This window comes from Tympanuchus pallidicinctus, unplaced genomic scaffold (assembly GCF_026119805.1).
Source record: "Tympanuchus pallidicinctus isolate F22 unplaced genomic scaffold, pur_lepc_1.0 scaffold14, whole genome shotgun sequence".
NCBI lineage: Eukaryota > Metazoa > Chordata > Aves > Galliformes > Phasianidae > Tympanuchus > Tympanuchus pallidicinctus.
In genome coordinates this window covers 12592708-12736886 of record NW_026294659.1, presented here as the reverse complement: position 1 = coordinate 12736886, position 144179 = coordinate 12592708, and the positions used below count along the sequence as shown (strand labels likewise).

Here is a 144179-nt window from a genome sequence, read left to right as displayed (position 1 = left end):
TTACATATTCCTACAGTTCTGTGCAACAGGCATTCAGAAGACATGAATTATTTATATCACTTGTCTTGTGGGGCTGGTGAGGAGGGAAGCGTGCATATCATTGTAAGAAAGGCATAAGAAAATCCAGTGCAAACCATGATCCATCAATCTTACCTGCAAAAGGCTTCTTCTGTGTAAGAACTCCCCAAATCACAATGGAAAAGCTACAAATATATACCAAAAATAGTTTTAGAAAAGCTGCAAAAAATAATTTTAAAAGCCCACTATTAAACAGAAGCATAATTTATTTTGCTAAGTTCTCTTTCCTTGGATTTCACTACTGCGTTTCCACTGAATAACACACAGAGCAAGATGCAGTCAAGAACTGAAAGTCTCATTTGTGCAGGGAGGAATCTGAGGCAGCAAACAAAGAGACTTGTTGGAGACTGTGGGTTTCTTGTTAACGTATACCAATTACTCCACAAAAAACACTAACAAGATCAGAGAGCAGCAAAGAACTACTATGGATGTCATTTAATACTAGCCTGCAACACAACTGTACAAAAATACATTTCATTTAGAACATGACATATCTTGTAATCTACAGCTATGACTTCCTCTTCCTAACAGCCTTACTGCGAAAGAAGAACCGAAGACCTAGTGATGAAATCTACTTAAGATAGCTAAGAATTGTGTCACAGACTAGAAAAGTGGGTCAGGATGTACCTTTAATGGGGGAAAATAAGGTGGGCAGAACAGCATCCATGTCAGTTGCTAATAATTGTTCCAAGTAATGTTTATTTAATTTCCACAAGACCAGGATCAGCTGCAGTTTGTTAAAAGCATTCTACCCTGTAAGGACTTTGCATAAAGCAAACCAAACGTGAGCCTTTGCAAGATGAGCCTCAAACTAGAGGTAGGGTTCTCATGCTCAGGTTTTTGGGTCATTTATTCAAGCACTTTTAGGTATTTTCACAGTTAACTGACCTGTACACATCATGCTTGGTGTCAAAACACCTGTTCTTCTCCTTGATGCGCTCTGGAGGAAGGTATGCAATTGTGCCACACAAGCCATCCATACTGAGGTCATGGGAATGTGACAAACCATTGCACTTCGCAAGTCCAAAGTCAGAAATCTGCAGAAGATGGAGGAGGAGGAGAGAGAATTGTGCATGTTACCATCAGACTTCAGAGGAGTTTACAAAACCTCTTCTGTAAAAACAGAGACGTAATGCAGTGACTCAAAGAAACACAGCGAGCTACCATTCAGAAGTGCCCAGCTAAGAAAACAATGCTGGAAGCATTACGCTGCTGTAGGCTTTTCTTTAAGGTTAAGCTGAACAAAATAAAATAAAAGCAAGCAGCTTTTTGCAAGCAGCAGCATGTTAACCCATTACATGGCAAACACAACCGTCAGACAATTTAGTGCAATTTAAAACCAGTCAAAAAGTAGCTAGTGCAAAGTACAGGTTAACACAATTACTGCTCTCACCCATCCCCTCTCCCTCTGTAACAGCATGTTGCCAGTTATATCCAAGCTTTCTGAGCAGCTGTTTTCAGACCAGGGGCCCAACAAGTGCAAGAGAATTGCTCCTCCAGATACTACAGTTGCACTGACCGCGCCAACAAGGACTGAGGCACAACAGGCCCAAAAAACACACACTAAACCCACACAGGGAATTCTTTTTGGCAATGAGCAGATACAGCAAGTTGGTGCAGTGACGCAGTGAAGGCAGCTGAAATGAACTGAACAAGTGACAGCAAGTTTAGAAAAAGGAAAACACACCTCCACTTTAATTTGAAGTGTCAAACAAATATGCATTCATTTGCTCTCAAAGGCATACCAATCATCGAGCAAACAGATAGGCAAGGAATTTTCCTTTGTCTTAATTATTTCCCACTGGTCAAAAATGTGTATTATGCTAAGTGGAAATTTCAAGACAAGTCTTTTTGGGCCGTTCCGGTTCTGTCTACGTGACAGATAAGCTTTCTCCTTCACATAACTCCCCTCCACCCCAAAATGGACTTAGACATTCTTTTTATCTCAAAAATACTCCAGTTTTCCAATGACTCACTCATCTCTTTTGATCTTCACGGCTTCTCCTTTGAGAAAGTTCTCCCTCAAAACAACAGGCATAATTTTAAAATATTTATTTATTTATTTTAAATAGGCTGCAGCTTAACACTTTCAGAAGCTTCTCTCCAAAGATACCACAGGGCCAGTTGTAACATGCACCTGATATTGGAAAGGGAGAAAACCGCAGCCTGCTCCACTCTGCTGGAGAACAGGCAGGATATACACTGCTGCTGCTCTCCATACAGTAGGAATCTCCCAACATAGGAGAAACAAACCAACCCACGTAGCTTCAGAAGGAACTTCTCCCAGGAAAAATGAACTTGGGAGAGAAGTTGTGTGGACAGCCTGTGCCCTAGCACACAGGGATATAGAATCATAGGATTGCATGAGTTGGAAACTCAAAAGGCCACCTAGTCCAATTCCCCTGCAATTAACAGGGACACCTACAGCTACATCAGGTTGCTCAGAGCCCCATCCAGCCTGACCTTGAGTGTCTCCAGGGATGGGGCATCCATCACCTCTCTGGACAACCTATTCCTACCTGTATCTTAAATCTACATGGGCATATGCGAATGACTTGAGAGAAAGAAATGTGAAGTCATCTGGAAGAGTAGTTTTCCTCCTGCCAAGTGTTGGAATATAGGAAAGCAGGGAGTAGTCAAAAACCTGTGTTTGCAAGCCAGCTACTCGCCCCATTGAGTGCTGCAGGAGTTTGGGGTGCTCAGTGCTCTGCACAGAACAAAAGCACAATGCCAACATCACACAAATCCTTGGTGTCAGGTTAGTAAACTCTCTAGCTCGCACAAGCCTGAACAGATCCGACTTGGCAGAGTCATGCTATCCTGTGATTAACATAAAGCAAGGAGCTGTGTTACACCTCAAGAAATCCATATGGCATGCAGGCATAATTAAAGTAATACATCTTCCTCTTTGTCTAAACAATACCAGGTTTCCTACTGCGTACATTAAGAAAAAAGATGAAATGCAGACAGTGCAGTGACAGTGCTGTGTTCGGAAAGAACAATAGCTACTTTGTGTGCATCTAGAGCTACAGCTAAGACGTGAGGTTTGTGCACTACGAGGTCTCACCCCAAGCCTACAAACTAAGAAACAGCTAAAATACATGGCATATAGCCCTGTGAACCTGTTCCTGCCTACTGTGAAGGATTAGGCTTCATACTAAAGTAAAGGAAATTCATCTGCTGAGCAGAGCTGCCATCCTACTGAATGTTGCAGGAAGCACTGGACATGAACATGTGTTATCTGCCAGGCTGCAACAAAAGAGCGAGATCCCACAGACAGCTTTTGTGGCTTTCATTAGTTCCTTCAGGATAACTTTTCCACACAGCACAGGGTATTTAGTCATGCAGTTTCTTTTAACATCAGTGGGAACTATGCAGTGGGTGGAAGATGCAGCCATTTAACTTATCTCTCCTGCCTTTAAGTTGCCCATCACGTGCTTCACTCACCAGGCACCTTGCTGGCAAAGTTTCCATGCCTTCCACTGAGTCCTTGCTACCCGCAGGCCCATGCCCACCCCAGCAGCTGACCCGTGCCACCACTGGGCACTCAATCCTCACTTTGGATGGATCCCATTACGCTTCAAAAGCGTACATAATAACAGCACAGTTTAGAGGAGACACGGAGGCGACAACCTGCTCCATGCAAAGCAGGTGGTGAAGAGGTAGGAAGAGAAAAGAAAGAACAGCGGCCAAACCCCACGGAGGCAGCGGGATTGTTCATGTTCAGACAGCTCACCCGCTCCCTGCCTCTCAAAGGTTGTGTGAGAAGAAACACGTGAGCAGTCACTGGGGAGGGGAGCTGCCCGTGCTTCCCTGCCTGCAGCCCAGCAACATCACCCTACTGCCAGATCCCAGATCCAAAGGGCATTTTCCACAAAACTTGTCTTTTCTGGTTTGAGAGCACTTTACAAACAGATTTTTGGCTGTTTCCGCCTTTTGCAGACATTTCATAGAATCATTGAGGTTGAAAAGACCAGTAGGATCACCCTGTCCAACCATCAGCCCATCCCCACCACGCGAGCCCACCAGCCACATCCCTCATTGCCATCTATTTCCATTCTATTTTGTGAAAAACACTCACTCTCTTGCAAGGGTTTAGATGCTTGACTTGGTCAAATTATTTTATGGAGCTTTTACAGAAACTAAAATCTCTCCTGAACTGAAGCTGCTCCTGAGCAGTGCCAGGGTTTACCTCCCAGAAATAAAATTAGTGATTGGAAACTAACTGCTCCCGATCGCCCACCCTGAAGTGTGCATGCAGTTCTGCATGTCACCTTTCTACAAATAAGACTCAAGCATCAACCAGAGCAGACTCAGGTCAGAGTTCACCCAAAGGTTTATCAAATAGGTAACATAAAGTAGTCAGATTAATTTTTAATCTCTGTTGGCATATTCAGTATTTGTCCCTGGCCAAACTCTCTGTGCACTTGGCTATTGAGAATGCCATTGCATCTGTCATAACAGTAAGTTTTAAAAGCCATCTCCTCATAAATACGCTTGGTTTTTTAGTTTGTTTGTTTGTTTGTTTTTTAAATCAGTGATGTTTACAGTTATTTTTTTCAGAAGAGTAGAAAGCATTGTGATGGATTCTAATCCATCACAAGTGTATATGACCATAGCAGCAATGGTCTTGGTACCTCCTCTGTGCCACTGCTAGGGAACTGATCAAGGTGAAAATCATCTCGCTTAGCTGGGATCAAAGAACCAGGTAACAGCCCTGCCTGGAAACCTTCATCTGGAAGGGTGGGAAACTAAGGGATCAGAAAACAACAAAGCCTTTTCTCATTTCTAATAACAGGAGAGTGCTTGCAGCTAATAAAATGGTTGTTAACTACATCAGCTAGTCTAATAAAAGAGAGAACCTCTCTTTAGCAGCCTGGCCTCCAGGTGTTACATCCACCTATGGTACATTAAGAAGCTTTATCATCAATTTTCTACCTGACTATGCTTCTTCTCAATTCAAACCCTATAAATTTTGCAGCCCTTCCCTTCAGCTGAAGGTAACTAAACACGGACAGGATGCCTGTGTGTACTGGGAGCACAGCAGCAAACTTCACACTGGCTTAAGCTGGACCAACAGTGGGTGAAAGCCACTACAGTTGAGCTTGAGCAGCACACAGCTGAGACAGCTCATCCCATTCAAGTTCTTTAAAACAAAACCTGACAGATGAAAAATAACTGGTGGAATTTGCTTGTGTATGCATCTGCACAGAGAGACTATATATATATATACATGGTGCAAATACACACAATTGCACATACATATACACACCTATATATACACAAATGCACATACATACATATATATATGAGAAGCAAAAGCCAGACTGGATAATAAAAGAAACAAGGACTTATAAATACTGTTTTTATCCGGAAGTATTAAGTTGCAGGCTGACTTCATTTTAAAAACTTGAACAAAAGTAGCTCCCTAAAAACGGTAAGAAACCTGGAAAGTAGTAACAGAATACACGCATATGGTAGCTGACAATAAGTCAGACAGAGATTCCTGCATGTGGGGGCTGTCTTCCCCTGCAGATGGCCCTGGAGAAGGATCCCATTGAAGCAGTGCTGGATACAGCATCACTTCCCCAGCTCCAGCTCCATCTGGATTGCCAGAGACCAAGGAGCTCAAAGGAGGGATTCCAAGTTTGTACAAGAGGCGGAAGGGCGGAAGAACAAGAAGATGTGGTCCAGCTAAGCAAAAACTAGGTATTAAGAAGTCCATAAGCATATGAATCTACAAAACACCAGAGAAAGGAGCAAGGCAGAACTCATTGATACAGACAGAAGCAACAGCTTGAAATTAAGGAGGAAAAAAAAATTGCGAACTGTTGGTTGCTAGCAAAGCTTGCCAGGGTATGCAGTAATCTTCCCAAGGAAATCACACTGCTCAAGGCAGCCCAGAACAACAGGACATGGAGAGGAAGGGAGCTCCTGCCTCAGACTTTTCAGGGCAGGAGGCATGCATACGTCTTACACATGAGAGCAAAGCCTTATTCCAAGTTACACATATTATATACATACATTTAGAATCAGCAAGGAATCCCCCAACGTGAGAAAACTAATAAATACACAGCTATCTATGTCTTGGCTCAGGCTAATCTCTCCTCTTAATTATCCTCCCAATAACCAAATTCAGCACACACACACTTATGTAACAGACAGGAGACAGCTTTAAGATATGGAGGCACCCACTTGATGATAAGTTCTGTGCAACACTGCTGCATTAGTCATCATCCTCTCTTGGGGTTTTTACAGTAAGTGTTGTGCTCGTAAAAGAAGAAGGGTGTGTTTCCATTGAACTAGCAATATGGCTTTTCTAATGTACTCCACTGCAAGACTGTTTCCTGGCTCAAGGGCAAACAGCTTATAAAAATTCTCCCTACCTCCAAACTCCTCTTTTGCAGTCTGCAACATCTCTTCACTCACTTTAGGATCCTATTAGGGACAGGTCACCCACTAAATTAACACTAACATTTTAAAAGTAAAAGCACTTCAATCATCACCTTCATTAGCCTTCCAGCAAGAAAATGCACATTAAATGAAGCTGCAGGGTCTGAAATTTAATTACAAGTTTCACATCATACAAAAAGAAGGTTTGGGGCCACATTTTTAAAGTGAAGGCTCCTCACAGAACATGTATGTCTCTTATTTTGCATGTAGGTTTGTATGTCTCCTTTGCTGCTTGGAGGACTTTCCAAGATGGCTACAGATCTGAAAGACTTCTGGCTGAAAAAGGCTGGGATTAGACCATTCTCTTCTGAGCTTAATGGAAAGGGTCTGAAGAATGTGCTCTGTATATGAAACATGAAGAAGCAACAGCTTAGAGAAGTCAACAATGACCTCAGCTGAAAAAAACTTTGGTGCATTTTGCACTTTGCCCCCTCGTATTACATCACCTTGAAGGTGCAGCTTATACAGCGGGCAGAATACTAGGCAGCATTTCAAGCTCCTGAAATGGTGAGAAAAATAAAGCCTTCATATCTTGGTTTGCAGATGAGTCAAGAATTAGGAATGTAAAAGTTATGCAAGCAAGCATAAACTTTAGATAAATAAATACTTAGCAAAGACTTCTGAGAATATGTGTGCGAATATACTTTGAACAGCTCAGATCCTGATGTTCTGACCATAATACCAGGGACTGCCTGCAATTGCCTTATAGCTCAGACAGAAGATCTTCCTAAGAAGTAAATCATTACACGGCCTAGAAAAAAGCTGAGAAAGCATGAGGTCTGATTCCATTAGGCTTCCTATGGCTCCAGCCCTCTCAAGACATTAGGAAAGGTGCTTTTATTTACTGAACGCTTCCTTTTTAGAGCAGTAGAGCAGGATCACAGCCATTTGCCCACTTTGAGGAGGACAGAAAAACAGGGAGAGGATGGATGATGGCACTGGAAGATCTATGACTACATGTGCTGAACTACATCAGCTAGGGTTAGAATTGGGCCACTGATTTGGAAAAAAAATTAAAATTAAAAAAAAAAAAAAAAAGATATTTCAGTTTCTCTCCTCTCCAAAAAGAAGCATCAGAAAGCAGACACAATTTCTCCAATCCAGTTGTCAAAACAAAACCTTCAACAGAGAAGGCCGATAAATTTGCCGGATTACTCTGGAAAAGGATACTGAAAAGAATTCTGTAGTGATACAGCCACAACGATTTCCCTGAGTGACCTCTTGGTAAGCATAAGCACTCATGACAGAGCTAATTTTTCATTGTAAATGCTCTGAACAAAAGAAAGGAGAAAATGAGTTGCTGCCAGGAAGGCTCTGCTTCTCTGGACTCCCACTGTAAATAAGATTTGGGTATTTAGTAGAGCATACACAGCCCAGACCTAGACAAAACAAGGTTGTCATTCTGAGATGTGGTGCAAATGTAAATGATTTAGATATTCACACCATTTTGCTGTCCCCATTTTCATCTGCCTTATGACCCTGCTGTAGGGAAATACATAACAGAATCTATTACATTTGCAAAAACAAAATTCACTACGCTAGCACTCTACTAAAATTTTAGGAGAGGTCTCACAGGTTCCCCAACTCTACCTCCATTTATTCACCAAAATGGTGCATAAATCAGTAGGCAAGTTGGGGGACTGGAACAATTAAGTATTTTTCTAACTCAAAAGGAGTGCTTCTGGGTTTCCTCCAGACCTTTGCGTTTGGCAAAAGCCATGCAAGAATATGCAAAAGTGGGTTTGGGCCTCAGAGCACCCCCTGTCCAAGGCATACCTTGACGTGGTAGTGGGCATCAAGAAGGATGTTGGCAGGCTTAAGGTCCAGGTGGAGCAGTGGAGGAGACATGCAGTGCAGGAAGTTCATGCCCACAGCTGTCTCGTGGATGATTCGGAAGCGCAACTCCCACGGCAGAGGTTCAGAAGCCAGGAGCTTTTCCAGAGATCCTGTCTCCATATATTCCATCACCAAACCAACCGGCTCCTTACAGATGCCATAAACAGGAAGGATATAGCGAAATTTTGCCATTTCCATCTTCCTAGCTTCTTCCAATAACTCCATACGCTCCCTAGGTAGGAGAGAATATAAGGTGAAAGATAGACTAGCTGCTTCATCCCTCAACACAAGCACAAAACACTTGAAAGTGAAAAACATGTTTAGTGCTCATCACCTGGCTGAATCACACCTCATGCCTCCAGCCTACATACCCCAGGAATATTTTCACATTTACTGACTTGACAGTTCACAGATGCTAAACCACATGCAAGCTTGCACACTTCAGCAGCAAAAGTCCCCCTAACACAAAGCCCACCTCACTTTTGTGATGCGTACACAACAGTTAAGAATAAGGATGATACACTTAATGCAGGATTCACCAGTGCTGTAACTCCCTAGGCTAAAGTAATTAGCCTTTTGTGAGTCATAACACTGTGATCAGAAGCGAGCATGGACAACAGCACTGCTTCAGCTGCCCTGTGCCCCAGGCTGCACGGACCCAGCACTGTCAACAAAGAGTCCCTCAGATCCAACATTTAGTGGAGAAAATTCCCTGCTGCAATCAGGTGGGGCACAGTAGAAGCCTTCTTTCCACCAAAACGTGATGTGGCACTGAGGGATAAGGGTTAGAGAGCATGGTGGTGATGTGCTGATTGTTGGACTAAATGATTTTAATGGTCTTTTTCGATCTTAATGATTCTGTGATTTTAAAATCGCTTCAGTACACTTGCCACACCACAGCTGATGCTGGCCTTCATTAGGTAACAGGGATGGCACAGGTAACAAGCACCTGTGGGTTGATTGCAGGTGGCAGCTGGCCTGACCCCACAGCATTAGTCAGGCTAAGGCACGGCATCCTGGGTCAGGACCCTTAATTGCCACGGCCTTCTGCAGAGCTGCAATGCCCCGACATTAGCTGTCTGCAGCCAAAGTCAGAACGCAAAGCACACACGAAGGGGAGCTCCATGCGACAAGTCAGTCAGAAGTTACAATGCTGGTGGCAACAGGCAGCACATAAAGCAGCTTGGGGTCACAGGTATCAGCACAGCACAGCAGCCATCCATCCACTAACAGACCAGGACATAAGGTGGTCAGAAATTTAATATTCCTGCACAGAATCTCCCACATCCTTCTGCACATCTCCTGTCCAGGACTTGGAGTACTGGGGACACTTAAGTATGGACAGGTGACTGCAGTGAGATTTGTGTGGGAATACTGCTGGCAAAAAGCTCTCAATATGTCCCCCCACAGTAACTGCAGGAGCCACCATGTGGCACCCAGCCTGTGTCCTGGGGCTCCATGTGAAGGCTTACCATGATGGCAGTCCCCAGGGCAGAGGTGAGAAGGCTCCGCTTTGCCTAGCATGGAACACCTAAGTTAGCATTAGCTCTGGCTTACAGGTAACAGCTGAGGGAACTGGGGTGTTCAGTTTAGACAAGAGGAGGCCCAGGGGAGACCTTACCACTCTCTACAACCACCTGAAAGGAGATCAAGGCAAGGTGGGGGCTGGCCTCATTGCCCAGGTAACAGCAATGGCATGAGAGGTAATGGCCTTAAGTTATATCAGGGGAGGTTCAGGTTGGATATTGGTATTGGAATAGGCTGCCCAGGGAGGTGTGGAGCCGCCATCTCTGTTGGTGTTTAAGGAAAGGGTAGAAGTGGAACTTAGAGACACTGTATAGAGGGCAACATTGGTGGTAGGTGGATGATTGGGCTAGATGAACTTAAGAGATCTCTTCCAACCTTAATGATTCTATGATCTAGTAGAAACCTTGACCAGCTACAGCACTCTGCAGTGATCAGATATGCTGAACATTTCTCCTCGGGAGTGGTTCTAACCTAGCAAGAAGCCACAGATCTATTTCAGAGGCAAGATCAAGCTGAAAAATGAGTGAAGAGGGAAGCACACAATACTGGAAGGATAAAAAGATAAGAGAAATCTTTCTTCTCTATTAACCGCGTCGACTCTTGCTGCTCCCTACAGCAGCTTTCTTGTGAAATAATTGCCTTTGTAGACAAGTACCCAGTTTGCTCTCTGGCACGCTGGAAGGGAGCGCCTCTGAATAACACAACCAACTCCTTGCCCCCAAGCCACATGCATAGCCAGCATAATTCATCAGGCTTCAGCAAGCTGAGCTGAGTGCTGGAGTCAGAAATGTAAAACACCCGTCTGAGCCCTCCAAGGCAGAGCAGGAACCCAGCCACAGCTGGAATGGAACAGGAGCCGCTGGGCCAGGGACAAGGGGGTTCCCTGGCTAAGGAAGCATTGCCAAAATCAGAGATCAGCTGCTAGAAATGGGGCATCTTCCCCAGTGGAGAGGGAGCTCTCACTTAGAACAAAACAAAAACCTCCTTTTCTGTTTCAACCAGGCTCAGTTAATTAGTTATTTACTCAACTAAAAGACAAGTGTCTTAGATGTGATTTGCTCGTTTAAATAAAAATCCCACACAATTGCCATCTTCAAGTTCTTTCCATACAAAGTCCATTTCAAAATGAAACAGATGGTGATGCAGCATAGCCATTACAGCGTAGGTAGTCTAATTTTCAAACACAGCTCCATCACCTTCAGAAAACAGGAAAGAAAAAGTGGCAGAAGAAATAAGCCAGAATACAACTTAATCATTAGTCAAGCAGGGAGTGCATTTGCATTAATCCTTTTAACACAAACATCTCTTCAGGCAGGCAAGGCCACCTCCATCAGGATGAGATGAAAGGTCTCCACTTTTGCTTCCCACTTGGTGCAAGGATCTGCTGGCACTCAGCACTCACACAATCTGCCTATCACTTCAGTACACAAGTACAAGGATGCTGCAGGTATCACTGTCGTTCAGTTTTAACAGAGCAAAGCACTGTTTTAATGCTGTCCAGTTACTCCTAGTCCCTAGAAATTACACTGCATAGCCACCAAGAAACTAACACCTCCCCCCCCCCCAGCAAAGAGGAAGGAAGGATCCTTGTGAGGCTTCTAAGTGGCACGGGACTAGCCTCTCTTACAGTTTCTTATTTCATACCTGCAAGTCTGAAGAGTCAGAATTATCTTCTCTAACCACTTTCACTCCATGCCCTTTCCCCCTCCAAATAACAATATAGCAATTAAAAAGATTTACATCTCAGCTCCCATAAATATAGGGGTATGTATGCTTTCCCACAAAAAAACATCAGGGGAGAAGGACAAGCACAGCAAGAGACCACGCTCCAGATTCAGTGGCAAGTGACACCTGTCACGGAAGACAATGACAGAACAGTCATTTTCAGAACAATCATAAATATTGGATAAATCACTCTACATGACCTCTAGCACTCCTGAAGGCAGACAGAGCTGCATGCCTTCGGTTCTCCAGAAGGGACAAGGGAATTGTTCCTGCGGCAACTCTCACCACAGAAATTATGACTGTGCCCACACTTGTATGTACCTGATCTTTACACTCTCTAAAGATAAGGCTCTGTGTGCAAAGACACAACTTGCAGCTTCCCACACTGCTCTGCAGTTGGGAACACAGATTATTCCTGCAAGCTGCTGGCAACAAACACCGGGTCCACAACAACATGACACCTCTGAATTTTTCATGCGCTCTTTCACCTGCTTCAAGGCAGACATTTAAGAGCATACTATGACCTCTGCTGTGCCATCTACTGCTTTAATGACCTTCACACTACTGATCCTCAGAGAGGAATATGAATAAGAGTAGAAAAAACATAGTATGGTTGGAGCAGAATATGCTTTGGGCCAACAGTAAGGCAGAAAATCCCTTCTTTCAGGTTAAAATGGCTCTCAGACTGTTGACAGATCTCTGCCACACAGTCTGAAGTGATAGGATTATATGCAAACCAGCACAGTTGGGCTCAACCTGCCTCTAAAAGAGAGCGAGGTGAGTATGAGGTTTGACTTACACATCCAGAGACCACCTGAATACATTCAGTCACCTCTGTCACCTGCCTAAATAGACGCAGCACCTGTTAACAGCAACACATTCCTACACCCCGCTCCATTCCCAAGTTCTACTCCATTTCCAAACCCAGGTGCACGTAAGATTTTGTGCATTTTTCCCAGGCACAAAGGCACACCTTTCCACCCCCGCATCCAGCAGGCACCCTCACGGACAAGCACGCTTAGCCAGGAGCCTGCCCTGGGAACCGTTACAATGCTCACACTCCTTACAATCCATACAGCCACATCCAGCTCTAAGAAACCCACACTGATTTCCAGGCTGCTCCCTCAGAGCTTGACACCTTTTCTCCACACCGGACCTCTGTTCTGGACAACGCAGGTATGGAAAAGATTTGGTTTTCTGCAGGCCTTGGGGACAGCCCCCTCCACTCTATTATTTAGCCTTAAGCTGATCCTACCCATCCTGAGAGCACCTGAAGCTGCATGAGAGAATTTCAGGTCAGGGGAGGGAAAGTGGGAGCAGGTAAAGCCTAATAAATGGGATTTGGCTAGACAGCTAGAGAGGGCTTGGATTTAAAAGTAAAAACATTTCTGGCTGTACACTCAGTTTTTTTCTGCTTGAGGCCAGTTCACTCTATGGTGAGATAATTGCCAGGGGAATTACTCCAAATCTCTTACTGTCTGCACAAACACTGCAGGAGACACTAAAGAGCTCTACCAACACCAAACCAGTACAAATGGTGTTTTAATGTGGTCCCAAATAAATAAAGAAAAGCCTCTGCTCAATTCAGTTAATGTTTCCAATATACTTCTGGTAGCTCCAACTCTGCCGCTTCAGACACTTCCAAGACATGATTCCTCAAATTAATCTCCTGGATTAAAGTTCAATTATACGGGCTTGTTTCAACTAGCTCCAAAACCTGCAAACTACATGAGGAGTGCTTTATTGTGTCTGTGCCCCCCTGCTATTTAAATATACAATCTGCAGAAACAGCCTATTCAAAGGCCAAAGACCCTCCTCTCCCCGCCCCCAAACTTCTGATTAATGTTCTCCTTAAGCGCCTAAAACACATTCTGCAGCAAAACAGATACACTCCTGTTTTCCCACGATTGCCAAAATGAACCATGTGCTGCAGGAGCCCCCTGCCCTCAGATGTTCCAAAAGTCTTAAACTGTTTTAGTTCACTGAACCTCAAGTTCACATTACTTCCCTCATACTTGCAGACCGTGTAACTACTGGAAGAGAGGCAGCTCTCCATTGCACCACTGAGTACTGCTAAGAGAGACATGGACCTGCTGGAGTGTGTCCAGGGGAGGACCACAGAAATGATTCCAAGGTCTGGAACTCCTCTCCTAAGAGGACAAGTTGAGAGAGCTGAGGACAGCCTGGAGAAGAGAAGGCTCCAAGGAGAGCTGAGAGCAGCCTTTCTGGGTCTACAAAGGGGATATAAAAAGAAGGGGACACACTCTTCAGCAGGATCTGTTGTGACAGGACAAGGGGAAATGGTTTCAAACTGAAAGGGCAGATTTAGACTGGGTATAAGGAAGGAGTTTTTTTTATGATAAGACGCTGGCACAGGTTGCCCAGAGAGGCAGTGGATGCCCCTTCCCCACAGACACTCAAGGTTAGGCTGGATAGGATTCTGAGCAACCTGATGTAGCTGCAGGTGTCCCTGTTCACTGCAGGGGAGTTGGACTAGATGGCCTTTAAAGGTCCCTTCCCAACGATGTTATGATTCTACCACCGAGATTTGGTGGCATCTCTCACAACTAATCGCTCACATTACAGTAGGTGGCAGCACGATTCACCTCACGCTAAAAAAAAAAGCTGAATGCACTTCTAAAACGTTCTGTAAATAAAACGCGCAAAAACCATACTAACTTATTTTTAAGGTGGTGATGGTGGCCCTGCCGTGTGAAGAGCTCCGGGGAGCGCCTATAGCCCAGTCTCCCTGTGCCTGGACACTTTGAGCTACTTCACCTGGTCTGTCCGTCAAAAACAAGCTGACACCGGCAGGGCAAACAGCAGCAGGGCAGCCCCACAGGCGTTTGAGCTGATGTTAAGCTCTATCACTTCCATTAGTACGCCCAGTGTAGGGCTAGCCAAAAAAAAAAAAAGGAAAACAAGAAGGATCCGTGCGCTCCATGCCCGGTGCAGACAGCCGTCCCGCCCCGTCCCCCAGACGCCTACCGAGGCGCTGCCGCCTCGCCCCCTCCCCAGCCGAGCCGAGTCAGTAGAGCCGAGCCGAGCCGCCTTACTTCTCGTCCACGTGCAGGCTGGGCGAGCACTTGATGGCGAGCCAGGTCTTCCAGTGGAGGTGGCGCACCTTGTACACCTGCCCGAAGCCTCCCGAGCCGATCTTCTCCCAGCTGCCGAACTCGCTCTCCTCGAAGGTCTTCAGCAGCCCCATGGCCCACGGGGAGCCGCTCTCCCGCGCCATGCCGCCCCTCGGCCGCCGCCCGGCTCAGCGCTCAGCCGCGCCGCCGCCGCCGCCTCCCGCCGGCCCAGGTGAGTCAGGTGAGCCCTGGGGGGCCGGGCCCGGCCCAGGAAGTGACGGCGTCCCGGCCCCGCCGCCATGGCGCTGGCGCAGGGCGGTGCTGTGGAGGAGTTCTCGCCGTCGGGCTGTGGGCAGCGCCATCCCTCGTCCCGTTCCTCTGGGACGAGCACGAAAACGGTGGGCGACAAGGGGACCTGCCTCAGCGGCCGGGAGCTGCCAGAGGTCATAGGATCGCAGAATACCCCCAACTGCAAGTGACCTACGGGGATCGTCGAGTCTAACTCTGGGCTCCACACGGGACCACCCAAAGTCAAACCCTGTGTTTGTGAGCAACATCCAAATGCTCCATGAACTCCGGCAGCTTGGGGCCGTGCCCGCTGCCCTGGGAAAGGAAACATCGATGACTCCGTTCTTTGCTTTTCCCGTAAACAGGGTCTATTCTGAGAGTCTCACCTGGGCTACAGCCAAAGAGAAACCCTTCATCCACACACCCTGCTTCAGGCTGGGAGACAGTCCCATCTGCTTCGTGCTGCAGAGCATGGGGTCTGTCTGGGTGTGCTTGGAAACAATTTTTTTTCGTCTCTAGGAAACTGCACTGCCAAGCATTGATGTGCCTATGGCTTTTACCTGCCTCTAGGTTGAGGGACTTTGATTAGTTCAGCTGCAGATTCCAGTGGTTGAATCCTTTTGTACATCTAACTGCAGGTAGAATCACAGATTCATGTGAGTTGAAAGAGACCCTTAAAGGCCATCTGGTCCAACTCCCCTGCAATGAACTGGGACACCTACAGCTACATCAGGTTGCTCAAAGCACCTGCAGTGTCAACTTGAGTGCCTTCAGGATCAAGGCATCCACCACCACTCTGGGCAACCTGTGCCAGTGCCTCAGCACCCTTACTGTAAAAAAATTTGTTTTTATCTCCCCTCTTTCAGTTTGAAACCATTTCCTCTTGTCCTGTTACAACAGACCGTGTTGCAGTCTGTGCTCTTCTTTCATACAGCTCCTCTTTACATACTGAAAGGCTGTTCTTGGGTCTCCCTGGAGCCTTCCCTACTCCATGGTGAACAGCCCCAGCTCTCTCAGCCTTCTCAGCCTGTCCTCATAGGGAGGTGTTTCATCCCTTGGATTATTTTTATGGCCCTCCTCTGGACACACTCCAACAGCTCCATGTCTCTCCTGTACTGAGGACTCCCCATCTGAACACAGTACTCCAGCTGAGGTCTCACCAGCGCAGAGAAGAGGGGCAGCATCACCTCCCTCACTTTCCTGGACACGCTTCCTTGGATGCAGCCCAGGTATTCCAGGACTTGGACCAAGGCATAATGACTCTTAATCTGTTGCTGAGATACTGCAGCTGTGAGGAAGGAGTCCGCAACCTTTGGTAAGCAGCATAATCGTAAAGAGGCTGTTCCTATCTGCATTGTGACCTTCATACCTATCACCCGTCTAAAAGTTAATAAAGTTTGTGATTGTTTGTTATGGTGAATATCAGACTCAAGTTTATTGTTCTAGGCAGTCAGTGTATGATCGTTTAATCTGGCAAGTTAGGCAACAGATGGAGGACAATATGTTTAAAATCTGAGATAATAGCAGTAGTCACTCTGTTGTTATTGCAAAGCTCCATTTAGAAAGAATTTGTAGAAACGTTTAATTATTTTCAAGACAAGAGACATCTAGTCTGTTCACAGGGCTTTATTCCACATGAATTACTTCCTGTTTAATTTAATCTGGATTAAACTGAACACTCGATTACTCTCAATGAGAACATCTATATATACATAAATCACAATCAAGAAATAACTGTGTGTAGAGACAAGTCCTTAGTCCCTCTGTCTGGCCATCTTCTCCTGCCTACCATCCTAACTTCCTCCTTCTTTTGATCTGGGTTCAGCTAAGCTGGATCCTTGTGGAAGGATGTTTGTGCTCTAAGGGAGCTCTACTGAAACTGAAGTGATTTGCAGAACGGGGATCTTGGACACTTCCTTCTGGGGTTGTGCGTGACTTAGTTGCGAGTGGCACACCAAATATTTCATTCCATTAACGATACATTGCAATTCAAACACCTACTTCACTGGTGAGATGGCAAAGACTGTAAAATAAAATAAACTGGACAAAACCCAACTTGCAATTAGCTTGCAGTTGACTTTAAGCAATAAATTGATTGTATGCCTTCCACCTGCACAGTGACCGCAGAACTAATTCAACACGCAGCAGCAGCAGAGGAGAGCTCTTGAGCAAACATGAAAAGAGTTCTGCTAAGAGAATTTATATTGCTCAAGTGCTTTCATAAAGGTTAGGCCTAAATAAAATCCACATGTATGTTGCCTAGAGAGTGGCGGCTCAGCCTGAAGTTTTGGTTGATGAAGTGTAGAGTGGCTGGAAAAAGGCACCAGAATGGCACTTCCTTTAAGAGGAAGAAGAAGATGGCAAGGGAATTCCAGAGCTGTTTGTTCCCCAATTAAAAAGAAACACATAAACTATGCCAGTAGATAGGCAGCATGACAAAAGAACAGTCAGTACGGGGTTTATTGAGAACAAATCATGTGACACCAGCCTAATGGATCTCTTTGTGGCAAGGTAGCCAGTCCTGTCCATGTCCTTCTCTCCTGTGCATTAGCACAGGCATCAAGAAGAAAACCCTCTTCCTACTTTGTTTCACTGCCTTGCAGTGCTATCAGAGAACAGGGCTTTAGCCTTTTCATTTTACGTGGATGTCATTCTAAAGCTTTGCTTGATATATACACAGCAAACCAAGCCAAAGCATCAATAGGTTGTGGGGCACCTTTTCCCCCATTAGAGACAAAAAGTTTTTCTCCCATTGTCTATGAAGGGATAGGAGATTTCACCTATGTAACAGCTTCAAAGCTGGTACAAAGGGACACTGATTTGTAACTTTCCAAAAGGTAAAAATAAAAAAATGTATCCTTTCACTCAGGCTGCAAACTTCTAAGCTGCGTTTTAACATTTTTTATACAGAAGTGGTGCAGTGCTGTAGTTGGCTTAAGCCAATCTGAAATGGCGTCTTGCCGAAGGAGGCTTGCTATCCTCTCTTTCATATTGGTGCTGGCATTCACGTGGTTGAAGAGTAACTGAATCAGCTCAATGATCTCACTTTTAAAAAGAAAAAAAAACGAACAACAGAAAGCCAAACCACCATTTCCTTATTAATGTGCAGACAGACTTTAAGCTGGCCTGAGTTACCACTGATGTCAACAGACAGGGGGGTAGAAAGGAAATCACCTCTGAAGAAGGTGGTGAAAAGGGCACAGTTACACATGGCAGCAGATGCAGTGAACTCAGCGTGTGGAATTCCTTGCTGATCTCATTTACAGCACAACTGCTTACTTAAAGAACAGTGACAGAGAGTAACAGAATGCATGCTGTATTTCGTGGGATCTAGTAAGAAAATAATGGTTTCAGGGCTTTAGGGAGGCTTTTGACATGTCTTACTGATTTGAAATTACATGCCAAAAATACAGATTGGGCCAAACACTCCTCTCCCAAATGAGAGAGTTTAAAGCAAGTGCAAAATAATAGAACTGACTAATGATCCAGCTTGGAGGGTTATTTGCAAGGAAAAATACGATGCTTTTCCTGACTGCTTTCTTAGGATCCACTGAACTATTTTTGTTAACGTTGTTCCTTTGTAAGGATATAATACAAAGCCCTGAATTCAAGCTGTTAAATGAGAAGGATTAAATGGCATCAGTTATATGTGTATCTCATTAGCAAGTCTGTTTATAACAGTAGAGAGCTTGAAAAGGCATCAAAACACAATAAAAATTATTAAAAATAAAGATCATATTAGTGTAAGCAATGAATAGGAGTTGTTTCTGTGGTGCTAAGAATGCCTAGTTCTACATCTTTTTTCTGCAACCCCGGAGAACAAAAAAGGTGTTCTGCATGACTTCCCCAAGCTGGATCTTGCTCTGCCTCTTGGCAGACACCATCATTTTTCAGGTACATTTTTCCCTGCTGCTAGCTGTGCTGCAGGGCACCATCTCCTAGGTCATCATCAAAGGGTTTCTTTGTCAGCCAGGCAAGCTGGCTCCTTCATCCTCTGCAGAGCCAGAGCCAGGCCGCTCCCACTGACATCCACAACGGTCCCGTGCCAGACCCGCAGCGATGCATTGCGCTGCTCTCCATATCCCAGCAGACTCATGCCAGCTCGCCTTATCTGATATTCTGGCTCCATGAGAACGAGTCCCTCATGACTCACGTCCACCTCATGCCTGATGTGCACGGGAAGGAGTTGTTTTGCAAGCCGGGTCCTACATACTCCTTGCTTCTCAGAGCTATCTAGTGGGAAGCACAGAATACATACGTGTTCAAGGCACCCTCTATGGGTTCTGCTGGAAATAGCACTCGTGTGGGTGTGAAAGTAACTTGTGAATGATGGTGGAACTAAGGCAGAACCTAAAAACTAGTTTTCCAAACCGAATAGTTTTAGATACATTCATTAGAGTAAAAATAACCAGCAAGAAAAATGCAAAAATTGGCATCAAACTCACAGGGAAAAAAAAAAAAAAAAAGCTATTTTCAACAATGTTCATTGAGATCAGTATTTTATTTTGCTTTTGATACGCAAACCTTGAGTGCTAATGTAACGCCAAAATGGTAACGTAAAATTTGAAAAAAAAAACCTCCAAAAAAATAACTTTGAAATCCATTGTCACAAACTATTGCCTAGTAAATACAATGAGTCTAACACAGCCTTTGTATCCAAACCACAGATGAATACAAACTCTAATTTCAGTGAAGGAGAAAGTTTCACTTTTTCTCTTCCTAAGGCCTTTGTGTGAGTGCTAACACTGAACAGTAATGAATCATTATAGAATCATAGAGTCATAGAACAGCCTGAGTTGAAAAGGACCTCAAAGACCATTGAGTTTCAACCCCCCTGCTATGTGCAGGGTCTCCAACCACCAGACCAGGCTGCCCAGAGCCACATCCAGCCTGGCCTTGAATGCCTCCAGGGATGGGGCATCCACAGCCTCCTTGGGCAACCTGTTCCAATGTCACCATTCTCTGTGTGAAAAACTTCTAATATCTAACCTAAACCTCCTCAATCTCAGTTTAAAACCATTCCGCCTTGTCCTATCACTATCTACCCTCGTAAACAGCCATTCCCCTTCCTGTTTATACGCTCCCTTCAAGTACTGGAAAGCCACAGTGAGGTCTCTGGAACCTTCTCTTCTCCAAGCTAAACAATCAACCTTTCTTCTTAGAGGATGTGCTCCAGCCCTCTGACCATCTTAGTGGCCCTCCTCTGGACCCACTCCAAGAGCTCCATGTTCTTTCTGCGCTGGGGGCAACAGTAGGATAAGGCTTTATAGTGTGACACTAAGCAGCATGGGAACAATTGCTTTAAGATATGATTTTCAAAATAAGCTGCCATTATTAAATGATCAACCTTCTGTGTCTGACCCCACCACTGATTTTTGTCTTCCAAAATACATTTGATGGGCTTAAATATATCTTGCCCTTTAAGTGTGATTCCATAGCTCAAAACCGTGCATGCTTAAACCTGTCATAGAAAAGCCCAGGTCCTGAATAGGCTTTGTGTAAATTAGCCCTGATACCTGCAACGCAGCAAACTCCAAATCAGGCAGGCATAGGCAACTGCCCAAAGGAGTAAATTGTTGGATAAAGGATTAGAGGCTTTTGGTAAACTATTATAAAAGATCTGCATTTTGGTTGACTAATACTTTCCATTATAAAGGATTCTTTCTTTGGGAAGCATTAACACCTCTGTTGTTTGTTGCAGGCCTTTGATATTTAGCAGGGGAAATCCCAGAGGCTATAGTGGTGCCTATTCTTTGCCCAGAGACACGTGAGTCAGTTTTGCCAGTATTGTAAAGAATTAAAAATGTTGAGTCTCTGATTCATGCATAAAGGCAGATTAAAATCAGGTTACCTCCCACATCTGTCTGGTCTGCACCCTCCGCAAAGATGGCTCAACTGCTCTTGAAACATCAGCTGAATTGCCACAAATTACAGCCAGGCATATTTAATAACACTAAAAGGCGAGCACGAAGATCTCAGCTGCTTGCAGAGCAGAAACTTTCCAGGCAGTAACAAGGCGGATGGCTGTGGGAGGAAATTTTTACTGCCACCATTTTAAATCTGCCTGTATGGGTGACAGAGATCTTACGCTGCTTTTCACTCTCTTGCCAAGATGGTCCAACATTGCAGACAGCCTGCGCTGGGTGATTAGACTGAGGCAGCAGTGAGCACTGCTCTCTGAACATGGGCACGCTGTCAGAGACATGAGTTAAGGCTCTCTCTGGCAAAATCCTCTCCCATTCATAGTGGGAATGTCACAAACGGCATAAAGCCTTCTGCTGGCTTTCGCTCCACACTCTTTGGAACAGCAAATGCAGCAGGAACTGCACCCAGCTCCCTCAGAGCGTGAGGAAGTAGGAGTAGTTCATGGGTGAGCGTAACAAGCCCTGTGCTGATGCCAACACCTCACCGCCTCCTACCAGCCGGTGTGGGAGCCTGTGCTTTTCCAGCTGTGTGGTTGAGAGGGAAGGACTCTTATCCCTTCTTCCAACCTAGCACATGGGCCTAGCCTGTCCTCACAGTCCTCACATGCAACAGCTGCAGGCAGTTAAAGGTCCGTTCAGCAGAGACAGTTTTCTACAGAAGATGCACAGTGCAAATCCTCCCAGATAAAAGTGTCCCAAAATCCCTGACTGCTTTGTAGTTACAAGGCGAGCTCACTTCAATTTTTGTTCAAACTATTTCCAGTCTGTTTGATATTCTGTTCTTGTTGGCTGGGGACTCAACAGATGCAGGTTTGTTCAGGTAAGGAAACGAGCATTCAGGAAGCCACGGTAATCACACCATCCACCGTGTTATGAAGGGCCTTGCCTTGAAAGCACCTGTTTGCAGGCAGCAGAGCAATCCATTCCCAGAGATTACGTTTGGCTCCTCAAGGGATGTTGGCTTGTAATAACTAATATACTGTCAATCAGTCTTCCAGCTGGCTTAATACTACCCCCTCATGTAGTATAGAAAGCTGTGGTATAGAAATCTCTGGTCCTACAATAATGTTTTCCCCAGTACCTTGTGACTACGGCTGAAGTTGTGTGTAAAGTGCTTCCACTGTTGAGGTGTCTTTTACAAGAGTTGTCGTCTTCCCTTCCACAACTATTTTGTCTTATTGAAAACTTATTTATTATCATCTTGTTATCAGGAGTCTGACCTGAACCTGGGATTGCATTATATATTGCTAAATTTAAACTCATGTGACCCTCACCTTCTTTGTTAAACCTAAAGGAATAGAATAGAACATACTGAAAATACAAGTTACAGACATAGTATTTATGGAAGAAAATAAGAATAACCTCTCATTAGATCGCCAAAATTGAAATTGTCAGCAATTAAAAGATGAATCAGATTGCAATTTATTATATTGTATTAAAACAAAAAATGCTCAATGTGAAGAGAACTGACTGCAGCAGGATTCCAACAAGCTCATCAAGTACACGACTGAACAGAAAATAAGAGACACCTATTTGTAATTACATCTTATTTACTGAATTTTCTTGTGCAGTTGAAGCAGTGGTAACATACCTAAAACAAGAATGACTGCTGAGTTTATGCACTTTTCAGAGGTCAATGTATAACTCCAAAAGTATTTCTGAGATGCGGCATTTAGATTTTAGAATACTCTTGGAAAGAAATGGTGTTAGAGTCATTTACTCCTTTGTTAAAAAGGGCAAAACAACACTATCTAGCTAAAAAATCTTACTGAAGTTAGCTTCCTAAAACGTTTAAAATATATGAGTTTTAGGCAAGCTTATCTGATTAAGGAACCCCAGTGAACATATAAATTTCTGCATGACCTTCAGCACTGAGGATGTATCTTCAATACCAGTGTGACAATATAGCTTCCACTGAAATATATTCAGTTTACAATACAATGATCATTATTTGGAGAGTAGAAACAGACAAAAAGTGTGCACAAACTATTACAGCTAAAGCTGTATTTTTAATGTAAAGCTGCATTTTTAATTTTAATCTGACTCACCTGTCTAAAAGTGACGTAACTTTTACATACTTGATAGTTTCTCTATTTTCAGGTTACACATTGGGTCTAAGGGTACAGCACCAACCTGAGGAGAAAGTTAATACTGTATATTAATCCAGTGCTTTGAGTTTTAGATTAAGATTGGCATGTTGTCACACACATACACACACACACACACATATATATATATAGGTAAGGATGAATCAGGTATTTGCATAAGGCTTGTAAGAGTCCTAGAAATATGTGCAAATACTTGATTTGATGGAAAAATGAAAGATTTCTCTCATTCACATGAAACTAAACACATGCAAATGTGAAGCTTTAGGATCATTTGGAGCAATATATTTTATTCTACTATTTAATATACTCACCACATGTGCTCTCTTGTAGTGCCGTCTCCAAGTTTGTAAAGTCCATGAAGTAAAACCACATCCTTCAACATCACAGCTGTAGGCATCTGAATCACTGTGCGTTTCAACACGTTTATGCAGATCACAGGCATTCTTAAAACTCAAAACAAAGTAAAACAAATAACAGATAGGATAGTACAGAGAAGTACTCTTGTGGTTAATGTTTAGGACTGGGAGGTAGTAATTTTTGGCTCTGAAAATGACAAGTGAAAGCGGAATATCTGGAAATCATTTCTCTAACTCAGTTTTTCCATCTGCAAAAAGGGGATAATACAGACATCTCTTTGATGTGCTTTCTATTTCATTTTCCATTCCTTCTTTCTTCCCACACATCCATACCTTGCCTGAATCTAGGAGATTTTTCCACAACCATGTTGCAAGGCATCGTCATCTCTTTCTGTTCACATAAAGAATATTCTTTTCCACCATTTAGCAGTCAGTTCATTACTTTGGGTCTAGAAATTCAGATTATTTCCTTGTGTTCTCCCACAATGTGAACACAAAAGTACTTAAATATTTGTTCACTTTATCCCGCTCTCAGCATACAAAGATAAGATCACTCATTTTCTCTGGCAGAAGTTATACATAAAAAGTTATACATAGGCTTACATGTGCAATCTGGTCTATCACATCACAGTGCTACATTTTTGTTTGGTTGGTTATAATTTCTCTGCTCATTGGCATCATATTATGAAAGCAGAAAAGAAGCCACCATAGAAAATAGAGCAACCAAGACTTTAAATTTTACAGTGAATGTGTGACAGAAGAATAATTCAAAAGAGAAGACTGAGCTCTCTGAACAAATGGCCAACAGTCATTTGGAATGGCAAAACCCAACATTTTCAGGCGCTACTGCTGCACATCTCGTCCTGATGAATATTTTATAGTGCACAAAGTTTTGTCAAGAAAAGTCACCTTTTATAAATCAATCCTACTTCACCATTGAACTACATTTCAACATATGAAGGCAGATGAACAGCAGATAAATCTATTAGATTTCCGAATTGAACAGCTGTCTATTTTAGCAGTTGAAAAGTTTTCTTATCTTTATGAACTCCTATGTAAGACACTGACTCAGGGTTAGCTGAGGGTATTGCTACAAGCCTTGCATTTTCTTACCTGCTGTCACAGAGGTGACTATGGAAAGGACATGTATTACAGCGTCGAAATCAGATGCGTGTTTCGGGTGAGAAGGCGTTTGTGCATACCATGTTACAAAGAGGATATGTTACAGTTAGCTACAGAGAGAAACTTTCAGTTCTGCAACACAACTCCATCAGGATACTCAGTCCATATGACAGAAATATATGTATATTAAAAGCTCATACTAAAAAGTAACATTCTGGTAATTTGGGAATCAAATGTACAGAGAAAGAAATGAGGTAAAATTGGAACGCAGATACAATAGAGAGAACAGTCGAATAGCAGTCAGTCTTATAATCTTTTACATGCATATATAATCTTATGGTGTTTGAAGTTACTTTCCAAAAAGGTAAGGGAAAGAGGCGAAGAGGATCACATTTCACTCTCCAGGCTCTAACAAAAGGATGATTATAGTCTTGCCTTTAGCACTTTGGGAGAATTCCTAAAAGGTGCATGTTGTCTGCAGGCTTTCTGACAGACAAGCACTGGCAAATCTACTTTTAATGTTTAAAGTATTACCACTCTTTTATAAGGTGGCAGAAGGAGTATGTGTCTGTCCTCCGCCTCCCCATTTCACATTCGGATATTTTTGCTTAAGGCATAATAATGGTAGGTGGTTGCTAAGCTGACAGACTTTGAACTGCCCTGGCTGAGGCGCTGGTTGGCTCTGCTGACTGTGGAACAGGGGAGAACCTCTGGCAAGTTAGCAGGCAGGACTGTAACATCTTAAGCTGAACAAGTGCTTGCTTTGCTGCAGATGAATCAGGAACTTGATGCATGTCATACGAAGAGTCTCAGTAAAGAAGTTTGGGATTCAGATAAAATCTGTTATATGTAAGACCTTGAAACATTGCCTTATTTTATAATCAGATCAGTGCTTAACAGGTGGCCAGAGAAAAACATGCAGTTGAAGTGGTCATGGAAAAAAAAAGAAGGACTTGTTCTAACTACTCTGGAATTATTCCTTGCGTAGATACTTTTCCTCATCATTTATCTTAAACTATGAGGATTTTTTTTTTCCTTTCTAAAATAAATAGCTTCTTCTGTAAAATTAGCCTGGAAAAACTTAACATTTAAAACTGAATCAGTGATGTTCAACAGTCTCTTGAAATGGCAGTATCCAACAGTTTACCTAGTTGCCTGGCATGTAAATGTTTCCACGTAGGGAGCAATTTCAGAACACCTGCAGCATTTGCGTTCGCATAACAACTTATTTCACACTTATTTCTTAGAGGTAAGCAAACACTTTTAAAGGAAATTTCAATAATTATCTATTACCAGAAAGCTATTACGAAATACTGGTGTAAGAATCTGAAAATGCCATGTTTGCACTGGCAATCTGTGCTGGCATATGTGTGCTGCCAGAATTTGTATAGAAAGCTGAATCATGAACTGAGAAAGTAACTGGCTGTAATGTCTGAAGGGATTTAGGTAGTGCTTGAACAGTTGGATCAAGAATTGCTTCACAGCTTCCTCAGCCAAGTTCACGTTGTAGCTGGTTCACAGTGGCTTACTGGGACATGACACAGCAACACCTCATCCTTCTTCCAAGGTCTAACAACCCTGTGATTTTCCCTGGCTGTACAAGCAGAACACAGTCTGAGTTACCAGGGAACGAGGTTAGCCAGGCTCCTTGTACAGTTCACAAAGGTTTAGATATAGCCAGAGGGAGCAGAAACAAACTGTTCTATTAATCACACGCTTTATTTTCTATATCAACTCTATTTTAAAATGCTATGTTTTAATTTAAAAGAAAAACCTCAGCATATTTCAACTGCTTCATTAACTAATAAAAATAATAAAAAAGCATTTCTTTCCAATTTCTAGCTAAAAGAATAAAACAGGAAACAAAGAAAAACACAAAATATAAAAATTAAGATATCTTAAATCAGATGCATGTCAAGTATAAAAGCATTTAAATGCAAATTAAATGCTTCGTCCTGGTAGCTCACAGCAAGCACCAAATTAAATGCATACTTGTTAAACATCAATGCACTGATTTGCAGACAGTGAAAAACCATGTTTTCTTTATGAATGCAGCTAGAAAGTAGAATCTACTGTGACTGAGCAAGTCTGCACAAAGCTATTTTATGTTTATACAACCTAAATAACTGGTACCCAGGTCTGTCTACATGGTTCAAGTATCCCTGTTCCCAAAGCAAAGACCCACCCACCTTTTGGCTTCTGCATTTCCTGTATGTCCAAGAGCAATATCACGTTTCCTTGTGCTTAGATGCTGTAGGATTCTTTCCCAGCAAGTCATAGCTGTTGTAGTATAACTTGTGGGAATAATTTGGGGACCTCGGGGAGACTGTGGTTAGGTCAGTGAAGGACTGTTCCATTTGAGTGAAGCTGACTATGTGATGCAAAGCGAGCAGAGTTGCAGCCCAAGCTAAGACACTGCTTTGGCTTGAACCATTCTGCCAGTTGGGAAAGCAGGTAAACAAAGATGCAAATGAAGAACAAGCATCTGCTTAGAGAACTCAGAGAACAACTGCAAAATAGAAAAGCTTGCATTGAAAAACCCCTAAGCTTCTTGAGCAGAAAGAATGGAAAAGGGAACTCCTATGCTGCAAGGGACTGGCAGTGAAATTCTTACTTTCCACTGTTTGTAACTCAGTTGCCCTAGTTCTGCCTATTAATTTTCTTACTTGATATAACAATACCTTAGTATTTGTGGTTTATCAAAAGCTCTTCTATATAAGCCAACCTTGAGAAAAAACCATGATTTATTTAAAAAAGCTCTCACTTACTGTGTCCCCTCATGTGATCACACAGCAGCCTTTCATGGGCAAAATGCTTGTGACACTTCTGGCAAACAAAAATTTTTCTGAATTTAAACCTGTAGCAATTGTTGAGTGGCAATACAAATTACTTATGAAAGATGTAATAACTAATATCCCGTGGTTGTCAATTTTGTGAGTAAACTATCACCACGTTTAGACTGTTTCAGTACTCTTTTTCATTATGAACACTTTTCAGGAGAAAACTTAGTTGAGGCTTAATGAAAAGCATTGTTTATCAGTAGCTTAATTTCATTCTCAGATAACAATCTGTTCAGAACACTAACAGCTTGAAATTTGAGTCAATTCTTCTTCAATTACCCAGAGTACTTTTGCTTTCCATCACCAAAGTACCTGCAACTTCTAAACATATTCCAACTGGTTAAAAACAGAAAAAACAGATACCTCTCCCTTTCTCTTTAGCACACAGAAAAGTATGCTGATCAGTAGACAGCTGACTGAGGTAGTGAGTGTTCTGGTGGAGAAAATATGCACTGAAAAAAGAAAAGCTAAAGAGAAAAAGATGCCATTTGATCTGAAAGTAGTTAAAAGGTCATTGGGATTACTTGCAGAGATTCTGTAATCCTGAGCCTAGCTCTAGTGGAGGTTCTCACTTCAATAATCCTCCACAGGTAGGACATACAGCAACTTCTTCTTGCATGTGGGTTCATAAGAGATCCCATAGCTTATGCTTCCTTTTAAATATTCCTAAGTAGTCTAAAGAAACAAACAAACAAACAAATATAGCTGCACGTGAGTACCATACTATTTATTACATAGAAATAACAAAAGTTATTACATGTTTATGCTTTATTGCAATATTTTTAGAAACCCAAAGTAAAACCTTTCCTGGAAAAAAAAATCAGACTGTCAGAAACACAATGTGATACTTAACCACACAAATATCTATGCCAAAGTCAGATTACTTGTCAATAATCAGAACTGAGTTCAAGATATGTTGTCTGTGTGTCCTTCTTAGGAAAATTTTAGCTTTGAATTTGCAGAGGGCAAGCTTTATACTTTTCACCCTCACCTGTCAAAGCTTTTTATTCCACCCATATGTTCATACAGTAGAAGAACAAAATTCATTACAATTTCTGTTGTTCCTCTATCAGAAAAACAAGAGAACAAGACAGGGTAGTGAATATATGTCAAATAACTGCTCACTGACCTCTTCTTTTTTTTTTTAATCTTCTTATTTTCTGTCCTTACATACACGTTTACGTAGTGGCTAGCCAAAAGCAATCAGTTATCCACCAAACAATCCTTACAGTACATAAAAAGCTACATCCTCAGATCTCTTGAATTGGGAACAGTCTAAATATAGAACAAGCCTTAAGAGCACAATCCTACAACACTGGCTACCAACATGTGATGCATAAGGGCCTAGTAGGTTAATGTGCTACTATAAATGAAGCTCGAGAAGTTCTTTCAGCAGAAAACATCAGAAGGATGTGAAGGAATACCCTACCACATCACATAAGGAGAAGCAGCCACAAGACTTTCATCTACCTAGCAAAGATAACAGCCAGGCAGAAAACCACTTTTTTAGGGAGGTGAGATAATAGCCTAGACCTAAAGTCTTGAGATAAGAGACTAAATTCAAATTCAGGAACAGGAATTAAGAAAACACAAGATATTCTTTTGTGGATGATGCACGAAAATGGTCATAAGTGAGTCAAACTCAATGATAGGCTGGATATCTTTAGGTCTCAGAAATTAAAACAAAAGTAACTTAATAGATAGGACTCACCTAGTTAATTCAACCAAGTAGATGCATTTCTGTCATTTATGGGGCTTTCCCTCCACAGATTAGTAGGGTTGAAAACAACCCAGATCCACACTAACTTCCTGGAAAAGACTTCTGAGTTTCAGATTGACATGCTGAGTAAAGGGATGGAGCACCAGACTCCACATCAAAGATAAAGGAAATCCTAAAACTTTACCTTGCCAACAATGAGGAAATAAGATCATTACCGGACATTCAAGAGCATGTTGGAATCATAACGTTCAGTGTCACAGATGTGATATTTTCTCTCCTCTAAGTACTACAGATTCTACACTGTCAGGCTATTAGAGTGAGTTCCCCTGCCAAAAAAAAGAGAAAAAAAAGGAAAAAAAAAGTTCATCTGTCATCAGTTGATCTCAGTATAGAAAGGAAACAAACTGATACTGCCTTACATCTGCTGACTGGATTTTGCTATCACGGCAGTGAATACTTAATTCAAAATGTAACTTTAACCTATAAATTAAAAAGATCTGAGGGGGATCACAAAGAGGATTCCAATCAAATCTGAACTTTATTGACACAATACAGAATGAAATCTGTTCCAGGACCAGAGTCCAACAAATTGTCTCATTATTCTTCAGCACAAAGTCTTCTTGACAGGTTCTGCCCATCCACCTTGTGAATCTGCAGCTGAATGGCACGTACATCAAATCGCAGCCCATACTTCAGCCCTTACTCAACCAATAAAGGCATCTGCTATGAAAGACTGTCAGTGGAATGCAGCTTCTACAACAGAGCCAAGGGCAGAACATCAGCTTTGAAGCCACGACAGTAATTTCAACACAAGAGGTAGCTAGCAACACAGACAACATAATAAAAATGCTCTTTCTCACCACAGAGTTGAGAAAAACTAGAATGGCAACAGGTGCTCTTCTCCTGATTTGAAGGGAAGAGATGATGGAAAGCAGTGAGTAAGCTCACCATCAAAGATTAACGTGAGGGAAATATTCATGGTCCTGACCGGTAGGATACAAATGAAAAGTCTGCTTGAATGGTACAAACCAAGACTCCCAGGATGAATTATGGAGAAACCCAGCCTTGTTCAGTGATGACCTTTCTCAGCTTCATCTAATTGGGAGCTGAGCGCATTCAGTCCTTGGGTGATGAACTTTTCTACCTAAACCACAGATCCTATGTAACAGAAGTGTTTCCACAACTATTTGAGATAGATGAAAAAATATCTGAAGATCTCACAAGTTCCTATGTAATATTTACTACGAAGTTAATAATAAATGCTGCAGAGAAAGTTTTTTCAAAATTGAGGGTTTTTTTTTAAATGAACTGCCTTTCCAGTGGCATTGAAGAGCTTTCTTCTGAACTGTAACAGTTTTTTCCTCAGTAGCATAAGCATGGTGAGCAACATGTTGACAGAATCACTCTGGAGATGTAAGCTGAAAAAAACCAACAGGAAGTATGGAGAAGGCAAGAGAGATTTGGCAGGAAATCAACAGGAGCACAGAATTAAGTGTCTTCAGAAAACAGAGACACCAGTAAATGTTGCAGTAACATTTAATTAACTTACCCCAGCCCAAAGAAAATTACATCAATTACAAAAATGTAGAATATTCTACAGTATCCCACACAAACCAGACCCTGAATTTAGACCTACCATCAAGTAGCTGAAGTCTGTCTGGACTAATTGAGGGAACGCTACCTGTTCTTTGGGGGAAACATGTTAAGACACTTCTTTTTTTGGCACATTTTCATCTTCTCCCCTTCCTTCACTTCTGCCTGCTCCTGCTCACCAGGAAGCTATGAGGGCAACAGAAAGAGGAAGGCCACACAATTATTAGACTGCGTTAGATGCTAGAGACACAGCGCTCCACCAGCCAGTTGTTACATGAAAGGGGGATTAAATCTTAAATAGCCTCTGCCTCACCCCCCAAAAATCCACAGCTGTAGTGAAAGTATGCTGGGTACTGCACCTTCTTCAGTTGCATAGGGTGTTGTTCAACTGCATACTGTCATCAGTGGCAATTTAAAGTAACTCTCTAATTTCCTAATAATGTAACCCCTTAACCTCTGCTGCACTAGCCCAAATTTTTAAAGCAACACGTTGAACTGGGACAAGGAATTGATTTGGCTTTGTTTCATCAGAATTGATCTGGCTTTAACACTGGGCAGGGGAAATGGGAAACAAATGAAACTCCCTGAACTGATACTGCCACTGCAGTAATGTATAGTTGATTCAAATCTAAACAGTTTTATCTTTTTAAGATGCCTGTATAAATTACAAAAATGGTTTATTACGCTTGTAAGCACCCTAATCTTAGAAGACTGTATTAAATTATTGAGCTTTTAAAAGCATCCTTTGTGCAGAAGAGAGCATTCACACGAGGGATCAATGCAAGCAAACTGCTGCATTTTTAATTTCTACTCCAATCTATTTCACAATAACTCCCTGGAGAAGGCAAGCTCTTATGTCCTCTGAAGGGCTTGAAACGATCTGAGAGATCCAAGGTCCTGTGTATATCAAAATGTGCAGGCATATTAAGGTGAACCAACTAAACATATGGACCTAAACAATGATGGAAAGAAAGCCTCTTCACTTGTCATGAGAGTAACCATGTGGAGATGACATCTGCCTTTACTTTTTGGCATCATCTCTTTAAATCTTTTACTCAAACTTTCTTGGGTATTTCTTTATGTATAAATAGAGGTTTGGAGGGCTGTTGCTTGGAGTGTAGCTTTGGAGAAATGAAATCTAACACAGTAGGAGGCATGAAAAGAGACAGGGAAAGGTGTATAGGAGAATTATATTCATAACTGTGGGAACATATTTGCAGGAGGGTGGGAAATGTAAGCAGGTTTCCCCTGCACTTACAGTCCTCTTTCCCAGTGTGCCCTACCCCACCTGCTGGGTCTTGTCTAGCAGGCCTACTAAGTTGAGAAACATTCTTTCAAACAATAAAATTCACAGCAAAGTTAGAACTTAAAAAATAAAACCACTGTCCAAATATTTAGCAAAATGCTGCGGACTGCCCTTTGACAGAAATGAAAAACAGAACATGAAATCAATTAATGTGAAAATTTTTCTTTTTAAAGTGTGTTTTTACAGAAGACTGTGCTTTCTGATGCAGCAAAATCAGTCTCCTGAGGGCTTTGAGGTTTTCCTTCATTTTTAAAAAATACATGGATTATTATTGCACTATGAAAATAAAGGCTGGTTGGTATTCATTAAAAAGCACTGATACTTGAAAATAATCACTGTAAGAAAAGCAATTTCTAGGAGCTATCAGATGTAACTGTAACAGCATTTTGTAGCCAAACTATGCAAACCATCCAAAAGTTACCGTAAATAATGCTTTCTGAGAATCATCTCTTTATAAACTTCACCCAAAGATTTATTTATTTTTTTTAATGTCATTCCTCATGAAAAGTAAAAATAATGAAAGACATTAAAGCCTTTTTGGGTCTAAATATACCAAACACAAAGCAAAAAGAGACAAATGATACCTCTGGACATTCTCCTCAGTAATAACGCACAGGTGAACAGACACTCGCCCTGTTTGTATGCCATGCCATAAATAATCTGCAAGCTGAAACATATAGAAGAAACTAGAAATAACTTTAGAGTTAGTAAACAGCAGATGAGCAAAATGAAGCATGGGCTATAATCACCATCAGGAAACAAGAATAATTCCACTGTGTTGTTGCAGTTTATTTGTTCTAATGTTACACGTACTTTAATCTAACAGTGTGTAAGTGAGGGATACAATATATAAAGCAGCATCAGACTGATGATCCCTTGCATGGGCATATTTTCATCCTTACTAATGTTTGTTTATAACATCAAAAAGCATAATTGATGTCATAAATTAGTTTTATCACAACTTTGATATGAAAAAAGTCACAGATAATAGAAAAACAGGATCTGAAGTTGAAGCTTCTGAATCCAACAGTGACATGGAAAGTGCTTCCCTATAATGTCGTATCACTGTGGGGCCATTTTGGATCAGGAGCGAACACCTCTAAGAAGCAGAAAGAAAATTATATAGGCAGCACAATTTATGTTAGCACTCAAATAAATAAATAATAAACAAACAAACAAACAAATAAATAAAGACAACAGCTGCTACTCATCTTGGTTCACTTCATACAAAAATAGCACAATAAGAAATGGAATGGATAATCATTTCTAATACAGGATACCAACAGGCAGCCAAAACCATTCTAGTTGGAATCAATTTGGGCCAAATTGGAACACAGGACACGCATCAACAGCTTAATACAAATGATGTCCCAGTAATAAAAAAAAACAACCAAACAAAAAAAAACCCCATTTCTAATTGACCCTAGAAACACCTGATTCTCCCACTTGAAAACAAACTCCACCAGGGTCCTTGGCAGCTGATGCCAGATCCAGCTGCTCAGCAAATGTGCTGGCAAATCACTGGCTGTGCTCGTAACTGAGAGCCTATGCATTTCAGCTTGGTGTGGTAACTGTGGAAATTGACCTATGTGATCAGCCCTCTGGGATGCTTTGCCTCAAATTCACAGTTTCTTCACCAGCACTGGTACTGTTCTAAACACAAGAAAGGAACGTGTTACAAAAAACTGCATGAAATCTGCAACACTGTGCCACAACAGTGGCAAAACCAATAGCACTTACTTTTGTAGTAGCCTCACGATCCGCAGGTTAGCGTGGCAGAGAAACTGATCAGTTCTATCTACTGATAATGAGGTAGGTAAAACTTGCAAATTTCAGTGGCAGTCAGGTTAGGCACAGTCTCAAATCATAGCAATAGCAGTGCGCTTTGTACACTGAATAACTTATTATAGAAAAGCACTTCATATATTCAACAAGAAAATTTTGTAAAAGTTAGTAGTTTTCTTAGGTATATATTAAGATACTCCTAGGATTTGGTCACACAAACGTTGTTAATGTTGGTTCAATTCTGTATTTTTCACTTTTAATTAAAACTCATCCACCTTTAATTAAAATGTCTACACCTGTAATTACACTTGATTATAGCGTTAAGAATAAAGAGCAGGATACACAAGAGCCAAAATAGTTGCATTTAAAAGCCTGGTATATTATTGCTATTACATCCACAGGGACCGGCTATAATTTTCTGCAGAATTAGATTTTTTTTGTTGTTGTTTCCCTTTTAAGTATACTTAGTACCATTTGATAGATGTAGAATACAACCCCAGTCATAAAACAGCACTTGTGTCTGCAACCAAATAAGGCAAACGCCACACAACCAATCAAGTTTCCATTTCTCTATAATGATTTGTACACACGCTACTTCCAACTTGAAATTCTTAAGCACCAGCTCAGTCACCTAAAGGGGAAGCGCTGTGCCAGTCAAAAACAAATTTCCAAAACCCATTTTAGACAATTGCATCTGCTGAGAACCTAACAATGGAAAAATCCTCAGTTCTCATGACATCACTTTTCCAGTCTCTTTCCATTTTATGAACATTTATCAAGAAAAATCTAAGGCGAGGTCTAGGATGAACAGTTTAAAACTACAAGAGAGATTTAGGTTAAATCTCAGGAGGGAATTCTTTCCCAGAGGGCGGTGAGGCGCTGGCACAGCTGCCCAGAGAAGCTGTGGTGCCCCATCCCTGGAGGCGCTCAAGGCCAGGTTGGATGGGGCCCTGGGCAGCTGAGCTGAGGGGGGCAGCCCTGCTCATGGCAGGGGTTGGGGTGGGAGGGCTGTGAGGTCCCTTCCAACCCTAACTATTCTGTGATTAAGATAATCAGATTTAAAGTAAAGAGCAAGTGGAAACCCTCATCTGAGTGCTTCATGCAGATGGGAACCAGCAAGGCTACAAAGGTCTGCAGTGAGGTTATAGATATCAGCAAGGTTTGGAAGTAATCTTCAAAACTGCAACATAATCTGTGTGACAGATGGGACACGAGTGACCTGCTGCTTCCAGGAGGGGCTACAGAGACTCTTCCAAATATTTAGTAAAGTGATCACAAAAGTTCTCTGTGCATTTTCCTACATGGGAGCATTCTTCCCATTCACGTGGCAGTATCAACTCGCAGTTCTTCAATTTGCTTCCAGGAACCCTCACCTAATATTTTTAGAAGAACTTAAATTTTAGTTGTTGTAAATTTCCCTTGTAAAAACTACAGTTAAGGTTATGGCCTCCTAAGTTATACTTTTTTTTTTTTTTTTTTTTTTAATTTTTAGTTACTGAGTACTTTAAGAACATATGGTAGCAGCTGGCAGACACTTTACCAGAAGCCACAACCTGTCCCATTTTCATTACGACCATCCAGTAACAGCCCCACAATCACCATCTCAAACAACTGCGACTGCAATTTAGTTCCCCAGCAGTGCTGCAGAACGCCTTCCCACATGGAATATGACAAAAATATTACCGCGAGTACAATTCCAGTCCCTTGAACCTGACACAAGGGCACACCTGTGGCAAGACTCACCCGACATCCCTCAGCTTCCCTCAGCCGCCCCACCCCGCCTGACCGACAGCCCCACCGCCCGGCAGCGCCACGTCGGTACGAACACGCGTGACAGCGAGTGCGCCTGCGCAGCAGCCGCCCCCATTTTGGCGGCAGGGTCGCGTCCCCTCAGAGCTGATGCGCTTCTCTGAGGGAAGGCGAAGTTAATTAAGAAGGCGATGTGTATAGCGTATAACTAGAGCAGCTATCTCTTAGCTAGAACTGCGCTCAGGGTTGACTGAATTATCCTGCAACGCCACTTTTTTTCCGAGGCTAAAGCCAGGAACGCCTCGTATCTATTTCTCTTCAACCCACTCCTTACCTGAACAACCACACAGGTATATCATGCCTGGAGGAAAACTTACTGCCTGTTGGGATTTGCATGCGTTTCATGGGAAAAGTAGTGGAAGAGGGAGGAGAGTGAATGAGAAATAGATGCGCTTGCCTCCAGGACAAAGTTTCTCATTTTTCTCTCTGATTATGCAATCTGAGCTTTTCTCTTTTCCGTCTTTATAAATGGTGCTTTGTCCACGGGTTCCACTGCTTCTTCAGCAAAAGCCTTCTGTTCGCATCAGTGAAGACTTCACAGCAATGGACGTGTTTTCATTTTCTAAGACAGCCCCCAGAGAGCCCCACCCTTTGCACATAGCTCCAACTTTACCCATATGCATTTTGAAAACATACTGAGGAATTCTGCATGGTCACCAGGACCCTTGGGTACAGATGCCATTTGTACAGCAAGCAGGCAAAAACAGTCATTCCTTGAAAGCTCGCATTCGGGTCTCAACACAGGCATGGGTATGGAAAGAAGGGAAGAAGAGCTCATACACGCTGTTACCTTATTTATTTACTTTAATCTCCCTCTACTTGGCAAGGAGCTGGGATAAGAATTTCCCCACTCTTTCCTTTAATCTGCTCATTTGATTTTGTTGTTGTTTTGTTCTTTGATTGCAAAGCAGCCCTCTTTATTCTGCTGTAATCCCCCTCGTGTCAAACTTATGTTGTAGCACATACATGACAGAGCAGGTCTTTTCTGTGCGTGAGAAAGGACATTCAGTCTTGAGAAAATTCTGCCCACAAGTGTGCTATAGCTCTTTCCAGAAGTGATGAAATGTGGACCTGCTCCATTCTCTTATCATTTGTGCATCTTGCGTTTTGGTTTCTGCATGTTCCTGTGTATAACACGCTGCGTTTTACCATTGCATTTAATTTATGGTAAACTAAGCACACATGAATGCTTTCCCCTCTACACTTGTAGGTTCTTCTAGAGAAAATCATCTGAACACAGCAATCGCTAATATTTAGTTAACAGGACTGCATCTACCAGAACTTACTATGCAGTTTTGTGCAGCACGCTAAGTCTGTGTTTTCTCTGCCTTTATCTAATTATACATCCACTGTATTTTATTGCCCCTCATGTCCCACTCTCATCTTTCTTTCCAGTGAAATTTGTGGGTACAAGGCGCAGAGATGCCCACTCCCCTTTGAGTTCAGTGGAAACTGCCAGCTATGTGGGGACAAGATACTAAAATGAGTGCAGGGCTTGAGAGGAAGGCAGGTGAACTCAGCTGGTGTCTGGCTTCATTAGCAACACCCAGCTCGTCAGACCTTATGCAGGTCGTTCTGGCAAATCAGCCACAGTATGTGCTATCTCCTTGTTTCAGTGTCACAGCAAGAACCTTAGATTCACATGGGTAGGAGAAGGATGGAAAATTTCAGAAAATTAGTACCACTGGGTCTGCCAATTTTAACCTCTCATTCTGCCAATATTACTTTTTTTAAAAAATATATGTTTATATAGCCATTTAATTTTTGCTACAATTACCGAACACCTTCAAAGCTTTCTAGAATCAAAATCTAATTGTAAACAGAAAAATAAAGGGCTCAACTGATGGCAAAAGGACATTAGAATTGAAAAACTCTGCTTTAGATGGAATAAATGCCTAAACTCAGTAATTTTAATTGCTTTTGACATCAGCTGTTCTTGGGTCACTGTAACCAGCCAGACGTTAATTGGTCAAAACAGCTCATGGATAAGACAAAGGCAACAGCATTACACTACAGTTTTGAGAAGTAAGGCTGAAGTCTCTTGGAGGAATCTCACCTTCCTACCACTCTCAAAAGATTGCCTTTCTGCCCCTTTCAGCTTGGCTTTAGGAAGGTAAATTTAGAATAGTGAGCTTGAACTCTAGGAAAGTGATCCAAAGCATCAGCCATTGTTAGGCTGTACTGCAGGATCTCTGTATGTTTATTCCAGCTGAGACTGAAGTCTGCCTTTTTTAGCTGGCAGCAGTGGAATCAGAATAGCTCTTCAGGACCTAGGAGGGAAAAGAAATCCAGAACAGCTTTCTCAGAGCATTTCAGAGCAAAAAAGGTATTTCCCAACAATGGTTACACTGCTTGATGAAGTAACTGTTGCTTACTTAACACCTTCTTGCCATTTACATTGGGGATATGATAGTAGCACTGAAGAAAATCGCTCTGAGCTGATGACAAATGCTATGGAAATGCCTTTTGTTGTTGCTGTTGCCAACTTTGGATTCGCTACGTGGCAAAACCCCTTACATGAAGACGTCTTGGCAACTGATCTCACAGGCACAAGTCACTTGGCTGTACAGTCTTTGCCCCAAACTACTTAGAGCAGATACTACTACTTAGTGCAGATCAGCAGTATCCTCCTCCAGTATGTTTTCTTCTGCCTTTGTACCATATTAGGCCAATGCACTCACAACCACCACGAACAGATATGCCAAACATACAAAAGGTTAAGGATTATCCAAGAGGCATACCTATACTGATAACACATAAAAGGCCAGGAGTAATTACGAGGAGTGACAGTATTACTTTACAACGCCAAGGAAGTATCATTCCTGAAAAAGAATTCACAAATCAATACCAATAAAGCTATTTTCCTTATCTATTTTCAGGTAATGCCTACACAGTTTTTACGTGACTATAATTTGGATGAATAGTATTTTTTCCAGTCCTAATTTTCGGGGTGGGAAATTCAGGCATCTTCTTGTGTGCAGAGCACTAGTAAATCATTCTGACAAATTGATAAGAAAATCAGTTCTAGAAATAAATTCATCCGTTTTCCAGTTCTTAATTTCAGAGGATTTCTGAAACAGTGAAAAGGTGCAGAAACTTAGCAGTCTATGCAGAAACTGACTGCTACTGTTCTGAAAAAAATATTTTTCCAGTGACACATCTCAAAACAAAAGTTTATAGGGAGTGTAATGGCACTTAATACAGTAGCTTTTCCTGACAAACTTCATCACAGAACGCTGCTGAGAAAGATGCAAATCTCCTGTTTTTTATTTAGTATAGTAAGAAACTATAGAATAAATATTTCAGGATGCTACCCCATTTCCCTGTATATTTTGGGATACTTTGGGTACAAAGTTCTATGAGGTAACTACTAATCTTACTGCTTTTGAAGCACGTCCGTGTGATTCAAGGAAAAAAGTCTGATATGTTAATTGAGGACCAGAAAAGAATAAAAACGCTAGTAGAGAAGGGTTCTGCACCTTGTTGCTCCTTTACTTCAGAGCCTGTGTGCCACAGACAGCATTCAATTAAATAATAGTCTTACCAATAAACAAAGACAGTACACAGCACTACACATCACTCCTTTGGCTCAAAATAATTCCAGTTTGGTACTGAACAGTCATTATGCAAAATCTCCAACACATGGCTGAATAAAGTAACCTTCATAACCTATAGATGAAAAGCCTAGTAACAAATTGGCAAATGAAATTTAGATTGCAAATCCCTTACGTATTTTTATTTGTTGTGCAGGTTGTAACAGCATCAGTAGAACTTTGGTATTCATTTGCAAAAGGCTTAGTTGGGAGAGCAGCTGGCACTCGCTAGTTCTCCAAGGAAGTGCCGCCTGAAAAGGAATTAACTTCCAACTTCTCCAAAAATATGCTTTCTTTTGAAACTTTTCCTATGGCAGCACACTCAAGATACAGTTTTGTTCTCATAGGGATGTTAATAATAGTAGTAATAGAGAAGTCACACTGAGAGATGGTAAGATAACACAGCAAAGGTTGCAGGGAAAGTCAAAGTTATTTCTAAAAGGAGTGTTCTGGAAGGTTCAGCTTTTTGAAAACTTTCTATTGCCTGGCCTGCTTGAGGTGAGCTTCATTTTTTTCCTCCATATTTTAGCAGAATATCATTTAAGATTTGGAGGATAGCAGAAAACTGGAGAAATTTCTTTTCCACGTGACCACCAACATGCAAGCATTTATTGTGCAATCAGATTGTTCCTTTTATAATTGGTTAATTCACTATCAGAAGTGCAACATTTTGCTTTGCCTGAGTCAAATTTTGTGGGAGAGCAGGAGGGATGACACAGTCAGTATAAGACTACAGAAAACCCGAGGATCACACATTGGGAAAAGGAGTCTTGTGAAGTCAGAGAGGCATCTGTAATGAGTGATGACCTGCACTCACCATTCATTTCAAATAGTCAGGCAATTACATGTTAAAATGGCTCAGACTGATTCAGTGCTTCCTGAATACTACTGTCAGTGCTATTCACATAGAATAGTTGTACTCACTCTGCAGCTGAGGCAAAAAAATCCCACTTAAAAGCATTATCGCCTATGGACAAAAAACCAATCTTCCAGAAACATATAGATGGAGTACTGTAACCTTCCATGTTTGTATATATATATATATATATATTTTTTTTTTAGATCATAGCCATCTTTTATTTACCACAATAACTTGATCCAGGACCTCTACATTTCTCTTTTTTTTTCATTCACCCTGCCAAATTATAATGTACTTTTCCCAATTAGGCACCAAATTCAGCAAAAGGAAGAAAGTTGAAAGTACATAAGCAACACATTTTATAAATGAAAGACAGCTTCCTCATGACCAATAGGTTTTGCGCTTGTGGAGAAGACAGCTGAGGAGGTTACCTGGCCTGAGCCAGTGGTGGAATAATCCGGATGATACAGGAGCATCGAGCTCTAGTTCTTGCGAGGCCAAAAAAAAGCCAACATGATCATTGAGTGTTGTTTGAAAAGGATCCGGGGAAGACAAATAAGGAATGGAAAATTCTTTTGTTTCTGCACTGGTAAAAGATGTTTTCTCTTTCTGATACGCATTCCTGTCCCATCAAATTTAGATCTCTCTCATAGAGACATTTATAGACTTGTTGATATTTGCAGCAAAGTAGCTCTGCTCCTCTGACACAAAATCTGTCACCAGGAACTCCTTTGTTACATCCTTTCCTAATTGCAACACATTCTATTGCAATTAGGCTTTACGCAGAGCCTCGCATAGCGTTGCCTCTAGATGTTGATATGGCACAAGGAAAGCCATGGAAGGTTAACTTTAATTTCCAGTCATTTATACTTTGGAAGGATTTGTTGCAGAGATTCTAAGGCATCATTTAGGGGTCAGGTAGTCCATGTTAATACAGACTTTCAAAGACAAACTCATTCCTATTCATATTTTTGCTAATACATACAACATTTTCATAAATATGATAGGCACAGACAGGATTTTTACAACCATCAATCTATCTTCACTGTTAAACACAGCAGATGCTTTATACCCGGCAAAAATCTTAAGGTTCTGAGGTTGGCTCAATTTGCAGCCCTGAAAGGACTTGTTCTTCGGCTGCAGCTGGTAGGACAATTTTGGCTGTCAGGATTCCAGACAGCACCTGTTTATTTTTATTTATTTTTTGTTATTCGTTTTTAGTTAAATTTCTTTTTCATAGCAGCCATTCTTATTTGTGGGAGAGATACCGTCTTTTTGACATGCAACTGTCCAGACTGCACATCAGTATGTGGAGAATGGAATCAAAGTGTTGTATCAGCATTGATGTATTTCATAGAATCACAACCACAGAATGGCTCGGGTCGGAAGGGACCTTTAAAGCCCATCCAGTTCCAACCCTCTGCTGTGGGCGGGTTTGTCGCCCACTGACTGCCCAACCCCCTAGTTTACAGCTCCAATATTCAGGCAAACCTTGCCCCTTCTACACTAGGGCATGCTGCCTCCACGTGGCCAAGCATGCTTCAGGCTTTCTTTTGTCTTGCATTTCACACAACTGTGAGTGGCTCTGAAAGTTGGAAATAGAATGGACTAGAATTCATGCATTATTTCTGTGAGACAGGGCAATACAGGGATGAAAAAATTAATGACTTATATTGATAAGTGTCCTTCACACAAATATTCACCAGAAATGCACAATAAAGTACAAAGGCATATATATATATATATGTATATATATAAAAAAGAATACTTTCTCAAATGTTTATTACACGATGAAAGAAGACTAATTGAAAAAAAATTCACATCCTGAACTTGATCAAAGAGGACCAATTACTCTTCGGATCTATTAGCTAAAAGCAAGTTTGAAAGAGCAGTTTTTTAAAATTACATAAAACTGTATCACATTCTTGTTTCAGTTCATCACTGGTTTGATTCCGACTTGACTAGAAGACCATAGACGTTGCTTTAGTATTAGACCAGCTATGTGGTTCAAGTAGCACTAACAGTGTTACGGGTACAGGGCTTTTCCCATCACTAAAATGGAAATACTTGTGAAATTGGTCTATTTTTTTCCACGCCACACTCAGCCCCACCCTCAAGTCCCAGCCTCCACCTATTATACCAATGTTGTTAGAAGGACCAAAAGGAGAAAGAAAACAATTATTGTTCCTCCCATTGCTGTGTACATTTCATTCTCTACCAGCTGACCACAAGTGTATTCCAGCTCACTGTCAATGAGGTCTTCGTATAAAGTTTACAGCCTGGAAGGAAGTGTCATGTTATGGCTAAAAGGCTTTCTGAATTTCCAGTGCCATATTATTTCCCTGCTTTGGTTAAGATGCATTATGACGCTTCCTGTCAAATCTCACTCTTACTGCCCCAAATTCACAGTGCAAAATACACAGTACAATTTAGCAGGGGTACTAAATTAGTGATGGTTTTGGTTTTGATTTTGATTTTTTTTCTTTTTAAAAACATTGCAAGATTTAGAGATGATGTGAGAACCTCACAGATTCTCACAGGTGTTGTAGGGTGCGATGCCAACTTTAGCTTACGTTTCATTGTATAAACACTTTCCCATCTCTGTTTGGTATCCAGCAAATAATCCTATCAGAAATTTTCCAAACATCCTGTGTTTTTGTCTCTACTGTCCACTTCAAATTTTCAAAGTATAAATTAGTAGCTATACATCTGTTGCTGCTGCTCTGCTTGAACCTGTTGCTGTCCTGACTGCTGCTGCGCTGGCTGTGCCGCGGGCTGCAAGACATCAGTTTGAGGCACCGACCTCCACGTCAGAGGATGCTGTTCTGTTATCTGGTTTCCTAGAGGAGCAATGGAGTTCACCAAGGTGGTTAGATTTATAAAATGGGCCACAGAATGAGGATTGGCTGCCTCTGGCTGCGGCTGGATCTGAATGTCATTCTGGCGGTTGTGCAGCATGGCAGAACCGCTGACTGTGTCAAACGTCACAGTGAGAATGGAGTTGTCCAGCTGCAACTGGCGCTCCGGAGCAGTCAGGTGGCCCACAGCCACTGGTTGGAGGTTTGTGAATTGCGTTCCAGCTGCCGTTGTAATGGGGGTAACAGTGATATTTGTCAGTCCAACAGAACTGGACGGCGCTGTGACATTTGGGTCACCAAGGGTCACCACCACCTGAGGAAAAACAGAAACCTTATATTGCACAGCTGACTGTCAAGTATCTAGCACTGAGAAAGACCAGCTGAGTGCTGATGGGCTCACATGTTGCTGCCACTAAAACTGCCACTAAAAGAACTCATACAAATAGAGGGCAAACAAAGCTGGTGCAGGGTCTGGGGCACAGGCTTAATAAGGAGCAGCTGAAGGAGCTGGGACTGTTCAGTCTGGAGAAGAGGAGGCTCAGGGGAGACCTTGCTCTCTACAGCTACCTGAAGGGAGGTTGTAGTGAGCTGGTGTTACCTCTTCTCTCGCATAACTGGTGATAGGACTAGAGGGAATGGCTTCAAGCTGCGCCAGGGGAGATTAAGGCTGGACGTTAGAAAATAATACTTCTCTGAAAGAGTGGTCAGGCACTGGAATGGGCTGCCCAGGGGGGTGGTGGAGTCACCGACCCTGGAGGTGTTCAAGGAACGTTTGGATTTTGTGTTGAGGGACACGGTTTAGTGAGAAATGTTGGTGATGGGTGGATGGTTGGACTGGGTGATCTTGTAGGTCTTTTCCAACCTTGGTGTTTCTGTGATTCTGTGAGAGGGGAGTATACAGCACTTGAACATAACTTCCAAGAAGTTATAGAAGAAAGAAGTTGTAGAAGAAAGAAGATAACGAGAGGGGAGCATATGTAACATTCAAAACCATCAGTTAAATTGACTGTCTTGACACTTGTAGTCACAGCATCAGCCAGTTATTTGGCAAACAAGGAGATGATAACATAAAAAAAACACAGAAACAGATGTGAGGAGTTGCATGGACAAACACCTTTTTTTTCCCCTATTTATTTTAATCTTACTGAAGTTTATCAAACTAGCCCTAAATATTTGATAATGTTTTTGTGTTTGCCACAAGGAAACCAGAAGTGTTATCCCCCTAGGCAGTGCCAGCTGCCCACCCTTCTACTGGAGCTTACCTGCTGAATGCTCTGTACAGCTGAATTAGTCTCATCTCCAACATTTCCTGTAAATTCAGCTTCCTTCTCTGTGTATTCACTGAAAGCAGGGTCCTCAGGAACTTGAGTTTCCTCCTCCTCACCTGACTTCTGCTTTCGTTTCTGGCCACGCTTAGGAGCTTTCATATGCTGTTTTCCTTCTGGTAATTCTCCCTGTTCCAAGGCTAATTCCGGCTGAAGCAACAAATTTCCAAATGAAACACTAAGCAAAAGGACTTGATGAAGTTCCATGTAAGACTGCTATTACCTGTAGTTGGTTTACTGTTGATTTTCAAGTAAAAAAATCAAACTTCAGCCAAAACTTGATTGCAGGGAATGAGAACTCACCCTATAATTACCTCCATTTTATAAGCACGTGTTATATAACAAAACAGACTGATCTTGAATCTGCTTGTACTGCTTAGAAGACAGCATACCACACCTTAACCTGGGACTGATTTCTAAAAAAACATATTCCTTGCCTATCAGCCCACACTTGGCTATGATACATACCAAAAAAACAACATCCCCAGTAAGTCTGAAAATCTTGTTGCCACTGGAATTTGGCAACGGTAAATGTACCTGAACAATCCCAATTGAAGAGGCATCAATGGTTGTAGTCTCTGGCAGCTGCTCTAAATCATCAATCTTCACTGAAAGAATCTGTGGACAAAGAGGCATCAGCCTGGTGAACAAACTGCAGCCAAACAATACAGTATTACCTTACCTAATCACAGAGCAAAAACGCTGCATCCAACATGTCATACAAACCATTTAATGTAATGGTTTAATTTAATATAACCACAGCTTGTTTTGTTTTAAATAGCCTTTATCTTGTGGCACAAAAATCTTTTCCTTTTCACTGAAAAGCAAAGTTTAAAGACAGCATTAGAAGAATGTGTTTTTTCTCGTATTCCAGACAGCCCACAACCTACCGAGAAGTGAAGAATTCTGTAGAAAAGAAATATAATGTTTTGTAAAATGTAATTGGCTAAAAATTACTTTATAAAACTTATTTTATTGCTATTGATAATAAACACATTAGCTGTGTCCTACTCTATTGTCCCCAGCAGAATCTCTGCAGCTCAGCTTATCAAAAGACAGGAACAAATTGCCTCTAAATTGCAGATAGCTAGCTGCATTTTTAGTCCAAAAATCAATAAACAAAAGCTTTTTGCTGGCATCTTTCCCTGTCACTGTGATGAAAAGTAGGCATAATTTAAGGCAAAGCAACACTGACGATAATTTGGTTGTAAAATAAAGGCTCAAATGGAAAGAACAAGCCTTAAACAACCTAAAGAAGAAACTGCTGAGAAAAAAAGCACGTACATTATCTATTCAGAAATCCACTAGCTCCACTAGAGTCAGACAAAACAACCCTCTAATCCAAATTCTCCACAGTTAGCATTTATCTTTATTATTTATTATTTTGTATCATCATCGGATGCTGCTGTCACCTCTATTCTTTCAGATCACTCCTGAATACAGAGAACATAGTGAAGAAAAAAAGTGAACTATGCTCACTAACAGATGAATACAAAATATGAAAAAATCATACATGTAAGCAAAGGCAAAAAAAAAAAAAAAAAAAAGATTTAAGCAATCAGAAGAAAATCATTTTTAAGGAGTGACAATCAGGTGTGTTTACTACTGAAATATAACATAAGAGCTCATTCAGTTAAGTGCAAGCTTAAGGGATAGTGCCCAAGCTAAGGTTAATTTACCCTTAACCAAAATTTGCCTCAAAAGAACAGGGATAATAAAAGAGTTGGGGTGGAACTCCTTCTATATCACCGAAGGCCATTAAGTTTCCAAAACAAAACAAAAGTCAAAATACCAAAGCACGCCATGAGCTACTTGCCAAACTAACTCACCTCTGGATGCTTACGCCTCATATGTCGACTCATGGATGCTCTGGTAGAAACCTTTGTCCCACACAGCTGACAGCTCTGGGCTTCCACCTTATCGTGAGTGAGCTGTATGTGTTTCTGGAGCATGTAATCAGTGACATACTTCTTATCACAGACTGAACACGTCCACTGTTTTCCTACTGGTGGCAGATGGAAGGAAAATCTGTTAGCAACAGCCCCGAAAGGTGAGTATCATATTGTCAGTAGCTCAAGAAGAAGAACTACAGAAAAAATTAAGCTATAGTACTTGGCTATTATTTCTTGGAGATTTTACCTGTATGAATCAACTTATGAGTTTCCATTGTATTTCTCTCACTAAAAGTCTTCCCACAGAGCTCACACATGAAATCTTTGATTCCTGCATGAAGAGTACATTTAGCATAAGCGCAGTAATAGTTTAAGGCATCTGGGATAATTTTAAATCTCGTATTACCAAAAACCCCATCACACAGCCAAACAAGTGGGGAAAGCTCAGCATCACCAGCTATTTTTTAGCTAAACCGTGCCACTCTTATCAGTCAGAAAATAACAATAAGAAATGGGAAATAAGAAACTAAAGACTAATTTAAAACAGAAGCAACACTCTGGGCCTACCCGAGACCAAACCAACCTCCATTAAAAAAGGAAAACATGAAACCAACCAACAGGTGCATCTTAGCTGCATAATACAATAGTGGTTCTGGCTGACAAGAGGTCAAAATCCCACTTTTCAAAAAGCATAATATGTGTATTTCTATTCTGACACTCTCACTCTTCTAGATACGAGTTCTCCCAAGAAGCATTTAGTTGATTTTGCACATCTTTAGAGACCTCACCCGTGTGTCTTTTGTAATGCTTCAGCATGTTGACTTTCTGTGCAAACTTTCGGTGACATTCCTTGCATTCATATTCTTTTATCCCTTTATGAAGTTTCATGTGGTGACGAAGTGCATGTTTTGTCTTCATTCCTATGAGACAAACAGACACAGCTAAAAGCGTGGTATGAAGTGGTATTTTCTCCATTTCTCCCACCTTCATAGGAGAACTCAAACTAAATTCATTGTTAGCCAATAGCAATTTATCACTACTCTTCTAGACCCAGGCAAAAGCTCTGGAAAACATCCGAAGAATCACCGAGGAAGAAGCAGAACAGCAAGGAAAACAGAAGAAAAAACATTATCAGAGATATCACATTTAATGCCTTTACTAAAATGCCAGTTCAGTAATTGCTCAGATTGTAACAAATAACTCAAAAAGTAGAAACAACTTTTGACAGTTGAGGCTCTTAGAGAAATCACTCTAAGTTTATGTCTGAAAACAACTTACAGTGAAAAAAAATACAAACAACCAAGATTTTTGTTCACTTTAGTGCTGCGAACGCAGCAGAATTCAGTCAGAGAAGCACTTCTCAATCTAACAGAACAGAGGCAAATTTTATTAACATTAGATGCATCTTACAGGTCATGGAAGCAGTTCATAAATTTAGAAGTGTTTTACATATCTGTCAAGCTCCTGATTAATAGTTTCTAACACTCGCAAGTAAAGAAATTTACATTCGGAGGACCTTGCCAATATTCTAAGAGTAGAATTTGAATTCAGATATTCATCTGCTATTCAGTACCACAGTTAATGGAAAACAAGGCTTTAGACATACCTTTGCCACATTCTGCACACAAGTATTCTCGGATATTATCATGGACCCGCATGTGTTCTTTTAACATGTCTTTCCTAGCAAATGATTTGCCACATTGCTCACAAGCATGACTTTTTACACCTTAAAAATAAATGTAAAAGACAACATAAACAAACAAAAAAAAATGTTAATGAAAAATGTGCATCCCCTCAAAACTGACTAGATTGGTGAATTAGAGGGCGACAGTCCATCTGTGTCGTCAGCCACATCTTTCATGCATACTGTAGTCCAAACTGCACTAGGAGAGTTAGAGAAAGAAAAGCTGCTTTTTTGTGTGTGTGCATGATCTGAAAAAAGACAAAGCCTGAAGTAGGGCAATACTGTATAGCATGAAATAATAATGAATTGTTAAAAATGATTTTGCAATAGCAGATTTCAGCCTGTGTAATGGTGAGAAGGCGACATGGATAAGAATTTGAGGAAGAACGGAACACAGAATTAGGTTTTTTAGCAGATGAATCCTGCATGGGATTAACTAAGGATCTTCTGCACTGTGGGCTTTGACCAAATATCTTCATTAACACTTTCTGCTTTAGAAAACTGGTCTACCTTAAAGCATAAATATATAATTTATCTTATTGTAACTTAGAATAAAAACCCAGAAGCTTTTTTCTTGGGGAAAAAAAAAAAAAAAAGGCAGGCACTGGCAACAGAAATTTTTTTGGAATATTGATAATTATAAAGAAACACAGCATTTTTACCTGTATGTATAAGCTTATGTCGTTCCAGATTCCCTATACTGTTAAAAATCCTTCCACAGATTTCACATGGATGGATGTATCTGAAACCAAAAAGACCAAAAGTGTCACACCTCCCCTGAGACAGAGATGATTTTTAGACATTTCTGTCAGTAACTTTATTTGGTAATTACTAGACAAGTTCCTTCAACTGTAAATGTAAGCTTGGAGCACTTTGGTATTGCAATGTCCTCAAATCATAATTGTGTTCTTGTTTTTTAATTCTTATTAAAAAGCGCAGATTTATACTTTACAAAGACCGAACTGGGAGGCTGTTGATTAATAACACTAAGTGAATTACTAATGTTACATATTTCATTATAGCCCAGTTCTCCTATAGCATCGGATGAGAGAGCCACCGTGACTACAGAAAGACAGCTCCTCTTAGCAGCCCAACAAGTCATCTTACTTCTGCACATTAGGATCAGGTAGGTTCTCCCGGTGAATGACCATGTGTGCATGGTAAGTGGCCTTCAAGGCAAAGCGTCGATTACAAATGCTACAGCCATAGCCTTTCTCCTTGTGCACGTCCATTATATGCTTCAAGTACTCCTTTCCTCGGCCGAAAGTTAACTGTGAAATGAACCAATAGTGAATGAAAGGGGAAGAAGTTCCTTGCAAACAGCTGTGGTTTAGTAACACATTATTGGGATCTGCAGTCAGAAGCAGCAGTCAGAAATATTCTGCTTATCACTGGATGAAATATCTTTGAAAGCTAGATTCAGGACTGAACCTGTTTGGCCATTACAAGCACTCTGCTACACGACATCAATTAACTCACTCAGAAAACCAGATCAGTATGGTATCTCTGGGTCCTTGCTGACAGAGGGCAGAAGAGCATAATGAAAACAGTTCACTTATTTTTGGACAGAGAAGTGCTTCTTGTACTACATTAGTAGAAGACCTCCAATTATTTGTGCAGCAAGGAACAGACTTAAAAAGAGCCACGTATAATCATCACTAGCTGTTTAAGCAACGATGCCACAGACAGAGATAAATGTTTTTTGAGCTCTAAGGCATAGTATTCTATTCTGCAGAGAAAGCATCAGCGCTAGCTTCAGGGAGTTTGTATTTCTTGGCATTTGTAGGGCAGAGATTCCAGCTCAGCTCTTGGAAGCACTACAGCTACAACAGACAGGAGCTCCACCAGGGCTAAGTAGCATTGCATATTCTTATATGCTCCTATGTATCAGGGCAAAGTGCCACGACAATGTGTTCATTTGCTCTGATTTTGCTCCTATTCAGGGCATGGCTGACAGCACTGTACAGCTTGGTGAAGATGTCCTTTGGGAAAAGGAAACTAAGTGAGAGACTCCCAGAATCTTGGAACACGTATTTCACTAATACTCATTTGTATGTAGTTCTCCTTTAGGAGTGCATCAGTTTTCAGCCAAAAAGAGCCTCCCTATCTCACCATAGCTTACACTCATCTTCCATCACCTTACAGTTCACAAACTTCACAAACACCTGCAGAAGCACTAAAAGAGACCAGCTTCCAGAAACACCCTTTTAGTTTGAAACAGCAACATTTCCCTCATTTAGAAGCATATATTTTATACAGTTTATGTACCCATTAAGTGCCAGACATTAAAATTAGCAAGTATATGATTAACTGGTGAGATCACATCTTATGCTTACTGATATAAGCTTAAAATCAGTTTTGCAGATAAGAACAGAAACCTGAAGTACTTATATCTCCAAGTCTTTTACATGAGAAGGTAGGCTAAATGCTTTCACTACACTGTGTGTATCTGTGATATAAATTCTGATTTCCAGAGGACAAGCCAGTGATTTAACTCCCAAGATTCTCCTGCTCCACTGCCAGTTTGGCCAGTTCTGCTGTTCCCACAGGTCATTTTTTGCAACCCTCTCACTCCTGCGCAGTGTGCTCCCCATGAATATATAGAACCCAAAGATCCCATTCTTCCTCATTACTTCTTTAGAAAATGGCAAAAGCCATGCAGTTAAAGGCTGACAGAGTCTTCCTCTGCTTGCTGACAAGTAAGCAAAGTATATTCCAGTACCATCCTGGTAGTAACACAGTAGGCCAAGAATAAGTGTTCATGTTGGACGCTAACAGGAGTGTTAATCCCCCAAAGTGGATACCCACTAGACAGCATTTGATCTTTTTGAAATGAGTCAAATTGTGAATGGTATCATTCAGAAATACCACTTGAACATAAATATTTTTTTAATTTGCACACAATTAAAACATAGTCTAAGAATTGAATGAACAGAAATTTACTGTTTCTTCCTCCAGTTTTGCTTGCTTGCTGCCTTGCATATAGGGAAACATATGCATTTATCTTTTTAAGTGTCTGGCATTCACCTTGCAGAACACCACCATGTCTTGTGGAATGACATCACTTTGTAGATTAGAGCACTGCAGAGGAGAGCAGACCTGTGAGCTGGCCTGCTCTTTCCTAATTTTCAACATTACTTAAAGTTATAAATAATTGATAGACACCTCCACTCCTTCCCTCCCATTAAATTAATTTGAAAGTATTTAAAGCTACCTGGCACCTTTTGCAGCTATACTTGTGAGGCTCAGAATCTGCACTTTCATCAGAATTGTCATCATTTTCTTCTGATGAGATTCCAATTTTACCGATGAACTCTTCCCTCTGGTGATCGTCCATTAGTGCTATATCCTGTGCAAAGTAGGAAAGAATATTATGTTTTAATAGATTAAACATCTATTTCAAAATGTAATACCTCAACAGCATTTTCTCCACACTGACTGCCTCACATTATCAGCTGCTGTAGCACTATTTATCAACATCATCTAGATTATCTTCCCATTTCATTCAATTAAGATAAAGAAATTCACTCTGTCCATGATTAAACAAGAAACAACCATTCATCTGAACAGATAATACCAGATTTTGTGTATAGAATGAATTTTAATGTAAACAGAGTCAACGGGTTCAGTATTACATCCACATAAGAGTCTTTACAAATGTCACTGAGTGATACAATTCCTTTAGATTTTGGGTTAACCAAGTGATGCCAAAATAATCAGCATCTGTTTAGACACTGCTAGTCTTTTTTTTTTTTTTTTTTTCCCCTCTTTAAATGATTTGAATCATTTTGACAAAACCAGGTAAGGAACTGAGCACGCAGCCAGTTATGCTGGTATATACAAGAGAATCACAGTCAGTGGCATGGAAAAGAGCAGGAACAGTTAATTTTGTTGTTGGTTGGTGAAGTTTTTTTCAGTGCAGAGAGGGGATGACAGTAAACCCTCATCTCAGCCAAACTACAGCTGGAAAAATACATCTGTTAGCAGCTGTCTTGTTAGGTAATTATTCTTTCTGCTTTAAACCAGTCCACCTCAATGACTCATGCAAAGTCACAAGTTTAGATGAGCATTCTGAAATAACACATGTGGAAACCCAGAGCCATAGGTACAGAACACAGTGCTTGCTAGACTGCAGCAGAAACATCACCACACAGGATACACAATCACTTGTGTTGCCATACAACACATGGCTGTAACAGTCTCTCTATATTTATCCATATGTTTGTTAATGTTTGCTAAATGACTTCTCTACCAAACAATTAACACAGTACCTTAAAATGGACATGAATGTGATCTCTCAATACATCCACTCTAAAAAATTTACGTCCACAGATTTCACAGGTGTATTTCTTGTCTCCATGTGTTAGAAGGTGTTTGTTCATATTGCTTCTACATGAAAACACCTAAAAGAAAGAAGGATGGGTTTTTGTATCACATCCAGCAGGGCTGCAGTTCTTTACAAGTTACCCAACAGATAGCTAAGAATGTACCTCCTGTCTTTTTTATTTATTCAGACCAGAAACAGACAGGAACATCTGTTATCTAGCCAGCAGATGACCTCACAAACTGGTGACAAAGCAAAACATATATGCAGCTCCAAAGAACTTAATGAAATTGCCTACTTATTAGAGGTGGGCTTACAAATAGATGCAGCAGAATTACATAGGGTAAATTTATTTAGACAGTGTCTTTTGAACCAAGAATGTTGCATCTATCTGTAAAAAGATACATGCACAAAATCTATCTTCACTGAAATTAACATACTGAAAGCATCAAAATCAAAAGCTTACCCCCCAATTTAAGTGTTGCTTGAGTACACCTTCCACCATGAATCATTAAACATTTATAAAATCACTAGTAAAATCCACAGTCTTTGCACTGGTGACAGTAGCAACTTCAGATAATGAATATTAAGCTCCAAAACACAACAATGGCACAATCACACAATGAATTCACTTGGAATTCTAACAGATTTTCAATACAGTCAATTGTAGCCATTTTCATTCTGGAAGAAAATCTTCACTCTAAATAGCGTAAGCCATGAGGATTCACTGCCAGACACAGTGACCATGTTGCACGTCCTGAAAAAACTCTAGTCTGAACTTCAGTTTTGTTCTTATTTTTGTCATAACAGCTTCCACAGTCACTGGCCGTAGTGGAACTTGGGCATACAATAGAGCTCATGCAGCTGAAAGAGGAACATCTTGGCTGGGCCTCAGGACTTGCTGCTGACATGCATCTGTGTAAGCTGCGAGGCAGTCTGATGTGGCACATAGTGCACTAAATGTCATTTACCTCAACCTTTTGGCAGACAGTGTGTCTATTTAGAGACTCAGAGCTGAGGCACTGTACCCTCAGCATATTCCTGGAGCTACAACACATAGCTTCACGGGGCACATGCTGGCAAAGCAGCCTACCTTCCCACACACAGGACATCCTGAAGGCTCCTTCTTGTAGCGAACCATGTTTTCCGTGCTGTGTTCAAAGTCTTCTCTTTTCACACGCCTCACCCCTTTACAGAACAGCCCCCATCAAAAAAACAAAACAAAAAAAATAAACCATGGCTTTCCACTCCAATCTGCATGCCCTCTCAGGTGAGTACTGTAAAGAAGAGTGAAATACTGGGAAGAGCCTCAATGCAGAATTTAATTGCTAGCAAAAGGATCATTTCTTAGTAAAAATGCCATCTTAAGAATACAGAAGAATTCTGCCAAAGGGAAGTATTGTGGCCTGTTGGACATTACTCCAACTGTAATGTGTCTGAAAACAGGAATTTATTGTCAATAACAGAAAACAGGCAGATCTAATAGGCCTTGGTATTTTGATCAGACATCCAGACTAGAAATCCCTTTGTCAGTCTCTGAGGGGAGAGAGAATAACCCAGCATCATTTCTGATGTTCAAGGACGATTACAGACCTCTTTCTTTGCTACTTTCAATGAAGAAAAGGGCTGCTGCTGTTCTGTGACAACTGAATGTGAAACTTCTTGCCATCACTACTCAAAACCTTGTCCTCTAGTTTTCAGGACACAGAGAGCTGAATCATGAAAGTCCAGTGATGGCTGGCCGTGCCCAAAGTGACAAATTACATAATTTGACTGCTTTATTATTATTTTTATATATGTATCACCTTCATTCTTATCTTCTACACCACTAGTGGTATTTTAACGTATAATTTGGTAAGCTGTCATTGTCCAAGTTTTTCCAGACCCTTTGAGGAGTATCTATAACACAGAATCATATCACAGAATGCTGTGGGTTGAAAAGGACCACAATGATCACCTAATTTCAACCCCCCTGCTATGTACAGCATTGCCAACCACCAGACCAGGCTGCCCAGAGCCACAACCAGCCTGGAACATAACATCCTTAGATGTTGGAAATTTTGAAATCTCATAATCTCATCTTCATGTACTCCCTAGATTACATCACACAGCATTCCATTTATACAATATTGGTCAGGTAGCAGCCTATAGAATAGATATATATTTATACAGCAGTCACTTTCAGTTAATTCTCTGCTCTCAAATACTCTAATTACCACATATTTAAAAGAGAAAAATCAAAGAAACTTAAAAAAAAAAAAAAAAAAAAAAAAAAAAAAAAAAGACTGATAAAATTAGGCAGTCTCAGATACTGCATGATGAGCCAAGCAGCTTTCATGTGACTGTCAGCAACACTGCATCCAATCATGTGAAGTTAAAAAAAAGGGTGCAGCTCCTAAAAAGGTTTCTCCGATCTAAATAACTCTGATCCAGGATTCATTACTGTTACTTTTCATAAACTTCACATACTGCTGAAACCTGCAACTTTACAGCAAGAAACTGACTAAAAATGACACCTACCATAATAACTAGGTTCATAGGTGGTAAGCTTACCTTCCAGGTGTCGTCTTTGATGGTCCAGCATGACATCCTTCCTGTAGAACATCTTATTGCAGATTTCACACGCAAACTTCTTATCTCCATGCTTTTTCTTGTGTTTGGAAAGATTACTGTTTGTAGAAAAGAATCTGAAACACATCTCACACTGGAATGTCTTGTCATCTGTAAGCAAGAGAAACCAGGCAGCTTTTTAAAAGGAAAGCAAGTTTTCTATGTTTGTGACATATCTTTTAGTTCTTTTGTGAAACCTGAGTTATAACATACAAGTAATCAATCATTATATATAGATTGAGGAAGGAAATGAAGTATGTATTTTTTTTTAACTCTAAAATCTGTCCTCTCATTAAAAGTATAATAAACCCCAAAAAATACACCAAGTGCATGTTTGCTATGTGAAGTTAACAATCCCTGGAGAGTATTTCTTCAAAAGCAATAACAACATATGTCAGTTCAACACTGACTCTACCATCATATTTTCCTTCCCTGGTCTATTTCTATCATGGTCTAGCATACATTAAAATAATGTTCAAAGTAGACTCAGTTACAGTTGATTCAAGTTTTCAATGATGGTAAAATAGCTGTGTATATGGCAACACATCAGAACACTGTCAGCTGTATCTAAACATCAGAATACTGCCAGCATTGGCTCCTAATGTCAGCCAGTACAGCATACTCCAGAAGAAAGTACAAAATCTCAGAAGAGGAACATTACAAGTAACAGGCCTATAGGAAATTTGTTTTATATTCCGTAGTTGAGACTTCTGTCAGAAAATGAAAGCATGGTCCTTTAGGTGGAATTTGCCAACACTACAGCAATCACAAAGATGCTAACTGCTTGATTTGTCAAATTGGAGAGCAAATACTGCTGCTCATTATGGTAGCAGTCAACTCAAAAAGAAAATAAGCCGGTCTCTTTCAATATTGAGGTCATTCAGCTTTGCTTCCCATTCTTCATAAGGCTGAGTTCTTATTCAATCTGCACCCTTTCAAAGGAAATCAGAAAATTTATTTTGAATGGTGCTTGAGGCGGCAGCTACTCAGGTGATTCTGAACAGGGAGTTATCATGTGTCTATGAAAGTAATCAGGCTGTCATTTTCTAAGCATAAGATCACTCAGAACATCTAATAGGAGTAATAACAAGGGAAGGCTGTGGAAGGAAAGGACAGGCTCTAGTGATAGCAAGAAGGAAACATACGGAGAGATTATTTTAAGTATAAAGAAAGCACGAAAAAGCAGAAGAAAACTAATCTCTGAAAATTGTAGACTATCAATAATAGCGACCTCTTTTCCAGTTCCTCTTTCTCAGAGAAATTAGTTGAAACTTAGTTTCAGGAAAGAAAGTTAAACATAGACAGTGACAGGGTATCCGTGAACATACAAGTGAAATATCAGTGACGATATTTTATGGGTGAGCAGGGAAAAGAAAAAAGGCAACACATAAGTGGATGTATTACTCTGCAGATTATGGATTCTACTTTGATTATTGCAAAAAGAAGTTTTATAAGGGAAGGAAGAAAGGAAAGTGGCAGGCTGCTTGCAATAATGAAAAAAATCCAAATGCGTACTTTCCCTTTGTAGTTAGTATGCTGAGGTGGATTTGTGGGCATACCCATAAAGATGAGAGGAAGCTGAAACATAGCCACGCTCACCTGTCCTGCAGTTATGGAATTCCAAGGCACTCTCTATTCGAAAAGCCTTTTCACATGTTGTGCACTTGTATCTGTACTCACTGTCAACCTGAGGATTACAAAGATTATTTAAGAGGGGAAAACGTTGAGTCATGATTGACAGAGAAATCTCAATTACTTTTTCTGCTTTTTATCTTGAGCAATTTTTCTGCCTTCAGCATGATGTTTAAATATACACCAGTGCAAAATTCTAACGCTATGTTATCATGCTATGTTCCTACATTTGATCTCTACTAAAAAACCAAAACAACAAAAAAACCAATAGTAGACCAATAGACCATGCACCTGTGTGCATCTAACAGTCTTCCTGATTACCCTGAGTCTGACAGAGAAATTCTGAAAAGCAAGTAACCTGACTCATCCTCTAGCTCCCAAATAGATGCCAGGAATATGAGAGCCTTGGGTCTTGATGTCAGGCAACAGAAATTTTCAATGATAAGACCCCACCACTGGGATGTTTAATACTAATATGGTGGTAGTAGAACTAAAAAGCCCTCGTCAGCAGGCACAGCACTCTGCTATAAGCTCTGTAGGTTTACACATGGGCTCACAGCGCTCATTAATGCAGCCTTTACCCAGAGTATTGATACACTATCTCTGCAACAGGCAGAGATAAATAAACGAGGACAGGCAAACAAAAGTAGAGCAATACTGTTTGGTACAATAAACTGAAGTCCAATCTCACCTCTGGGTCATGTAGGTGCAGCTAATTTCAGCTTGTCTTACTGTAAGTGATGCCTGAAAACACCCTTCTACAGGAAACTGAGACACAAAAAAGAACTTTATGGCCTTACGTAAGCCCACGCTTTCCAAACTGATGAGCTGTTCTAACAGGAGATGTTACCTCTCCTTATCAGTCTTACCTCACTTCTAAGAAATTCACAGAGATATCCGCTCAAGCATAATTGACCCAAACTCCCCAGTGAGCACCTGGAAGCTCACTGCACATTTTCACATAACCTCATTTCCACTCACTTCATTCCTGCTGTGCTTGTATGAAACATGCTGCTTTAAGCTCTCTTTACGGCTGAACAGCTTTGCGCATTCCTCACATTTAAATAGTTTGTCACCTGAGGGCATCAATCAAGATTAAAAAAAAAAGTAGTCAGAAACTGATAATAACTCTAAGACAAGACAGGGGAAATCAAAGCACAAACAAAACAAACAGGCTAATGATTAGAAGCTTTAGTAATTCAGGAGATCCAGATAGTAGATCTTAACCTTTTTCATTCTAGTGAAGTTTACCTAGTGACAATTTTGTTTGATTCCCCCCACCCTTTTCTGAAGTGCTGTTTTTTGCAAAATCTTTAGAAGCACTTTGGTGATATTTTCACAGCAGTATTGATCATGAGACTGTTCAGATGGGGGAATATATCTGTAAAGGGACTAATAGTTTTGGAAAGTCATCGCCTCCTTCCTCCTGCTTAAATATGTATCCAGATCCAAATTTTAAATAATTTCAGTTCCTATAGTCTGCATAACTTAAAAAAGAAAAAAAAAAAAAAGGAAGAGCTCTATTAAAACAATGCATACCAATATCTAAGAATAGCTTAAGATGTTTTCACTCAAAAGTGGAACCAATGAGAGAAAGAAACAATGCACAAGCAAGGCAAAAGCAAACCTACCATGAGAACGGATGTGCCTGCTGAGGTTGCTGCTGTTCTGGAAGATCTTACTGCAGATACTGCACTGATAGACTCTTTTGTGCTCCCCAAGTTGTTTTATCAGCTTCCGCCGTATACCATGTCTACTGGAGAGAATTAAACTTCTTTTGAGGGACATGCTGTTTTGGTGATGAGCAAACCTACTGGATCAGAGAAAGAAAGGCAGGGACTGAAAGGTATCCCACAGGTTGCAAGAAAGTCCCACCAGATGGCGAAAGCTAGAAGATGTTATGCTCAGCTTCTGACAGGAGAGGGAGCGCTGGAGCCTCATCATTGCCAAGACGACCTTTCAGCCACCTGCTAGAAGCAGCAGATGTTGGAAAGCAGCTTGCTTCAAATTAACTTCACCCAAGACAAAAAAGAAAGGAAGCAGGAGCCACCAACCCCACAGATTGTCTTTTCAGGCCTCTCAGAGGAGCACAAAGGATCCGTTCTGCTCCTCTGAAAAAATACCATTAGCATGCTTTCAGCTTAGAAATCTTGGCAGTTTTCATGCAAAAAGCACGTATGGTAAAAAAGGCAGCAGGGCACCAAGAAGCAACAGTGTTCTATTTCCCAGCACCACCACCAGCTGGAATGCATTTTTGATGGCTCTGTATCTGCTAAGGACTGTAGTATATAGCATTACTAGCTAATTTTGAAATATCTAACAAGCACTTTATTATGCAAAAAAAAAAAAATAAAAATCAAGAAGCCAATTTTACCAAGTCAGAAAGATGAAAAATAATTTTAAAAGTCCTTGATATTTAAAAGTCTCCCTGAGGTTCTGGTATACTTACGTTTTCACTTTCCACTGCTCTAAGTCTGAGGTGACACACTCAAATCAATATGAAGTGATTTATGAGTTAAAATACAAACCAGACTGAATAATTGTTAGCTTTCTTTTAAAGCAAAAATCTATTTGCCTGTTTTATGACCAACATTCAATAGGAGTATGTTCAATTGCACAGTATTTCATTGTGAAACTGCAAGAGACTTTGGGATCACATTGAATTAAACCTGCCACGTGACAGAAAATGAAATTATCATATGTTCCAGCCCTCTAGCACCAATATCTCATCAACCATGCATCACCCTACAGTACATGAGCCATCTTTGTGGCTCTTCTAGCAGCAGCATCACGTTTTTTACAGTAATGAAAAAGAGTACCTATGGGCCCAGTAGAAGAACTGCTGCATGCTACTTAATCTTGATTAAGCCTGAGAGGAAATTCTGCGTTCCAGAACACTTACTTTGTGACTGAACTGATGCTATTCGTGGTGCTAGGCACCTTTCCTAAAACCAATTCCATTATCCTCTCTTCTGCAGCTGATGGCAGAGACACTTCTTCTGGTGGGACTTCAGCTGCAGTGTCAGCTACACGTTCCACTGCAAACATATCATAAAAATACAGTATTAATGTGATAGCTAGAAAGAAAACCTTCATACAGGATTTTTCTTTTGTAATGATATATGTGTAACAAATAACAGATTGCTAATGAGTAAGCATGACTTGCAAGATACAAAAAGGGGCTACTAAATCGCAGGTCAAAGTGCAACGTCTTACCTTCCCACAGCCTACTAGCAAGGGGCCAGCTGACTATATGCAAGGTGAAATATTCTATGTGACCTTCCCTTAAAGAACAGCAAGGTCCTGAAAAAAGCCCCTCCCAGGAACACCACCCTATGTCAGAGAAAGGAAGGTATCTCTGCTTGAGGGAAGATGCTTCTTCTCCTGTTCCTTCCTTTGGAAAGAGTAGATAATAGCAGGACAAGGGGAAATGGTTTTAAGTTGGATGGGGCCCTGGGCAGCCCGGTCTAGTATTAAATGGGGAGGCTGGTGGCCCTGCACATGGCAGGGGGGTTGGAGATTCATGATCCTTGAGGTCCCTTCCAATCCTGGTCATTCTGTGATTCTTGCAGGAAGCTAGGCAGGTCTCTCATAATCACCATCCTGCATTTCTCTGGCCCTTTCTATTCCTAAAACTTTTGCAGGAGAATGCAGGTAATCTAACTATAGATGTTGCAACCTTTATTGCAGACCTGGATCTGACAGAAAGACACGTTTGTACTTATCTGCTTTAGAGATGGTCCTAAAAACCTCACCCTGTCTCTGTGCTACTTTGTAGGCCTTTTTGAGAAATAAAGACACATGAAGGCGGGGTATGACTTAGCATTTTCTACAGTTTTGTTTTACCTGCAGGATCTTTCTCTTCAGCAACAAGGGGTGCTTCTGTTTCTGCTTTTGTTGTTTTGATCTTCCTTCCCCGCCTGGCCTTTCTCCTTGAGTCTGTACTGGCACTGGCAGCATCACAAACCACTGGTGGATCCGCAGGGGGAGCCTCTGTTACTTTATCTGCAACAACCTCACTTTGGCTGGTTTGGGGGGCACATTTAGCTTGTTCCAGGTGACTCATCAAGTGCTCTGAACGGATGGAAATAGCAAGAGTATGAAGAGGTTGCCATGAAGTATACTAAGGGATAGATCGATCTGAAGCCTATTGAACAGGTCAACCTCATTTAACAGTGACTCACTTCAAATTATTTCAAAAGCAGTCACAATACCATCCTAACTAAAAGCAAACTGTCTGATAAACATTCACATAATTACTAACATTGACTACAGTTTTTAAGAGGTCTGTTAGATGTAACCGGAAACAGGCTGTGCCCCTGATAATTTCAACCTTAACGAGGGCAAATTTAGATTGGACATGAGGAAAAAGTCTTTTACAGTGAGGGTGGTGAGGCACTGGAACAGGTTGCCCAGAGATGTAGTTGATGTGCCATCCCTGGAGACTTTCAAGACGAGGCTGGATAAGGTCCTGAGCAACCTGATGTAGCTGTGGTGTCCCTGTTCAGCACGGGTGTGTTGGGCTACATTACATTTAAAGGTCCCTTCCAACCCTAAGGATTCTACAATTCTATGATAATGGGTACATTTTTCCAAATACCCAATTTATTTAGCAACCCGAGTGTCCTTTTCAAAAATGAGTCAAATGGTGACAGCTCTCAAATATTTTAAACGGAACAAAATAGCTGCAAATGAAATACAGAAAAAACACATTTAATTACTATTACTATATCTGCGTCACAAACACCAGACAGTATCAGTAACTGCAAGCTGGGATCACTTACTGATCTTATACACTGTTTATGCAGTTCCCTGTCCTTGATATTCCTAATATTCCTATCATTTTCTTGATAACAATTTTCTAGATTCAGTATCTCAATTCAATATCTGTTTGCCCAGAGATTGCTTGCTGCCATATTAATAACATCATTTTACCTACCCCTCATCCCTACCTTCTTTGTCAAAGGAACACAAACATAAAATCTTTATCTTACTACATCATGTGTCCATGATGTAGCTTTGCAGTCTGGAAGAATGGAACTCTCCTAACACCTCTTAGTACCATCATCAATTTTTAGCACTCCTTACCTGTCAAAAGCTGAGGCTCCTGGAAAGCAGATGAACACACTTTACATGTCCACTGGCTGGGTTCTGCTTCTGCAGCTCCACTGCCTTCTGGAGTGCTCACTAAATCACAAGAAAAAATACTCTAAAGCTTTGAATATGGGAAAGTAGTAAATCCCTGTAGTCTTATTCAGCTTACAGTGACTCCTTGTATATCACAAACGATGATTTAAGCAGTAAGAGGCTCACAGAGGCAGCTGCTTAATTTTTGACTTCCCAGCTATATTCCACCAATGTAATCAGATGCCTGTACATGTTTAATTCAAAAGGAAATGAAGTTTGATTTATTCTCTGGGGCCACTTCAGGATGTTGCAGACATGAACACCTGAAGTCAGAAAAGAATCTAAATGGTTGCAGAAAAACATTGGTGCTTTAGTAAAGTCCTAAGGTCCCTTTGGCACCTTCTGAAGAGCTGTGATGATTAAAGGCACAATAAAAAGTATTTTTTTGCACCATTAAAATTGGAGCTACCAGTGCTCTACTGGGTGAGCTGAGGACAGAAGTAAAAAAATCATCCTTGCTCTCTCTGCAGAGCATCACAGATTAAAAACATTTGGATGAACAGATGTATGGGTGAGAATAATGAAAACCTGGTTTTGACTAGTTTCGTTAATTGGATATTCTACCAGTCTACTGTATTAGGATTTTAATTAGCCTATCAGCTGGCACACAAGAAGAAATAGAGAGGAAAATGGATCTGGAATTAAAAACAAAGGAAAATGGTTACTTTGCGCACAGTCCATTGTCTTTCAGTCCTTGGATGATCTGTCTACATTTGTCACGAGTATCTCATAAATCTAGACCAGTTCACAGATTTTTTGGTACACACAGAATATTCCACAGCACACAAGAATTCCCCAGAAAAGGAGGATGACACTGTAATTAGATGAAGTGAACACCAGCACAGAAGATTCAAACTGTATGACAGTAAGCACTCAGTTAAACTCTCTCTGCCTAATCTGTACCCCATCTGTACTGGGATGATAAAGATACTTCTTCCTTCTTGTTCTTGGCTCTTAAGCCAAAATAAAAGGCTCTCTGAGGCTACTACAAGCATGTTTAATGTTCTACACTACACACATCAGATCTCATCCACACTGTAATAAATAAATAAAAATCATAAAATCATAGAATGGCCTGGGTTGAAAAGGACCACAAAGATCATCTAGCTTCAAACCCCCAGCTATGTGCAGGGTTGCCAGCCACCAGACCAGGCTGCCCAGAGCCACATCCAGCCTGGCCCTGAATGCCTCCAGGGATGGGGCATCCACAGCCTCCTTGGGCAACCTGTTCCGGTGTGTCACCACCCACTGTGTGAAAAACTTCCTCCTAATATCTAACCTAAACCTCCTCTGTCTTCGTTTAAAACCATTCCCCACTGTCCTTTCATTATCCACCTTTGTAAACAGCCATTCTCCCTTCTGTTTATATGCTCCTTTCAAATACTGGAACCACCTCCCCGGAGCCTTTTCTTCTCCAAGCTAAACAAGCCCAGTTCTCTCAACCGTTCCTCATAGGAGAGGTGCTCCAGCCCTCTGATCATCTCAGTGCCCTCCTCTGGCCCCGCTCCAAGAGCTCCATGTCCTTCCTGTACTGGGGGCCCCAGACCTGGACGCAGTGCTGCAGATGGAGCCTCACAAGAGCCAAGTAGAAGGTGACAATCACCTCCCTCTCCCTGCTGGCCACCCTTTTTTAATGCAGCCCAGAACACAGCTGACCTTCCAGGCTGTAAGCACACACTGCTGGCTCCCGTCCAGCTTCTGGTTTACAGGACCCTCAAGTCCTTCTCCACAGTTCTCTCAAAGGGTTCTTTGCCCAGTCTGTATAAAACACCTGGGATTGCCCTGGCCCAAGTGCAACACCCTGCACTTTGCTTTGTTGAACCTCATTAGGTTCTCATGTGCCCACTTCTCCAGTCTGAATGATTCCCAATAATTCAAAAACAGGAATTCCTTCTTCAGAGGCTATGAAAAAAAAAAAAAAAGTACTATCTTGAGAGATTTGTGAAGGAGACCAAAGATAGCAAGCCTGAACAGCAAAATTTTGTGTAATTAAAAAAAAAAGTCAAACTATTAAGCAATATGTAAAGTATTGGATCTATGTCATGAAGTTTCTGTGGCTAGTAAAAATGACAATTCACAATCTGCAAAACTGAAGTCCGTTTTTGAAAATTGTCCCTCATTTTGTGTCTCCCTTGCTCCTTCCCTGCCTTGAACCTAGAGACCCTGACTGTGCACTGATTACCCAGGAAGAGTCATGATCTGCTTAGCTTTCCACTTTGTCAGGCTTCCAGGGTGAAGCAAAGATCTGTCAGTTTGCAACAGCTCTGCATGACTTAAGGTCAGTATAAGATTCAAAAAAAGGCATATTTTGTTGTGGAAACATGAAAACATTACAAGCAGTGGGAATACTTCAGGGTTCCCAAAGTATAACAGCAGCATTTTGTTTCTGTTAAAGCTGGGCTTTCAGACAGTAGAGTGAAGGACGTAGAAAGCCTTGTTCAAATTTTTCGTCATTTTTTTTTCCTGGAAAAATCAGCATGCTAAACTGAAAAGCAGCTGTCTGGCCAGCTTCATATTTAGACTGTGACAGTATCCATGTAACATGAATAGACCTCTTCTGATGAAGTTCTCTGTTACACATCTGCAACCTACTGCTCTTCTCCTGACTATTTTTAATACTAGTGAGTAAAATTTAACCAACTTTTTTCAAAGAACAGACACAGAATGCTTTCTTTTGATCCTGAACTCCATATATACTATATACCCTATATATGCTATATATTGCTACATACTCTGAGTTTACTTTTAGACATGGTGACTTTTGTTAAAAGGACTCTAATTCCGCTGTTCCATTTACCAGAGATTACGTGCAGATTGCTTCATAATCAGCCTCAGGGACTGATGGTCTGTGACACCACCCGTTATGTCCTGACCTCCATATTCTTTGCCAGTAATATCCATATTGCTTATAAATTTAACTAAATTTGAGTTCATGTTCTACTCAGTGCAGTCTGAACCGTTCTAGACTTCTAGCACTATTGTAATGTGGGGAGCTCTGCCAGCAAACAGCACTGTTCTTACACTCACATGTTTTCTTCCAGATCCTGACCATTTGAACAATTGCACTTTGCAGAGAAAGTCTAAAGATTGTCTTTGCAGCTCCCCCAACCCAGCCCATATCACCTCCAAAGTCAGATGCAGTTGTTTTCATGAAAATCATCCAGTTAAAGGAATTTTTGTCCCTTTTGTCACATTTTAAGCTGCACGCGTGCAACTGTGATAAGGCCAAGAAAAATCTAGGCTTTCAAATACTTCCTAAATAAGTACTTGCTGAATATATAACTGTGGTAACTATGATGAAGTGCTATACCTAGAAGATTTTTAGATTTACACCTGCCCTCTATCTCTCTTACAACTACCATAACTTTGCATACCTGTTGGATCAGCTACTGGTATGCTGGATTTCTTCGTTTTTTTATGGGGGAAGACGACAGTCGAGGGCTTTGGAGAGACTTTGTTCCCCTCTTTATCACATTCCATCACTACCAAGCACATATCTATGGAGAGGAAAAAACAGTTCCATTTCTTTACTTTCCAAACCCTTTGATTTTCTTGCTCTTTGCTGATGGCAGCAATTATAATGAAAAAGTTTTGCCTTATAGCAGGCCTGCAGAAAACATTACCGTGCAAAATCCTAACCAGCACATTCTTGCTCTCCAATCTGACACAATGTGCCCTTCATATTATGGGGTATATAGTGAAAGTGCTGAAGAGAGAAAGCAGGACATACCTTAACCCTATTTTTAAATACCTTTTTGAACGTGAAAATACATGAATGGTTTAAACTAAAGAGGAAAAAGATGAAACTCTTCAATTAATACCACTTGGAAAAATCTTAAATTCAGAAACAAGTTTACAAGACTGATTCAGTATTCCAGACCATGCTTACTACCAAGATTAGCTGTATGTTATTAGCACTGGCCTCTCTGCAGGCCATTTGTCACCCCAAATTATACTCAGCGTGGCAATAACACCAGATGGGAGTACACCCAACTCAACAACAGAAATTGCCCTTGCAATGCTGAAGGATCAAGCTTTTTAGCTAAAGAAATGCAAATATAGGAAAAAAAAAAAACAACAGAGGGGCAGAGAGATAAAAGACCTCTGGCAATTCTAATTTGGGCTCTAGTAAATCTGCTGCCTTTTTTGCCAATGCACAGGCAATCAAGTAGAATTGAAGCTTACTTCTGAGCTTACGTCATTCCAGTGGGTTCCGTGTAAAGCTGCAGAAGGTAAAAGTTTTTCAGAATGGTACAGCAGTTTTAAGCAAAACCAAAACATTTTCACTCCAACTGAAAAAACGTGGCTTCTTTACCAAATCAACAAATACATTTAGACATACATTGACAACTGAGCCCCTTTGCTCTTGTATCCTCAAGTGATTTTGATGCAGCTAACAGTTCTTCAATTAAGAACTAATTATCCAGTCTGTTGAGCCTGAAGAGGCCGAATCATCAAGTAGGTCATCCTTCTGCTTTCAAAAGCTGAGATATATCATGGTGAAGAATCTGTGCTTTCTTCTTGTAAGGTAACCATGTACACAGGTTAGCCTGACTCCGAAGGCTAACACATTCAGGGTCAGAGCCAAACCGATAAACAGCACTAGCAACTGTAACTAGCAGCCCCTAAGAGGCTTGGGTCCTTAAGAAGGAAGAAAGGCCCCCACACATACCATTGGAAATACTAGTGACCTGCTTCAGCATTGGCTTTTCCATTTTTTTGGCGTAAAAAGCCGCATACCACACTCGCAGCTCAGTTCCTGGTGGGATGTCCCGGGAGGTGGTGAAATAAATATCATTGTCATGCTGGAAGGCAGTTAAGTTTTGATGCTCGTGTTCAGTGGCTGGTCGCACCATCATCATCCAGTTGCAATCATCTTCATTTGAGGTGTCAAAGTATAAAAAAGGCCCATCTTTCTGGAACACCTGCCAAGCAAATTATACGCGTGATAAAGCCGTAACAAAAAATGCAAAGTTAAAAAAATGTATATATATATTTTTGCCATGGTGTTCATTCAAGGTACATCAGGTTCACTGAACAAGCCTCAACGTTTGCGTCATGAATCAGTCACATCCTCAGGTGAGTAAAGTCTGAGACAGGCTACCAGGAGCAGGATGGGAACAAAGAGAACCCCCATGCCAAAAAGTCTTGGTATAGCCACTAGTTTTTCACAAAATGTGAATGACTCTATAGAGGAGAACAGATCGAAACCTTAACAGCACACTGCGAAACACCCATCAGCCCCTGCATCACATTTCTAAGTCTTTGCTTCTGAGTCATGTATTATTGAAAAGGATGAATTAAATTTTCACCATGGTATTTCTCCCACCAAAACTTGTCAAGAGAAAAATAAAGCAAATGTAAGACTTATTTTGCTTGTTCCATAAGACTAATGAACGTGCCACTGATTAAGCAAACAAGATCAAAGTGAAGCCAATGATCAAAAAACCCTGAAATGAACTGCCATGTGCCTGACACTTCCTGTATTATCACATGCGAGTGACAGACAAGCAATGGTGTGATTGGATTATATCCTAGCTCTTATCTCCCACAGAATGCTTCTGTAGATTAAACTGTTACAGTATATGCCTAAAAGATATCCCAGTAACATTCTTTGCCCATCTTTTTCCACAGTGGCAGAAAGTATAAAACCATGATGGGTAAAGCCGATTCCCTTTTATTGCTTTTCACAATGCCACATCTTACCTTTAGGGGAAAAACAGTTTCTTTTTCAAGCTTGGCAACTCTCTTGGATTCAAATGGGCCAAATTGGGTACGTTTCACTAGCTGAGTCAAAGCAAATACTCCTTCAGTCCCATCTTCCAATTGTCTTATCTCCAAATTAGAAGGGAGAGATGATCTAAGAATTGAATAAAGAATTGAGTCATATATGGGACAAAATTGCAGGGATCAAGGGAAGAAAGATGTCAGCATTCACTGCCCCACTCTCCAGTGACAGAAAACTGTCTTCTGTCAAAATACCTTTATTTCTATGAGAATTCATAAACAGAAGAGAAAAAAAGTAACAGCAGTGGAAGAGGGCCAGATCAGCAGTTACTTAAGAGCACTCCACCAGGCACTCAACAGGCTGAGTCTGTGGGTGGAAGGGGATGGTCCAGCACCATATTGAAGCTACTCTGTATCGCCTTTAAAATATCGTGGCATTAGGAAAGGTCCCTGATGATTAGAGAAAAACAAATGTTGCACTCACCTTCAGGAAAGAGTCAAAATGAACTACAGGTTGGTTAGCCCTGCTTCAGTCCTTGGCAAAACTGTGGAGCAAGACGTTCTGTGAGGTATTTATGGGCACACCAGGAACAGGGGACTGGAAACAATCACACCTGATACACTCATTGCCACAGAGGTTTGTGGATGAGGGAAGGGCAATGGATACAATTTCCCTTGACTTTAGCAAGGCTATCAACAGTCTCTCTGACCACACAGCCCTACGCACATGGGGATGCCTTTGTCAGACAAATACAACCCTGGTTTTTCAGCTCTGTGCTAATGGGTCAAAATCTAATTGGACAGGCTGACTACTCTATAAAGGCTGCCAGTGCCTCATCCACTTTCCTGTCTACGTGAAGAGAAACACAAAAAGATTACAATGTTAGTGATAAGCAAATGAATTAAAAAAAAAAGCAAAAAAAAAAAAAAGCTTTTGGTTTTAATAGAAGAATTATATAGTAGAGTTTGTGAAGTTTAGGAGATATTTCTTAACTCTTCTTTTTTTTCTAACCATATAGGAACAATTTTATCTTTTCAGCAGAACAGAGGAAAACAGCTACCATGTGGTTACACAAATAGACTGGGTTTTAAGAGACCCATAGCCAGGTTTGTGGTTAAACTTACCCTCAACCTCAGACAAATCACTCTCTCAGCTACTGTTCCCCAGATGTAAAATACATTACATCTTGTTTCAATTACAATTCTTGTTCCCATTTCTTATCCTACCTGTTTTTGGCTGTAAACTCTTCAAGAAAATATTTTTTTTCCCCCAGTAATATGGTCATTTTTAAACTCTGCTTTCAAATCCACTCTCCAGCAGCCAGCACTTCCACTAGGGAACTAGGGAACACCTATGCTAACATCTGCTAGAAGCAGCTGAAAACCAATGCCCACACCACATTCACAAATGCTCACAGCTGGAACATCTGGACGTTACTACAGTCCTCCACCATACGAACAAACAAATGTTAAATCACAAGGCAATAAAAACACACCCCACCATAAAAGGTAGAAAAGAACAGTTTAGCTTGTCATTGAATCTTTTTGGGATGGGTTGGAGACTTACTGCACTGGCCACTTTCTGTGCATTAGAAAAGCACCTCCATCACCAGCTTGTACTATTCCTAACAAGAAGCACAGAAAGATACACAAACTCCCTTCCCTTTTTGGATTTGTACTACATCTTCATCATAGCTGTCTTTTCTCCTTAGCAAAAGTCCCACATTTTACACCTTTTAATGAATTTTGCTTACAATGCCAAAAGTAAAACTAATGTGCTACTTCAGTGCTGTTTTCTTCTAAGGAGATTGAGTCTATTTGTTTCTTTTAGCAAGCACGGCCGTTTCTGTTGCGCTGTTGTACATTTCCTGACAGGAGCATTAGCCATAATCATTTGTACAGAGTCACAATAATGAGAACAACTTGCTTTGCTTCTCCATGGAGGAATTACAGAGATAAGATCACGCAGAAAGATACAACCATTCACAGCACCGGGAAATCTGCATACCCTTGTCTGAAGCCAGCATGTTACATTTGAGGAGAGGAAGGAGCTGCAGATAGGTGACCAAGGCACAAGTCATCCCCCCATCTGGAGCCATCTGACTTTTTGCCAGAAACTCGAGCAAAGAAGCCAAATCCTGATGAGCAGCGAGTTATGTTTTGGCTTTCGTTCAGAAAAGCAATTAAGTGCATGCATCAGTTTTCTATTTAATAAAGGCTGTGTCCTTTTCACAGACCAGGGCTTTGCTTCTCAGCTGTCAGCGAAACAGCGATAATACCCAATAAAGAGCAAACACGACTTAAAGAGCTAACGTGAGCATCAGTTAATCAGCACTAACACAAATGCTCCTTACCTGGCCCTGCTCAACACAAAGGAATCTTTGACTGTCACCACCGGGCCCAGCTCAGGGCACTCTGAATCATGGTACTGCCCACAGTCCTCGCACCCTGCAAGGAAGCAAACAGCAAACAGAGTTCATGGAAAACTGCTGGAGAGCAGCTGTCTTTTTCTCAAGAGTCAAATGCAAGATCTATCACAAAGTAAAATACATCTAAAGGTTTTTGGAAACAGCTTGGACAGTGTAGTCCTTTTAGAAATAAGATGTGCCTCATCCCTGGGCACAAACAGGGGATCTTGTGCAGGACACGAGGGCAGAGCAGGAGCCAAACTCTGCCTAGAGCCACAGCTGATGCAGTCCTCAGGTATGGTGTAGGCAGCAGCCAATACTGAGTTAGCAGTGCCTGGAGACAGCTTCTGGTGTCTTCCCAAACAAGTCAGCTAACCAATGCATTCAAACTACTCCTTAACTCACTTTCAACTCACTAAATTAAGTGTTAGCATAAGTGTAAATTACCAGAGCTGAAAGGCCCCTACAAAATCATTTCCAGAGTAGGATAATTTGAAACTTTCTAAAATAAACCAGCTTAGCAGGATTTCAAATGCATTCACATCGCTTGGCTGTGAAAAACAGCAGTCACACTGCCCTGCCTGGTCAGCAGCTGACACAGCATAAGAGATCATCACACACAGGTTATCCTCTCAGAGCTCCACATTCGCAAGGGCAAGTCAGTTAACCCCAGTAAGGCTGCAAAACAGAGGGTGAGCACACTTTGCTTGGAATAAGAACAAGAAATAAAGCAGTTTTGTTCAGGGTATGCACTTCTGCTAAAGATGCTCTGCGTTCTTGACTGGAAACCTCTCCCTGCAAGTTTATCTCAGTGAACTAACAATATCTGCAGGGTTCCTGCAGCTTGTGGTGTTCTTGGTGAACCAAGTCACGAAATAACCATTTTTTCCCATCAGTGCCTTTTCCAGCTGAATGAATTTCCCAGCCCAGTTTGCTGTACAGCACCAGACAGATGGATCAAAGGGAAGGACAAGTGGGGAGGTGTTACTCACACATCACCGCCAAGCCTCAAGCCTACAGCCAAGCCACCTCCCCTACGGTGCAGTTTAACATACCACCACTCCCCCACATTTGACATGGATCAAATTCAATCACTTGTACTTCGCATTGCACTTGATACAATCTGGGTTAAATATAAATTTCCAACACCAACCAGGATGGAGGAACCACAGAGGATTGTGTAAAGCAGACTGCTGAAAGGAATTAGATTATCACCCGCAAAGGTTGTCACCACCAAAGAGACCTGGAAGAAATTGCCAGAATGACAGCTTCTCAAACTGGCTTTGCTGCCAAAGGAAACAAAACACTTACTTCTCTATTCCTCTTATCTTTTGACTCCACCATCTACTAAAATAGCTGCTGTACAGGCTCAGCAAGCATCGTCCCAAACACATGTGGGAATAAACTGTATGTGGTTCTCACTGCATCGTGGATGAATAATCAAAGCAGAGGGAATATGAGACCAACACTGTGTGGCACAGCTCCCAAAATCTAAGAGATGCCTCAGAGCAGCCACCCCCAAAGCTGGTGGTACACTCTCCATGTGTGACACCTTCAAGACATTACAGCCACAGGAACAATACACAACTAACCTAAACCAAGCATTTTGCTTAAACGGCAAAATACCCTGCAGGCGTGTATGCACAGACTTTCATGAAAATATTCCAAAACTCTCCTATGTCTACGAAATAGATATTTAATGATGTTAGCCATGGGAATGCACAATGTCATTTACAACAACTCACTTTTTTGGAACTTAAGCAGTCCTCATATTCCATGGTAAAATCTTACATTGAATACAAGAAGGCTCGAGAAATTCTGTGATTGTAACTTTCACTGGAAGAGGAAAAAAGGCCGTGTGCCACCTTCCATCTGCAATTAGGGAATGACATTACATCCACATCCTTATTGGTACCCACTAGGGTGGGTTATAGGAACTCTAGTAAATCTGTGGTAGTGGGAAAATTTTCTTTCCCACACAGTTGCCATAAGGTTGACATGCAGCTGTAGGGCCATCAGGAGCAAAAGAATGTGGATGAATACTATCAAGGACATAGGCTCTGTTCTGCTCTTCCCAGATCAGATCCCCAGTATCCGAGTCCCCTCTGCTCACACAGGTAAGCGTGTTTACTTCTTTGCAAGTATGTGAAATGCTGGCTTAGCCATGGAGGCAAAAGAAAATAGCGTACAGCGTGAGCAAGACCTGCCAGGTCAGGCAGCACATCTCACAGGGGGTTTGCCCTGAAAGAACAAGTCTGCAGACTCCTCCCAGAGGTGCAGATGTTTAACTCAAGCTAGAGGTCTGAGATTCATATGGAGCAACCCCTGGCTGCTAAAGCCAGCAGTACAAGGACAGGACATAGACTAGTCCCTGGCAGGCTCCAGGCCTTCAGCCACACTTATTTCAGCCACGAAGAAGCTGTTCTGCTAAGTCACATCTACAGAGCTCTTCGCTTGTTTGTTGCCAATGAAATCAGGAATATGGGCATGCTTAAAATTAGCAACCTTCTCTCTAGTCCTCCACAAGCTGTTTCAGCTTTCTTTACATAAATACTTTTCTAAATAAAACCTGAGTTTGTTTTGGTCTTGAATTTCCAAAGTCCTGCACAGGCAAATCACATAAGAAGTAAATAATCTTCTTTTTAATACTTACAAACAAACATAGTCTCATCATTGCCATCTTCAGCCATCTTTTAAACCTGACAAAACACAAAAGGTGATGTTAGTTCTGCCTGAGTTTTACTTTCAACGTACTATTGAAACATCCCTTGATGGAGTGACGATGCTGACTGACGCAGAGCATATCCAAATATACGACTGGCCTCAGCAGGGGTACAAATGGAAAGTTAAACAAAAATCTAAGTTGCTAAAAATGCCCCAGTTACTGCTGTATTACTGCGGGTGTACAGTCAACAACAAGAATGTATAGAGAACGAGGCTGCAGAAACAGTAGGGATGTTGGTCAAGAAGAAGACAGGAGAGAGTAAGAGCTTGAACCTGTGAGAGGGTGGACAGATAAGAGGAAACAAGACCAACGACAAACCAAGGCAGCAGAGACTCACAGATGCTGTGGTGCAGCGATTCTGCTGTCAATTATCTGGGCAGCAGCCCAAGGAGGGCTCTGGACAGGGGTTTGCTGTAGGGCTGTGCTCCCCATAGAGCTTTCCCAAAGTCTACAGCAGCACAGCCCTTCCTAACAACTGCCTGCAGGTAAGTGGCTAGGACTGCTTCTCAGGCACAAGTCTACCCTGGCTCTGGCTTCTGGGCACTAAACATACCTAACAAAACATTTAAGCAGAAGCAGCAACCCAGGGAAATTCCTAAAACTTCTTTTTCTGAAAGCACTGTACACAATGAATTGGAAACCCAAAGTAAATGGGTACAAAACAGGGTGAATCACAGACCTGAAGGCAAACATGGCTTGCTTTGCTTTCTAACTTTTGCTCTGTGGACGGTCGGTGCTATTTCAAGAGGCGCACGTCCAGTTATTATTATGTAGTTTGCGCCCTGACAAGGTTCACCCTAAGCACAACTAATTCAACAAATCCTCTCTTCAGACAATGGTTTCGATACACAGGGGACAGAGTGCAGCAGATCAGCACTGCTGCTGTGCAAGCTGCTCTTCAGAGGCACTTGTCCTTTCGTCCTCCTCTCTGTCACGCTTCCCATGCAGTAGATTGACGACTTTCAGCACCACTGAGGCAGCAGGGTCGATCTCGCTCTGGTAGCCATAGACTGAGAACAGCAATAAAGGGGAGGAGGAATCTTAAGCAAATAGATACTGGTCAAGGTGAGAAACTGTCAGGGTCACTCAACTATATGTTCCTCAGCTGACTAGGCACTGTATGTCAGTTATCTGTGTTAGCTTCATTTTCATTTTTGAAGCCAGAACATGCACCTTCCACATCGCAGCATTTCAGATTCACCATCCACGGTTCCTGTGACCTGCTGGGCTTTGAAAAAAGGCAAGAAAGGAAAATGCGTATCAGACGTATCCATCCCTCATCACACGGGGCATTCAAAGCCAGGCTGGACGTGGCTCTGGGCCGCCTGATCTAGTGGTTAGAAACCCTGCACACAGCAGGGGGGTTGAAACTCGATGATCATTGCGGTCCTTTTCAAACCCAGGCCATTCTAGGATCCTGTGATTGCCTTGTGTCTCGCTCTGCGCCTCGCCACCAATTCCTGAGAGGCTGTCCGTCTCTCCTCCCTTCCTACTTCACGAAGAGCATAAGAAAGGGCAGATCAAACACCGAGGACAGACTTTGGGGCTTTTATTTTCATCTGCTGCTGTTCAGGGCCACATCTCATTATTTTTTTTCCATGTATTTGTGTCAGAAAAATACTCCACTAAGCCACTGCACACATTTTACATTCCCGTTTCGCAGCGACAATCCCAGCTCCTGGGGAAACTCCGGAATCTTTACATAAACCGACTGCGCGCCTAAGCCAACAACAGCGCGAAAACAGGATTTTCTGCCCGCACAACCCAGCGCAGCGGTGCCTGAGGGGGCCGCAGCGCGCAGGGGGGCGGCGCTGCCTGCTCCGCGCAGGCCGAAGCTCCCCGGCTTTCCCTCGCGGCGTACCGCGACCCTCGGCACACCGAAGCACCGCGTGCCCGCTCGGTGCGGGGCAGCCCTTCCGCCCCCCGCGCCGCGGGGAGGCCGTTACGGAGCGGCCGTTACGAAGCGCGCGGCGCCGCCCCTGCCGCTCGCCACCCCGCCCCGCCGAGGCCGGAGCCCGGCGGCGCAGCGAGCGCTGCCGCCGGCGGTATCGAGGGGCACCGGGGCTCCCGGAGCCTCGCGGGGCGAGGGGAGAGGCGGCCGGGCCGAGTTTAAGCGCGGCGCCGACGGCGTGGCGCGGCGAGCGGCGCGGGAAGCGACCGCCCGGAGCCCGACGGGCGGCGGGGCCCGGGATCCGGGAGCGGCTCCGCCGGGTTTTGCCTCGGACCCGCCTCGCCCCCCTCCCTACCGCCCTCCCTCCGCGCGGCGCGGCGCGGCCCTGTAACAAAGAACAGGCGGCATGGAGAAGGCGGCGGCGGAGGAGGAGGAGGCGGCGGGGCCGCCCTCCCGCACCGGGAGCCCTCGCCGCCGCCGCCCCCGGCCCGGCCCCGAGAGCCGCGGGGAGCGGAGGGACGGCGGCACAAGGGGGGACGAGGGGGGGGGGACGGGGAGCGGAGCGCCGCGGGGGGAGATCCGCGAGGACGGGGCGCGGGCGCGGGGGGAGGCGCGAGGAGCCGGCGTTACCTGCCCTGGGAATGGCCCGAGCCGGATCGGATCCGGACTCCGGGTTCCGATCCGCTCCGGAAACCACGCGCCAGCGGAAGCCGCGCCGTGCGCGGAGCGTGCCGGGAGGCGTAGTCCGCCGCCGCCGCGGGGAGCGAGGGCGGCCGTCGGTAGCGGGACGGGGCGGCGCGCGGACGCTGACCCTGACGGGAGGCCGTCGGGGCGGGAGCCGTGCCCGGCTCGGCGTGCGCGAGGCCCGCTCCTGCCGGCGGTCGCTGCCGCGCAGATCTGCGCTTCCTTAGCCCGGCCCTGCGCCCTGCCCGCCGCGCCGCCGGCGGCCCCAGGGCGGGGAACCTGGGAGGTCGAAGAGAACGGAAAGCGGGCTCCGGGGAACCCTTCTGTTTAGCAGTGAGTTAGCGAGGGGAGCCTCAGCGTGGCGAACGGGCACGGTGGGCTGGTGGCTGCGCTGGATCTTTTCCAGCCTTAACGATGGCGTGATTCTGGTCACAGCGCAGAAATTAAACCGCTCGAGATGAAAGCAGGAAATAAAATGAAGAAAGCCTAAGTAGGGGATTTCAGCAAAACAATAAACGTGAGGTAAGCACGGGGAAACAGGGCCACGTTGGTGAAGGAGAGCAGAAAGCTGCCTCGAGTGGCTGGCTGAGTATGTAGGACAGCACACAGCACGGAGACAACAGGCGTTTATTGTATGTACAGCAATAGCATTTCTTTTAAAAATCCATACACTTTTTAGTGATGTAATAAATCTGTACATCATAGGCTTTGTAACTGTACCAACTTCGTTTTTACACACGCGCAAAATAAAGCAAAAAAAAAACCACAGCAGAAGAAATGACTGTCACAGTTGTGTACCAGAAAACTGCAGTGTTACCCCATCTGGAATATCAGAGTGTACTGCATTAGTGGGAAATACAAAGCTACAGGATTGGAAACACCTCACAACCATCCTTCCCAGTTACCTCCACACCATGCCAGCACCTTGCATAGTAGCAGTTTGGATATCCTGAGTGAAATGACATTATTCACCCTCAGCTTCGAGTAATCACCCTGGTGATGGAGTTAACTTTGAGTTGTTTGTCACTGAGGCTGTGCTCAGCATGTGCTTCAGCACCTCACTAACTTCAAACACAGGAATAAATCCGCTTATGTCCTGCAGAGGTCAGAGCAGGAGGTTGGTTGTTCCCTCTCACAGCAGGAATGCCTCAGCCTGGAGCCTGCTGTGCTTCATTCTGTACCATGACAAGCAGTTAGCTCTAACTTCGGCTCTACAATTAAAATGCTGCAACAGAATAAACAGACTCCCACCTTGTATAGAGCTCTTGCACCTTGTAACACCTAGAATTACCAGAACTAAGGGAGATGTTAAAACAGGATTTTTGTTTCCCTTTACAAATTTGACAGCATTTTATGTCGTCATTGCTTTCTCCTAAGAAATTTCACATACAAACAACACCAAAGCATTACATGATGCTTTAGAAAGGAAGAAAGGAAGCTGTCACAGCATAGCTCTTATGAAATACTGCGTCTATACTGCCGTACAAAAGATCCAGAAACACAAAAGTATAAGAAAAGGGGCAAAAAGGAAGAAAGATTTCACAAATTGTTTCCAAACTGTTGTTCTGAAGTAATTCACTTGGAAGGCAGAAAACATGAAGTTTCCTATGTTACACCATGCTGAGATTTGTTCTGCTCTTCAAATGCATGGTTGGTAAAGTCGTGAAGACTGCAAAAAGTAGAGCTAAATGATTCTCTCTGGCATCCTTCACACAACTGCATGGGACATGATCAGTGCCCAGGAGTGCAAGGTGCAACACCATCAATGCCAGCTCACAGATCCTGCCCTTCCTGCATGGAACAGAAGCTCAGCTCCTTCTGGTAGTCAGCACACAACTGACACAGCCACTAAGAGGCAAAAAAAACCCACACCCACTGCTCAAATCTGATCTTAAAAGGCAAAAATCATCTAGGAAAGAAAAATAGCACTGAATTTCATGGGCCCTTATGGTTGCCACCACTGAGGAATGCAGCCGTCCCTTGGGTTTGGTAGCTCAGCTTGTTCTTACAACGCAATACAAAGTATTTGTAGGAAGAGGTGAGGAACAACCAGCCACATGTGGAGGTCACACATCAAACCAAACACTATTTATTTTCCTGAGGAATGAAGGCAATTAAAGACCAAGATTCCCTCTTAACACAAGTTGCCTTGCTTTCCTCATCTTAATGGTTAATTCTCTTAATATAGGCAAGCCCAAACCTTCACACAATTTGCAGTATGTTTTTATGTGCATATATATATTAATATTATATATATAAATTGCAGTTCCCACCATCAAGACAAGGGTTTAGGCAATAACCAAGACCTTAAGAAGGATCAGCCAAAAAAGAAACCAACCCAAAACTTCAGGGTCTATCTGTACTTCAAAAAAATAATACACAAGCAAACCCTTCTGCAGTCAGCACATTATTCAGTGTTATTTCCACCACATTCTAGAGTAAATGATAAAACTTCCGTAAGTTAAATCCCACTTCAGCAATGCAAACAGATCTGAAGTAGTGTTACGTGCTCCCTCTGCTCTCAGCATACACAGATGATGCTACCCATGGAGCTCAGTCTCTGATTTCTTGAATTTGTGGTTAGATTTTTTCCTTCAGTAAACAAAACTGACCATGTAGAACACAAGAAAGATCTTTTCTCAATCTACCCAGCCCCATCATGCAAAGATGTCCTTTGCACGGAAAAAGTACATGTTGAGGGAACAGAGATTCAGTTTGTTTTGAATGCTTCGATCACAGGTCACTGTAGTACAAATGGAGAGTTCTAATTTGTGTTAAACCAACAACAAACGCAAGTTCTCAAGCACACTCAGGCAGGACAAACCCATATTACTGCAGTGGGATTTTTAAAGCACATTACAGCTCCAGGACAGTCATTTGTAACACATTTCCAAAACATAAAGCATACAAATGCCTTCAAACGTTTTCATAATAGGCAGCATGCTAAGAGGTACAGCTGTTTGATAGGCTGGACTGCTGCACTACAGTGATTTTTTTACATACAAGTGGTATATTTCAACTGTAGACTCAGTTAAGAGATTTTGACAGTTCTTTTATTTACTAATCTGTTGGTAAAAAAAACCAACAAGCATCTAGATTTTCTTTGTAGAAGAATTTACCATGGAATCTGAAGCCCATCTGAAGTTTCAAAACATACTTCTGATCCTCAGAGACTTTCTATTTTTGAAGAGAAGTTGAAGACCAAAATATCTGCAAAAGCCTTGTATCTCTTTCCAGGGGTGAGGTGTGGGGGTGCGAATCAACACAAACCCATCATTCATTCATGTCAGTAGCTCTAATGGAATGGATGTCTTCCTTGGCTAAAGGAAACAGGCTTGGTCCTTTGTCCTCAGGAGGAATGTACAGGAAGGCAAACTTCCAGGTGGCACCTGTAAAATCCTGCCTTCTGCTCTTCTCAGCAGCTAAAACAAGAACTACGCCTTTACTTTCACCAGTTTTTCTTTCTCATTTCATGAGGAAAATAAATCAGGAAACTCAACCAACCACTCAGCACAACAACAACACTGGTGGAGCTAGAAACTGAAAGACTGAGGGAATTCCGATCATTATGTTTTAAAAAGCTCTCTTCACAACTGCATTTTCTAAGATCTCAGTACATATTTGGCAAGTAAAACAAGCTGTCTAATGAAAAGCTTATATAGGGTTAAATATGCTCTATTCGAGACTTATTGCTCCTAGCTTTGCATTTGATATGATGGCATATATATATGCTTGTCTAACAAGTACTTGGGAGAAGGAAGTAGAGCCCCTACAACAGGTTTTTGAATTAGCAGCAACAGCTTCTCACACAGGGAAGAAAAGCTACAGAGGAGAAGTTATAAATGTTTGCAAGTAGACTCAAGTAAATTCTTTAAAAAGTTCTGTTTTTTAGAGTATAACTTACGTACAGAACATTAAACAATATGCTAGTGTAAGTATTTGCATAATTTATTGATTTATGGCTAATATAAAAGGCCTCTCTCCATCTACATGGACTGAGCAGAGTTTATAGCAGGCTACAGTTATTACAGCAGGCTCTCTTAATCAGTGGTTCAGCTCTGTTTCTGAAAACTTACCCGTTTTCAAATCACAATACAAAGTGGGTCTGGGTCTGTTTTCCCTTTCAGCCTGACCAGAAACACAAGCTGAGACTTGCATTGCTGCTGCTCCATGCCTCAGCACGGAAGCACAGTGGTATCTCCTCTCCTGACAGCGGTTCAATCATAGAGCAGGTATGGTTCTTCAGTTCTCAGCTCCTCCTTCAGCCAACTAGGTGCTCACTTCTCCCCACCTGGGCCATTCCCTGCTCTCCCTCACCTTGCACAACACCACCACACAGTCCTCCAAAAGCTGTCACGATGCAAGTAGAGCTGCTTGTGTTCAGAGGAGCACCTTCACAGTAACCAGAGAGAAAGTTGTTCTGGAAAAATAAACAGCAAGTACAATCCTTCTGTTCCCTCCCGCACCACTGTATCAGCGAGCATCGCGTGATGCAAGTCATCGGCTGTATTTGCGTTCTCTGGTACTGCTCTGTAAACAACTGATGTGCAAGTATCCCATCAGAGAGCGTTCGCTCAGCCTTACGCAAAGGGTTCTGCTGAAGCACCATTCAGTTTGCTCTTGCTTTTGTTCTTGGAAAGCAACTTTCTGCTAAGAATTCGCGAAAGAGTGCCTCCCTTCTTGCGCGTTTCCTCTGACAGGGGCTGCTGCAGGTAGATGAGATCGTTGTGCGACTGACTCATTCCTGGATCCTTCTGATGGTGGCGTCGACGGAAAAAGAGCTTTGCACTCTTTCTCAAGATCCCACCTGTGAAAGCAAAGAGCAGAGGCAAAGGCGCTTTAGACAAACCAGACTGCTTTCTTCTAGCCTGCAGCTTCAGCTATGACTGCATCACTACTGAAGAAAGCCTTTGTCTCAGCATTTTGAGCTTAAGCACCACTCTCATAACAAATTAAACTACGTTAGGAAGCTAAGAGAGTGGTGAATTCAGAGCCACAGTATTGATGATCTGTAACTGAGAGGATGCAAGGGTACGAGTCCCGTGCTGGAACGAAGGGATTTCGGATACTGGCAAAGGTGAGCGGTCACTATGCTTTCACGCACTTACACACACACTACATGCTGCTGAATCCACCTTCCCCCACCACTGACCAGCTCTTTCTCAAGCAAACACCACTGAGAAATTCAGGCTTCATGAAGTTATGCATTTTTCTGCTTCTCCTCGTTCCATGCAGGTATCATGCAAACTGAATCACTTGGATTCATGACAGACGGCGGCAGTACTAGATCTATGCATATGTCCATGCTCTTACAGTCAGCAGAAGAGTTGAGAAGAGCTCACGTGTATTTTGCTAGGGGAGCACTAAAGAAGTTCTTTCCTTCTATTCTCTCTGAAATGATGCAGGTGAAAAGGAAGGAAAGCTGCTATGCAGCTATGAGGAATTAAACATTAATCCTCCAATTTCAACTTTGAATTCACACATCTTGTGGAAGTCACCTTCCTTCTACTTTGTTTCTAATGCTCCTCTGAAAGCTACAGCAGTGTTCACACGTACACATGCACAGCTCTTAGGGTGGCTTGTATGCTGGATTCCCAAATGTCAAACAGGCACATTCCATCCTTCCAGTGCAATAAAAGTACAAAGTATTTTATTAAAAGATAGAGGAAGAAACGTTACTCTGTAGTTTCAGCAATCAATGGAGCTGAAAAGATTAGCCCATTACACACAAAGTGAAGGAGGCATTTTGACATGGAGGATCCTGCTGATGCCTGAAGTCAGTAGCTGTATGTCAGCCCACATGCAGCAGGCTCAAACAGTCAGACTGCCCGTCTTCCACATGAATTCGGCAGCATAACCTAGAGCAGCAATCATTTGCTGGTTTAAAACACTGTTGGAAATAACAATTCACCTCAAGCATATTAAAAGTAGTATTATGTCTGCTTCCAATAAGCTCAGAAATTTGCCCAAATCCCTTCTGTGGCAAATTAGTCCAGATTCTTTTATATACCCTTCCTCTTGATTCCATATCTAGCTGCCATTGCCTTGGCTGCATATCTCCACACTATGGACTCATGTTGGCAACACAAGACATCAGTGGTCTTCCTTCTTTACAAGCCCTACATGGTTTTGCAGCCAGCATTCTGCCAGCTCCCACCTTCCATTTTCCCATGCGCCGTGTGCCTGAGGCACAAGGAAGGCTGCCTGCTCTTGGTACAACAGCCCAACGTCAAAATAGCAAGAGTTCAGTGCACAACTGGGCAGTGCTGCTGTCGCAGTGACACAAGCCAGTTTGAACGAAGGAGGACCCAGGCAGCAAGCCAGCAGAGGGAGCCTTCTGGCACTCAGACAGGTACATGAGGACAGTCATCTTCCTGGCTAAGCTTCCACAACTTGTTTCCACACAACCATCAGCTTTCCTTACTTTTCCTCTGTTTAACTATCAGATCCTGTCACTGCACAGTCTCAGCTCTGCTTCTCCTCCCGTTGTAAACAGATACAAAATGCAACACGCAGACCCATTCTTGCATGTGACTGTGCAACAGCAAGGATCACATCACTGTCATCTAAGGACTGGGCCCAGGCTGCGTGTCATTTTGCACAGCAACAGCTGCAGAATAGGCAGTTCACAGCAGCCTTGTTTCATGCAGCCAGAAGCTGCTCTGTTCAGACTGGAACAGTTACAGACACGTGCTCAGCATTATTACTTTTTTATTTTAAGGACTGAGCACTCAGCATCTGCAAAGACACTCCAGCGCATTTTGTCTTGCTGTGGCCAAGACATGGGCCACGATGGGATTGATGCAGGAGTCAGCTGAAAGCAACTGGAACGCACAGACCTGAATCTTGTCTGCTCTCCCATCACCCTCTGATTGATCATTTTGGCAAAGCAGCACCACTTCAAGCCGTTGTCAACAGCATAAAAGAAACAGTGTTTTGCCCCTGATACTGACAGTTGTTAATATGCAGGGGCTGGGGAGGTTGCTGAGGCACTGCTGCTGTGTGGCTTTTGTTTTAGCCCTCAGCTGCTCTGCCCAGCAGCGTTGGCAGCTGCAGCTGAAGCTGTGCCAGCAGGAGGAGCAGGACAAAGGAGCTTATCTGTAAACAGCTTTTTTGTCCTATCCATTCACTGATTTTCCATCCTAACAAACAGAACCAAACCAAGAATGCTTAGAACTTGTGCTGGTGGTCCAGGACAACTTGTTGCAGCTGAAAAAAAAAAAAAAATGCAGGCTGCACTTCCCTGAGAACAGCACAGCCTCATCAGTGGCTGCAGCCCCCAAGGTGAAAGCTCCTTGTGTTTTCAGAGGTACTGAGATTGCTAGTAGCTGGAAGTTTGTATCACCCACTGCTACCCACTGGTCTCCAGCCAGCTGGGTGTGTGCCGCCTGACAGTGGCTCCAGCACTGAGGAGGCACCCCTGTAAGAAGGCAGGCTACAGAGCAAATAAACTCAGTGATGCTTGTGCTGTTTACATGCTTACTTCTTGAGTTCAATGTGATGCATGTGCCAAACTCGGCTCCCAACACCAGGAGATAAGCAGAGAGCACCTCAAGAATGCTGTACAGACTAGCTGGTCTTCACAGGCTCCTGAGGGCCAGCTCAGGCTGTTCTAACTGGCTGGTCGGGTTGGGGTCACTCCTGAATCTCTTTTTTTTTATTGAAGGACGATTTCCTTCCACATCTACAAGGATGTGAATAGAGACTGCTTCTTTCCATTCCTTCCTGACTCCAGAACAGTTTTTAATCGAGGTGTCTGTGAAGTGCTTGTAGCTTTAGGAGTTCAGCTAGAAAGGAAATCTATATAACTGTAAGCAGCAGTTTTTAAAATAAGTATTCCGTGTATGCATATCCAGTTATGAGGTCACACATGGGTTTGCATGAGCAGATGTTCAACAGGAATGGGCATGATGGAGAGAGAGCAGGAGCACACAGCACCCCTCCAAGCCTTCCTTGAAGCCTGTTCTGCATGACCCACTTAGCCAGCACATCCACCAGTGGAATGATTTGTCTGGGCAGACAAAGCTGCTAAGGCATCTGAGCACAGGAAGGCAGTTTGCAGGAGGAAAGAAATGGATGGGGAAGAAAACAGGTGCCAAACTACATTTTGCTCTGATTTTTACAATGAGCGCATCATTGTAAAGCTACGCTTTCTTTAAAAGATAAGACAAAAGCAACTTACTGTGTAGGTAATTAATTCTGGCTGGCACAGTGGTCCTCTTAAGTTTATAAAAGGGAACGGGTAAGAAACAGGAAGTCAGAAAAGCGAAGAACAAAAGGTATTCTAGAGTAGAAATCATAGTGAAAGACAATGCTAACTTTAAGACATTCATACCATTCAGGAAGGTTTTTAAAGCAGAAAAGTGTTTGCTTTTTTTTGTTGTTGCTGTTTTTGTTGCTGTTCTTGTTTTTCAAAGGGAAAGGGAATTATTTTTGACAAAAAAAAAAAAGTCAAAGTACTCAAAGCTAACCAAGGGAAAGGAAGTAGAAAAGTTTTCTTATCTCACTCCATTGAACTCACTCAGCTGTGAGCAGAGGTTCAAAACTTCCACAGAGAGATCTGTAAGGGATTTTAGACAGTTTTAGAAAACATTTTTAAAGCTGAGACAATTTGTTCTTTCTAGCAGTCCTGCCCTACATTGCACAAAGTAAACTTTCAGAAGCCTGACCTCTCTGCAACACACTGCGCATGGAAAAGCAAAAGTAAACAGTTCACCTACAAGCTTCCACTTGCTTGATTTAGAGTAAAACATTAAAGAGTCCAGAGGTTTTCCAGAATCTCATAGAGCTCCCTAAATTTCTTCAGGCTCCAAACAAGTCAAATTACTTAGTGCTTAAGTTCACCTAAATCCATTCCAAACAGTCTAATGCCTGACCATCTTGGCCAAACTGATGGTTGCTGTGCCATCCTGAACTATCAGATGGAACAACAGACTTGTGAAAAGACCAGAAGACATCAAGGCTTGGTGAAGAGGTCTAGTGCATATGTGAGATGCATTAGAATCACAGAATCACTAAGGTTGGAAAAGACCTCTAAGATCACCTGGTCCAACCATCAGCCCACCCCCCAGCATGCCCACCAACCATGGCCCCCAGTGCCATGTTCACACGGCTCCAGGGATCACAGAACTGTAGGGGTTGGAAGGGACCTCCAGAGATCATCGAGTCCAACCCCCTGCCAAAGCAGGTTCCCTACAGCAGGTTGCACAGGTAGGCATCCAGGCAGGTCTTGAACATCTCCAGAGAAGGAGACTCCACCACCTCCCTGGGCAGCCTGTTCCAGTGCTCCGTCACCTCACTGTAAAGAAGTTCTTGTGCACATTTGTGCAGAACTTCCTATGCTGCAGTTTCCGGCCGTTTCCCCTTGTCCTGTCTCCATTCACCACTGAAAAGAGTCCATCCTCACCATTCTGCCCCCCACACCTTGGATACTTATAGACCTGGATCAGGTCCCCTCTCAGTCTTCTTTTCTCAAGGCTGAACAGACCCAGTTCACTCAGCCTTTCTTCATAGGAGAGATGCTCCAGGCCCTTCACCATCTTTGTGGCCCTCCGCTGGACTCTTTCCAAGAGATCCCTGTCTTTTTTGTACTGGGGAGCCCAGAACTGGACACAGTACTGTAGATGAGGCCTCACCAGGGCAGAATAGAGGGGGAGGATCAGCTCCCTCAACCTGCTGGCCACGCTCTTTTTAATGCACCCCAGGATGCCATTGGCCCTCTTGGCCACAAGGGCACACTGCTGGCTCATGGCACCTGTTGTCCACCAGGACACCCAGGTCCCTCTCCGCAGAGCCACCTCCCTGGGCAGCCTCACAGTAGTCTAGTCGTGTACTAAGCTTTATTGCCACTTTATACTGTCTCTGAGTAAGTACAGAAGTCTCTGGGTAAGAAATGCACAGAAAAGAATAAAATAAAAGAAGGATGGAGATGGGTGAGAAATACAACAGTTTTTCCAACTTCAACTGGTGTGTAACTGGTAACTGGTGTGCCACCTGTTCAAGGCACAGGTGGGTGACCACTGCACTGGATTCTCTTCCAGACTTCATAACAGCCACCTCACAGCCGCAAACCAGGCACAACAGCCTCAGAGGTTATTGGGTTTATAAAGGAAACACAAAGAATCCTACAGCATTTTCAAGCTGAGGCTATCAAGGTGTGTAACTACATAAAGCAAAATATCTGATCCTTCATTCGCTTTACTCTCCCAGTTATGTGTTGGGCTCAATGATCTGCCTTTTAACTTCTAAGGGTGAGTCCTTCCATTTGCTGACGGACAAGAGCGTAAGAGAGCCTGCCACATCTCTGAGAGCCAGAGAACTGGACTCTTTGGCTTTTAGCAAGACAGCTTCCACCAACACCACAATTACAAAGAGCTTAAGGAGGAAAAACAGTACCAGAGGATAAACTACTATACACTGTTGCATGACACTGCCAATGACGTGTAGACCCCAGTTATTTCCCAGAGGAGAGGTAAGGATCACGTACCTTTAGACTTTTTCACACTCCCAGTTTCTGAAACACTTAATGAACTCCCAGACATTTCTTCACAGCTCTGGTCTAAGAGTGTGTTGGAGTCCCACTGCTGGCTGCCATTCTCCAAAGCCCAAGCCTTATGGGCACTTTGCTGTGGGTCAGTATCAGGTACTGTTTCTGAAGCGTCTGATGACAGCTTTTCATCAGAAGTGACTTTTGCAGTCACTTCTTCTCCAGCAGGTGGTGGATCTGCTTCTTTGCGGGAATTGTCCATGGCTGCAGCATAGTCCATCATCAGTGCAGCTTCACTGTCCTGAGATAAAGAGGTCTGCCCAACAGGGAAAATAAACAAATAAATAAATAGAGAGACAATGCTGACACAAGCCACTCTGATAGAAAAACAAACAAACACACACCAAAAAACAGAAATAAAACCAAAACAAGCCTCCCTGCAAAAGATGTTCTTTTTTCCTCCTTACACTTTTATTTGCTCTGCTCAGAGCTATCAGAAAACCATCATGAGGCTCCTTAAGCTCTACTAAAGGAGAGGAGCATATAGCCAAGTTCTAAGAAGAACTGACCGTCACCATCTAATTGTCCTGTTAAAGCCAAGGGACTGGAAAAAAAAATACTTAAGCACTAGTATTTAATACTTAAATACTACACAGCACAGTGATGACAAGGCTCAGTGGCTCAACTTTCTCTCAGAGCTCATTAGGAAACCCATGCAGAACAGCAAGACCACAGCAAACATCCACAGAGCAGCCTGCAAGGAAAGGACTGCAGGCAGGGACCAAGAGTCAGATGGAGGCTATGGATAATGGATGCCTGGAAGAGTGCTGTATGCCAAGTGAGGAGCAGTCTTCTGTTTCCCTTACTCTAGAATGAAGCCCAGAGGGAAAGCTTTTCCACAGGGTTTTGTTTAAACAATTTTGACATGTAGAAAAAACAGTGATATTATTTGTGTGCACATTGCCTCTATCAGCAGAAACAGAGTGTATAATCAATGAATGTTAGGATGTTATAGTTATGAAATAAACAAGAGAGCTAGGCAAAGCAGATAATGATAACAAAAAGAGAATAGACAGAAAGCTTACCCCTATCCTGGGCTCACTTACAAAACTCCAGGAGAGCAGATCTCCAGAAGAGATCCTTCCCTACCGGTAGCCAGCTCTTAAATGGGTCTAGGAGAGGTGCAGCCAGGCTCCACCCCTTCCATCAAGGTGAACTGCCTTCACCTGTGCTCCCCTGGCTGACTCAGTGCTCGCCTCAGGTGATCAATCAGAGGTTCAGGCCATTCAGCAGTTCCCATACACTGAGAAGGACTAATTTTTGTCCTTACTTAGGCTAGTTTTCCCAAACGCCTAACCATCTCACTCCTGGCCAAGGTCACCATGCATTTTTAGTTAAGCTTTCAAATCTAAGTATAAAAAAACAACCCACTTCCCAGTAAGCCCACCCTGATTTGGTTCAACTTGAAATAGTTATTGAAACAGGCAGACGTAGATCCTGCAGAGACTGACAAGCAGGACTCTACAGAATGCACATTCACATCATGCTCAGTGGAGCGAAGACTTTACAGCACTAAGAAGTAAACCTGCTGTTTTCTGCTCTACCTTGGACACCCCTGATATGATAATGGTGCTTTTCTTTCTGGGAGACTTCAGCTTCTGCTTGGCAGACTCACTTAACTGTCGAATGGCTGCTTCTGCAACAGGATCACTGCCATTCAGTATCAGCAGCTCTGAAAAGAAAGCATTATTTCAGAGTGAAGAAAAACAAACCAGAACAAGCACAAAGAGGCAAAGCTTGTTCTAAATTTTAAATGTAAAGAAATTACAAGGAATTATATTAACATCATGTAAAACAAAACGTTTCACCACCAAGCTACTGTGTCTTGTCTTTCCATTCTGCTCAATCTGGTGTACATTATCCATCCTACACAGAAACGGGACGGAAGTTGCACTTACAAACCCATGACCTTCACACTCATAAGACTTTAGAAACCCAGACCACACAGCCAGTTACTTCACTTGCTACACTGTGGTAAATTGTGGCACAGCAAGTACACACTGATCAAATTCATTAAGCTTAGAAAAACAAATCTAATAAGGTTAATAAAACAAACAAAAATATTCACAGATTTAATTGTTGGAGTTGGGCTCTTCAGTAAGAGATTTAACAACAAAGGAATACAATCAGGAATAGCATGAATTAAACTAAGCAGTGTCTTTTGTTGTTGGGACATTAAGGGACTGAAAGATAAGGCCTGAATAATACTGCACCAAATACCTCAGATACTTTTGGAACTCAGCAGTACATATGCACAAGCGGTATGCACTCCCACATGCATGTGCACTTATGACAAACCCCACTTTTCCATCTTCAGAGCCACTTGAAGGCCTCCAGAAACTCCTAAGTGCCTGACACTGCATCAGAGGCACTTGCTAACTCTTATTGTTGCCATTATTTAGAACCGTGGAAAGGCCACAGGATCTTTTCTAGAGAGCCTGCAGCTAGTTTGGCATGCTGTCTGCAATAACTACCACCAATGCTTCTTTGCATTTCTTTCATTTGCCTCAAGGTTTTGTTCTAATGAGTAATTCTTCCTGCAATAGTGTATTAACATTGCACAGGAATTCCCCTGCATTCCCACAGAAGGGAAAACATTGTCCATCTCAGTGTGCTCTGAGCTTTGATCAGACAAGTTTTCCAGTAAGCGCTTTGCATTTTCAATATCAGAACCAGTTATGATGGAAAACTCAGAAGCTTAGGGCTTTCCAAATTGGCTCAGTAATATCACCCTGCTTCATGGTATCACTGGTTTACTGTTGAGGAAGAGTCAAGAGTTATTTAAAGGTATTCATGGTTATTGGTTCACACTTTTGCCCATCTTTTTGGCCAACACATCTGTCTCTCAGCAAGCTTTCTGACTGTTCCAGGAGCACTCCAGATCATCTCCAGATTGCCCCATATGCACCCAAACCAGTACGAAGTAAACAGAACTCCAGATCATGTGCTATTTGCAACTATACCACACCACATCTTCCATCATTGCTGCCTATATGTCTAAGGAACAAATGGTGAAGCCACAAGGACGGAAGAACATGCTGAAGATTCAGAGCTGTGCATCAGAAAGATAAAATGCCACAGTCAAAACCGAGTTTAATTCAGTCAAAGTGAATTTGTAATTTAAGGTGTTACTGAAGCTACGTGGGGCTCTGAAGGCTCTTCAACTGTATGGCAGGTGACTTAAGAAAGTAGATGAACAGGCTCAGCCAGATTATGTATTTGCATCAGCATAAAAACAAAACAACAGCAAAATAACAGTGGCAGGGCAAGGAAGAGAATTCAGTCTGCCTTACCTAAAGGCAGCCTCATGCCTTTTCTTCAGACAGGAGATTTCATAATGGCCTTAAGGTTAAATTTCGGAGAGTTTTCACTTTATGCAATGTAACTTGTGCCTTTACAGGGGAGGAGTTTTTCATTCAAAAGCAAGAGGAAAGCCAGTCTGTTTTCCACAGTCACCTCCCCTTTCCAAACCACAGCTCATTGTTGCTTTTTCAAAATTAGTTATTTTAATCACCAGTTAAAAACAGGCTTTTATTACAAGGCTGCTATACCCCTAACCACAGTACTTGCTAACATAAACATCTCAGTGCCTGTTGAAAGCCAGTAGCGGGTTTGCTGCTATTTTAGCAGGGTTACATTAATCCCATGTGCAGTCTAGAGAGATGTCTTCTGATTTGAAGCTTCAGAAGGTTCTATTACCTGTATCTGAAGACGATAAAGTTTTGCTGACTGGAGCACCGTGAGAATGGAGAGCTTGAACAGAAAAATCCTTTTCAATCACTTTGACTTTGACTGGAGTTTTCACAGGAGAACCTGAAAACCAAGCTACTCTGTTATTTGAACTATTTAAGACACTTACTATGAAAATAACAAGTCACATCAATTTAAAAGGCTGTTCAAATCACACATGTTTGAGAAAGTTGTTTATAGAAATTCTCAGGGCATGCTCTCTATGGCAACGTCACCCCAAAGGACCTGCGAAACACAGGAAGTCACTTTTAAACATCTCCTGTAATATTTTAGACAGTATATGCTTCAATAAAAGATCAGCAATGACAGCTTAAAAGAACACAGCTCTTTGGGAGACTGCACACAAAGAGTGAAGAGGTTTTACTCTCATACTTATCCCAAGAGGAATCAGTCTACTCCAGAAAGGTACGCTGAAAAGATTGCCACAGGATGACACTCATCCTTATCTGGGATTATAATACACACTGAGGTTAGAAGGCACAGCACAAGACTGCCATCAGCAAGCACTCGTATGTCTGATACTTCTATCGTGTGGAAAAACAACTCAAACCAAGCTGTTCTGCACTTGCACTCCACCATGAAATTTAAATATGCGTACAAAAAGAAGCATGAACCATTCCTCTTCTAGCAACAAGGTTTCACGAAAATTAAAAACCTGATTTTGAAGAATCCCAAAAACGCCGCCATCAATGCCTCAGAGAAGTCTGGATGATGCTTCTCCATCCATCCCTGCTCCTCCTTGCACCAACTTTTCTTGCCCCCCACAGACAACACTAAGAGTGAACACAGAACGAAGCGGACTTCCTCACCTGTGCTCAGTGGGGATGACCTCCCTTCTAGTCGAGGTTTGGTTTTCACAGCAGTTACAGTAGTGACCACAGTCCCACAGGGCATCACAGTTCGATCCTTTTCTACCTTAGTGCTTGGCACTGGAGAAGATGCTTGCCAAGTCTTTAACTCGCTAGGTTCGATAAACAAGAACTAGGAAGACCAAAAAGAATATTTCAAGGATGTTAATATTTCTAACTAGTGCTCCTTCAACATTTTTATTAACACACAAGGGCCAGCTAATGCTTTTGATACACATAAATACAGCACAATGTGTTACCATAAATTATGAATGTGATACAGAAACTCGGCCACACATTGCACTGTGAACTCACAGATGAGTACTCACAAGGAGGTCCAGAGATAAAGGATCTGCCATAAAAACATCCCTATGCCATACCTCTGCAGTAATGGATCCTAGCCCAGGCCTCAGCACTGGGCTACCATCACTGGCCCTGCTGTTCAGTGCAAAGCTTTGGAGGCCAGAAGGCTGCTTCCTGAACAAGTCTAGAGGTATAGTCGCCCTTGCGGATGAAGAACCTAGAAGAAACAAAAAGGCTGAGAAAACAAAAAGGAAGCAAAAGACCTATAGCAGCTAATTACAGTACCTGGTTATACACCATGGGGCAGCAAGGGCAGAAACATGGCAGTAGTCAGAGCCTTCTTTCCATTTTACAACTATTCCTCAGCCTGGCCTAAATACTGAGCAACAGAAAGAATGGAGATGAAACCTTACTTACCTGCCACTATTTCCAGCCATTTTTTTCCCCTATATATGCCAAATGCTTAGAGGAAAAGAAAACACCAAGAAATATTACGACTACATTCTTGTACTATCATCTCCTTAATTGGTTACTTTGTCTCTTCAGAGAACACTCCCTGGGTTCCTGCTAAACTGGAGCATCATTAAGAATATTCATTCTTTATTTGATCTTCAGTGCAAGCTGAGCAGTTCTCTTGTTCCTCCCATTACCTAACATCTAATGTAAGCTACGTTATACTGAAGCAAACTACTAGCAAAATTACTGCAGGATTTCAGGGATTAAATCCCAATGTTCTGCAAAATACAAAGGCAAATACAGTTCTACATTATATTCACATTACTCGGCTCTCCCATCACTAATGTGATTCTACTTTGAGTTCTTCATTTAAATTTTTGGGAGAACAGCTGGAACACTGCTGGTACTGTTTGAAAGACATGTTATGAAAGGTGACTGAGAATTGGCAGGAACAGAGTTTATGTAAGAAACAATATGCACGTGCTGACTGTACCTAGGTCTCATGTCTCTCCTCTCCTTTTTTTTTTTTTCTTATTTTTTTTGTTTTTTAATAGAAAAGCAGCATCCCTGGAGAAATTATTTTTTAGTATTTTTACATTTTACTTCCTAATCCTTCATTATAATCATCAAACTTTTGTTATCTGATTTCTTCATATCTGAAATCTGGCATAAGAAGGAAAAAGCAAATGGAAACAAGAGGTGAAATAAAGTTACCATTTCCAGTGAAAGCAAAAGTCTCTCATCAGCAAAAGGATAAGCACAGATGAGAAGTATTTCATAGAATCATAGAATATCCCAACTTGGAAGGGGCCATAAGGATCACTGAGTCCAAACCCTAGCTTAACACTGGACCACCCAAAAATCAGACCATGATTTATGAAGTAGCATCACTTCAATAAAGCCCAAGTAGTGAAGTATTTGGAGTAAGTTTACAAAGCTCATGCAAACAGCTCAAAGTGCTCCTTGGCCTCAGAGCCTGCCTGTCTGTTTTCCTCACATCAGCGAGGCAGTAATTCTCCAAATAACCAAAATGCAATAGTTAAGTGGTGGGATTTTCTTTGCCACTGAAGGCTAACTGCAACAGAATCAATTATTAAGAATATTATATTCCTCATGTTTTATATTTAATCCGATGTAACCAAAGTTAAGTGGCTTTATAGCTGGTAATTGCTAGGCAGATTATGGAGCTTGGAAAGGAAGAATTTAGGATTAAAAAACATGATTCCCCTCAAAGACAGGGAAAGCATAACTTGAAACCAACAGTACTCACATGATTTGTTAGAAGTTCAAAAGTCCAAAATAGTTTTCCACAGCTGTTGACAGCCCCCCAAAGGAAAGGATGACTTAAGGTTTCTTTGTAACCTTAACTTTGAGGAGGTCAGAGACTCTATAACAGTGTATTTCTCTTCAGTCCAGGCTTACTGGTAGAAGTAACAAAGTACATAGGCAGCGGAGGAGCCAGGCAAACTGACCACTCTCACTCCCCAACTTCACAGTTTTCTACGGATTTCAACTCCAGGAGCTAAATATGAGTCCAGACTTGAGACAGTTTTAAAACACAAACTGAGCTACTGCATTTTCCCCAAACTGCCTGTTTCATATACGCTTGGCTGGCTATTCTCAGATGATCTCCTTCTGCTGCTCTCCCTTGCAGGGCCGTTCTGAAGATGCACCCAATGGGACAACCAGGACGAAGCAGCATCAGACAGCTGAACTTCAACAGGTTTGGGAACCGAATACGATCTTATGTGGCTATACTGCGGAACTGAAAGAGAACTCATGCCAACACCAGCAATATTAGTGAGGTGATCACACCAAATATTTCAGTTTAAATACTTACTATCCAACTTTCCGTCTTCTGCTATCTGCAGTAGCAGTGTTTTTGATTTGGCACTTAGTTCACTGTCAAATAAATGAAAGTGTGTTAGGTCTCTGCATGCAGGTGGGTCTTCATTCCCATGCAGGTTTTCCCTGCCCCGCTCTGGTCCCCAGCCCCACTGCTTCCCTCATCCCACAAAGAGCACAACCCCACGTGGCTGACCTGCCAGGGTGAGCAGCTTCTTTTTGACCTGTGAGAGCAGCTAGAGGAATCTCAACCAGAAAACCATGGTTTGGCTCTCCCCCAGCTCCCATTTCGACAGCCTAAAATTTCAGAGGCTTTTCCTCTCCCCAGTAGTTTGCAAACACTGCCTTTCAGGGTGATGTTGGTCCCTAATCTTACTGCTAACAGCAGCGCTAAGAAGTCATTTCTTCCTTGGCAGGATCAACAGTCAACATTGTTGAAATTTTTAAGTTAAGATGCTGGAACAGGTCCAATCAACTGCCTATTCAGAGCTGCTCAGTGCCCTGTCCAAGCAGACGAGTGCCCTGTAAGGCAGGAGAGAAGCGAGCAAACAGTCACAGGCTCAAATCAGAAGCACGACTTTTTCAAAATAAGACCTGAGGATGCTGCAAAATAAGAACTAGTTTCTCTGTGACAAACTTATGTGCACTATTAGCAGAATTACTGGCATTTGTAGTAGTCTGTCAGATGTACCAGACAGGTACAAAGCCTTTTCTCCAATGAAGTAATCTGGTTATCTACTGAGGAATCTTCCAGTTCAACCTGTGTGTTTTTCCATGTATCCACTTCAGGATGGTGTTATTTTGGCTGCAGATGCTCCATTTCCATCATCCACGCAGATGCTCTGGGACATTCTCTCTGCAGCAAGTTTAAATCTCTGCTCCACCATTATAATTCCCCATCTTGCACCTCCAAAACTTGTGAGCATGCACCTTGAGGCTGCCAATTGCTGCTCTTCCTGTGAAGCTAAAACAAAGCCTGACGCAGTGGTCAGTACACTGTTCTTCAGAGTGGCAGACATTTTCATTTCTTTATTTTAAAGAAGGCAGGAGGGAATGGACTTGAAAGAAAGTATGCAGACAAATCCTGACAACTTACTTGTCTTTCAAAGTTCCCAAGCTTACCTCATGCACTTCTGAACAACAGCCAATGCTGGGAAAACCCAGCATTATCCCTAGAGTCTAGGCCAAATTCCAGTCCACTTAATCATATCCTGCCTACCCTCCCTTCTGCACTTTCAGTTCGAAAGGGGCTCATTCTTGTAAATTTCCTGTCCAAAAGTGCTGGGTACGTGTCTGTTCTGCAACAGCATTGGTGCTACTCCACCAATAGATGGCTGAAGTGGTTCACGTACACAAGGGGTGAAGTATATTGAGATGCTCCAGAAAAGAAAGGTGCTACAGAAGTGCACTGTTTTTCTTGCTGTGGAGAAGAAATCACATCACTTTAATTGCTAAGCTGCAATAGCAACACAGTGTGCCGTCACATAAGAATGCTGCCTGCTCTGTGGCTTCCCACAAAAGCTGGAGCTCCTCCAACTAAAAGCAGACTTTGAAAGACAAAATGTCTTGAGCCATTCATGTCTCAAAGAAGAGTTTCCTAGCTGGTTGTCCAGTTGCCAGCAGGATGAGACACAGAGTGTATTTCTCCATCAGACTGCAGAGGAAGATAGGAGTTTTCAGTGTTGTTCTACATCATCATGTTTTCTGTGCTGACTACGATCACTTCTCATCTCCATCCCTGCACACACTGAGAGGTCCAGTGTTTTCCACATCCTGTCCAGCTTCTGATGAAATTTACACCAAGCAACTCCTTTTGCTCCTTCCCTCAATACTCCTCCTTCTGTGAAGCACAATCCTATAGAAGGCATGGGCACAGACCAGCTGTCTGTGATGGGGAGGCAGGAGAAGATTTGTGCACTGCACACTTCCTGCCCCTTGGAGCTGAAGAGAAACACACAGAAGCACACACACCACTCCTCAAAAAAGGCAGCACTCGGCACTGACAGACACAGGTCTGAACACTCACTCGATTCCTTGCAAGCCGAGATTCTGCTTTACCAAGAGAAGAAGTGGATGTCAGGCTCTAACTAGATAGAGAAGAAAAACATCACAAAAAACAGATGGACTTTGTCTTGATGATCTTGAAGGTCTGATCCAACCTAGATGACTCCACATATGGAACTGAGAAGGGACTGGAAAGCTACATTGAGAACCACTACGTAAAAAATGCCTCTCATATTACTAAGCCAGTAGCAGGAAAAAAATACAGCACCTGCAGCATGTTGCTTGGCAGCAGCACTGCCTCATTTTCTTGAGAAGCTGTGTGTGTGTGTGTGTGTGTGTGTGTGTGTGTGTGTATGTGAGAAAAGTCAGTTCAGAAATGCACCTCTGACCACACCATTAGTTGCTCCCCCTATTCCTTCCTCATACAACACAGAACCTACCTGATGTTTTCTGCTCTGCCACTAGGAAGTGGAAATGAAAACAGTTTTAGGACACCTCACTTCTGACCTCATTTACAGAAGCTGTAAAAATCACACCATAGCGTGCACGTTGCCTCAAATTCCCATTTTTGTTCCACAGAAAAGAAAGCCCTATTTAGTTTTATTACACTGTGCTTTTTACAATAGCCATCGTTCTTTTAGGTGGTCAACTTGGTCGCACATTCCCATTTCCCATTTGAAGGAAGAAAGGGTCAGACACTGGACTTCGTCAAATGCAGTTTTCAAGGTAAAATGACTTCAAAACCTTACTAACAATTTTTGGCACTGAATTAAAGTACAGGGTGATTTATTATGCCTGTTACTGTTGTCATGAACTGAAGTCAGATATCTATCAAGGAAGAAGATCTAGAGGCCTGTTTGACCTCATATCCATGCAAAGGGTAATTAGATACCCCAAAGTCTCCACCAGCTCCAGATTTTTCTGAGGCCGCCTGACAGACCGTGTTTCAAAACATCGTTCTGCTGAAATCTCACACAGTGCTGGTTAAAAAAGAAAGAAGATGCTTAAAACATTCTCAGTAGGTGAGTTACTCACAAGACAAACTCTTCCTTCCAAAAGGGATTTGCAGCATTTTTGGCTACAGAGCTGGAGAACTTCTGCATAGGGTCATTCAGCTGAGCTATGCACACAAGGTTTGTGCTGCCTGTGAGAACAACAAAAAGAAAGCTGTTAGTCTTCCATCATAGGGAGACACACTTATTCAAATGAAAGTGAAGAACCTCTTTCCTTACATACTGCTCTTTTGAATAGACTATCTGGAAACACTTCCTCACCCACCCGTAGAATAAATTTCTCCCCTCCACTTACAACTAATTGGCATAATAATTACACCACTACTCCAAATGCAAATTGTACAACATGTCACTCTGAAAACAATTCATTGTCTATTTCTTCCACAGCAATGGAAATCATTTCAATCTTGGTGTTCCAAAACAGCAAGGGCAGCAGCAAAAAGTTCACTGCTGACTTTGTGCACAGCCAACAACAAATACGCTGCTTCCAGCTCTCCAGAAGAATCCAGGCTTATATTTGTTATCATCAACTCTCAGTTGTCCTCTGGTGACATATGTGGGCTGTGAAGGAGCCCTGTCTTGGCCACAGAAACAGCTTGGGCCTGGCAAGGTTATCAGAGGAGACAAAGCACTACGGACACACAGCTTATGCGGATCCAAGCTAACCCTGCAGTAAGCAGTTTAGCTGCTTTCCCAATGCGCTGAGCCTGAGTTAATGAGGCCCAGGTGGTTTGTTGTCAAAGCAGCCATATGCCCCCACAGGCCCTGCTGAAATGTGCATACAGCCCTGCATTGGAGCCACCCGGGGACTGACACTGCAACAGGGCATTCCAACAGCTCTTCTCCTGGTGCTCACAGCTAACAACTCTTTAACAGCAGGAATCTCTTTTGCCCTAGCTACCATGCTGTGAGCCACACAGCACCAATCCAAGACTACCTGTGATCACATGCACAAACTAAGGAAACAAACAAAAATTGGCACAGCACAGGAACAGAGCCCAGTTCTGCTACTGGTTGCTCACCAGCTACACCCATAGGAAAGCCTCAGGCTTCTGTAGACTATGCTGCCGACCCATGCTTGAGCTCAACGGTCAGGATAGACAATCCTCTCAGCCCTCTATGCTGAGCCTACAACAATGCACGCCATAAGGGAAGATGGAGATGCTATGGGATGGTAAATCATTGGTACAAGACCAGGAAAAGGGAAAGGAACAAAAAGGCAGTAAGCTCTGTCCAGAAGCCGCCATCTGCCCAGTTGTGCCACTATTTCCACTGGATTTGCAGTGATGAACAGAACACCACTATGAGGTTTTATTTCTTATGCTCAGTTTCAAATCATTCACACCCCAGGAGTTGCTAGGGAACAAGCAAAATTTCTTCCACCTTCACTGTCAGAAAAGCAAGTGGTGGTTTCGGAATCTCCGTATCTGGATGCCCAAAGAAGACAGCATTAATAGTTCCCTCTTCCTCATCCTTTGAGGGAGAATACAAAAGGGCTTCCCATAAGGCAAACCCTCTGCTGCACACATCCTGTGCTTATAAAGGCATCTCATCTCATGACTGTTAATGGCAGCTCTTCTGAAAAGCTTTGTCTACACTATGAAATTGTAGAGTAGCAATGAATTCTCAATGAGTTTGCCTGCTGCAAACTACAGTTTCCAACACAGTCCTATTTACTGACACTGCCAAGACTTCCAGAACTGCTATAATACATACATACCTATATATAGATATGTTATATATATATGCACACACACACACAAGCATATATATATATATATATATATATATGTATAAAAACAGTCTGTATTAAGTTTTAGGGGAAATACTTCCAGTCAGGATGAGCAAAGCAGCATTATGCAACAGTCCAGGGCAGTAATTTACTACATCTAACTGAAAAAGAGTAAAGCAAGCAGAATATATTTATCCAAAACCAGTGCTTTGCCCATTTTAGCTGCCAGAAGCTTCCACTGAAAGGATTGTTCCGGAATTGCTAGCAGCCATAAATCACAGGGATTCAAATTTGCATTTTCTCTGACGCAACCCAAATTATGCTCAGTCATGCCTCAAGCAATGATGCAAGCAAGTTTGCACTTGAAGAAGTCTGAACACTTGTCAGACAGGTTTGGTACTTCTTTCTTAAACCAGCAGTGCAACTTCACCAGGCTGTGTGTTCCTTTTGGCTTTATTCTCTATCTGCAAGAGGTATACCTTCCCTTACCCACAGAGATACTCTACACTAGGGTTAAAGCAACAAAACCCTCTGAGGACAGCTTACATAAAGGAAGAGAGTTACAGATAAATCAGGAAATTGTCCCCAAATAAGGGAAAACAGCTGTTAAAATAGGGCAACACTATTGCAACCAAAGCAATGCCACTGCTAACAGTCAATAAAGAGTTGGTTCTGAGCCCAATCCAACTTGTTATATCACTCAAAGTGATAACTTCTAAAATAAAACAAACTCTAGAGAATAAACAATCAATTTGAGGAATATGCTCATTTCAATTTGTTTTCAAACACTATGGATTTGTTTACGGGAAGATCAAGATGTCTAAATGATTAAGTAAACCAAAACATTCACAGTTTTGTACAAGCATGACTAAGCTTGTTTCTGGGAGAACAGCAATTTTGTGCATCATGTTCTGAGCCAAGCTTGTAAATTAGAACTTCCTAATGATTTCAGCTGAATTAAAAAAAAAAAAAAAAAGACAAAAAAACCCCAACATCCTACTTGAAAACAAGTGGCACCCCCTGGGCTCCATTACCTGCAGCACTGTGATCAGTGAGGTTTACTGTGATGTTCTTTACCAGCAGTTTCAGTTCATGAGCCCTTGGAGGTTTAGGTGGACTGGTGCCCTGAGGGATAGTGCTTGTGTTCTGTACATTCTGGGAAAAGGAAAACAAGAGGGATGGAGCATACGCAAATGCTTAACTTCTGTCACATTAATATTAGGGAGCAGATGTGATTTGGAGAAACATCCACAAATAGCCACATGGGAGTTATAATCACAAAACCTTCACAGCCAAAGGCTGTGTTGTTTTAAAGCAAGTGTTCCAGTTGTATCTGACCACTGAGTGGTGTTAAACGTACTGGTTTCTGGGTCATAAACAGCTAAAAAAAAAAAACGCTACAAAGAAGAGACTTCCAAAAGATCCAGGCAGGAATAGGACTTACCTGAACCTCCTTTATGTCTGTAGGTCTTGTACTCAACACTACAGATGGAGTAACTGAGCTGAAGAGGTTCTTCAAAACATCTCTGAGCGTGTCAGATATTGCACAAGTCCCTTCTCCCTGTTCCTAAAAGGAAACCAACAATCATGCTGCTCAAAATTCAGGAGAGTACAAGTTAAGGCAGAAAAAAGTTAACCTGGCATATCCGAACTACCAAAGCAATTGCCAATTACCTTTGTCAGAGAGAAACAGTTTATGCTTCCAGCAACAAAATGTACTAGGAGATTGTGCAAATAATTACTTACATTTCTACATTATGCACTGAAGAAAAACCAGAAATGTACACTAACAAAGCTGCGTGCTGTTCTTCAGAGTTAGGAAGGCAGAGCTCTTAGCTACAAAACTAGGTGTTTCACTAACACTTCATGGTGCTGTTTTAAAGTTGCTGAACTGCTTTGCACTCTGCTGAGAGAGCAGATCAGGTCCCCAGATAAGCAGATAGGCACTGTTCCACTGATTCAATGGGAATTCTGCCAGCCTGCGACAGCTGAGAATGTGCTAATCCTCTGCTGCGCTGAAGAGTTATTACAGCATCTCTCGGAGGTCTTCAGCCTTGCTGAAAAATGCATGGAATGGATAGACAGTCATGCCACTCCAAGGGACTGACACATTTGCCTACTCAAAAACCCTGTGGTCATCTGTATTACACACTGCCTGCTTGCATACTTCCTCTCTGGAATATCAGAACCTGTCACAGATCTTGCTTCCATGTGGCTTCACAGGAATAACTGTAAGGCATCTGAAGAGAGTGAACCATTCAACCCATCCCCATGGTCCTTGTGTCATGCTGCTGGAAAGCTTTCCTCTGCTCAGTTATCTACACGGGAATGAATCTTCAAATGAAGATGTCAAGAAAGGGCAGTTTGGCGTTACCTTTGCTGTGGAGACAGCCCAGGAGAAACCTCCATGAGATTTGTTTTCTAAGGAAAAGATTGACTTGAATGACAGAGGACTCATCCATCCTTTCTAACTTGTTACCACAAATGAGAAATTTCAGCGTTATAGAACAAGGCTTTCAAACAAAGGGGACTGACTTACAGATACTGAACATCCAGACAAGTGCAATAAACATGCAAAGCAGAAAAAGAAGCACCCCTGCACATGTTGCTGTCAGATGAGAGCAGGCCTCCAGCAAGCAGTGCCAACAAAGCAGGCCCAGCTGCAGAAGACAAGGTGCACTGGTGACAAGGACACACAGTTTGTACCAGCGGGAAGATCAGGGCAGGGAACTGAAGGCCTAATTCCTGCAGATTATCTTGATAATGCTTAGGCTGTGCAGCATCAGCTTCCAGCATTCCCATCAGCTTAAGCAGACCCACAGGACTGCAGCAGCTCAAGTATCAAGCTACAGCCCTGTCAACACAGCAGAGTGGACACGCTGCATCACCCTCATCTATTGGAGCCATACCCCTCTGCATGCAGAGCCCTCTACCAGATTTTGTCACTCGCAATCCTCAGTCCTCTTTTAATGCACGTGAAGTCATTTCTGCACTCCTATAGGGATGCTTGAAGCTTGTGCAGCAGGTCAAACCAACCTGGAGCAACACCCCTTTCCCAATTCCTCAAGTGTTATAGAAACAGCCCAAGTGTTTCGTAAGAATCCCAGGAATGCTGCATACAAAAATCCTTTTGCACCACCTCCTCACGCACCCACCCCTTGATGATATGCAGCTACTGATGAAAACCTGCAACAATATTGGCTAATTCCTCAGCAACTTTGCTCTGTTCACACTGTGGTCCCCAATGGAACTGCTAAAGAAAGAGGCAGAGGCACATTCCTGCAGCTTCCAAAGCTTTTGCTTTTAAGAATACTGAAAATATACTTGTTTCAGTAACTTACTTTTCCTGAGATATTTAAATATGCAGATAAATCGTTGGATGTTCTCACTGTTTTGGGGGTGACTCCCTTCCCCTGCCCTTACCTACACACTGTTGGATGAAGAATGATGCCAATTTGCAAAATTCCAGCCAACCCTCACGCTGCCACCAACCAAAACTGGTATTAGTTGTTTTGTAATAACAGCAGCAATAGCTGTCATTGAGCTTCTATTGATAGGTGTTTTCTGTTGTTTTTCATCAGCAGGAAATAGGTTATTATATCCCCTTGTTCGACTGATGACAGAATTATTGCATTGATAACCATCAGCAAATAAAGATGCCAATTTGTATATAAAATACCTCCTCCAAAGGAGAAAAAAAAGAACTACAAACTAGGACACAAAAGCTGATGTTAAAAGTTTAAGAGCTGAAGGAGTTACCAAGGGGTAGGTTGCTCCTTGTTTTATTCATTAAAGAGCTCTGTTTGTCACCTCCCCACTTCCCGGAGTGCTAACACAAACTTCAAAGTGAAAAAGAAGCCCTTAAGTAGTAACAACTTAACAGGCTCATTTTAAAAATCACAGGCAAAGCACAGGAGGTTACAACTGCTTTGTCACCTGGCGTTTTCAAAAAACAGGCTTTGAAGGCCTGAGACAGTGCCAGACTCATTTGCACGTGGCAGTGAATACTCAGTGCTTGTTCATAAGCAGACAATCAGCACGCCGCTCCAACACGTGCAGGTCAGTTGCACGCACATTATTATGATATTACATTTTAATTAAAGCATTAAAACACACTTCAAAAGACTTGCCTGTCTTCAGTTTTATGAGCTTAGCATTTTTGTGTATGAAAGATGCGGTAATAAAGTTTTATGATTCTAGGTCACTCAGCTACGAGTTTTCAGTAGCAGCTTTACTATCACAGCCAGTACTGAAGGCTGAGCTTCTGGGAAGGCTCTCTGCAGAGAAAGACATTCTGGACAAGCTGATCACAAGCCAGTGATAAACCCCTGAGACCAAGAAGGGCAACGGTATCCTGGGGTGAACTAGAAAAAGCATTGCCAGCAGGCCAAGGGATGTGATCCTTTCTTTCTACTCTGCCCTGATGAAGTCTCCTGGAACACTGGCTCCAGTTCTGGGGTTTCCAGCACAAGAAGGATATAGACATACTGGAGAGAATCCAGCAAAGGGCTACTAAAATGATGAAGGAACTGGTGCATCTCTCCTACGAGGAAAGGCTAAGGGAGCTGGGGCTGTTCAACCTGGTGAAAAGGCTCAGGGGATCTGATCGAGGTGCTGGCAAGAGGATGGGGCCAGATGCTTCTCAGTGGTGCCCAGCAAAAGGATGAGAGGCAACAGTCACAAACCGAAACAGGCAGTTCCAAACAAACATAAGGAAAAAATTACTTACTGTGATGGAGCTATGGCACAGGCTGCCTAGAGAGCCTATGGAGTCTCCTCATTGGATATCTTCAGAATTTATGTTTCTAAATAACTTATTTCCTTAAAAATTTGTGTTTTTCTGAGCTGTTTCTGAATGAGGGCTATCAGATTTCAAAACTAATTAAGTTAAGGCAGGGTAAACGACTTCGATGGGAACATAATCACAACTTTTTCATTATATTAGAAGAACTCTGAAGACTTTTAGTAACAGACATTTTTCACATCTTTGAACTTGGTCAAAAATATTTGCCAGGTCACTTGTCTGTCAAATACAGATTTATCTTTAATGCTTCAGTAATCTTGAGAGTTACTCTTTGACTTCAGAGATGCAGGATTTTGATGGATGAGGCATGGCAAGTATCACTGAAGCAGTTCAAGAAACCACTGCCAATAAATAACTGCCCCATTCCACTGCTAAATGCAGTCAGCAGAAAGGAACAGGCATTTTTGCTTCAGTTGTTCCAGCATCATCCAATATCTTAGCTCTAGCTACTGTTATTGCTAATCTAATGCACTACACTGGGTTTTGCACTGGAGAGATGCTTTCTGACTCCTTGAGCAGAGGGATTAGAGTGCCTACGGGGGGAGCAGCAGCAGTAAGGTATGGCAGAACAGAAGTCCTCTCCCAGTCTAACTGTATCCTTACATTTGAACTTTCACTATGACAAATAAAACTGACTGACCTCCTGCACTGTTGGCTGGATTTCAAAGTTGGTCTCATCCACGTTAACGAGGAGCCACTCCACTTTGACATCATCCCTTTTGTCTTTCACATAGAGGTGAAGCTGTGGATAGGAAAGCAGTTATTGGAGTGTGTTCTGATATCCTGTAAGGAAATTTTAAGTCAAGCTCCAAACTAAGGCTTGCCAAAGGAAAAATAACAGTTTCTGAGTTGGTATACATCCAAGCAACAGTGTAAGAAAGCAAACTAAATACCAAGAGAGAACGCATGCCAGTCAAAAAGGGTACTGCTGTTCTACACATCAGAGCACACTATTAAAAGATTTATTTATTTATCCACAGTCTTCCTAAAGCAGAAGACAGAACTGTAAGATTATTAAACATTTTACTAGAATTAACACAAGCTTGTATGCAATTTTGCATGCAGGAAGTGAAAGCCTAACACATCTTTCAGACCTTTCAGCTGAGCTGTGGGATGAGATGTAACAAAAGGAAAAAGTGAGAATAATACTTCAGAGGCCTTACCTGCAAGTGAAGCGGAGACAGTTTCACGCTGTACGACCGACTTCCTGCAGCTGTGGGTGAAGAGCTTGAGATGCTGACAATAAACGTAATGGAATCTCCCACAACATTACAAGAAACCACCTAAAGAAATTAAAGGGAGGAAAAAAGGAAGGAAAGAACAATTCAGCCTTCAGAAGAACAAGAAAGGAAGGTAAAGGCAAGGAAAGAACTATTAAAAAAAAAAAAGGACTTTAAGCTACTACAATTACGCTATATTCTGCAAATGGGAGATTTCCAGTCAGTTTCATTAACCCCCTACACTTCCTTCTACATGCTCTGTTCTAAAACCTGCATTTCAGCTACACTTCTGGACACAGAGATTAATACCTGGCAATACTGGTGATTTCCAAGAATTTTTTGTGTCATTGGATATAATTCAGTTTTTTCTCCTTCCTCTCCTGCTACAAACCAAGCATCGCATCACAGGACAGCTGGTTTCACCAAACATTTGGCTTGTAAAAAATGAACTGTACAACATTTGTTTTAGTGGCATTCTACAAATGAGAAACTTTGGCATAAGGCTGCTGCTTCTGGAGAGGATATTGACTGAGTAATTCCAGTGGGGTGGTGACAGGCAGAAGACTTGAGAAGTCTTTGACTGGACCCAGGAGAGCACTGAAGTTTGGTGGTGAAGCTAAATGTGTGGCACAAGCTCATTTGCTACTTGACTGCTATATGCTCACTTAAGTACACACCCTCAGTTTTATAAGCAGCAATTTAACTTGTTATCACATTGAGTTTACACTGAGCATTTTTCTCCTCCCTCCCCTCAAAAGCCAATTGAGTTTGCAGAACTGCTCAAAAACCAAGAAGGTGCAGAAAGCACCTGGCAGCAGAGAAAAGGCCCAGAAGCCACAAATCATGCATTAAGCCAAAGAGAGATGCTTTGCTAACAGCCTTGCTGGTTGAAGACACCTGCTGGTTGCTGCTCCCCCATGGTTAGTGCCCCCACAGCTCCACCACTGGAAAGGTGAGTTAAACGTTCCATAGATGGACTCAGGCAAAGTTAACCATGTTAATGCAATGCACAGACAAATCATTTGCTGCAGGATCTGTTTGACAGAAACTCTATGCAAATGCTAGTAAATTATATTTGTGCACTTATTGTTTCACTTATGCATACTGGATTGGAAGCTGGAGGCTTCAACATGAGTCAGGTACCCTCTGAAAGATCCTTATCAGTCTCTCCTTAAATATAGTCCATCTCCAAGGACTCTACACACTGTAAGAAGCATCAGAGGGCTTCAGAGCACATCTATGCAGAAATTACAAAGGAGCAAGTGGACAGAATGGACATGACAAATAACAAACTTAATGGCACCTAGGAGCAACAACAGTTGCAGAAGCTGTGTCTTGCAAACCACAGCTGGGAGGTGGACATGTCTGCCTTCCACACCTCTTTCCCAAAAGCTAAATTCCCTCTAAGTTGATTTATATTCCTTAATCCCACATAATCAACATAAGCAGTCACAATTAGGACACAACAGAAGTTAGTTAACAATTAAGTTAAAAACCTTGACTGCTTATTTTACTTGTAATTGAGTCAAAATACAGAATACAATTTATTAACAAAGAGAATGGATTGACGTGGCTTTTCCTTAAGTATAGCAAAAGTAGACAGCTTCTTTTATCTTTTTGAGCTCAAAAAGAGGGAAGAAGACAGATGTGATACAAAAAACACTGACACTTGCACATCCTAAGCACAGAGCTTTACCACCCATAAGCATCTGATCCATGCATGCATGGGAAACTCAGTGCCTTTGGAACAAGTTGGACTTGCTGCACACGTGATGCAGAGCCACATGTCTGGAATTTCGGGAGGCCTAAGAGGCAGGGTTGCCACGTAAACAGGCAATTACTGCTTTAAAAACAAACAACACAAGCCTGGCAGGAGGGTTGGCAGATGTGTTCACGCGCTACTCTTTTTCTCAGGATGTGTTTATTTTCAAGTAAAAGATGGAAACAGAGAGCCTGCAACTGCCACTTCCCTTCTGAAGTGACATTCCTTTAGAAATGCAGCAGATGCTTTTGATAGACCTCTGCAGAAATATGTAGGCCATTTGAGTACCCCTCCCCAAACAGTAACACGAAGAAAAACACTGAAGCTTCCTGTGCCGGGCTCCTCTTCAACCTGCTTCTTCAGATTCTTTATCTCAGAGCAGGTGAAGAGCAGTCATCAACAAACCCAAGCTCATTCTTATCCTGTGAAGCTCTAATTAGAGACAAAACGCGTTTGCTAGCAGGAGAGGAGAGGGTCAGGTGAAGCACCCTTTTCTGGCTGAGAAAGGACAAATACGCACGAGAAAACAGATGGACTGATAAGCTGCCCTTTGACTTCATTTATCTTCTTAGTCTCTTTCCCAATACTCCATGCAAGAGACACCTCATCATCAACCTTTTGTTTTCAATGGAGGCTAGAAAATCTATAGTTTCTATGACAAACTTTCTTCCAAAATGAAGCCTTTTGTACCACCACAGCAACTGTGGCTGGCTAAACTCCCAGAGAGTTTAGATGTCACAGAATCACAGAATGGCCTGGGTTGGAAGGGATCTCAAGAATCATGAATCTCCAACCTCCCCGCCACATTCAGGGCCACCAACCTCCCCATTTAATACTAGACCAAGAACTCATTCTACTGTCTTGTAGCTAGACAAACTACAAGCTTCTACATGAGCAGAAATAGAGTGAAGCAGCAGCACAACGCCAGGACTCTTCCAGCAGCAAGACCGAGGTGCCTTCTCCCTACAGTATCTCCCCATTCACAGGCACACTGTCACCAGCAAGGGCGTGCACTTTTGGGATCTTACACACTGCAGAAGTGCTCAGGCCTTTCTCTAAAACTGTTTATACAGTTTTCCTAAACAAACAAACAAAAAAAAAACACAACAAAAAAAAAAACAACCAACTCTGTTCTAGGTAAACTTCAGAAAAGAATATGTCTGGAAAAGTATTCTAGTTGGAGAAAGACAGAGATATTTTCCTAAGCAACTGAAGTGTGTGGACATGCGTTCTCACAGCTGCTGAAGACCTGTCCCCTTGCTCTGCCCTCCCTCTCCGTATCTTGATTTCATGGTTCCTCTGGACAGAACTGAAACATTTCATGTGCTCTTCTCCCTGAAGTGGCAGCAAAACTACTTCAGTTCAAGAAGAACCAGAATACCCCTGCTTGTCACAGGATTAAGAGGTTTCACTTTTGGAAGTAGCACCACACAGATTCATGCTCTCACCAAATCATCCGATTTGGAAAGGACCCTTAAAGACCATCTGATCCAAGCCCCTTGCAATGAACAGGGACACCTACAGCTACACCAGGTTGCTCACAGCCCCCTCCAGCCTGACCTTGAATGTCTGCAGGGATGGGGCATCCACCACCTTTGTGGGCAGCCTGTGCCAACGCCTCACCACCCTTATCGTAAAACAATTTTTCTTTACGCAAAGCCTTTCTGTTCCTCCTCCACATCAGACTTTCTCCCCCATTTCTCCGTGCAGGACCTTCTGTGGTAAAGGGAATGGTGAATGGCTGTGAACTTCTTCAAGAACTTGAAGGAAGTTCTTAGAGCCCAACAGAGGAAGTCCTCCACCTTCCTCAAGCAGGACTGTATCACATGAGTATGTAAAACTCCCAGCATTATCAGCTCAATTGTTTTTTGGACAGAAATCAGCTTTACTGCATTTTGTTTCCAGAAGGAGAAAGTTACTCGAGGTTGCAAAATACATATCAGCAGCATGTAAGTAATCAAAAATTAATACAAATACAATATCATGAAACAGCCACAGAGTAAAAGCTCCTTAACCTCAGCTGCAGGGATCAGGATGCTACAAGATTTGGGAGCTCCACAATTTCCATTTATTTTTTTTTCTCTGAAGTATTACTGTGAGAAAGAGAAGGTTCTTTTCTGGCGCAGGAAGTTTCTCTTGTCAATGTCCACATGGATAAGTTTGTATGATTAATGTATAACCTCTCCATGATAAAACCTTCCAGTCAGAAACTTCTGTCTTTTCACAATCATTACACTCAGCTACTCAAAAGAAAAATTATACCACCTGCTTTGGCAACCTGAGCCCATTGATTGGCTTCTTAAGGGGCTTTCTGTAGCTCCTATACAGCTCCCTCTTGACCCAAGTAGTTTGCTACATGACACAAACAATATTGAGAAGAGAAGAGGAGAAAAGGCAATGTCTAACCCAGGCACTGCTTGAAGAAGATTTTTAGAAGCTAGCATGAAAGCAAGCGTGCCTGCAAATATAATGAGACAAATTCAGGGCAGCTCTTCAAAATGATGATAAGCTCTAGGGTGAAGGCAGGGTGATGGAACGGGTGCACAGAAAAAGGAGCTACCTGCATAAGCAACAGAAGAAAAACAAAAACAGATATACTAAGTGATTTCAGTCATTCTTTTGTGAGTGATAGACATGCAAATTAAAAGTAGAGAAAAAGGAAGAATTAAAAAAAAAACCAACAATTATCAGGGAATACAATCAAACAGGAGAGGGAGAATTTTCAGTGAGTCTACCAAACCAAGTGAGTTGGATGGTGGGAGGACAAGAAGCATTATCTATATTTAATAAGGGGGAAAACAAGTAGCAGAACAAGACTTGGTACTTTAGCCTCACTAATACACAAATCTTTGCAAAGAGCTTATTCAGCATAGATGAAGAGACAAATGAAGGCAGTAAAATTCAAGAGGTCTGCCAGTTTGCATGTAGTGCCACTGTGGACACTGGGTTACTGCTGACACTTGAACCAGGCTGGCGAATGGGGCTAAAGCCTGAAGAAGGACCATGCGCATCTGCAGCAGGCTGTCTGACAGGGCCCAAACCAGTAATTATCACCACTGAAGCAAACAAATTCCAGCACAGATGCCTCCTTTTGACAAGATACTCAGTTTCAAAGTAGGTTAGATGAGCTATGTTGTTGTCTTGCCTATTTTAATTGGGACACCTATTTCCAAAGTTTAACAATAGGAGAAAGTGAAGAAAGAAAGCTGAAAACCTTGAAAAAAGAAATGCAACTCAAAATACAAAGCACACGTGCAAGAATTAAGAAGAACTCCCCTCTACAGGAGCAGTATATCTCTAAGAAAAAGCCATGACCTGCATTAAGTCAACAATGTGAAGCAGCCAAAAGAGAGGCAGGTCAGAATCACAGTGTTGTAGGGGTTGGAAGGGACCTCTGGAGACCACCTAGACTGGCCCCTTGCTAAAGCAGGTTCCCTGCAGTAGGTCATACAGGAAAACGTCCTTAAAGGCATTGAGAGCACTGCCAAGAAGCACAGCAAGGCAGACATCTCAACACACTGTTAGACTTCACTGTAGCGCCGTTGCACTTCAGTATCACATTCTTGAATGAATCCAACTGGAGCAGCTGCAGAGAGGGACACGCATGAGGGACAGGCAAGGCAGCATTGAGAAAAGAGACCCAAGGAACAACTTCTTTAGCTCAGTCAAACAAAGACTGGAAGGAAATGTAACTCCCTTGTGATATACCCATGGACAGCAAGTGCTGAGGGAAAAAGTGAATACATTCGAGATAAAGGATCATGCTGGTACAGGAAGAAAAAAATATAAATAAATGCAAAAGCTGCGTGGGCCATGATTCCAGTTAGGATTGTGGAAAAAAAAAAACAACCACAAACAATACAATCATTAAAGCAGCAAATCCCTGGGACAGCTTCCCAAGCAAAAGAAGGAGTTAAGGAACAATACAGATTGCACGTGATGGTCAGGGTAGTGCAGTCCACCACAAACAATCAGAGATAAACACATGTACATAACAGGGGATGAAGCCCAGTTAATGCTCCAGCATTCAGGATGAGAAAGCAGACTTTCCTGGAGAGGAAAGCAGCCACTGCACCAAACTGCCCTTGTGGGCTTTGAAACAAGGGGAGCTGGGAGGCTCTGCACCCCAGGGTGGTGCTGGATGGAAACAAAGCAGCAAAGACACACAGCCAAACGAGTTGTCACACTGCACAGCCTGTCTCAAAGTGAGACCTCACATAAGGCCACAAAGCAGCCCTCCTTCTGCTCCACCATTTGCCCCATGGAATTCATAATAGAAAAAACTGACACAAAGTTTTACTATCTGCTCTTGCCTGTTGTGCTGCAGGACAGCTACTCCTTCCGCAGCAGCTCTTTACTACTGCTTATCAAAGGAAAAGCAAACTGTGGGCACTCAGAGGGCTTCTTCCCCTCTTTGTTTAAGCATGAAGCAGGAGGAAGGGGAGGACTTCTGCAGTTTAATAGTCGGGAAACAGGCAAGTCTGCTCTGTCCAAACCCCTCCGTGCCAAGCTCCCAACAAGAGAGTCATCTCCTCTGCTGCCTTTTAATGCTGCTGGGAAGTTCAAAGCTTCTGGAAATAGATTCTGGTAACGGAAAGGTTGGCAGAAATAGCTGAGAATATTGCAAATGTTTACTTTATTGAAACAGAACAGTCAGCCCCATATAATGAAAACAGCCTGCTACATTCTACATATTTAGGCTCTGACCCAAACCTGGAGCGAAGACTACAACCAAGCAGAGGCTCTGCCCAGGGGCAGTGTGATGCCACCTTCCTGACAGAGCAGCTCTGTTATATCTGCATTGGCATGCTGTGGAATGTTTTACAGCCTCCAGCTCCTTCAGCACAAGCACAGCTGTACACACCTAAGGGCCAGATGTGTCAGCGTGTGTCCTGGTCACAAACAAGGCTGTCAGCAGCAATGCAGAACTACAGCAGGCTGGCAATCTCCTGTCAGCTCGGTGTGGGTGTGTACCAGGCACAAGGCTGCTCCCAGCACTGTGCAGTGCATAGGAGCACAGACTGCTCCACAAAGGACAAGCACCACAGGGCTCCATAAGCATGCACCCACCTGCATTAAAGTGTTACACTCCATAGAATCATTAACGTTGGAAAAGACCACTACGATCATCTAGTCCAATCACCAACCCACCACCACCACAACCACTAACCATGTCCTTCCCACATTTACTGCTATTTTCATCCCTCACCCTCAGTCCTCTGCTTCCTTTGATAACCACAACCTCTCCAGTATAAAGTCTTAAAAAAAACTTACTTGAAGCAAAGTGCAATAAATCTACTTTGGCTGCTGAGCAAGGTGCCCATACACTCACCACCTTGATCACAAGTGAAGAAGCAAGCCAAACCAGTTACAAGACAACAGCCCCGTGTCAGGCAATGGCCCAGGCATGTGCTGATCTCCAAGGGATGCTGCAACATTGGTAAGCAAGCAGCATGTAGTCACTAGCCACAAGCAGAGTCAGCTGCACCAATAGTAAGCCACCAACATAGGATTACAGAATGGTTTGGGTTGGAAAGGACCTTAAATATGATCCAGCTCCAACCCCCTGTCATGGGTAGGGTTAACATGCATGAGAAGATTGTGTCCAGACAAGCTGATAAGGGAGATTTCAGTTTCATTTTGATTTTTTTTTTTTAAATACTTGCAGAGATTAAGGGTTTGAAGTGCAAGAAAAAAGGAAAAACATGAAACACTTTGGATGCTCAGTATTACCCGAGGAATAAGTAAGCAAAACAGTGAGCCTACGAGAGAACTCCTGGGGTGTTTGGAGGCAGGTACACATCAGAGTGCCACTCTGAGGTTATTACATACTGAAATAAAAATAAATTCAGCTGTACCTTAACTGAAGGAATAGGAATCATTCAGAGAATATTTCCCAGCAGCTGTGCACAAGATTATGGAAACAGGTTTTGGGGGAATTCAGAACCACCCAATTACGTAAGCAAAACTCTCTTAATCCAATACGTTTTTAAATGTGCTTATATTGCTTTAAGCTGCTGCGAAACCACATCAGATTGCTGGCTGCAATACTAACAGCTTGATTAACATACCGAAATGGCTCAATCCAAGGTCAGACAAGGCAGGAGGGAGGGTGCCAGGACACAAAGCCCCTGACAGAGGAGAGCAGGAGCCCAGCCACACCACAGCCAGTGCTGCCCAGCTCCTGCTGCCCATCTTACCACAGCTTTGCCACAGCAGCACCAGGCCCCACAGACAGGAGAGTGCCATTGGGGCAGGAAGCATTACTATGAAAGCGAAACATTGGAGGAAAAGAAAAAAAAAAAAAAAAGAAAAAGAAAAAAAAACAGAACTATGGCTGGAGAACAAGTGCACAAAGAGCTTTACATGTTGGCAATCCCCAGCTGCCACCAATCAGGGTGTGACTGTAAGTTGGGTATCAGACAGATAAGCATGCATAATTTTCAAAGGAATCATAGCAGAACTGCTTAACATCTAAATGAGACAAGCAAACTAATATAAATAAGGAGAATTAGAAGAAAAGTAATGGGTTAAATTGATTCAAAGGCCTGAAGCTGAGCTAACAGTCATTGGCTAATAGCTACTGAAAACAAGATGGAAATACAGGAGCTATCAGTGCCAACAAGCACACACACTCCCTTCCTCTTAGTGCATTTGTATGTTGATACGAGAGCTACATTCCACCATGTTCTAATACTGCCCGTACTCAGCATGGGCACTTCCCAATATGCACTGTGGAGGTGGGAGAAGAAGGACAAGGCAAGTCCTCCTCAGGAGTCATCTGGAGTACTCAGCATCTGCCACACTGACCCTGTGCGGCTGGGAGCCAGGAAGCAGGCCTGCCTCAGCCACAGCACAGCAGAAGGCAGGCAGGTGTTTTAGCCCCAGGGCATTTCCTCCTGTATGAATCTCCAATCTCAACAACAGGACTGGGAACTAGAATGGCAGTAGGAGGACATGGAGGCGTTTCTAACAGCTTGGTGCAGCCCTGGCTGTTGCTCATTTGGCAGAAGCCCTGCAGTGCTTTGCTCACAGCTTGCTCAAGAAGTGAATCAATGCAAAGAGGTCCCTTGGAGGACCTTGAAGGTCTGAAACCAACCTTCACTAACTTAGGCAATGAAGAATAAAACTCCCACTGACGCTCAAACCAAATTGGCATTTCCTACTAAAAGTACCCTGAAGCACAATAAAGATGAAGTTTACCTTCTCTTGAACAGACTTCACCACGCTAACAACTTGTTTAACTGTGAGCTCAAGTGGTTCTGCTGGGTCATCTTCCTCAAATGTCAGCAGCTGTGAGTCCTAGGGGGGAAAAGAGGAACACTGTCAGGTGATGAACCTACCCCTTGGAGATGAGGGATGAAAATACAAGGGAGAGCCTGAAAACCTGCACTTAGGGCTCACATCTAGACCCAGCTGCACCTCAGCTTCCACAGAACACATAGATTTGTATGAGTTGGAAGTGTTGCATAAAGGCCATGTTATCTAACTACCCTTCCAATGAACACAGACACCTACAGCTACATCAGGTTGCTCAGAGCCCCATCCAGTCTGACCTTGAGTGTCTCCAGGGATGGGGCATCCACTGCTTCTTTGCGTAACCTGTGCCAGTGCCTCGCCACTCATACTGTACAATTTTTTTTCCTCATGTCCAACCTAAATCTCCCCTCTTTCAGTCTGAAACCATTTCCTCTTGTCCCGTCACAGCAGACTCTGCTGAAGAGCCTGTGCTTTTCTTTCTTACGGCTTCCCTTTAGATACAGAAAGGCCACTTCCATGTCTCCCCAGGTCTTCTCTTCTTCAGGCTGAACAGCCCCAGCTCTCTCAGCCTGTCCTCATAGGGAGGTGTTCCATCCCTTACATCGTTTTTGTTGCCCTCCTCTGGACATGTTCCAACAGCTCCATGTCTCTCCTGTACTGAGGACTCCCCATCTGGACGCAGTGCTCCAGCTGAGGTCTCACCAGTGCAGAGCAGAAAGGCAGCATCACCTCTCTCACCCTACCGGTCACACTTCTTCGGATGCAGCCCAGGACACGGCTGGCCTTCAGGGCTCCCGCTAGGCACACAGCTGCATTAGGCCATGCCAAAACTACCAAATCCCCAACACTCAGCTCGACGAGATGGGGAACGAGCCCCTCCCCGGCCGTCGCTGTAAGGGGACACGGGCAGCGCTGACAGCCGCTCGGGGCACACAGCAGTTTCTGCGGCGAGGTGAGGCTGCCAGAGCCACCAGAGCACCGCCGCCTTGTGAGGAGCGGGGTGCCACGCCGTGAGCTCACGGCAAGGAGCTGCTGCGGCGGGGCGTGCGCCGAGCCACACCGGGACGCGGGCCGCCCGCCTGCAGCCAGCGTTGGTCGCGGGCCGGGCTGCGTTGCTCTCCTTATCTCTCACGCACACGCTGCCCGGCTCTTCTTCCTGCCCCCAGCCTTTTCTCCGGGGCCACCGGCTCTATCAGACCTAGAGAGGCACGCACAGCGCTCCCCCCACACAGACGCCCCGAGGGGCAGCACCACACCGCCCACGGCCCGCTCCCACGCCCCCCTCTACCCCCCCCCCGCTTCACCTGCGGCCCCGCACTCACCGCCCGCGCCGCCGCCTCGCCGCGCAGCGCCGCCACCCAGGCCCGCCGCCACTGCCGCCGCCAGCTGCCCAGCGACAGCGCCCAGGCCAGCGCCGAGCCGCCCTCCTCCAGCAGCTCGTCCCGCGGCGCCGCCGGGGGCTGCTGGGGGGACCGCCGCCGCTTCCCCCTCCTCCGCCGCAGGGCCAGCAGCGCGTACTGCACCAGGTAAACGGCCAGCGTGGCTAACGCGGCCACGAAGAGAGCGACCAGCGCGTACCAGCGCAGCTCGGCCAGCCCGCCCGCCGGCCACGCCATGCCTGACCATAATGGGAGCCCCCCGCCCCGGCAGCCGCAGCCCGCGCTGGGCCCAGCCGGCAGCCGCGTCCGGCGGGCAGCACGGGGACGCGCCCCAGCGCCGCGCCGCCCCCGCCGATCTCAGCCCCCGCCCACGCCGCCGCCGGGCGGACAGGGAGGCAGGGGCCCGGCGTGGAGCTGGCCTGGCGCCGCAGGGAACGGCTTCACCTGCCCGGTGCCTGCCCGCGGATGTCGGGGTGCAGAAGTGGAGCGGGCGGGCAGACCTGACGGCAAGTGCTTGTTTGCTCGGCGCTTTCAAGCAGATTCACAGCTGGAAGCAAAGGCTGGGGGAAAACAGTACAGGGAACACAGTACAGAGGCACCGTGCCGTTGGGGCTGGAAGGAAGCTCTGGGTCCACCTGGGCCAACCCCGGCTCCAGCAGGGACACCCAGAGCAGGGTGCCCAGCCCCACGTCCCGTTGGCGTTTGAAGTCTCCGAGGAGAAGAGAACACAGGCTCTAGGCAGCCTGTGCCAGAGCTCCGTCACCCACACAACACAGCAGTGCTGCTCAGGGGGAGCCCCAGTGCTCCAGTTCTGAAAAGACCCTGGTTCTATCTTCTCATGTAAGAGATTCTCCAGACCCTGTCTTGTTGCTAGAAATACTTTCCTTTTTTTTTACTTTGAAACTATAGCAAAGCTATGCATTAGCTAATATTTAATTACTTTCCTTTTCCATGTACTGGTGAACTTGGAACAGCCTTCTCTGAGCATCCGGAATCGTACTCATCAAAGTATAGCTTTGGGGATGTGATTAGTGAAGTAATTAGTTGTACTTTGAAGCTGGGAACTGTGATTTTGCCTTGCTACTAGGCTGTCTATTAATCAAGCCTTGTATTTCCCAAATCCCATCTTTCCTTTTAATTAGAAAGTACACATCTTTGTTAGTGATTATGTCAAAACAAGCTTGAAATAATATGAAGCAAGTAAGAATAATAAAGAGTTGATCATAGAATCATAGAATATTCTGAGCTGGAAGGAACTCACTAGGGTGATTGAATCCAGCTCCTCGTTCCACACAGCACCATCCAAAACTCAAACCGTATGTCTGAGAAGGTGTCCAGATGCCCCTTGAACTCAGGCACTTGGGGCCATGCCCACAGCCCTGGGCAGCCCGTTCCATGCCCACCGCCCTCCGATGCAGACCTTTTTCCTGATCATACAAGGATTCTGGAAAAAGAGAGTTATAAAGGCATCGTTCATCACAGTTCCCTCACATATCCAATTTCGGTCCTTTGAGGCATGAATTCTCCTACTGTGTTAGAAATGCAAGAAGAAAACTGCCTACCTAGAACAAGTTTCTAGTAAAGTTACCCCAGGCAAATGAGCAACAATACTATATCTTACCTGCTGGCTTCATCATACATCTGACTTTCCAGACATGCTGTTTTCCACCGACAGACAGAATAAGGGCAGTATCTTAGGACCTCGAGTGCATGTTTGAAATTTCCAGGTCTGTTGCAAGGTGGAAGGAACAGTGGTTAGGGCCTGGCACAGGGAAAGGTGGGAATGGCACGTGCCCTGATGAATGGTGAATTGGTCCTGCCCTGCCTTGGACTGGGACACAGCAGAGTGTGCACTCAGATGGAAGACCTGGAAGGTGACCCTGAGTCCTGTGGTGCAGATGTAAGTAGAGGGCAGATGAGATCATCGTTTTTTTCGTCAATCTCATTTTTAAATCTGTAAGTAGAACAAAAAAAAAACAACAAACAAAACCCATCCCACAAACCAAACAACAAAAACATGCATGCACACAAAAACAACTTCAAACAATCAAAAAACACCACCAAAACTGTAGGTTCAATTACTGCAATTAAATGACCACTTACACAACTGCCATAAACTTACACAACAGGGATAAAAACAATTCAAAGTTCCCACTAATTCTCTGTCTCTGAGCTCGAGATTATTTTTACACAGATGTAAGAAAGAAAAGATTCAAATGAGGCTCCTCTTACAGTCTAACATGAAATATGAAGCAAAGGGTTTTGTCAGGACAGCACAAGTGTAAGAGGAGCTTATTTGGCAAAGCTGCACACTGCCCAGCAAGACTTTTTCCAGCAACCCAGGACGTGGTGGGATACCATTCTCACTGTAACATGCCTATAACCACGTCTTCCTTAGGATTTTGCTAGCCCAGCAGTCAGCCTGAAATGAGAGTACTTCATGCTTTCCACTGACAGCTCCACTAAGAGAGGTAGGCCCATCCATTTTCACATGTGAAATGTGACCTCTGGGCAGATTGCTCGTTCTCATATGAAGAGGACCATCATCTCTTTCACATGTAGCATTTCTACCTCTCTCCCACACTTCTACCAGCTGTGCCAGGGACAGGTGACAGGCCTGAACCTAGCAAGTCTGCTCAAGGGTTGTAGGCAAGGAGAGGCATGATCCTAAAGCTAGATGAGCTCACTAGCATTTTCTCACTATGCATTTTGACCTACCCTTACTCTCCATTCTGCTTTCTGCATCCTTCTTCAAGGTGACATTCAGCTGTTTTGTCTCACGTGGCTTGACACACTAGAAATGTTTCCCCTGCTTTGTGACAGCTCTCTGAGAAAGAGTGATGGTTGTGCAAAGGGCTGGGACAAGGATGGGATGAAATGCCCAGGGAAACCTTGCTGGAAGATGGTCAGCAGTCTGCAAAAAAAGGAAGTGTGATTAAACAAGCTTTAATAGCTAGGTGCTAGCATGGGAGCATGGCTAGCATGGGGCTAGCTGTTGTCTGGGAACAGATCCTCACACCTCTTGAACTGCAGAGAGCATCCTCTTCTTAATAAGGGAGTCATTCTCCATACGGAAGGTCTATGAGATGTTGACATCCTTAGAACTTCAGTTTGACTAATTATTCTTATTTTTGGTTCTTTTGTGAGATCAGGAGATATCCGATCTATTATGTATTGATGCTTACCAATCTCTGCTGACAAAAATGTAATATTTTCACTGTGACCTCAGTAGAAATACTTCATTTAGGTCATTTAGTTCTTCTTTGTCCAAGTGCCTACATCTCCTAAGTGCTTAAGAAGGCATAGTGCCAGGAGCTGAGTTTTTCATTTAATCAGGAAATTGCTTTTATAGATTCGTTATTACATATGTTATTAATATACAGGTATCGTCCCAAAAATAAAAAATTGAAGAAACAGCCATGTCCCATTAAATGTAACTGTTAGCAAATTGGCTAAGTTTCAAAACAAAATGTTCACAATGTTATTTTTTGACCAAATGTAATTCCTTTCAATATATGTGTTCAGATATGAAGCAAAGCTATAAAGCCAATGATGGAACCGACTTGGTACATTTTGGATATTTGTTCTTTCTTTGGAAACCATTCACCCTCAAAGAATTATGATAGGGCAAGGTGAAATGGTTTCAAACTGAGAGGGGAGATTTAGGTTGGATATAATGAAAAATGTATTTTACAATAAGGACAGTGAGGCACTGGCACAGGTTGCCCAGGAAGGCAGTAGATGCCCCATCCTTGGAGACACTCAAGGCCAGGCTGGCAGGGCTCTGATGTAGCTGTAGGGGTTCCTGTTCATCACAGTGGAGTTGGACCAAATGACCTTTAAGAATTCCTTCCAACTCATACAATTCTATGTAATCTTTCGAGGTTGAGGTGTGGTTGGGCGTAGATGCGTGGAAAAAAAAACACAAAAATAATGGCACTGCCCTGCTTTATTCATCAAAGCATAAGTATTTCCTCTATTACTTGTAGAAGTCTCTTATAATTTTATCGTATTATATCCACTTGTCTTTGTGGGGTTGCACCTTCCCATCATCACAGCATCTGGGTACATCGTCTGTACCAGAGTGATTATGACTCTGTAAAAGGAGCAAAGGTGGATGACAGACATCGTGCCTCAAATTGCCAATCCTTTCTCCTACTATTTGTACCTGGAGATTCAGTAAAAGAAGGAAAGGTATTTCTGACAGTGTTGTTTTCCTATTATATTGACCCTTCAGAAAGATGTTTACTACGATGCAGCAGTAAAGTTGGACGAGATGAACTTAGTGGTCTTTCTTAATGATTCTATGAAAGCATCCTGACCTTTTAGAAACTAAAACACGCCGTCGGCTTTTTAGTTTTCTTCTTTATTTTCGTCTGCTGAAGCCAATTACATTCTATCCACCAGAGAGCGCCAGTAGTACCGGAGGCCGGGAAGCTCCGGCTTAGTCGATGGGAGATGGCTGTGCTCGCTTGCAGCACTGTGAGCTGCCTCACAGGAGGCGATGGGTGACCTCAGCTGCACAACGCTCGTGTATGAGGATGCTATGTGTACGGCATAGGCAAAGGTGAGGGACTGGAGTATAAGGAGCTTTTCGGCACTGCTCTTTACGCTAGGTGTGGAGCCAGGAGTTGGTCTCAATCCTTGTGGGTCCCCTTCCACCTCAGGATGGTGGTTCTAAGGGAAAAAAATACATATGTATCTTCATTCATGAGTTCACTTTTTGTGCCAGTGTGTCGACTATACATAGGTGTTAAACTATAACTCATCCCCTTATATATTCTCAGAGAACTGTCTGCACTGCAGAAGCCATTGAGGTAAACTGGCATCTGCCTTGGCAGTCTCAATGGGGGACAGAGACTGAAGAGTTTGGAGATGCACCTCATCTCTCTGCTCCCAGGTTTCACTTGAGCAGAAAATGTTTTGGTTAGTGGAAAAAGTACTGAAGTGGATGGCTTTTAGATGAAAGTCTAAATATAAAGTATTTGACCAAAGAAGGAATTTTCTCAAAACTCAGCAATTGCTGTGCAACAGAGCCAATTTTAAACATATTCACGCTTTTATGTACAACATACACATATAGAGAGAGGGTCCCCTGTGTGGTGTGTTCTGGTGGAGCTCTTCTGCTGGATGTCACGTTGCAGTCTTTAGTTTCTGGCTCCTCCTAGTGCCCACACAGAGTTAGAGGCGTGTAATAGATTATAAGATTATTTCCGCAGAACTAAGGCTTGATGTAATTCTCCTCCTGAGCCTCCTGAACTGTATTATACTTCCCAAAAAGCTATCTAATTTCCAAAGCCATTATTTCTATCAGTAATTATTCCCCAGACTTATTTATGGTGCGATTCTGTAATGGTGAGTTTGCTGTTTTTTCATATTTCTTATTCTTTAAAAAAAAAACATTTGCATGCTTCAGTCGTGTTTCTTTTGATGACGAAACAAGTGGTCTGAACAAAATCTAACAAAGCTAAGTTTCCTTCTGGTGGCATTTAGCTGCAGCTGACTGATGAGTGAAGAGGAGGCAACAGCAAACAGCAGCTGCCCTGGGCTGCCATGCAAAGAGGAAGGCTTTACCTTTCCTTTTACTGGCAGAGCAGTGGTAACTTCCCTGACACTAACTGGACTCCACACAGGGTGCCCACACAGCAAGTGATGTGCTTGATGGCAAAGACTAGCCACCTGTGAAAGGAGAAAGGGGGATGGTGGCCAGCAGAACTGTGTTTACTGCTCTGTACATCCTCCTCTGGTTTTAGATCCCCATCTCTTTAGGACCCACAGGCATGGGTAGTAAGGTGGAGAAACTGCTAATGTATCTCTACGGGTTTAGTTGCCATGCCTGGGGATATCCTCAGGGCATGCAGATTTTAAAGCTTGTTTTAAAAGTATTCAGACTTCCTCCAATGCAGTGTTATAGGGAAAGTATTATTATTACACAATCTTTTAGAAACTCTTTCTTCCATGAGCTCTTTGATACTTTATAACTTAAAGGAATGAATGCAGTTTCTCATCAACCAAAAAGGTTAGGAGGTGTCATACCCTAGGGACTCCTAGCTGTTCATCAAGGAAATAAAGAAAAGTCGGGAGCCAAGGAGCCAACCACTCAAATGACACCTTAGAACTGAGGCCAATTTCTTGTTTTCAGTAGGGCCATAGTGAGCTCTCTTCTGCATCTCGTGATCTGCTGTTGTCATCCTTCTCTCTCCCACCTCTGCTCACTGCCCTTTGTTCCTACAGATACCCGCCAGTGGTGTCTGCAAACCTGCAGCATGGTCTCTTCCTTCCAGCAGAAGCATCAGTGGATGCTAGTAATCCCACCAGGCCACGCTGCCTCATCACTGCTTCCTATTAAAATAGCTTCATTGGTTTCAAGCACCCTTCACTGCGTATGTTGCTAGTTAAGAGCCTGCTCTCAAGTATCAGCTTCAACTAATGCACGCAGCTGAGGCTTCATGACTTGGAGAGCTGTATACACCCTAGGTTCTGAATGACCGGCATTAAGGTATTGTTGAGAGTTGTATTAAAACTGCAGAGACAAAGTCAAAAAAAAAAAAAAAAAAAAAAGCTGGCTTTGCTTTTCATGTACTCCTTCAACACGTGCAAACAGAAGAGGAGAGTTGCATGTGTTGTTCAAGCCAACACCTTGAAATTTTCTATTGCCACAGCATTTCAGAACTGGAAGTAGAAACATTATCCATGTGGGTCTAACAATAAAATGTATCCAGTGTTTGGAAATAAGAAAAGGGTGATAACAGGAAATGTCCTATGAGTAATAAGAGTAAGAAAAGGTTGCTGGATACGTCTGCAGAGCAATTGTCTTAGAAACACGCAGTTGGAATTAGAACAAAAGATAACCATGAGGTTATCTTCCGTTGTGCCTGAAAACAGGCACAAAATTCAATACATTATCAGTAACTTTTTATCATTTTGGCTTTCTTCTTGACTTTCATGTCAAACAGAGGTTCTACAGTCTCCAGAGCAGAGATCTTCCGTAAAACATTTAAGCAGGTGTTAATAGAAGTAACAGAGGGGAGACGGTGTGTAGATTTTGACTGGTTCCAAATAAACCCTGGAAGTTAGTTCTTTATGCAGAAGAGGAGCCAAGCACCCAGCAACTTACCCTCTCTGAATGGGTCAGACAGCAGCTCTCCCCATTTTGTTTCCACAGCTCGCTCACTTTCTGACACGCAGGATGGCGCTCTGTGGAGGAACAGGCCAGCAGCTCTTTGCCTCTGTTTTCAGAGATTTAGGGATTATCAAAGGCAGAAATCCTTTTGACCTTGAACAGTCCTTTCAACCCTTTATTTTGAGTATTTGGTGGACCCCGTACTTCAGCTCTTTCAGAGCTTTCCACCTCTCCCACTGCCCCTTCCAACCCCCAACAAGACCACATACATACAGGTGAAAATATCAGATAACTGCTAGGCACATGCTCTCACTGCCAGCCTCACCCTTCCCACCCACAAAAGAAAGATGTTAAAGATTAACTCTTTTGAGGCCGTGGCTCTTCTTATTAAATGTGATTTAAATTCATCAGTGCATAAATGGAAAACGGTAAAGGACAGAAGACAGGGAATGGAGAAAATTCAGAAAACAGCCCTAAGAGTTTCCAAAGATAGGTCTCTGCTACTTTGAAGAGAGGAATGCTGTTCCCCAAAAATACAATTTTCTGGATTCACATTCTGCACTCTCATCCACAGGTTTTCGGAGAAGGAAATACATGCGGGAAAACTGCTTTTGATGACAGCGCTGTGAAATACCACAAGCATTCCTGCCAGTGTACGTTCAAGCTCTGAACTCTGGTTCACCTCAGTTTTAGATGAAAGAGACACTCTGTTGATGTCACCTTGCTTCCACTAAATTCTATTTGAACCACTGATTGAGGAGGAAGCAGAACGTGAGCACTGCTTAAGAACTTACCACTTTCTACAGCAGTTGGTTTCCTTGTATTTTCCAATAAAACATTTGCAGGGGCACTTACTAAAACAAAGAGTCATTATTTCAGTAATGTAAAAACTATCATTTACTTTCAGCAAATGCATCAAAAGAAGCTCTTCTGTAAACAAAATTCTCATCCCACAGACACAATGGTATGCACAATAACATCACATTTTGCCAAGAGATTCCAGTAGAAAACACAGTAATTCCAAAGAAAGAAAGTGTAAGTTTATTGGACGCCAACATTTCTTAGTCAAGTTCTAAGTAAAGAAAACATACAGTAGAAAAAGTTGTACAAAGCAGCAATGGATTTACATTGCATTAAAGAAAAAGTTACCCTAAGCTATTAAGTCTCTGTCCTAAAAAAGTAAAAACCCATTCTTAATTACAATCCAATACTGGTGTATCGAATTGATATACAACAACTGTAAGGTATACAGGATTAAAAAAACAGCTTCTTTTGCCTTACCTCTATAACACTTTAAAACGACAAGTGATTTTGTGTGTAACGAATTGGAAAATTCCATAGCAAATATATTGGATAATTCCAACTTCTAGAAACTGCATCGAACTATCTCCCCACACCCAAATACTACAAGTGATTCCATTTTCCTGCTTTTTAAAAAGGGACACTGTCAAGAATAAGCTTTACAATGTGTACTTTGTATGTATTCTGCAAAAAGATGGTTTTTTTCCTGCTTTTACACACATGCTTTAATTAAACGCGCTGCAGTAGTGAGAAGCGTGCATCTGGAAAAGGTACCACATATCATTGAAAGGAACAGCAAAGGAAAAACAGATCAAGTCCTTTATTCTGGGCTAGAGAAAAAACAACATGAAAGTGAGCTCCACCCACAGAATTCAGATCTACTTTTCTGGCACCTTTGCAACAATTTAGGAAAATGCCCATAATAGGTATCTTCCTGCCTAACAAGCTCAAGTGTTAGCTCGTGTTTTCTTTGAATTTATTCATATCAAGTATTTTTAATATATTTATAGTATACACCCTTTCTCTTGATAGTGTCCCTTTATGTACAACAGTTATAGTACAGTTTTTCACAAGTTGTTTTAAATAAACAAGAATCAATGACATTAAAAATACTATCAGGCTGCGTTTAACCAAAATAAAATAAAATAAAATAAAAATAAAAAAATTAACACTGATTAATCAACAGCAACATTGAAAAAATCCTAACCTGACTGTGATTTTTATCTAAATCTTCTGGTAGGAGAATGTAAACAATTTTATTGAACAGTACAGGCACACGCCAGACTACAGGCTCATGCCAGATATTTGCACCCTCACTGTTAGTGCCAAGAAGTTTGACATAAATCTGTCCTTATCCCATGTGTGGAACTTCTAGTTTTATCACTTGAAGTTTGGAACAAAAACAGAGTACATGTAACTTCAGACCAAACCTGCACATATTATCTGGGGGGAAAAAGGTAGCAAAATAAAAACAAAATGTATTCTACTGGATGCCACCAGAATGCTTGCTTAAATAGGAAATGCAGGAAGAAATCTCACAGCTGTGTGCTTTGGTTCACGGATAAGGCTACACCTCCACTCTGAAAGATGTGAGAAAAAGTCTAGTGTCACCTCCAGTAGGTTATCTTCTCAGCTGTCAGGATGTTTCTATTCTCCTTATGCAAAATAAAATATAATAAAATACAAGAAGTATCATAGCATCATATAATGTTTAGAGTTCGAAGAGACTATGGAGACCTGGTTCCAATCCCCCTGCTGTGGTCAGGGACACTTCCCAATAGACCAGGTTGCCCAAAACCCCATCCAACCAGAACAGTGCCAGGGATGGGGCATCCACAGCTTCTCTGGGCAGCCTGTGCCAGTGCCTCACTGCCCTCTGAGTAAGAATTTTTTCTTAAATCTAATCTAAATCAATCATCTTTTAGTTTAAAGTTCCTTCCCCTTGTCCTATCACTATGTTGCCTCATAAACAATCCCTCTCCAGCTTTCTTGTAGGTCCCCTTTAAATAGTGGAAGGCTGCAATGAAGTTTCCCTGGAGCCTTCTCCAGATGGAACAAGCCCACCACCTTCGGCCTCCCTTCACAGGAGAGGCTCTCCAGCCCTCTAGTCATCCACGTAGCCTCCCCTGGATCTGCTCCAACAGTTCCATGTATCCTTTGTTCTGGGGGTCCCAGAGCTGAATGCAGTACTGCAAGTGGGACCTCAAAAGGACAGAGCAGAGGGAGACAATCTCCTCCTTTGCCCTGCTGGTCAGCCATCTTGTGATGAAGCCCAAGATGCAGTTGGCCTTCTGAGCTGTAAGTGCCCACTGCTGGCTCGTGTCCAGCTTTTCATCTACTAGAACCCTTAAGTCCTTCTTCTCAGTGCTGTTCTCAATTCAGTCATCACTCAGTCTATGTTGAAATTGAAAACTGCCTTGACTCAAATGCAGGACCTTGCTCTTGGCCTGATGAACTTTACAAGAGGGCCTACTCCTCAAACCTATCAAGGACCCCCATTGATGGGGTCTCTTCCCTCTTAAATTATCAATCAAATAATCTGAGCAGCTTCTCATCATACACAAACTTGCAGAGGGTGCACTCAACCCCACTATCCCTGTGAAATCCCACTACCCATGAAGATACTATATAGTATTGGTCCCAGTATGGACCCTCAGGGGACACCACTTGTTTCTGGCTTACACTTGGACAATGAGCTGTTGTCTGTAACTCTTTGCACATGGCCATCCAGGTATTCCTTTACTCATCAGTCAAACCCCCAAAATATCTTCACTCTTCACTTTAGTGGCAAGAATGTTGTGGGGGGACCATATCAAAAGGTCTTACAGCAGTTCAGGTAGATTATTACTGGTTGATGTCCTTCATTTTTGTAAGGCTGCAGAATTATATTTTAGGTGTACATGCCATTTTTATGCAGAGAAAAACTCATTTTAACTTTTCATTCTAGAACTAAAAGATGAACCCATACGTCATTTCTCACTTTCAGTGGGTGACCATGGTCCCAATGTATCAAAAAACCTAAGCATGTTTTTAAAAAAAAATGTTAAGACTGATCTCATTGGAACTTAATCACATGCTGAGACCTTTGCCAACACAGTGCCGCAAAGGAAAATAAGTCCCAAACCAAAATACATTTTATGGCTCAACCCTGCTTCTCTTAAATGCAACAGAAGTTTTCACTGTACTTCCACTGAAGCAGTATAGATCTCTGAGATTTATCTGACAAATTAAAAAAGGAAAGTAGTAAAAATTCTAATCTATATATATTAAAACATCTGCACATTCCTGTCACAAGTTTAAAGGAAAAAAACCCTTTCTGTATTTAGCAAGAGCTCTATATATGCATCACTTCAGCACACAATTACAAAATTAAAATATGATGAGGACAGGTTTTTGTATCAATAAATTTGTGTTTTATTTTGGCTGTGGCCAAGCTAGACACTCTTCAGAAGATATTTATAAACAAACAACTAACATTTTTTTCCATAATTTAACTTTTTAAACATATATTAAAGTTATATAAGTGGAAGCATATTTATTCCGTATCCTCCAAAATAAACACTTCTATCAAGGGTTTTTTTTAAAGGTACTGTATAAAAGCTAATAGAAAACCAGAGCTACTATATAAACATCTCATATTTAAACTTCAGATATCCTTAATTCCTTATGAAGCAGGAACTGAATGTAAAAAACTGAACTAAACACAGAACACGCTTAAAGTTAAAAAGAGACTTAAGAAAATCTGAAGAAACGCTTAGGAAGAAGCTATTTAGACCCAACTTTTTTTTTTTTTTCTTTTTAAATATAATACATAGCGTGCTAGGAAGAAGGTCATTTCTTCAAAGATATTGTATGAGCTTTTCATTTTAAGTGTGGGGTTTTTTTTAATCATCACACCACATATCAGATTCCCAGTTGGAAGTTCAATGACTGTAACATAGTTGACTAGTTGCCATTTTCTTTTAGATAGCACCCTGATTTTTGAAAGGCTGGATATGAACTACTATGCTGTTGGGAAGAGGAATAACTGGTGAAAACTTAGGTATGAGTTTACAAGAACATCTTCATATTTTCTATGCACACATTTCTTAAGTACATTTAAAGCATACTGAGCAAGTCTATACGTTTTTCTCATTTTGTTAAACCGGGTTACTTAAGAGCTGCACGCATTTCACTTTTCTTGTAAGAAATAAATTTAGTCTTATCAGGGTTTTTAAGAACTTAACTGATAGTGACAGGTTAACATGACTAAGTTGTGATCAAGTTTGCCTGGAAGAGAACAAAAAGAATGTTTAGCAACAATTTTATATTGCCATCAAAAAAATGAACTGAGAGGCTTGAAAATAACACTGGTTTTTTTTTTGGTAGCTAAAAAAAAGGAAGCCAGTGGTCCATACGGAGCCTGTATTTTTAAACTTAATTGAAGGAAAAACACTAAAAAATTCTGTTGGGAGAAAACTAACAGTGGCACACTTGGACTTCAATTGAGAAAAATCTTTTCTGGTGTGTGCCTAAATGAAGGTGCTCATCCTCAGATCCTAAAGTTACACAGGTGCTTTATTTTTGCTAAATGCTGGTACGAGCAAGCAATACTTTCTAACTTTGAGTGTAGGATGCTGAAAAAAAAAAAAAGCACTATTAGAGTCATATAGAATGAAAGCCTCACTCCTATTCCCACTGAAACTGGTGACCAAACTCTTGCTCTTCTCAGTGAGCAAAGACTGGGCTCTGACTAGATAGTGTGGATTGCAACCCCAGTCCCTCAACTTCCAGAGTAAAGTTAGTCAGAATCATAAATACCATTTGCATCACTGATGTTCTCACTGTTCATTGCACTACTCCATGAAGTTTAAATTCCAGTAGAACAATTTTTCACTTAATTTACCACAACTTTCGGGTAAACATTTCCTTGAACAAAGTAATTTTGGACCCTTGCTGTAGTTTCTGGTAAATATCTATGATTCGACTTTTACTAAATGCTCCAGTTGTGACTTGTGGTAAAATAATGGAACTGCACAAAGTATCTGCAGCACATTATTCTCATGATTTTCAGCAGATAAGAAAACTGCTACACAGTACCACAAAGGATAGGAAGCAGCAGAAAGAAATATTCTAAGCGTTGTATTCATAAAATACAGTGATAGCAATGTGATGGTTTTTCCTCTGCTTTGAGCTGGATATGCACGCTTAATACAAATTTCAAATACATACTTCTTCATTTATACAGATGTCTATATAAATATTTACACTTTTACTTTATGTTAAAACTTATCTTTGTACTCATGGCCAAGCTTATCACTGAGTGTAGGAACACAAGTCATCTTCTATCCCTTACCAAGCTTTTTTTTGCTTCTTAATAGTTCTACATTTCTTTGCAGTTAGAATTACAAACAGTTGTACAAACAGAGGAAACAAAATTACGAAACTTATCCGACATCCATCCAATCTTAGTTCGTATTACAAACAGTAACATTTGCATTATGATGGCTGTCAATACAATGACTTTAGTTACTGAAATGTTCATAGTAAATTAGTCTTTGGGACGTTATATAAAGCGATGTACCCCACCCCCCACTTCTCCTTAGAAACTTATAATTAAATGGCTGAAAGCAGGCTTGCTGCTATTTTGTTTTCTTAATATAAAATCTTATTAATAATATTGCTGATTTTAAATTCTACTTTAATTTGCACAAGTTCCATATAACAACAAAACAATTTTATGTTCCCTTAAAATATCAAACATTCGTATCCAATAATATTGGGATTACTGAAACGTGAGGTTTATTCGTTATTGCTAAAGATCTCTAAGACCTAAGTCAATACATTAAGACACTCCATCCACTTCCTCTCTAACTGCAAGTGCATGGCAGCTATTTATATGGAGCTTCTGTGTTGGTTTCTTTAAGAAAAAAAACAAAAAAACAACAAACAATGAAGTTGGTTACAGTATTTCACCACTATAAACTCACAGTTAGAATCCAAATTTTTGTTGCTCTTCCATTTAATATATAACTCTATATATAATACACACGCACACACCAACATCACAGGATGAAGATCCATGCATACAATCCAGATGCGATCGCATTTCAGTGTTAAATGAAATCAAAATTATTCTGTTACTATTAGATCCCAGTCCATATTATCTTTAATTACCCAGCTTTCTAGCTACTAACAAAGTTAGTTTACCTTAATCTCCAAATCCAAGCAGCATCACAAATTCAGAATCTTCTATCGTCGTTGTTGTTTTAATCCTCTTAAATTTCAAGTTTACGTGGCATACATCCGAGATCCTGAAAACAGCCTCCACCAAATCAGCTTATTAAGGTATCTCTGAAAGCTAATTGTGTGTCTGCTCATGGCTCCAAAGACTAAAAGCTGTCTTGAAAGTCCTGTGACAGAGTTTACACATGTACTGCCTTTTGAATGTGATTGCTGAGAGTGGTGGAGCATGATAGAAGAGCGTATCTGACTCCTGCGGTACAAATAATTTTTCAGTAGTAGTGGAGCTTTCAGACAAGCCTGTTGGACTATCAGGCTCCAAAGGCTGGATTTTGGGTAGTGGCGGGGGCGGAGGTAAAGGTGGTGGTGATGGGGAATTAGCTGGTGGACATACCTCAGGCTCCTTATTTGTGGACTCCTCTGCAGCCTGCGACATGTGGGACTGGAAGTGACTCCAGAGCCGGAAATTGGTTCGGAAGGCCTTGTTGCACACGTGACAAATAAACGGCTTCACGGAGCATAAGAGCTCTTGGTGACGCTCCAGTTGTTTGCGTACAGTGAAAATCTTCCCACACTTTTCACAGGGCCACAAACCAGCATCTTTGTTGGAGACTACTTCCTTTGGTTCTCTGCTTGTCTCAGTGACCTCATCCTCTACGTCGTCTGCAGGCTCTTCCTTGATTTGAATTTTAAACTGCTTGGAAACACTTAAGTCTTCAGGCAGGCAAGAGGAATCTTCAGAATCAAAATTAATCTGTTCTGACGAGTCACTGAATACTCCGTCTTCCTTGGCAGCAAAATTGTTTATTTTGTTGGATTCTGACTGAGGAGGCAATCTTAATGAACTAGTTATGTCTCCATTGTGATCCAGGATAGGTAAAGAAAAGTTCTCTGATGGAGCCATCGTGTTCTGATTGTGAACTTCAACTTGATGACGCCAAATACTAAAGGATGATTTGAAGGTGCGCATACACTCAAGACAAGTAAGCTTCTTGTATTCACACTTGCTTTCGTGCTCATGCTTCAGCTCTGGGGATGAAAATCTAAGGCTGCAGTAAGGACAGACAGTAGCGTTTCTACAGAGTCGCTCATGATTTCCCTGTTCGATAAGTGAAGAGAGCTTAGCATTACAGAGACGGCACTGATAAACTTCCTTGTTTTCTACATGACTTTCAATATGAATATGGTCTTTCTGCTTAGGAACCTTATTACCTCCAATCGGTTTTTCTCCTGGATGCATTTTTATATGCTGTTTGAACTGTGAGAGGAAACGATAAGCTTTTCCACAGTAGACACAAATATAGGCTCCTTTGGTTCTTGATCTTAAATTCCTTTTGATGACTTGTTGTGCTTGTGAAGTAGATTGTCCCTGGAAGCCTTGCTTGCCACGTCTTAGTTTAACTATTAGAGCTTTTTTAATTTCTCTCTCTCTCACTATATCGATCAGTTTTCTTTGGAATTTTTCATCCAAAACAGCGTGAGAACTGGAAGCTGGTGAGGGATTCTTGACAATTCCATGTTGTGTCTGGCAGTGTGTCCACACTTTGAAATTTGTGTGAAATCTCTTGTGGCATATGTCACAAGCATAGGGCTTTTCTGGATTATGATACATGTTAACGTGACGATGAAGACCTGCTGTTGACCTGAAAATTTTAAGGCAGTGTTTGCATTTAAATTTTTTATTTGGTCTTGCTTCTTCCATTTCACTGTATTCATCTTTACTGACATCAGAATCAGCAAAATCAGCATCAAGGTGCGTAGGGCTTGAGCCTTCCTCGAAGTTTTCTTCCGATTCAGGAGAACCCTCTTCATTCACCTTGAGTTTTTTGAATGGTAGCCTTCTATCTGCTTGAAATCTCCTTTTTGCTGGAAGTCTACTTGGTTCCTTTTGATCATCCTCAGTTTTAAAAGGAAAGTCTTTACTTGTAGGTACTGATGTGTCACCCACTGTAACTCTTATTATTTCAGATGGATCTGAAAGCGGACTGCTGGGTTCGGTTTTTATTCGCACCTCTGTGAGAGGGGAAGAAACTTCCCTATCAGTTGTCTGAGAGGCACTGAAAGACCTAAGGCGATGTGGGTGCATTACCTGTGGCTTTTCTTCTAAGACTAACTTCTCCGATGACTCTTTCAAGCATGACTTTTGAGATGCAACATTAAATATCTTCTGGGAATCAGCAGTTCCTGGTGAGGAGGAAGATGATACCTGTGAAGGTTTTAGGTCAACAGAAGGTGAATAAATAGGAACCTGGCTGTCCATAGACAGTGACCTTCGAAGTAGACTTTTTACGAGTGGACCACTTCTGTCAATGCTTTGGTTTTCAGGACCAGATCCACTAGATGGGATTACTAGTCCTAACTTGGAGTAGTACAGCAAATTCCTATCTTCACCTTGACCATTTCCTTTTCCCGCCTCTCGTAACAAAAATGCAGATTCTGATGAGCCACGCAGAGATAAGACTGGCGGACGTGGTCTTTTTAATAACTCTGCAGCCTTTCCTCTTAAAAGCTGACTACTACTTCCTGGTTCATCACTTGCAATTTCTTTCTCTGCTAAAGGTTTTTGAGGCAACACTGTGTTCCTTTTCACTAAACCCCCTCTGCTCTGATCCTCTGCAGTTCCAGAAGTTTCGTGAAACTTGGTATAGCTCCCAGGGTTTTCCTTCAGCCATCTCCTTTCAGTCAGTGATAAATTGTGAAGGGTTTCAGTTGGTTTTGCTACTTGTGGTCTAATGCTAGTTTTGATAGCAGCAGAGGGTAAAGGTTTAGAAGTATGGCTTAAATCATGCTGCATTTGATTTACACTCTTTCCTTGTGCATCGCTTCTGTTCTGACAGACAATGACACTCCTCTTCTGAGAACTACTTTCATCTTCATCTTGATACAGTATCTTCTTAATGGGGCAAGATGGAAAGGGAGCTTGAGGGCTCTTAGAAACAATGTTTGTAAGAAAGGATATTCCAAGGCTGTAGCCCAGCTCTTGCACAGCTGCAAGACTGCCTTTCTCTATGAACAAGGATGAAGAATAAATGTAGTTTAACACATTGTCAAAAGCATCTGGTTCACAAAAGTCGAGTTGAAACACTGACTGAGACTCATTCTCCTTATTTGTGAACAGGGTCTGGAAGTATTCGCTGCTGGCAGCTAGAACGTTTTTATGAGCTCGAAATTTCTGATCTCCTACTATAAGCACAACATCACATAGCTGTCCCTTTAGACGCTCCTCGTTCAGTGCGCTTAGAAGTGAAATGGCATGTGCTGGATTTATGTAATGCAAGAGCCCCTCCATTATCCTGATGTTCCTGAAAAAGAACATAGTAAGAATTATTTTCTTATTAACATAATAAGAAAAAAAAAACTACACTGCTTTATGTAGACAGTTATTAGAGTTAATGTAAATGAACCTAAACTCTCTGCACCTCATAAACAAGCTAATTGACCATCAATGCTGCTGAAGAAAAGAGTTTGTTTGGAGCAAAGGTATGGGATTTAACATAACATAGTTTCGCTTCAGCAGATGTACAGGCATTAGAAGCAGCTCATGCTAAAGAACACTTTTAAATACTTTCAGTTGATCTTATACTAAAAATATCACATTTAATTGGGAGATGGGGGTGGTATTGTGTTTTCTACCTGCAGTATAGCTGTCCACATGAAGGAATTCCATTTAATGACTTCAGTTGATCATCTTTTTCTCAAGTTTAGCTTTAAAAAGATCTATCTTGGCAATTACTTCAATAAACTTTTGAATTAGCTACTGTTGTGGTTTAGCCCACCATGCAGCTAAGTACCACACAGACACTCACTTACTCCCCTGCAGTAGGATGGGGGAGAACCGAAAAAGGTACAAATGTGAGAGCTCCTTGGTTAAGATAAAGACAGATAAGGACAGAAGGGGTTGAAAGGGAAAAGAAAAAAAAAAGAAAGAAAGAAAAAGAAAAGAACTAAAGAAAAGAGAGCGAGTGATGCACAGTGCAATTGCTCACCACCAGCTGACTGACGCCCAGCCAGTTCCCAAGAAGCAGCAGTCTCACTGGCCAGCTCCCCCAGTTTTGCTGTTCAACGTGACACCACCGTGTTATAGGACATCCACGTGGGCCAGAGTCAGCTGTCCTGGTTCTGTCCCCTCCCAGCTCCCTGTGCCCCCTCAGCTCCTTGCTGGCTGGGCAGCGCGAGGAGCTGAAATGTCCTTGGCTCTGTGTAAGCACTGCTCAGCAACAACTACAACAACAGTGTGCTATCAACATTATTTTCATCCTAAATCCAAACAAAGCACCATACCAGCCACCATGAAGAAAATTAACTCTATCCCAGCCAAAGCAAGGACACACACCTGAAGTTAGTTATACTAAGTCACTTCTTAAGGTTAAGCAACCCTGACAGTCTCCTGCTAACTAAACAAATTAAAAGGTTTTCGTTGTTATTTTTTATAGGGTGATGAAAAGGGCATTAATACTGGCAGAATTATCACCTATAATCTAGACTAATTCATTATGCCTGCTTATATTTAATGAGTGCTAACATGCATACACTTCTAACTATGAAATATATATTAACTCTTACACCTGCACTAACAGGATTTGGTTTCTTGGAAATTTCATAATTTTAATTGAACTATCCCAGCAGCACTTTGCTTCTGCTAGAATATAATCAGTTAACTGAATTCTCCATCTTATTCATTAGCTTTTACATGGATTTCACACCCATAACCTACAGTTACCCCCAGACGCATCCAAGGGTGCAATAAGCACAAACTAAACTGCAGTGCAGAAATCCCCACACTGCTTCAAAACACAGCCTACTCTGTGCTGTAGAATGTCTCCATAACTCAACAGGCTTCTCTTGACTAGCTTTTAACGAGAGAAGACAAACAGGTTTTAAACTAGTTTGAGCAAACAACTTCTGTCAAATAAATTGAATTTTATCTATTGGTGCACACATACACACGCTCAAAAATCAAGAATATCCAATTTTATTTTGTTGCCATGGACACTCCTACAATTCTGTTTAAGACAACCTGCAGTACAAATTTTTAACTACCTTCCTCTATGGTGATGAAAAACAAGTAAATGATGTGTCTCTTAAAAGCAATTCTTTTTGCAGCTGATTTAAGAGACTTAAAATATATACATATGATATATGCTACCATAACAAAAAGGTTTCACTGTTCATCAATTCTCAATGAAAGCTGACAATTTCATTTTTTATTTTGATAAGAAGATATAATTTTATCAAAATAAAAAATAAAGAAGCTATAATCCTGTAATTATTAAATGAGAAATCTTGCAACCAATGGGCTTCAATCACAGGAATTGACTGAAGTCTAAATTGGTAATGCTGAGAAAATGACTTAAAGTATGCTGGATACAGTGTCTCAGGACATTGGTCATATCACAGGACTGAGCTACCAGTTTTACAGCTGAAATTACCAGATGAGTTCATAGTATCAGGGCAAAAGCAAAATTCTGTTTCTTCTTCAGATCTGCCTCTCAATAGAGTGTTCCAGTGCCTTGCAGCATTATTTCATTAACACTAATTTATCCTTAATTCACCTCAAATAGTTATAAATGCATAATGCCTCCACTACACTCTCTAAAAAGGTAGAACAATTACGCCTCTATGAATGTAAGAAATCCATCTGTTTTGTTCTATTTTTTATGTTTGACTTAAAAGTACCATCTGGGGTGTGAACTATTTTTTGGACACTTCTGCAATGTAAAATGGTGGTGTCCGAATGGCCTTAATCCAGCTGGGAGGTCTGCACACCCGTTAACACTTGAAATGTTATTAGCAAGTCCTCCAGGAATGCATTTTTCCCTTTAGTTTAATCTTAAAGTTTACACACTCATATGATTTGTCTGTGTTGCAAATTAAATAGTCTACAGAGATAACAAAACAACAATGTATTTCTGAAGGAAACTTGAACTAAAATATAGTAGTAAAAACACCTACTAAAAGTTGCAGCTGAACCCATACCTCAAGGACACGCTGGGTAGGAGACGGTCAAATGTTCTGAAGTATTTTCAAACCTTTCATTTTAATCTGCTTTACCCAGGCCTTGAGTTTTCTGTAAGACACCTGAAGAATAAACACCATGCAGTTACTATGCATTCCTTTATTCATCATAACACAGTAATGCTACTTCTACAGGTTGGTGTAAAATTCACACATCTAAAACGGAATCTGACAGCCCTCCAATTTTCTTCCTATATACTCCTTCTTAGTCGTAGGACATCTTGAACACTCTACGTTACACAAGACAGAGATAAGCATCCTAGTACAATCCTCCATTTCATTTGCAGAGCACAGCTTCTTCTGCGCACTAGAAGAGGCAGACCTCTTTGGTGCAACTGGCACTTTAACAGTAACCAAGGCTGCAATGTACACAACTGGCAGGGGACCAAATTAATCCTGCAAAGGCAGCTTTAATCCTGGTCTTTCCTACTTCTAGTGCTTGACTTTCAGCTCCATAGCCTTTAAACACGATGGTCAGAAATAAAACAAGTTATGGTATGTTAGAAAACAAATCCAGAATCAAAAAAACAAATGCAGAACCATTTTAACACCTTTACACAGACCATAAGAAAGCCTTTTAAGACAGATTTTAAAAAAATAAAACAAAAAAACCCACAAGGTTACTTTTACTGTGTAAAAGTACAGTGTATTAAAATTTCACTGCATGAACAGTTGTTGATAACAAAGTTAATCAGAGTTTCTTTCTCCCTTTGGTTCATCCTATCTGCATGCTGCCAGTCACAACTGCAGCTGCGCTAGAACAAATATTTGCAGGTCTGCGTTACAGAACAGGTCAGACAATACATAGAGAACAAATATTTCTTTTCAAATGCTGCTCATTTCTCACAGTCAAGCTCAATCCCAGGAACAATTGCATTGGCATAACTGAAGAGAAGGCAAACTGTGGGAATGGAACAGCTCTGGGAAGGCAAGAGATTCTTACAGCAGTTTGCCACTAAAGCTGATGTAAGGCTGACAGCACTGAACCCTTTTATAAATGGCATCCTGACTGTGTGTAAACAACAGATTTGATTCCAGGTGTTTGAGGAATCGTACTTCTTTGGCTGAAGATTATTTTGCCATTAACTGCCTAAGCCCTTTCCTGATAAGCTGCTTTTTTTTTTCCCCCAACCAACTTTTCCAACTGCTTTCAGTACCAGATAGAAACAAAGCTATTTCCTACTTTGTTCCCTGATGCCTGAGTGATGTCAAGGAGACAGAATGTACCAGATCTCTCACTGTCTGTGCTCTTGTATTATGTGCTACTGGTCCTCACGAGGAACAATGACAGCGAGGCTCCAAATCCAGAAGAGGGAGGCGCAACAGGAGCACCTTTGGGAGATGAGGAAGAGATTTTATTGTCAAATCTTCAACAGCCCTTTACTAATATCAACCTTCAGAGGCTGAAGTACCACATTTGACACAATATTATAACAAGAAGAGCAAAGTTATTATTTTGAACAAGGACAGAAAAAGATACCTCCACTATTTCATATGACTGCAAAAAAAAAAAAAAAAAAAAAAAAAAAAAAAAAAAAAAAAAAAAGAGGAAGTCTCTACTCACAAAAGCTCTTCACAAGTGAAGGATGAAGAATTTTTCTCGTTAGCACAGCAGATCATTGATTCTCACAAGTTCCCTGTCATCACTATGTGAGATCCCCTTCCATCCCTTAATCTCATGCCTCCTGCTCCAGCCCTGGGGTCCTCTACCTTCTACTGGCTCAGTTGCTCATGTGACCACCCACTAAGTTGATTCAGCTCCCAAAAATGAGGCAGGAAAAAAAAATAATAAAATCAACCCAACTTTTTATGTACGCACTAATTCAGAGGTGAGAAAGTTAATCAGCTCGTGCAGAGGTCAGATGCATCAGAGCTGCTGTAAGAGAAGCAGTGAAACCGCCTGTTCTTTGTCAGCAAGTCAATCTGCTTTGCCATCTGAAACTTCATTTTCAGAAGCAACGAAGTCACTCAGGCTGAAACTTTACAAATAGAATCAGGCAGATGTTGTAATGAACATTTTCATACAACTAATACTTGCAAATACTTAAGTAACTAAAACAAACAAGACGTTGCTGTTGCCTGCTGACTTCCATTGTAACCACGTAGCTGTCAGCTAAAGCCACGTCAACAGCGTCCTGGGGATGCAGGTAGCAAAGACTGTTCCGAAACACCTGAGGACACAGTGCTGCAGCAAGAATGTGCCAGGGCTGACAGAAATTGCAGTTAGAGAACAAGAAAACACAGGAAAAGAAGAAACACACACACAGGAGACAGACAATGAGAGAGACTGAACAGTGGCTCTAAAAGGGAAATACATGTACAGCTGCGGTGGAGGGAAACCCACCAAAACACAGAGAGATAGGAATGGAGAGGCCCAGCCTAGGAACACAAGAGGCTTCCTGTGGTGTCACCAGGGAAGCGCAGGCAAGTTGTGCCTGGCCATGAGCGCTCTGCAGTGGCTTTGATGGCTCTGGTTGATCTTGTACTGCTTCAGACCCAAAGTGGAAAGAAGCCTCACTATCAATCAAGAGACCGGATGCAAAAGAAACCTACATTGCTTAAACTTCTGCTTGAGTATCCTGTGCTGGATTGTATTATTTGAGCTTGACTACAGCTTGTCAAACACCTTTTCACATACACATAACTAAAACTTGAAGTAAAAGCTTTGAGCCTACAGAACAAGATTGTCTGCACCCCTGTAATTTTTTGTCTAAGTAAATAATTGAGTTATTTCTTGCTGCAAGTTTGGGGATTTTGTCTTTCTGGATTTTGAAAAATGTGATTTCAACTGCTACTGCTGTTTTCTCCACTGCAATCAACACTGAGAAGTCTCTGAAGACAGATCTTTTCATTTCCAGTATGTCAGTAGCCAGGAGATTTAGGAAAACAAGCATAAAATCACAAGAGAAATGTATTTATGTGTGAAACTGATATAACAATATCAAACTATTTGACACAGGCGCACCAGAAGCAGCAGAAATTTAATGACAGGAAAAGAAGAAATTCTGTATTATCGCAGTCTCTTTATTTTGCCCTCCACTACAGACAGACCAGCGATTATCCTAACACAGATTAGATGCTCAGGAATCAGAAACTGTTTTTCACATTCAGATCAGACATCACTTTGCCAACTGACATTCAAAACAGCTCCAAGCTACAAAGTCTCTGAGTAGCACCACAATGCCTTTTCACGTTCTTATTTACAAACGAGCAGTTTTTAAGGGTGTGATTTCACCTTAGTCTCAGTGCAGTCTAATCAGAGATTGAAGGGATCAGTCCGCACCTCCTCCCCCTCTAAGGACAGACAAGTTCACTGTCAGCTGGGCAAGCTGATCCAGCTCACCAGGAGATTGCACAACCACGGGATATAAGGGAGAGGGCAGGAATGTGTGCTGGCTGGGAACTCTTCTCATTCTTCTTGGAAGAGTTCATGAAGATTAGCCATGGTTTGATACGATATTTGTCCTGGCTTCAGTACCTCAACTGCAAGGTATGCAACTCATCATCCAGACTGCTGCAAATAAAAATCAATTGCATTTTAAAATCCCTTTTCCTAAGGAGGTCTTCAGTTTTCATTCTTTCAAGTTTCTTAACACTGCCATCAAAATCCCATGGGAAAAGCCCCAAGACTTGATGGCAAAATGCACCACTACAATCACTGAACAAAAAACTCATCCCCAGCAATATTTCAATTCTCCCCTACCCCCTTTTTTTTTTTTTCTTTTTAAACGAGAGATGCATGAAATCAAGAATTTGAAGAAGGGGGAATGCACACCAAATCTGTATGGCTGCATTCTTCCTAAAAGTTGAATTTATTAGTTTACTGGTAATGCAGAGATATACTTAGCAAGTTGAATAGTATTTGGTCACCTGCTTTGCTGTATGAGCCGCTCTTTGTTTAACTGGTCTAATACACAATAAAATTCTATTTACATACTGCTTTCAAATCTGCTGGCATAGTAAAAATGACAAACCACAATCATAATCACAGAAATATTTCTCTTAATATAAAGATGCTTTTTACTGGCATAGTATTTTTTGGATGGGAACTCATGTAAGATTATTCCGTATAAACATACATTTTTACACAAGTGTCTGTGCAAGAATACAAGTACAGAAGTAAAAAGTCCTTAACCCAAAGCATGCTGAACTACTATAATAGCTGAAGTGTGCACTGAAACTAGTAAATTGCCAAGTGAACAACTTGGTAAATTTCAAGATCCATAGAGTGCAGGTATCTTTCACTCACTGAAGTGACCCAAAGAAAACTCCTTTCAGCCACTGTTAATAAAGGGCAAGATATGAAGAAGCCAACTTCTCCAAGGTTCTCTGACCATTCAGTGTAGCGGCGTTCATTAGGAAGCAGTTCACTTGCTTGAAAGTTACCACTTTTAACAGAGAGCTGAAAACAGCTGCAACTATGGCCTATGACTCACAGCTCCGCACCTCCCAGTGCAGCACAAACTGTGTGGTGGTTACAGCCCCGCTTCCTCCACCCAGCTCCTCCTCCCTACCCCCCTGTATGACCACACTTATTAACAAACCAAGATTATCATTACTTTGCAGACAGAACAGCTTTCAAAACCTGGAAAACTAGAAATGGAAATTACTTGATGTTTTTAAATGGTAACTGCTTCACAGCTACTGAAGATCAAAAACAAACAACTTCAATGAAGCACAATGGCTTTCTGTAAAGTTGTCCATTCAAACCCAAACTATGGCACATCTCTGCTTGACAGCAACTAACTGTAAGGAAAGCAGAGACAGCCACTCCTGAGAAAATGATCAGAACAGCTGTTTAATTCTCTACCAGTATTTTCCAACACTGTGTACACACAAAAGATGAGCCCAGAAAAAAACATGTCTTCGCAATATCAAGCTTCTGGTGATCCACACAAGAGAGGGGACACAAATGGTCTAACTTCTGATCTTTGTGTACAATTAAACATACAGCACACATGACTTCTGGAGCTTCTTACAAACACCTCTTTCTGCATTAATTGCTAATATCATAGAATGGCTTGCATAAGGAGGGTCCTCAAAGCCCACTCGCCCCAACCCCTGCTGTGAGCAGGGCTGCCCCCTCCCACCTCAGGCTGCCCAGGGCCCCATCCAACCTGGCCTTGTGCACCTCCAGGAATGGGACACCACAGCTCCTTTGGATGTACTAAAGGATAAGTTAAGCTAAGTGTTTAAATAAAGCACCTAACTCATAATGACTTGATTCCCAATTTGGATCATTGTCCAAAAGGCAACGTGGAAATTAGTGGAAGACCAAGAACACACTGGAAAAAAATATACAGCCAGCCCTTCAGTTTTCATCCACAGGGGTGACCTTCGATCCAGCAGGCTCTGGGAAGCCCACAGCTGGAGAGACGTCTGATAAACCCTCTTCTGACACACATCCCCATAGCTGAAGTCTCCAAAGGTTGTGATATTTCCCCACAAGTCCTCACTGAAGAACATGCAAATTCTTTAAGTGCTCACATCTACCCATCCCAAGTGGACTTCCTATAGAAAGAAAACACCACATGTTCTTCTGAGGACAACACTCTGTCATGAGCGTAATAACAGATTCAGAGAGAGAAGTATGCTAGATCCTATTAGGGAGAGAAAGCCACATCATTTGTGTTTTGCAAACAAGGTTTGCAAAACAGTTGCTAAGGTTTGCTCAGAAGTTCCCCCCCCCTCAAGAATATCATAAGGCTGGTGGAAAATTTTAGTCAAAGCAGTTAGTTTGTCAGTTTGAGCGAAGTAAGAACAGAACACAGTAACTAGCAGCCTTTAGACAAAACAGATATAGCACAGTACTCTCTTTTATCTGCAACAGATTTACTACTCCTGATGTCATACTGAAAGCATTATTATATAAAAATGTATTTTAAAAAAAAACCAAAAACCTGTATTTCCACAGTAATATTGCTTTAAGGATGAAAACTCCAACAGTATCTTAACTGCAAGAGCTTCATTGTACTTGAAAAAAAAAAAAGAAAAAGTGGGATTATGTAATTCACCACAATGTCATATCTACATATCTACACCAACCCCTCCCACTGCACTCCCCCAAGAACAGGTCAGCTTTCAGAAGAGTGCCGTTTAGTTATTAAGAAGTGCTTGTTCATCGCTTGTTGAAGTTCCACAGTATGCCCTTCCTCGTCAAAATAAGTCATGGAGATGGAAGTGCTTCAGAGCTTTGATATTTCACCTGATCCACAAATAACGAAAGCTACACTAAAGTTCGGACGTGCATTAAGGCTGGCCCCACCAACTCCTTCCCACCCTGAAATTCGCAGCCTAGAAGGAACCCCCGTTTCAGCTGCAGCAGCTCTCTACACTACAGGCGGCACCTGCCCACCGCACTGTCCCTCCCCCCTCAGGCCGCCAACCAGCCCCTGAGCGACCGCCGGGTGCCGCGCACCCCGTCCCGCCGCCAGGCGCAAGCGCGCGCCTCTCGTGCCGCCAGCGCCCCGCGCCGCTCCCCACGCACGGCCGCTCCCGCTCGCCCGCGCCGCGCATGCGCCCTCACACAGGCACCGCCCCCCGTTCCGTCCACAGCCTCCGCGCAGGCGCAGTTCCGGCAAGGGAGGGAGGGGAGAACAGGGTTGAGGCGGAGCTGGGCCGCCGCGCGTGCGCGGAAAGCCCAGCGGCGAGTCTATGTGGCGGGTGCGTGCCGGCGCAACGGGCGCCCGCCGCCTACTTCGCGGCGCAGGGCGCGTGCGCGAGGCAGAAGGAGAAGAGTTTCGTAACCGGCGCAGGCGCAGTGCCCCGATCGGGGACCGCAGCCCCGTTCGGTGGGGGAAAAAAAAAACACCTCAGAGTTACGTCAGGAAAAGACGCCTTTGTACACGGGGAGACCCAAGCGGCGCGGGCGGCCCCCGAAACGGGCGCGAGACGCGGCCGTTACTCACCCGCTCTGCCGCCGGCCGCGCCCCCCCCTGCCGGCCCCCCTCGGCGCCGCCGTTCACGGTTCGCCCGCGCGCGCTGCTGCCACCGCCGTGATTCCATCCATCTTGAATTTGACGTCATCCCACACCAGGGATGAGGTCATCGAAGGGAACGCTCGTCACGTGCGCAGCGCTCCGATTGGCCGCCGGCAGAGCGGGGGGCGAGGCGCCGGCGCGGCGGGGAGGGCAGCGGCTGGGGACGGCGACGGGGGATCCCCCACCCGCCGCCCCTCCCCTCTTCTGTCTTTTCCTCAGCCGCTCGCTCCGCGGGCGGGCGGCCGCCGCTCGCTGCGGCGGCTCTCCCGCAAAGCCCGGCGTGGCGTGAGCCCCCCTCCTTCCCAACGGCTGCTTAACGGTCGTCTGCGCGCGCGAGGGACACTGAGGCAGAAGCTTCGGGGTGGCGCGTGGGGGTGCAGCTCTGCTCCCCTTCCCCCCACACGCCAACACAAACACGCACTCGGCTTGTAACGCTCGTTTTGCCGAGAGGCAGGGCAGGGCCCTGGGGTCGGGCTGTTGGAGCCGTGCTGAGGGACTTTGGAAAGCCTTGAGGGGCTGCGTGGAGCGGTGTCTCGTTGGGATTGCCCGCCGTGAATTACCGCTTGTGGAGGGGTTTGTGTGTAAAAACACGAGCGCTAACATCTCAAGAGTTTCCTCTTAAATAAAAATTAAAATTACCAAACTTTTATCTCTCTTTCTCTCTCTTTTTTTTTTGTTTTGTTTTTTTTTGTTTGTTTGTTTGTTTTGTTTTTAGAAGCTAATCTGGCCCATTATCTCTTCATTAAAGACAGCTCAGTTTCTGGAGATTAACATCTAATCCACACGCTGGTTGCTTTTAAATATGCCGCACAAAGACTCTGAAGTAGCTACTAGGATCTCTGTAATTCCTTCAGTGCTGCATTGAAACTTGGTTTGTTTCCCCCAAGGATTCAACACAAATGGGCTAAACCCCATGAGAGAAAACCCCATTACGAAAAATGTCAATGGACCTCAACAGTTCCAGCCTAACGCTTCCCTTTCCAAATAGAATTTTTGCCACTGCCAGCTCTTTTTGGTTGTGGTGCAAACTTCTTAAGCTGCCTGTAGAAGGAGGATACGCTGACTCTGCCAGCAAAGTGCTTGTGAAACCAACCTGAGCTCATCCATCCAGCAAGGCCCTGCTAATGCTTTTCAGATGTCTGCAGTTATTTCTCCTCCAAGCAGAAACAAACCAGCCTTGCGTAATTATTTTCTCATCTGCCGTTCTCCAGAAGAGTCTGTGTCGCAGATGGAGAACATCCATTCCACGTTTACCCTGCTGAAGAACTGCATGCTTCAGGGTCTGTGTGACATGCACACCTGTGTAAATATGTTTTAATACGGAGTTGTTATCAGTGCTTTTTATTTGCCGATACCTAGTGAAAGTGTAATTATTAAAATAGAGCCTGCTGGTATAATATTGGTACCAGAGAGCAGCTAGTTTCTATAGTCCTTAAGTAGATATATCTTTAGAACTAGTTAATCGTTAAGGTCCCTTCCAACCTAAGCCATTCTGTGACTTCGTGATTTTGAGAAAATTTTGAAGATGGTTCTTAAGGGTTTTGTGGTTTCAAGAGACATAAGAGTCAATTGGACTGTACTTCATAGAATCATAGAATCTTGGAATCCTTAAGGTTGGAAAAGACCTAAGATCACCTAGTCCAACCATCACTCCACTACTGCTGTGCTCACTTACCATGTCCCTCAGTGCCACATCTCTACTGCTCTTGAACACCTCAAGGGAGTGCCTCACCACTTTTCCTGAGAAGAAATTGTTCCTAAAATCCATGTTTGGGTCTCACTGACTTAACATCATTAACAATGGTTGATGACTTAATTCCCTGTAAACCAGAATCTTCTTGATTTTAATTAAATGTAGACAAGGAATTAGTGAGTTAGAGTTAGGTGAGGTTTAAGTTGTCTCTTAAGTAGGTTAATTTTTTCAAATGTATTTGGTCACATTTGTTTGAACACTTTCTCATTCTTTATGATTAGCATGGTTATAAACTTATGATTTCAAACAGTTCTAATTTTAAGTGCTTTGATGAAACCCTTTGATATATTTTTCATCTACGTATGTGTAGTTGCAGCTGTTATTACCAGATGCATGTTTGTTGAGTATAAGATTTGCTTTCCATTCAGGGTATCCAGTAGCTGCTCAGATTAAGTTCTGTTGACTCTTGCCAGCAAATTCAATCACTGGAATTTTGTTCAGAACTCCTTCAAAACACAAACGGAAAGCAAACTATATGAAAAATATGGGTGATTATACATGGGCTTTGTATGAGAAAAGTATGTTTGAAAACTAAAACACCTTGGCATTGATTTTATGTATGTGTACAGGAAGTTACCCTTCTCAGATGCAAATGCTGTACTCTAGGGCCAAATTGCGTACACTGTGCAGTTTTTTTATGTTGACATTTATTTCATTTTCAATATAAAAGCATTTGGAATAAGGTCATATCCTAGAACTAGGCTGTATTTTTCTAGATCTATTGTTTCAAAATTATTTTTGATCTGCAGACCCCTAAATTTTTTTAAGTGAAGGTTTGATTCCTGTGTCATTAATTTAAAACTAATGGCATCAGGTTATTTTATTTTACAGAGCTAAAGATGAATCTCAAATCTCAGGTGCCCATAAGCAGCATATACCAGAGAACACCTGGTTCTGAAGGAGAAAGGATAAATAACAGACATCAGAAAGAACGACACACAGTGTAACTTTGCTTCATTTTGGTGGGGGAGCTTTGGCTATGAAGTGCAGTAAGATTGTTTTCCGTCTTGGTAGATTCTTCAGTCTTATGGCCAGACTGTACTCCAAGGGCCTTTTTATACTCTGTGTATGTATGCCACATGTACATCAGGATACACTGCTGCCACATCTCCTCCTTGCAGGCAGTGTGGCTTCTCTAAGATTACCATTCTCATGTAGCTGCTGTAATAGCAGAAATACAATACTGCAAGGGCCAGAGTGTGATGTCTTTGTTGTTTCCAAGAAACAACAATCAGGAATTATTGCAAGAAGTATTAAAAAGGGAGTTAATTTGTTTCTAAAAAAGTGCCAGCTCTCTCAGTTGGCACCCAGACATCTTGCTGGTGCTGTAGAGCATGCTGACTGCTCCACATTCCCTCTGGAGCCTCCTGAATCACTGGGAAGTGTAGCACAGAAAACAGCCACGTGAATCACTTCCTCT

General features: G+C 42.5%; 4 protein-coding genes and 2 long non-coding RNA genes across 21 annotated transcripts in view; 2 read left to right on the top strand and 4 right to left on the bottom strand.

Moving 5' to 3' along the window:
• RIPK4 (receptor interacting serine/threonine kinase 4) overlaps positions 1-14927 on the bottom strand; it is a 20791-nt gene extending 5864 nt beyond the window's left edge. The window contains exons 1-4 of the mRNA XM_052674296.1: positions 14676-14927; positions 8308-8599; positions 967-1115; positions 154-203 (exon numbers count right to left, since the gene is read on the bottom strand). Of these exons, the coding sequence (XP_052530256.1) occupies positions 154-203; positions 967-1115; positions 8308-8599; positions 14676-14857 (673 nt within the window). The 5' untranslated portion in view covers positions 14858-14927. The remainder of the gene's footprint in view (positions 1-153; positions 204-966; positions 1116-8307; positions 8600-14675) is intronic.
• A 24088-nt stretch (positions 14928-39015) lies between these two features.
• Positions 39016-75018, bottom strand: PRDM15 (PR/SET domain 15). 6 transcript variants are annotated; one of them, XM_052674281.1, is made up of 25 exons: positions 74890-75018; positions 72297-72342; positions 69590-69683; positions 67215-67368; positions 66181-66433; positions 64883-65005; positions 61410-61508; positions 60168-60395; positions 59224-59359; positions 57953-58134; positions 57303-57397; positions 56289-56376; positions 54633-54800; positions 53173-53267; positions 52027-52158; positions 50970-51104; positions 48863-49026; positions 48418-48497; positions 47678-47797; positions 46860-46991; positions 46319-46402; positions 46009-46184; positions 44717-44797; positions 44117-44329; positions 39016-43167 (listed from the first exon to the last, which is right to left on the bottom strand). In XM_052674281.1, the coding sequence occupies exons 2-25, from the start codon at positions 72331-72333 to the stop codon at positions 42691-42693; spliced, it is 3546 nt and encodes a 1181-aa protein (XP_052530241.1). In that variant the 5' UTR covers positions 72334-72342; positions 74890-75018; the 3' UTR covers positions 39016-42690. The 6 variants fall into 6 exon arrangements, with proteins under 6 accessions (XP_052530241.1, XP_052530243.1, XP_052530242.1 ...); XM_052674283.1 differs by having other exon boundaries at positions 46009-46181; XM_052674282.1 differs by having other exon boundaries at positions 57953-58131.
• Positions 75019-77164: 2146 nt separating this feature from the next.
• C2CD2 (C2 calcium dependent domain containing 2) lies at positions 77165-114145 on the bottom strand. 2 transcript variants are annotated; one of them, XM_052674297.1, is made up of 14 exons: positions 113791-114145; positions 112430-112528; positions 103408-103527; positions 102885-102986; positions 98885-99007; positions 98475-98595; positions 95731-95839; positions 92687-92748; positions 90468-90607; positions 90049-90220; positions 89189-89302; positions 87034-87161; positions 85430-85745; positions 77165-79750 (listed from the first exon to the last, which is right to left on the bottom strand). In XM_052674297.1, the coding sequence occupies exons 1-14, from the start codon at positions 114100-114102 to the stop codon at positions 79524-79526; spliced, it is 2145 nt and encodes a 714-aa protein (XP_052530257.1). In that variant the 5' UTR covers positions 114103-114145; the 3' UTR covers positions 77165-79523. The 2 variants fall into 2 exon arrangements, with proteins under 2 accessions (XP_052530257.1, XP_052530258.1); XM_052674298.1 differs by having other exon boundaries at positions 113809-114144.
• LOC128076516 (uncharacterized) lies at positions 79077-92746 on the top strand. Of its 3 annotated transcripts, none has more exons than XR_008204410.1 (3): positions 79077-79175; positions 79644-80020; positions 92501-92746. It is a non-coding gene; the product is annotated as an uncharacterized LOC128076516 (long non-coding RNA). The 3 variants fall into 3 exon arrangements; XR_008204409.1 differs by lacking the exon at positions 92501-92746 and adding an exon at positions 81665-84548; XR_008204408.1 differs by lacking the exon at positions 92501-92746 and adding an exon at positions 80179-84548.
• LOC128076519 (uncharacterized) lies at positions 113895-122293 on the top strand. Its single transcript, XR_008204417.1, has 2 exons — positions 113895-114012; positions 121563-122293. It is a non-coding gene; the product is annotated as an uncharacterized LOC128076519 (long non-coding RNA).
• A 486-nt stretch (positions 122294-122779) lies between these two features.
• Positions 122780-141054, bottom strand: ZBTB21 (zinc finger and BTB domain containing 21). 8 transcript variants are annotated; one of them, XM_052674295.1, is made up of 5 exons: positions 140935-141049; positions 135210-135358; positions 133988-134089; positions 128406-131313; positions 122780-128264 (listed from the first exon to the last, which is right to left on the bottom strand). In XM_052674295.1, the coding sequence occupies exons 4-5, from the start codon at positions 131298-131300 to the stop codon at positions 128130-128132; spliced, it is 3030 nt and encodes a 1009-aa protein (XP_052530255.1). In that variant the 5' UTR covers positions 131301-131313; positions 133988-134089; positions 135210-135358; positions 140935-141049; the 3' UTR covers positions 122780-128129. The 8 variants fall into 8 exon arrangements, with proteins under 8 accessions (XP_052530255.1, XP_052530247.1, XP_052530251.1 ...); XM_052674287.1 differs by having other exon boundaries at positions 122780-131313; XM_052674291.1 differs by having other exon boundaries at positions 122780-131313; positions 135254-135358.
• Positions 141055-144179: the final 3125 nt, after the last annotated feature.

Coding starts and splice junctions, on each gene's coding strand:
- PRDM15 (XM_052674281.1), bottom strand. CDS start 72,333: ATGGCTGAAGATGGCAATGATGAGACTATGTTTGTTT. Junction 69,684..72,296: donor TGATGAGACTATGTTTGTTT/GTAAGTATTAAA, acceptor GCTTCCTTGCAG/GGTGCGAGGACTGTGGGCAG. Junction 66,434..67,214: donor AAACTGTTTTTCCCCTAAAG/GTAAGATGTGGC, acceptor TTTGCTTGGCAG/GTGTTCCAGAAAGATGGGCC.
- C2CD2 (XM_052674297.1), bottom strand. CDS start 114,102: ATGGCGTGGCCGGCGGGCGGGCTGGCCGAGCTGCGCTGGTACGCGCTG. Junction 85,746..87,033: donor TCATATCAGGGGTGTCCAAG/GTAGAGCAGAAA, acceptor CCTGTTGGGCAG/ACCTCTTTATCTCAGGACAG. Junction 79,751..85,429: donor GAGTGTGAAAAAGTCTAAAG/GTACGTGATCCT, acceptor TTGCTTTCACAG/GTGGGATCTTGAGAAAGAGT.
- ZBTB21 (XM_052674293.1), bottom strand. CDS start 131,300: ATGGAGGGGCTCTTGCATTACATAAATCCAGCACATGCCATTTCACTT.